At 44.8% G+C, this 127709-nt stretch overlaps 8 protein-coding genes and 1 long non-coding RNA gene across 10 annotated transcripts; 5 read left to right on the forward strand and 4 right to left on the reverse strand.

The window, feature by feature from the left end:
- The first annotated feature begins 361 nt into the window (after positions 1–361).
- On the forward strand, positions 362–3047 carry Pop5 (POP5 homolog, ribonuclease P/MRP subunit). The gene is made up of 5 exons (XM_048340906.1): positions 362–401; positions 479–621; positions 1878–2027; positions 2405–2488; positions 2581–3047. The coding sequence occupies exons 1-5, from the start codon at positions 382–384 to the stop codon at positions 2688–2690; spliced, it is 507 nt and encodes a 168-aa protein (XP_048196863.1). The 5' UTR covers positions 362–381; the 3' UTR covers positions 2691–3047.
- A 5901-nt stretch (positions 3048–8948) lies between these two features.
- Rnf10 (ring finger protein 10) lies at positions 8949–43471 on the reverse strand. Of its 2 annotated transcripts, none has more exons than XM_048342833.1 (17): positions 42850–43471; positions 31607–31803; positions 28106–28305; positions 25307–25397; positions 23289–23473; positions 23074–23210; positions 21739–21899; positions 19577–19702; positions 19055–19322; positions 18606–18739; positions 17248–17365; positions 16924–17025; positions 14141–14296; positions 12154–12251; positions 10437–10494; positions 10181–10339; positions 8949–9478 (listed from the first exon to the last, which is right to left on the reverse strand). In XM_048342833.1, the coding sequence occupies exons 1-17, from the start codon at positions 43004–43006 to the stop codon at positions 9405–9407; spliced, it is 2421 nt and encodes an 806-aa protein (XP_048198790.1). In that variant the 5' UTR covers positions 43007–43471; the 3' UTR covers positions 8949–9404. The 2 variants fall into 2 exon arrangements, with proteins under 2 accessions (XP_048198790.1, XP_048198789.1); XM_048342832.1 differs by having other exon boundaries at positions 8949–9481; positions 42850–43470.
- Positions 43472–46808: 3337 nt separating this feature from the next.
- Positions 46809–61939, forward strand: Coq5 (coenzyme Q5, methyltransferase). The gene is made up of 7 exons (XM_048342834.1): positions 46809–47031; positions 50608–50757; positions 53268–53489; positions 57731–57837; positions 58992–59080; positions 61260–61371; positions 61712–61939. Exons 1-7 carry the CDS (start codon positions 46830–46832, stop codon positions 61811–61813), a joined length of 984 nt encoding a protein of 327 aa, XP_048198791.1. The 5' UTR covers positions 46809–46829; the 3' UTR covers positions 61814–61939.
- Positions 61940–64855: 2916 nt separating this feature from the next.
- Dynll1 (dynein light chain LC8-type 1) lies at positions 64856–66936 on the reverse strand. Its single transcript, XM_048342836.1, has 2 exons — positions 66805–66936; positions 64856–65182 (listed from the first exon to the last, which is right to left on the reverse strand). The coding sequence occupies exons 1-2, from the start codon at positions 66934–66936 to the stop codon at positions 65045–65047; spliced, it is 270 nt and encodes an 89-aa protein (XP_048198793.1). The 3' UTR covers positions 64856–65044.
- On the forward strand, positions 66815–86080 carry LOC125349054. The gene is made up of 3 exons (XR_007210441.1): positions 66815–66950; positions 67859–67864; positions 85964–86080. It is a non-coding gene; the product is annotated as an uncharacterized LOC125349054 (long non-coding RNA).
- A 336-nt stretch (positions 86081–86416) lies between these two features.
- On the forward strand, positions 86417–93663 carry Srsf9 (serine and arginine rich splicing factor 9). Its single transcript, XM_048342835.1, has 4 exons — positions 86417–86737; positions 91016–91176; positions 92552–92724; positions 93169–93663. Exons 1-4 carry the CDS (start codon positions 86550–86552, stop codon positions 93310–93312), a joined length of 666 nt encoding a protein of 221 aa, XP_048198792.1. The 5' UTR covers positions 86417–86549; the 3' UTR covers positions 93313–93663.
- A 518-nt stretch (positions 93664–94181) lies between these two features.
- Positions 94182–99707, reverse strand: Gatc (glutamyl-tRNA amidotransferase subunit C). Its single transcript, XM_048342837.1, has 4 exons — positions 99585–99707; positions 99325–99494; positions 95698–95801; positions 94182–94824 (listed from the first exon to the last, which is right to left on the reverse strand). The coding sequence occupies exons 1-4, from the start codon at positions 99663–99665 to the stop codon at positions 94772–94774; spliced, it is 408 nt and encodes a 135-aa protein (XP_048198794.1). The 5' UTR covers positions 99666–99707; the 3' UTR covers positions 94182–94771.
- Positions 99708–99728: 21 nt separating this feature from the next.
- On the forward strand, positions 99729–102768 carry Triap1 (TP53 regulated inhibitor of apoptosis 1). Its single transcript, XM_048342840.1, has 2 exons — positions 99729–99910; positions 101333–102768. The coding sequence occupies exons 1-2, from the start codon at positions 99764–99766 to the stop codon at positions 101414–101416; spliced, it is 231 nt and encodes a 76-aa protein (XP_048198797.1). The 5' UTR covers positions 99729–99763; the 3' UTR covers positions 101417–102768.
- Positions 102769–105096: 2328 nt separating this feature from the next.
- Positions 105097–107254, reverse strand: LOC125349056 (cytochrome c oxidase subunit 6A1, mitochondrial). Its single transcript, XM_048342839.1, has 3 exons — positions 107101–107254; positions 106815–106957; positions 105097–105367 (listed from the first exon to the last, which is right to left on the reverse strand). The coding sequence occupies exons 1-3, from the start codon at positions 107198–107200 to the stop codon at positions 105284–105286; spliced, it is 327 nt and encodes a 108-aa protein (XP_048198796.1). The 5' UTR covers positions 107201–107254; the 3' UTR covers positions 105097–105283.
- Between the last annotated feature and the right edge of the window lie 20455 nt (positions 107255–127709).

A 127709-nucleotide genomic window follows, 5' to 3' on the forward strand; every position in this document is an offset into this window, starting at 1 on the left:
ATCCAACTTGAGGAGAGAATGAATGTAAAACGCAGCCACAACAGCGTTGCAAGGTCCGGAGAGCGCCAACCGCAGCGGCTGCACGCCGGACACCGTAGAGAACGCCGCCGTGGAGCAGAACCGCGTATCCCAGACACCGTTCAGTCAGTCAACTTCCCTGGCAACTCCATTTAGAGGTCTCCACAGGACGCACGCGCTCTGGCAAACGCCGGTGGGGGCGGGGCTTGAAGGAGACTGACGCAAGGGTCGGCCTCTCGACTCTAGCCCCGCCCCCTATCCCGCTTCCCCTCTCTGAGTGGCTGCAAGCCTGAGGAGGCAAACTTCTCGTTGGGCCTGGGCGGGAAGGGGGCGGGACCCATATCCGGCTCGGCGGAGGCGGCCATGGTGCGGTTCAAGCACAGGTAAGCGATCGCCCCATCCTCCGCGGACCCTCGGCGGCCCCGACTCGCGCTCATCTCCCGCTTGTTGCCCGCCGCAGGTATCTGCTCTGCGAACTGGTGTCCGACGACCCCCGCTGCCGCCTAAGCTTGGACGACCGAGTGCTGAGCGTCCTCGTGCGGGACACCATCGCCCGGGTGCACGGGACGTTCGGTGCTGCCGCCAGCTCGATCGGCTTCGCGGGTGAGGGCGCCGGGCCGGGACGGCGGAGGCGGGGTGGGAGGCAGAAAGGAGTGCGAGCGATCCCTGCAGCTGCCAAGCCCAGCCACCTTGCTCCTCCTGTGGTGACGGTTTTTAGGCAACCAGGGCTGGAACTCCAGACGGGAGGCCGAGTTGAGGCCGAAATTGGGCAGAGTTTGAACAACAAGAAAGAACTTTTCTCTGCCCGTTTGACATTTGCATTATTGGGGTTTGGGAATTAATTTGATAGGACAATTGAGCAGTTAATAGTTCCGGATACGAGGCATTATTTGGTCAGTGATAAATGGTTAGACTTACTAGGGCTGAAAAGCCCGGAGCCATACAGAGCACAAGATTGTACGTACATAAATGCAGGAACAGCCTGGGTAGAGGGCCCCCCCACCCGCGCCCCAATTGCTACACTTTTATTTCTGTTTTCTTTTTACCTAAGCTTAAACTTAAATCCTGAAGAATGAAACTCCTATCAAGCTGCCAGAAAAACCTACAATGTTACTCATTTTCAGGCAAGAATTTAGTTCTTCTTGAATGAAGATGGATGTCTCTGGTCCTGTTTATTGAATTAACTAGTCAGTGAGTGAATGTTTTAAATTCATTCGCCAGTTAAGTTTTGCAGCCATTGTCTCCTCCACAGATGGTTTGTCCTATTTTTTCTTATTCCTTTCAGGAATCTTGGAACTCAAGGCCTTGCTCTACCAGAGGTGGCACTCTAAGAGTTACACATTTAGGGTTTTTTGGCTGGTTAACTGGAAATGAGTCTCCCCTCCCAAGTCTGCCTGGGCTGGCTTGGAATGGCAATCCTCAGGTCCCACCAGCAACTGGCTTTCAGGAATTTTTTTTTATCACTTACTTGCCAAGAGTAGCTTTTTCCTATTGGTAGGTTTCCTCCCCCCTAAATTTTATTTAAATATGCTCTTCCCCACAACCACCAAAAAGAAAAGAATGAAAGAAGAAGAAAAAGGAAGCTAGGATGTGTAACTTAGCCAGGCACCAGTGGCTCGTGCCTGTAATCCTAGCTACTTAGGAGGCTGAGACCTGAGGATCATGGTTCAAAACCAGCCCAGATGGGAAAGTCTGTGAGACCCTTATTTCCAAATAACCACCAGAAAATCAGAAATGGCACTGTGGCTCAAAGTAGTAGGGACAACGCAGCCCAGAGTTCAAGTCCCATGATTGACCAAAAACAGAAACATGCTTCTGTGAATCCAGTTTTCCAAAATGGCTTTTTCTTCCTGCTACAGTTCGCTACCTGAATGCCTATACTGGAATAGTGCTACTTCGATGCCGAAAGGAATTCTACCAGCTTGTGTGGTCAGCGCTTCCCTTCATCACGTACTTGGAGAACAAAGGATACCGTTATCCTTGCTTTTTCAACACATTACATGTGGGAGGTAGGCATGGCATAATGGGTCATTTTCAGTGATTGGTTCAGAGATCAATCTTTTTTTTTTTTTGGCCAGTCGTGGGGCTTGGACTCAGGGCCTGACCACTGTCCCTGGCTTCTTTTTGCTCAAGGCTAGCACTCTGCCACTTGAGCCACAGCGCCACTTCTGGCCGTTTTCTGTATATGTGGTGCTGGGGAATTGAACCCAGGGCCTCATGTATAAGAGGCAAGCACTCTTGCTACTAGGTCATATCCCCAGCCCTCAGAGATCAGTCTTGATAAGTGAGGATGGTGTGATATCCCATCCCACTGAGAGCCACAAACTCCTCTAACTCTGAAAGACAGCCTTTTTACAGGTTGTTAATGACAAAAACTTTCACTTAGGTACGATTAGAACATGTCAGAAGTTCCTGATTCGGTACAACAGGAGGCAGCTGTTGATCTTGTTGCAGAACTGCACTGATGAAGGTAAGCAACACTAGGCCAGTGAGCAATGACTGAGCCTCAGCTAAGAAATCACTCCCAAAGACATCTTTCATCCTGCCTGTGCCTTTCTCCAGGCGAGCGGGAAGCTATCCAGAAGTCTGTCACAAGAAGCTGTGTACTAGAGGAAGAGTCGGGTGAGGAGCTTTCAGATAGTGATGAGGAGGCCCCTGAAGCAATGGAGTAAACATCTGCTGGCCACACAGTAAGGCTGCGCTGTACCCAAAGCCACTATGGGAACAGGACATTCTAAGAGCTTCTGCAGTTCTTCAAACCATTTGTATCTTGTTTGGCTAAGAGTAGGTTGAATAAATCTATTTAGCTTCTATTGCAAAAAAGGGCTTACAGAATTCATGCATAACTAAGTCTCTTTCCTCATCTACATGCTGCCCTTGCTTTAGTGGGAAGACTACTTTTGTGATCTTAGAGGAATTTGAGACCCCCAAAATGAACCTGAGGCAGCTAATCATCTGGAATTGTGAATATTGCCGAGACACTGTCACTAAACTTGCATAGATATATAGCCTCGGTAGGGATCCCACAGGACTTTGCAAATCAGGTGATTCCTTGCCAACACTTACTCATGCAGCTGATCAAGAAATCCAGCCCTTTATGGGGCAGGGATGTGGCCTAGTGGCAAGAGTGCTTGCCTCGTATACATGAGGCCCTGGGTTCAATTCCTCAGCACATATACAGAAAATGGCCAGAAGTGGCTCAAGTGGCAGAGTGCTAGCCTTGAGCAAAAAGAAGCCAGGGACAGTACTCAGGCCCTGAGTCCAAGGCCCAGGACTGGCAAAAAAAAAATCCAGCCTTTAGCTGGCCTGATGGTACACACACTTGTAATCCTAGCATTTAGGAGGCTGAAGCAGATGAATGCTAGTTAGATTCTATACTGCACAACCCTCCCAAAAATACAACACAAACTAGGCAGTGGCTCAAGCCTGTAATCCCAATTACTTGAGAGGCAAACATTGCTTGAGGGATCATGACTTTATGTGAGGTGTGAGTTGTGAGATTCCCAACTCAACCAAAGGCTAGGATCAGTGGCATATGCCTGTCATCCCAGAGAAAAAGAAAACCACATTAAGGATCTCAATCCAGAGAGGCCTGGACAGTGAGACCCTACCCAGAAAACCACCAATGCAAAAGGGGAGTGGTGGAGTGGCTCAAGTGGTTGATCACCTGCTTAGCAAAGCATGAGGACCTTAGTTCAAACCCCAGTACTAAAAAAAAAAAAGGAATGAGCTGCTACTGCCACCGCTGCCTGGGGGGCGGTTTGTTGAGGCAGACTGGGTGGGGTCCAGGCTAGAGTGTGTTGTCACTGTTGTGAGGAGAAACGGGCAGTCAGAAAATGGGTAAAACGGGTTGAGGGAAAACTCAGATGAATCAGGCACTGGGGCACAGCCACTGTGTTATCAAAAGAAATCCTGAGCCTGACCAATGAGCTATTATAGAAATGTAGCAGTCCTGCATCTGTCCTGGGAAAAGAATGGGAAGAGTATGAGCAGATCTGATCTCTAGATGAGAAAATACCAAGAAAAGCAAAAAGGTCTGTCTGTTTCTTTTGATGGAAAAAGAGATTACTTGCTGATATCATGAAATGGGCCTCTGAAAATGGGGGTTCTGTCAAGGGTTTTGAAATGGTTAACCTTGAAGAAGAGGGCTTTGGTTTGAAAGCAAGTGGTAGAGTGCTAGTAGCCTTGAGCAAAAAGAAGCCAGGGACAGTACTCAGGCCCTGAGTTCAAGCCCCAGGGGGAAAAAAAAATTACTATTGATAGTCCAATCTGCTAAAAATTCAGTGTATAAGGCCCCTGTATTCTCAAGACTGAATTCTTCAAGCCATGGGGAAATATCACGCTAGCCTTTAATCTGCTGTGTGAGCAAGCCAACCCCAACTCTTTCAGGAAACCTTACATTCAGACTGTCCCCAGTATGTATGACACCCCTCTTTACTTTGAAGAGGAGGAGGTTTGGCGTCTTCAGACAGTACAACACCACCCCTCAACAGTATGTTTGCCCATTTCTATAAAGTCATCCAGGTGAGCAGGGAAAGGTGTCCCCACTGCATGTGTGTTCCTTTGACTTAAACTCAAAGATATTCAAGGACTTTCAGTTCGCTTTTTTTGTGTGTGTGTAACATTCCTGGGGCTTGAACTCAGTGTCTGTATACTATCTCTGAGCTTCTTTTGCTCAAGACTAGCACACTACACTTGAGCCAGTGCCACTTCAGCTTTTTCTGTTTATGTAGTACTGAGGAATCAAACCCAGAGCTTCATGCATGCTAAGCAAGCACTCTACCACAAGACCACATCCCCAGCCTATTTGCATTTTTATAGAAGTATCTCTATAATATAATTTGGAATGTACTTAACTTTATCAGTATCCAGTGTTAATACAAGCAAGCAGGTGTTCCTGAGCCACAAAAATCATCCTGAAAATAAAAAAAAAATGAGATTTTTTAAGGCTGTGAATTGTCTTTAATACAAAAAGATGCTCTGGGCTGGAAGTGTGACTCAGTGGTAGAGTGCTAGCACGCATGAAGCCCCAGGTTTGATTCCTCAGTATCTTATAAACAGAAAAAGTCAGAAGTGGTGCTGTTGCTCAAGTGGTAGAGTACTAGCCTTGAGCAAAAAAAGAAGCTCAGAGACAGTACCTGGGCCCTGAGTTCAAGCCCCAGGACAGGCCAAAAAACAACAACAACAAAGATGCTCTGTGTATAAAGTTCCCAAGAAAATTAAAAGTCCATTTCTGGATTTCTATATATGGTAGTAGTACTATGCTGACAATTTAGCAAATTGAAATACAGTTTGCTTGTGTTTTTCAAGATATACTGCATAGGGCTGGGGATATGGCCTAGTGGCAAGAGTGCCTGCCTCATATACATGAGGCCCTGGGTTCGATTCCCCAGCACCACATATACAGAAAATGGCCAGAAGTGGCGCTGTGGCTCAAGTGGCAGAGTGCTAGCCTTGAGCAAAAAGAAGCCAGGGACAGTGCTCAGGCTCTGAGTTCACGGCCTAGGACTGGCCAAAAAAAAAAAAGATATACTGCATATTATATTTTAATTAGCTCTGAGTCGTGTCAAGTGTAGATATGAATTCCACCAGATTATACTTTTCTGTGCTTTGGTGGCTTGGCTCCTGTGTCATGGCTTTCCCACTTACACAGCAGTTGGAAGATTGAGGAGAGCTGTCTCCACCAACACTCCCCCTTCTGTGCTCAGGGATCACCTCCTGAGCTGCTGTACCTGTTTTGTGGCAAGAGTATGGGAACTACTTGTCCCCCTCCCTTTTCTTGGATAACTGAATTAGCTTGCTTTCTCCTTCCTTCTTCCCCTTCTTCCTTCTTCCTTCCACTTTCCTTCTTCCTCTCCCTCCTTTTCCTCCCTTTGCTCTGTTCTCTGCCTCTCCCCTGGCTTTCTTGTATTAGTTTGAATTCAGGGCCTGTGCTTGCTAGGTGCGCTGGGGGGGCAGGGGGAGGGGGAGGGACTTCTTTTGCACTGGTTTAGATAGGTTCTTGCCTTACCCAGACCCATTCTTGGACTTTGGTTTTAGGGGTCCTATATCACTATACCCAGCTCCTTTTGAATAGTCTTGCTAACTTTTTTCCTGAGGCTAGTCTGTCTTAGCCTTCCATGTAACAGGGATAGGAATGAGCAACTGCACCTGGCTTTTTGTTTCCTGGATGTCCTGTCACTGCTGTGTTTTGCTGCATGAAGTGCTAATCTCACTTCAGTGGCACAGATAAATGTTCTCCACTCATTATTCTAACTTGATAGCATGCTTACTGCACAAGAACATGTAAAGTCATCCCTTCCTCCTATCAGATATTCAGCTGTGTCATTGTATGACTTGTCTTCAGATAAGTTACTTTACATTCCTTAAATTCCTTAATTTCTTGGAATTTGTTATAAATGACCATGCAACATATATTTCAAGTTTGCTTAATTTAATGAGTTGATGGAGCAAAATAGAAACTTTGCCTCATTTAGTGTGCATTGATAGTGAAGTTTGGTATGGTTCTCCATCACTTGAAATGATTACATATTTAGTTCCCAGTTGTGTATTTGTCATGACAAAAAAGTAAAGGTGTAGCTGGGTGCTGGTGGCTTACACCTGTAATGCTAGCTACTCAGAAGGCTGAGATCTGAGGATCATCCCGGCAAGAAAGTCCATGAGATTATCTCCAGTTAACTACCAGATAACCGGAAGTGGTGCTGTGGCTTAAAGTGGTAGAGTGCTAGCCTGAAGCTGAAGAGTTCAGAAACAGTACCCAGGCCGAGTTCAAGCCCAATTACACCCACCCCTACCCCCCACAAAAAAGGAAATATGAAGTCTTTGTCATTTCCTAAAATGGGACATTGACCTGCAGATTAGCTGTTCTGTGTTTCAAATCTGGACTGTTACTAGAGAGAAGCCAGTTCAGTTGTCAGGTGAATTCTACAATGAAGACAAATCTTTTGACAGCTGGTCTGGCATGAGTGATTTTTGGATATTTTGTTACATTCACTGGTCTGTTAATTCAGTGTTGACTAAGTCACACAGCCTTTGCTTTAAAACTTGATGGAATTGGGCTGGGAACATGGCCTAGTGGCAAGAGTGCTTGCCTCATATACATGAAGCCCCTAGGTTTAATTCCCCAGCACCACATATATAGAAAACAGCCAGAAGTGGCACTGTGGCTCAAGTGGCAGAGTGCTAGCCTTGAGCAAAAAGAAGCCAGGGACAATGCTCAAGCCCTGAGTCCAAGGCCCAGGACTGGCCAAAAAAAAAAAAGCTTGATGGAATTTTATGGAACTGTGAGTCATTGAAATATTTTCCTACTCATATAGATGAAACTATTTGATATCAGTTTAGGAGCCAGGTCTCCTAATTCCCTGAAACAGTTTGTAGATGATGCTCAGGTGATTGCATTATAACACGTTCTATTTAGTAGTAAGTATTGTTAGTTAGCCTGTCAGGAATTAAGAGAATATTCAAAAATTAACTCTTTAAGTCAGAAGTTTTCTAAAAAGTAGTAAAATTTTCATGTGACTTGTAAGAATTTGTGTAACTTAAACACAATTTGAGTTGGGGTTAAAAGAAATGGAATGAGGGGCTGGGGATATAGCCTAGTGGCAAGAGTGCCTGCCTCGGATACACGAGGCCCTAGGTTTGATTCCCCAGCACCACATATACAGAAAACGGCCAGAAGCGGCGCTGTGGCTCAAGTGGCAGAGTGCTAGCCTTGAGCGGGAAGAAGCCAGGGACAGTGCTCAGGCCCTGAGTCCAAGGCCCAGGACTGGCCAAAAAAAAAAAAAAAAGAAATGGAATGAAATGTTCCCATTTGGGGGAGCAGGGAGATGGCCTCACCTGACCTCATTATTACATAGCCCTGGAGTAGCTGACAACTGCAAGTTGTTTTGTGCAGTTCTCTACTTTCCTGTGGCCACATAGAAATTAGGAGGAGCAAGAGGCTTGAGAGCGGGTTTGATCTGCTTCTTCCTAATGACATTTCTATAAAAGTGTGTCACTCAAAGTCCTTGATATATTTCTTAGCATTGTGCTTTTTTGCTTCAATGTGACCCTTAATTCGGAGCTGGAAAAATTCCTCCAGAAGTTGCTGACTCAGGATTTCCTGGAAATGGCAAGTTAAACCTAAGGTCAGCTTTAGGCCAGAAGAGATTCAGAAGAGATTCAGTCCATGAAAGCTCATCAGTGCAGGTGTTACTAATTTTAAGAAATTGCACATTGCTGGGTGCTTCTGGCTCACGCCTGTAATTCTAGCTACTCAGGAGGCTGAGACCTGAGGATCTCGGTTCAAAGCCAATCCTGGCAGGAAAGTGTGAGACTCTTATTTCCAATTAACCACCAGAAAACCGTAAGTGGTGCTGTGGCTCAAAGTGGTAAAATATTAGCCTTAAGCTGAAGAGCTCAGGGACAACACCCAGGCCCCGAGTTCAAGCCTCATGACCAAAAAAGGAAAAAAAGTTTCATGTCTAGCTGACTTGTAATGAACTTTAAAAAAAAAAAGCTCACATTAGCATGGGTAGGTGATTTATTCCAACTTACATATTTTTTTGCTTACACATTCTGTTATTGATCACTTTATTAAGCAGCAAAAGAAAGTATCACTCATTTGGCTGAAATCAAGGCCTAGGAAAACTGCAGAGTAGGCAATCTACTTGCTGTAGACCTGCTTTCCCTACATTCTGGACTCATATTCTTCCATCTCAGGCCACTATCACTTAAAGGCTTGATGGGAAGGGTGGCATGTCCCAGAGCTTTCTTAATGACTATTATAGCTTACCTTACCCAAAGGAAACTTGGTCCATGTGGTAGGGAACACCCACCCATCCCTCACCTCCAGCACACACACCTTGGGAATACAAGTACCAGGGACAACCTACCCATCCAGCTGGCCACAGCAGGGCCATTTGTTAGAAGAAAAACTTAAATTCAAGCTAAGTGTCCTAAATCCATTTTATTCCCATCCCTCTGTTTGTTTAACAAGGAGAACTGAACAGGTAGGAGAGTCAACCATTTGGATAGAAGAGCTGAGACACAAGGATGCCCCGACAGAGGTGGCCACGACACAGCAGTCCTCTGAGGGATACTGAAGGGACTCAAAACTTGTTTGAGGTAAAGAAAATTAATTACACATGGGTCAAAAAGACCCAGCGAACTAAAAACTTTGGCAGGAAGAGATCTCATGTGAGTGTCAATACTTTATTTTGGTGTAAAGACGGGAAGCTGGAAAATACACTGTATTTAAAATTTTCTTGGTTTCTCCTCACATTGTGGAAACCCCCTCCCCCCGCCCCAAGTTAATCTGTTCAAACTCAAATACTTAAAAATTACAGCAGCAAAACAAAAGCGCAGAAAAAAAAATCCGATGGAGAAGGTAGCCTGGGCCAGTAGTGTCACTTGGTATGAACAACTGAGGTGCTGAACAGGAGCTTCTGTTTCTGCTTTTTCCTTTTCTTTCCTCCTTTATCTTCTAAAGGGAAACAGAGAACAACTTGCTTAGTTTGCAGTGCCACCCCCCTTTCCCTGACGTTTTCATTACTAAGTCCGAGTGTGGGATAAAACCACAGGCCCTGGAATTCCCCGGATTTCAATGACAGTCCTAGCATATTTGGGGGGGGGGGGGGGCAGCAGTTGTGGGACTTGAACTCAGGCACTGTCCCTGAGTTTCTTTTGCTCAAGACTAGCGCTCTACCACTTGAGCCTATCATAGCACCACTTCCAGCCTTTGCTGTTTATGTGGAATGTTTGTTACTGAGGAATCAAACCTAGGGCTTTATGCATGGTGGGCCATACCACTAAGCCACATTCCCAGCCCTTGGCATACATCTTTAGGCTTGTCTGTGGCAAATCACTCTGCCTCCCTTGACAGCAGTTTCCTCATTGGTAACTTGAACATCATACCCATTTAATATGGTTTTTGAGAATAAAATAAATAAACCGTGAGACAACTCAAGATTCTGAAGTGTGGGCAAGATCTACCTTCTACTGTTTTGGAAAAAGAAACCAAAATTTCACTTCCAGGAAATGGTAAACAAGTCCTATGTCAAAACATTCAGGTGCTGAAGACAATCTTTGTGGCTAAGAAGAAAAAGCCTAAACAATGAGTGGAATCGGTGGTGGGAACAGCAGCCTGAGTGCCTGTGCTAAACACTAGAGTTCCTGCCCTTACCAGACAGGGGGTCTGAAGTAGCTGGTGTGTCCAGTTTCATGAAGGCTGCTTCAATAGCTTGGCTGAATGAATTCTGGAAACTGGGCACAGGAACACGATCTGAGTTATCACTCTCCCCATCGCTGTCCACAGGGGCAGGAGGAACTAAGCTGTTCTCATCTGAAAAAGAGAGCCAACAACATTACAATTCTAGAAACAACTCTGGAGCTTTTATGGATGGGGTCTAAGTGGCTCTTCACAAGCAGGCCCTTCTCACCTTTCTTTGGAGCAGTTTTGGGCCACACATCAGCTTTTGCTTTTCCAACCCGCAACATCTGCCAAAGTGGGAAAGGGGAAAAAGTAATTGAAAAATCCAGCCCAATGTTTTTCGACATGTCCACCTTGACACTGATAAGGGGGAATAGAGCCAACCTTTAGTATTTGAAAGGGGGACAGCACCAGGAGTCAAACTCGGACTTATATCTACAAGGCAGGTAGCTTCAGTAGAGCTGAGGCCCCAGCTCTATGTTAGCTTTATTTTTCAGGTAGGGTTTATTTTACCTGGGAATAATTTCACAATGAGATCTTCCTACATATAGCCTTCTGCATAGCTAGAAACATAAGACATACACCACCACACTGGGTTTATTACGATGGTATATTGCAAACTTTTTGCAAGGGCTGGTGATCCTTAGTAGTTGAGATTAAAAGTCTAAGTGGTTTTGTTCCTTAGAAAATATGTAAAGAGGGCTGGGAATGTGGCTTAGCAGTAGAGTGCTTGCCTAGCATGCATGAAGCCCTGGTTCAATTCCTCAGCACCACATAAACAGAAAAACCCAGAAGTGGCACTGTGGCTCAAGTGGTAGTGTGCTAGCCTTGAGCAAAAAGCTCAGGGGGCTGGGAATACGGCCTAGTGGCAAGAGTGCTTGCCTCTTATACCTGAAGCCCTGGGTTTGATTCCCCAGCACCACATATATAGAAAACGGCCAGAAGTGGCACTATGGCTCAAGTGGCAGAGTGCTAGCCTTGAAGCCAGGGACAGTGCTCAGGCCCTGAGTCCAAGGCCTGGGACTTGAATAAAAAAGAAAAAAAGAAGCTCAGGAACAGTGCCCAGGCCCTGAGTTCAAGCCCTGGCCAAAAAAAAAAGGGGGGGGGGTTTCAGGCTAACCCAAATTAAAAATGAGACCTTTAAAAAATAACAAAGATGTCAAAGATGTGTAGGAGATTAAGGAGGCAGATAATTGGAGAGAGAAATGGTGGGTGAGTTATACTCAATGTACACACTTAAAAGTGAAACAAGGACCATATATGATGGGGATGGGATGGAGGTGGAGAATGACAAAAGGGGTGACAGCCAGAAGTGGAGGTGTGGCTCAAGTGCTACAATACCAGCCTTGAGCAGAAAAAGTGAGTGTTCAAGGCTCCAAGTTCAACTCCTGGCCCAATGTGCCTGTGTGTGTGCGTACATGCACGAGCGCGCGCACATACACACACAAAACATTACTAAGATATATCACCTATGTTTTATTCTCTTACTAGAAATGTCAAGTGTTTAATCTGAAACTGCTCATGAGGTAACAGACAAATCCAAATGATACCAAACTGAAGAATTCAAGAAAGCACCTGGTATGAATGCTTTGAGCACTAGTAGCTCCCTCAGCTACTCTTGGCCTTGTTTTTGAGAGTTTACAGTAATAGCTTAAACAAACTCCATATACATCCCTCTTAAGCTTCCCACTGTTATGTACTAAAGTCAATGCAACGGCTCTAGGTCTTCCTTCTCTAACAGAGGATTTCCACACCATCTGCTCTCAGCCACATCCTGCTGCTTAAAGCACCAACTGGCAGCAGATTTCCCTTATATCATCAACTAACTCAGTTTGTCCAGCTGTATTACAATGAGAGACAAGAATCCTTGGATAGGCAGGCATCCCAGAACAAGCAGAAGAATTCTTGTTAATATCTCTGGGCTGCTTCATGAGCAAAGGATTTACCTGGGCAAAGGAAGGGAAAGGAGAATCTTCTTCCAAGCTCCCAACGCAGAAAGGACTGCTCTGCCCAGCAGTGGGTGACAGGGGGGTGAGCAGAAAATCTGGAAAAGAACCGGAGACCAGATTATCTAAGTTCCAAAGAGCTAGAGCTAGTGTACATCTAACATAATGAGCCCTGAGTCAGAGCAGGATAAGTACCAACGCACGCCTCTCCTAAAAATCTTCTCTCAATTTTTTTTTTTCTGGTCAGTTGTGGGGCTTGAACTCAGGGCATGAGCACTGTGCCTGACTTCTTTTTGCTTACGGCTAGCACTCTACCACTTGAGCCACAGCGCCACATCTGGCCTTTTCTATATATGTGGTGCTGAGGAATTAAACCCAGGGCTTCATGTATATGAGGCAAACACTCTTGCCACTAGGCCATATTCCCAGCCCCTTTTAATCTTTTATTATTGTTTTTCCCTATTCCTGGAGCTTGAACTCAAGGCCCAGATGCCATCCTTTACCTTTTTCCTTCAAGGCTGGTGCTCTACCACTTGAGCCATACCTCTCCACTTTTGGCTTTTTAGTAACTGAAATAGTCCAGTAGACTGTCATGCCTAGACTGGCTTCAAACCACAATCCTGAGATCTCAGCCTCCTGAGTAACTAGGACTATAGGCAAGTAGTTTTCACCAAAACACAATCCTTACACTATAGATAATATATCCAATGATCTGCTATAGTCCTTCATATGGCACTGCTTGGATTATATGAAGAACATCATAGTAGGATCATATGTGATCATAGGCTAACTGGAGTTATACATACTCTGATTTGGTACTTTTTTGGGTTTTTTTTTTTGTTAAAAGTGCCTGACAGGGCTGGGGATATGGCCTAGTGGCAAGAGTGCCTGCCTCATATACATGAGGCCCTGGGTTCGATTCCCCAGCACCACATATACAGAAAATGGCCAGAAGTGGCACTGTGGCTCAAGTGGCAGAGTGCTAGCCTTGAGCAAAAAGAAGCCAGGGACAGTGCTCAGGCCCTGAGTCCAAGCCCCAGGACAGGCAAAAAAAAAAAAAAGTGCCTGACAATCTTAAATATCTGCTGAGCCCAAGTGGCTCACACCTGTAATCTTAGCAATTCATGAGGCTGAGATTTGAGGATTGCGGTTCAAAGCCAGCCTAGGAAAGTCCATGAGAATCTCATCTCCAATTAAGCACCGAAAAAGCCATATGTGGAACAGCACCCAGGCCCTGAGTTCATGCATTAAAACAACAACAAAAAACCACGAGTCAACCATGCCGAGTATTTGATTTCAGGCCAAGTATTTGATTTCTTAACACTACAATACATTCCTTCAATAAATGTTTTTGTTTAACTTTTTAAATTTTAAATGCCAGAGGCTTCTCTGAATACCTGACAATCCTCAACTCTCCCTCAAGTGCAAGATAACTAGTTCTGAATATATAGCCAAAGTATGTTACACATTTAGATATATAAACCCACAATGAAATGCTCTGTTTTGTGGTCATTTTTTACCTTGTCCACAAATGTTTAACGTTCTATAATTTACTTTTTATCTTCCCATTAATTAATGAAGATAGCTATTTCCTTGTTTAAAAAGGTATGCAGTATTTCATAACATAAGTGCTACAATTTAGTTATTTTTCTAATGTGTAAACTTTTTCTTTTTATAAATAATACTTTGGAAAGACACTCACTCAAGGATTCTGAAGCATTTAAAGGAATATGCCAAACAAAATCTAGAAATAAAACAGCAGGAAACAATCTAGAAAGTGGTTTTGAAGTTTAGAAGCTGGGTAAGCACATAATAAGTCAGTACAGCCAGTGGATAATGACTTCAAATAGCAAGAATTTGAGGTAGCTTAGAAGGTTTTTCACCTAAATATGATCATGCCAAATAGAGTCAGAGTTGTAAGTTCGGATACCAGAGCTTTGCTTAAGGTTTAGCTCCTGCCTGAATTCTTTAAATTTCAAGACTTTACCTGTATGGGAACCTGGACTTCTGCTGAGAGGAGAAAGGGAGAGGGCCCCATGGCCCTCAGTGCTGGTAGGACCCAAAGCAGAATCAGAGGAGCAGGTATAGGAATTGAAGGCAGGAAACTGCTGTAGATTCTCCAGGGGAATGTGGACTTCAGGGTCTGCAAAGGAAAGCAACAACAATAAGTCCACTTACTTAATTCCTCAACATTTTTTCCAACACTTAAGGACAGCCAAATAGCAGAATCTTTAAGGATCCAGAGGATATGGATTGGAGGATATTGTAAAAATTGCATTTACTGTAATTTTCATTCCAAAATGTCTGTTTTAACATAAGCCATGATGGGCCTGGTTGTAATTCTAGCACTCAGGAGGATGAGGTCAAAGCCAGCCCAGGGAACCAAGCACAGTGGGGAAGGGGCTGGCTCTAGTGGAGGAAGAATCATTGTCCAACAAATGGAAGGCCTTAAATTCAATCTTAATACTGTAGAAAAAGAAAACCCTAAACCAACCAAACAGCAATAAGGCCAAACAAAGCAGCTCACAGTCCTGTAGTCCTAACTACCAGGGAGGCTGAAATCACCAAGACTGCAATTTGAGAAATGTCTAGGCAGAAAGTCTGCAAGTTCCTATTTCAACCAATAAAAAAGGCTGGATGTGGTGGTATACAACTCTCATTGAGAAGTATAAATAAGAGGGTCAAGGTCCAGGATAGGGCTGGGAATGTGGCTTAGTGATACTGTGTTTGCCTAGCACACATGAAACCCTGGGTTCAGTTCCTCAGTACCACATAAACAGAAAAAGCTGGAAGTGGTGCTGTGGCTCAAAGTGTGAGAGAGCTAACCTTGAGCAAAAGGAAACTCAGAGACTAAGTTCAAGCTCCAGGACTGGCCAAAAAAACAAAACAAAACAACAACAAAAAAACGGCCCAAGACAGACTAGGAAAAAGTGAAACCTCTGTTTGGAAAGTAATGAAAGCAAATAACATTGGCCAAGGGCTGGGGGTATGGCTTAAGTGGAAGAATGCCTACCTAGAAATTGTAAGGGCCTGAATTCAAATTCCAGTAATGCCATGCATGCACATGCAGGTACACACACACACACACACACACAACCTGTTCTAACTTCATAATTAAAATGGGTGATAAACATAACCATTATATTGTGCTCTCTACTTACCTAAATATTTTTGTAACAAAAAAGCTAAGGCAAAATCTCCTGTTCCTGGCAAAGGTTGGGGCATATCCCTGTAACCCAGCACTTATTTGGGAGGCTGAGGAGAATCAGCTGAACTCAAGAATTCAAGGCTTGCTGGGTACTAGTGGCTCACACCTATAATCCTAGCTGCTCAGGAGGCTGAGGTCTGAGAGTCCTGGCTCAAAGCCAGCCCAGACAGGAAGTCTATGTGAGACTGTTATCTCCAATTAACCACTAGAAAACCAGAAGGGGCACTGTGGCTCAAAGTGGTAGAACACTAGCCTTGAGCAAAAAGAGCTCAGGGATAGCACTCAAACTCTGAATTTAAACCCCATGACCAAAACAACAACAACAATAAAAACCCACTAACAATTCAAGACCAGCCTAAAGATTAAGAAGTAAAATAAACCTCATAAGTTGGGTGCTGATAGCTCATGCCTGTAATCCCAACTACTCAGGAGGCTGAGATCTGAGGATTGCAGTTCAAAACCAGCGTGGGCAGAAAAATGCAGTGACACTCTCCTCTTCAATTAACCACTAGAAAACTGGAAGTGGCACTGTGGCTCAAAGTGGTAAGAGTGCTATCTTGAGCAAAAGAGCTCAGGGACAGTGCCCAGGCCAAGTTCAAGGCAAAATAAATAAAATAAAAAGGAAAACCCTTTTCCTGAAACATTTGTTTCTCGTTTCTCAAAGTTCAGTTACTGTGCCAAATAGCAAAGTGCAAGCAGCCCAAGTATATACTGATTCCACTTTGAGAAGAATTTATAGTGTCTGCTATATCATACAGAATCTTAAGAACTAGATGCTTTCCCCAGCCAAGGACTCAAATCTTTATTTTCTGTTGTATAACTAGGCCCTCAGTTACATGAATCCTCTGGATTCAATGACGTTTATGCTAGAGAATCAGATCCAAAGATTGTGCTGTACTGGTAACATGAGTTCTCAAAGCTGTAATTTCTTTCATGTACTTCCTAGCTTGTCAAAGTCTGTGCTTCATCAGACACTCCTCGTACTATGTGGTACTGTCCCTTAAATAGTCAGGAGTGAGCTGGGCGGTGATGGCTCATACCTGTAATCCAAGCCACTCAGAAGGCTGAGATCGGAGGATTCCAGTTCCAAGCCAGCTTGGGCAGCAAAATCCAAGAGGCTCTTATCTCCAATTAACCCACCAGAAAGCCAGAAATTGTGCTGTGGCTTAAAGTAGTAGAACACTACTAGCCTTGAGCAACAGAGCTCAAGGACAGCACCCAAGTCCCCAGTTTAAGCCCCACAATCAACAACAACCAAGTAAGAAAAGCAGGGGGATACCCATTATACACAGCACACAGGAGTCTAGCACTCCTAGCACATGTCCAACTCCTTCTTCCTGAAACAGTGAATCTAATCTTCACTTTTTTTTTACTATCTACTGTGTATACTTTGACCCATTCAAACTAATTAACTATTCAATCAAGCATACAAAGCAATTACTGTCCTAACTCACAGGTCTATGAATTGAAGAAAACAAACCAGGTAGTCTGGCTCCAGGTCCACAGCCTCTACACAATGACATATGGCACAAGTACTCAAAGGTAAGACTTCCTGAACGTACACTTGCCCTGCTTCTTGTTCTCCTCCATTTCAATCCTGCGCTCTCGGCGGCGTTCCTCCCGAGCCTTCTTCTGGCGCTGGCGCTTCCTCTTCTCAATGTCATCTGTAGATTGGCCAAATCTTGAGAAGGCAGTCCTTAGGGCACCTGGACTGTTCCCCAATAACTAGTAACAAAGCCGAAACTAGTGGGTCCAACTGAATAGATGATCGCATGGAGTGTTTCAGGAAGAACTGACTCATGATACAGTTCCTCAAAGTCTCCACCCACACTGGTTTCTGGCCTAAACTGAATCCCACTACAGGTGCAAAATAGGAACTTTCTTACCTGAGAATATCTCTAGGGTTTCCTTAGAGACCACAGGAGGCTGCAGAGCCAGTTCGCAAATGCTGAACTCACAGGTGAGTGGCAAGTGGGAGAGATATCTATGACGCTGTCGAACATCCTATGTTGAAATTAAGACCAGCACTTGAGAGTGAAGGGTCTCAAGCCAGATTTCCAACAGTTTATACAGATTCACAGAGAGCCCTGGGACCCAAAAGATTGGTGCTCAAGTTATAACTACTTTGAAAAGCCAAAAAGAAACTGATTTGGGTACAATAAGACAGAACCACCAACTAAATCCAGAGTTTTTTCCGGATTGTGCTCAAGTGAACAAACTGAGCCCAGTAACAAATTATCTATAGCTAATCAGCCACTTCTGATTTTCTAGGATGTACAATTGAGAACAGAGAGTTGGGAGAAAAAAGCAAAACAACAAAAACAAAACAACTCTGGGATCCAATGACAGAACTAATGGTAACTAGGAGAAATGTTATTTCCCTACAGAATGAAGTCTAGCTTGAAACAGGGAAAGATAAATCACATTAACTTGTTATTAATCTTCTCTGAATATGTTTGATGGAAAGCTGACAGTACTCCAAGTCTCTAATTTTAAGGCTTCTAACAAATTTGTGATCAATACTGAGTAATTCCCAAAGAGTAAAAATCCACATATGTAAACTATTAGGCTATAATTCAGAGTTATCTGCTAAGCTACAAATATACTTTAAGCCTGTGTAACCTGGCTTACAGCCTCCAATGAGTTTCAATTTTTTTCTTTTTTCTTTTTGTTGGGCTTGAACTAGGAGCCTGGGCACTGTCCCTGAGCTCTTTTGCTCAAGTCTAGCACTCTACCACTTGGAGGCACAGCACCACTAGTGGTTAATTGGAGGTAAGATGTCTCACAGACCTCCTACCTGACCTGGCTTCACACCACGACCCTCAGATATTAGTCCCCTGAGTAACTAGGATTACAGATATGAGCATCCATCAAGTTCTCAATCTTTATGGACATTTCTACCAAGCAACAAGTAAGAGAAATAAGCACAAACTCCATCTTGAACAACAACAAATAATCCTGGGGGGCAAGGAAGCAATGTAAACTGACTTACCAAGCTCTGTCACAGTAAAGGAGAAGCATCTAACTTTAAAAAGAAAAAAAAATTCACAGCACCATCACCAACAAAAACCAAAAACCAAAACCATATGTAAGCCTGATGTTGTAGCACAGTGATAGAACACGTGCCTAGCACATTCAAGACCCTAGTCTGATCCCAAGCATTATAAAAACAACAACAGATAAAACCTTGAGAGGCCTACCAAAAGAAAATTAGGTTAGCTATTCCCTACCCCTCCCTCCTTACCTCAGACATGGAATATCCAGCGATCTCTACTACAGTTGCTGAGATCTTCTCCGGGCTCTGCTCCAGGCTGCCATATTCCCGCACAAGGCAGCGCACATTCACAGGATGCAGGAACATATGCTGGCCGTCCTCCGCTGAAGACAAAAGCTACATCACATGCCAGTTTCTTTTTTTTTTGGGGGGGGGGTGGTCATTACTAAGGTTTGAACTCAGGAGCTTTGCTTTGCTCTTGCTAGGCAGGTGCTTACCCTTAAACCACACTTCCACCCCGCACAACCATTCTAGGACAACATATGTTGTCCTAGACAGTCCTGCCACTACCTCTCTTGGCTAAAAGGCTCCATAACCCAAACCCCAGGACCTAGTAGATATCTTTCCTGCGCAGAAGGCCAGGTTATCCTTTGCAAACACCTCTGTGGCAACCAGCCCTCCCGCTCAGGCTCTCTCACCTTGATAAAAGTAGTAACAAGGAGAGGTGCTCAGGTGTGTGAAACCTGGTTTGGCGATGGGCTCCTGCTGACCAGACTCGGTACAAATGGTCCTCTCCCCAAGATTGTCATCTGCTAACTCTGAGTCTTCACAGGTCTCTGACAATCCCTCAGGCTCAGACACTCCTTCCTCTTCTTCTACCAGAGGCAGAGCAAGAGGATGAGGAGAGTCCAGAGAACAAACTTCTGTGGTTTCTTCATCAAAAGCAGAAAGATACTCTAGCATGCCCTGTTGGAACAAACTCTAGGTCAACACAAAGTTATGTGTTGTTTTCAAACAGTAATGTGGCAAAGACAAGGGTGAGAAGCCTCCTGGATATTTATCTGAGCTCCCAGTTACTGATTTAACACCTCAAGCAAAAAAAACAGCAATGAGCATACAGGAATCCTGAGTAATAGTCCCTTATGTCCCAAGAAGTTCAGATCTCACAACAGTACATTTGAGGAATGACAGCCATTTCAGCTGTAACGGGCAACACTGACCTTCCTTGGTTGGAAAACAGATTCCTTCGCCAAGGGAGCCATCAGCACCAGATGTTCTAGAGCAGCCATGACGCCAGTGACCTCCCCTCTGCTTTCAGCCAGTCCTGACAGAGCCTCTTCCCGAGTCTAAGGCCACCAGGAAGAAGATCAGAAGAAGGTAAGTCTCCAAAAACACACTCATTTTGAAGGGTAAGGACTTAGAATTGCCTCTCTCAACAGGAGAAGTAACTAAACCCAAGGAAAAGAGCTTTACTTAGTTTCTTAAAACCATCACTTGTTGGTGCTGGGAAAATGGCCTAGTAGTAGAGTGCTTGCTTTGCATACATGAGCCCTGGGTTCAATTCCTCAGCACCACATATATAGAAAAAGCCAGAAGTGGCGCTGTGGCTCAAGTGGTAGAGTGCTAACCTTGAGCAAAAAGAAGCCAGGGACAGTGCTCAGGCCCTGAGTTCAAGCCCCAGGACTGGCAAAAAAAACAAAAACCAAAAAACAACTCACTTGTTGAAGGAAACAGGTAGCAAAAACACATAGTAGGGCTGGGAATATGGCCTAGTGGCAAGAGTGCTTGCCTCATATACATGAAGCCCTGGGTTCGATTCCCCAGCACCACATATATAGAAAACGGCCAGAAGTGGCACTGTGGCTCAAGTGGCAGAGTGCTAGCCTTGAGCAAAGAGAAGCCAGGGACAGTGCTCAGGCCCTGAGTCCAAGGCCCAGGACTGGCATTAAAAAAAAAAAATAGTACACATGTACAGCAGCTCAATCCTATTAATTGAGATACAGAGATTAGGGGAATAGGGTTCAAGGCCAGTCTGGGCAAAAATGTTCAAGACCAATCACTAGTCGGCATGCTCCTGACATCCCAAGCTAGAGAAGAAGCACAATGGCTGGGTGGAGCTGCATATACTTATAATAGCAACCTAGAAAGGCACTAACAAGATCACAGTCCAGGGCTGGGAATATGGCCTAATGGCAAGAGTGCTTGCCTTGTATACATGAAGGTCTGGGTTCAATTCCCCAATACCACATATATAGAAAACGGCCAAAGTGGCTCTGTGGCTCAAGTGGCAGAAGGCTAGCCTTGAGCAAAAAGAAGCCAGGGACAGTGCTCAGGCCCTGAGTCCAAGGCCCAGGACTGGCAAAAAGAACAAAAACAAAAACAAGATCACAGTCCAGACCAACCTGGCCATAAAAGCAAAAACTTATCTTGAAAATAACTAGTGCAAAAAGGGACTGGCAGAATGGCTCAAGTGGTAGAGTACCTGCCCAGCAAATGTAAGGCTCTTGGTTCTAACTCCAGTAATAAAAAAACAAAAACACAAAGGTTGATACCAACACAGGATAGGTGCTACTTGAATCAATCTCTGATTCTGACAACACTACAAAAAAGCTTCCTGAACAAAAATCCAAGAATGTAAAGCTAGCTTTTTAGTTCTGAAAAGTGCTCAGAGCTGGGTGCTCATGGCTCATGCCTATAATCCTAGCTACTCCGGAGGCTGAGATCTGAGCTCAATGTTTGAAACCAGCCCAGGCAGGAAGTACATGGAACTCCTTATCTCCAAGAAACTGCCAAAAACTCAGAAGTAGAGCTGTGGCTCAAGTAGTAGAATGCCAATGCCAGCCTTGAGCAAAAAGAAGCTCTGGAACAGGGCCCAGACCCTGAGTTCAAGTCCCAAGACTAGGAAAAAAAAAAAAAAAAAAGAAAAAAAAGAGTTTGAGTTGAGCACAGGTGGCTCACACTTATAATTCAGCTACTTAGAAAGGCTGGGACATAAGAATAGGGGTTCAAAACTAGTCAGAGGAGATAAATTTGAGAACTCTTATTCTCCAATTAACCGGCAAAAAGCTAGAAGTAGAGCAATGGCTCAAGTGGTCGAAAGGTAGTCATGAGAAAACAAGTAAAGAGAGCACAAAGGCCCATGTTCAAGTCCCAGTAATGGCACCAAAAAAAGAAAAAATATTTTAACCTATGCTTTCATGTCTAGAAAGGACATAAAAAGCCTCCTTTCCTTTCTCTCTCATCACCATAAAGTCCAGTACAGAGTGGCATTTCAAGCCATTCTCTGCCTATTAGCTTTAGTATAGGCTGCCCATCTGTCCCCTATTCCCAAACATAGAGTTAAAAACATCTCTGGTTTTTAAGTTTTCAATAAATTCTTTACCTTGAGCTCCTGGATAGCTGCCTCAATAAAGCAAGACTCGGGAGTGTGCTTCTCTTCTGCCAGCTGCTGCTGCAATGCTACTTTCTCTTCCCAAACCACCCGGTGCAATACCTGCTCCTTAGAGGCCAACAGCAGCTTAGAATACTGGCTGTGCTGTTCATCTGCAAGAAAGCCAGCAAGATCACAAAAATGAGACTAATACTTTATTGCCGGGTGTCAGTGGCTCACACCTGTAATCCTAGCTACTTGGGAGGCTGAGATCTGAGGATCATGGTTCAAAGCCAGTCCAAGCAGAGAAGTAGTGAAACATATCACCAGTTAATCACCAGAAAACTGGAAGTGGAGCTGTGGCTCAAAGTGGTAGAGCCTTGAGTGACAGAAGCTCAGTGACAGTGCCCAGGACCTAAGCTAAAGGTCTTTTTTTGGGGAAAAAAAAAGATTACAAGGGGGTAGGGAATGTGGCTTAGTGGTAGAGTGCTTAAAGCATGCATGAAACTCTGGGTTCAAGTCCTCAGTACTACACAAACAAAATAAGCAATAAGTGGCACTGTGGCTCAACAGGTAGAGGTAGCCTTGAGCAAAAGCAGCTCAGGGACACTGCCTAGGCCCTGAGTTCAAGCCGCAGAACTGGCAAAAAAAATTAAAAAATAATAATTATACATATGTATGCTGAAAAAAGGCTACAATTAACATTCTGTAGCACCTTTGGGAGATTATCATGAATAACTGATTTCTTTTACTTCCCTCTCATAGATTTCCTAGGTTTCTTTTTTCCTTTTGTTCTGGAGTGGGGATTGAACCCCTGGGCCTTGTGCATCCTTGGCAAGCAATCTACTACTAAGCTACATTCTCAGAGCTTGCTTTTTTGTTTTGGGATTTTTTTTTTTCCAGTCCTGCGGCTTGAACTCAGGACTTGGGCACTGTCCCTGAGCCTCTTTGCACTCAAGCGTAGCACTCTACCACTTCAGCCACAACACTGCCACTTCTGTCTTTTTCTGTGTATGTGGTACTGAGGAATGGAACCTGGGCTTTCATGCATGCTTGGCAAGCACTCCACCAGTAGGCAACATTCCTAGCCCCCATGTTAATCCCCGCCCCCCCCCCCCCGCCACTCCCGTCAGTCAGTCAGTCAGTCATAGTCCTTGAACTCAGGTCCTGGGCGCTGTCACTGAGCTTAGTTTTTTGAGACCAGTTCTTATATGTAGCATAGACTAAAACAGCTTGCCCAAAGATTAAACTTCTGATTCTCTACCAGTAGCCACATTCCCAGCCCCAATCCAATACTCTTAAAGGGTAAACTCAGAATTATCTACCCCCAAATTAATGAGAACTCACCTCCTAGATGAATAGGATGGTCTACATTCATCCACTTGGATTTGGGCAAGGCCACCAACACTCCTTTCTCCCTCTTCATCAGCTGCATTGTAATGGTATCACCAACAACATACTGACGTGATTCTGTGGCGACAACACTGCAAAAAGGACATTTAGATGAAGTAGAGCAAGACGTTAGCAAACTGAGTCTACCCTAGTAAAGACCTTAGTCTTACCTCTTGAGATCCTTCTTATGCACAGAACTGTAACAAATGGGACATTTACTCCAGGTCTTCTCACTCAATGAAAGATAATGCAGGATGCATGCCCAACAGAAGATGTGTCCGCAGCGGGTTATCTTGGCTGCAGTAGGTGGATAGAGGCATATTGGGCAAGATGGCACTTCATGGCTACAGATGCGCTGAAACAAAATGCCACCATAATTTCAGAACTGACCAGGGGTATCAAAGTTAAAAACCTCAGCCTGTCTTTTGTCATCTCATCCCTATTCAACATGTTAAAATTATTTAACAATGCAGGTATAAAGGATGATAGCACTTTAAGAAAATTATTTACTAAATTGTATCTCACTTTCAAAACCAGTAAGTATGCACAGAGAGAATGGTTAACAGAGGACCAGAAGTAAATCTGCCAACAATCTACCAATAACTTCCAAAGAACTTTTGCTTTATGTGTCTATTTTTTTTTTTTTTTTTGCCAGTCCTGGGGCTTGAACTCAGGACTTGGGCACTATCCTTGAGCTTCTTTTGTTTAAGGCTAGCACTCTACCACTTGAGCCACAGTGCCACTTCTGGCTTTTTCTATTTATATGGTACTGAGGAATCAAACCCAAGGCTTCATGTGTGCCAGGCAAGCACTCTACCACTAAGCCACATTCCAGCCTCTATGTTTCTATTTTTAGAGAACTTCTGCATTTTATTTTATTTTTTTGTCAGTCCTGGGTCTTGGACTCAGGGCCCTCAGACTCCTGTCCCTGGCTTCTAGGCTTCTTTTTGCTCAAGGCTAGCACTCTACCACTTGAGCCACAGTGCCACTTCTGGCTTTTTCTGTTTATGTGATGCTGAGCAATCGAACCCAGGGCTTCATGCATGCTAGGCAAGCACTCTACCACTAAGCCACATTCCCAGCCCGTTTCTATTTTTAACTGGTATGTATTAAGCTAAATAGGCCTTCTATGTCATTCTCAGGTGGTTTTATGAATTCTCATAAAACAAAAAACAAAACACCTGCCATTCTCAAAGTGATTCTACATCAGTTACACTGTTAGGACCAGCAAGGACATACTTTAACTTCAGTTGGAAAGAAACATAAAAGTGGCTTTGGCAGAAACTGCTCTGTAGCTATGTATATATGATCATATAAGATGAGGATAAGCAAAAACAACTCCAGAGAAGGACAAAGGAGGATTCTACTGTTGATGTTATCTTTAAAGTTCTAGGTGAATTTCCAGTGACGTACCCTACGTGGTTACTGTATACGATTTTGGTACACTGGATATTGTATATATGCCTACCTGACCTAGGGAAGGGAAAGAAAAATGAAGGTGTAAGATATCACAAGAAATGTATTCACTGCCTTATTATGTAACTGTGCCCCTTTGCACAACACCTTGTCAATAAAATTTTAAAAAAAGAAGAAAGAAGGGGCTGGGGATATGGCCTAGTGGCAAGAGTGCCTGCCTCATATACATGAGGCCCTGGGTTCCATTCCCCAGCACCACACATATAGAAAACAGCCAGAAGTGGCACTGTGGCTCAAGTGGCAGAGTGCTAGCCTTGAGCAAAAAGAAGCCAGGGACAGTGCTCAGGCCCTGAGTCCAAGCCCCAGGACTGGCAAAAAAAAAAAAAAAAAAAAAAAGAAGAAGAAGAAAGAAAAGAAACTGCGCTGCAGCCAATGAGGCAAGTCCTTTTAACTGAGTTCGGCAAGCTTGATCAGGAAGGAACTATAGTCCCTCGCAGGGTTCCTGCTTACATCCCCAGAGAGGGCTTGGTGTAGAGAGGACTGTTTATATACCTTCAGACCAAAGCTTTTCATATCCTATGCCTGCAAACCAGTGTCAACTAGATCTTAAATGAATTCTGGGAGGAAGCAGGAACTGACCCCTGAGAACTATCTACCCACAAGGCAGGCAGAAAAGGCTATCAGTAGTACACATGGCCAACAGCTGCTGTGTCACCACCTTCTCTTTTTTAGTTCTCTCCCATTAACTTACAAGTTTGTCTGAGCTACTCACCACTTGTTCCACAAAGTCCCAGTTGACTAAGGTATCAGGATCAGCAAAATGTGCTGTGTAGTCTTGGTCTTCAGATACCACAAACTGGCAGCTAGAAATAGCAAGGAAGACAACAAAGAGGCAGAGTGTTCACAATCACCAGGTCCTTAGCAGCAATCTATCATCTCGTCACTTAGAGCGCTGGTTCAATCTAATCCAATCTAATTGAGCAGAAGTACAAACCTATAAACTGTTCTTTATGCTTCCTAACCCAGCCAAGTTCCTTTGAATTAAAGTAAGTCTAAGTCGATGCTACCTCCAGCAGCAATAAACTAATTCCTCCTTCAAACCTTGGGAACCCAAGAACATGGCTTATCTTCAAGGGAATAGAAAACTGTGCTCAATCATTTGAGACCAGTTTATATAAAGTATACACAGAAGGGCTGGGAATATGGCCTAGTGGCAAGAGTGCTTGCCTCGTATACATGAAGCCCTGGGTTCGACTCCTCAGCACCACATATAGAAAAGGCCAGAAGTGGTGCTGTGGTTCAAGTGGCAAAGTGCTATCCTTGAGCAAAAAGAAGCCAGGGACAGTACTCAGGCCCTGAGTACAAGCCCCAGGACTGGCAAAAAATAAAATTAAAAAAATAAAGTATACACAGGAACCAGAGGCATGGCGCTCAAGTGGTAGAGTGCTAGCAATGGCACCAAAAGAAAAAGAGAAAAAAACAACGTATAATAAAGACAGCAGTTAATTCAGTCTACAGCCAAAGTCAAATCTTACAACTAGGGCTGGGGATATGGCCTAGTGGCAAGAGAGCTTGCCTTGTATACATGAGGCCCTGGGTTCAATTCCCCAGTACCACATATACAGAAAACGGCCAGAAGTGGTGCTGTGGCTCAAGTGGCAGAGTGCTAGCTAGCCTTGAGCAAAAGGAAGCCAGGGACAGTGCTAAGGCCCTGAGTTCAAGGCCCAGGACTGGCAAAAAAAAAATATATATATATATATATATATATATATGCCAAGCATTTCAACTTATCATTCAATTCACATTTAAGAAATTCCCTCTCGGAGAAATGGAAGAAGATTTTTTTCTTTGTTGGAAGTTGTTTTTGCTTTCTTTTCTGTTTTGTTTGTTTGCTTATCTGTCTTGGGGAGTATGGGGGGGCACAGAAATGGAAGGACAAAGTGTAAACAAATGCAGCAGTTGTACTTATTATTAGACACTATGTTGAAAATGAACTATACAACCTGTGGGTGGGAATGGGAGGGAAAAACTGGGAGAGATGGGGTGACACTGTCCAAATGAAATGTAATCTTTACCTGACTTATGTAACTGTAAAAGCCTTCTGTACATCACCTTTATAATAACAAAATTAAATTTAAAAAAATCTTAAAGAAATCTCCTGGCTTGGGGCTGGAAATATGGCCTAGTGGTAAAGTGCTTGTCTCATATACATGAAGCCCTGTGTCCGATTCCTCAGCACCACATATATAGAAAAAGCCAGAAGTGGCACTGTGGCTCAAGTGGCAGAGTGCTAGCCTTGAGCAAAAAGAAGCCAGGGACAATGCTCAGGCCCTGAGTTCAAGACCCAGGACTGGCAAAAAACAAAACCACACAAAAACAAAAAAAAGAGCTTGCCTTGTATACATGAAGCCCTGGGTTCAATTCCTCAGCACCACATATATATAGAAAAAGCCAGAAGTGGCCCTGTGGCTCAAGTAGTAGAGTGCTAGCCTTGAGCAAAAAGAAGCCAGGGACAGTGCTCAGGCCCTGGGTTCAAGCCCCAGAACTGGCAAAACAAAAAACAAAAAACAAAAAACAAAAAACGGGGAGAAAAAATCTCCTGGCTTGGTATAGTGATACATGATTTCAATCCTAGCACTCCAGAGGTTAAGACAGGAGGATCCAGAATTGAGATCAACCTAGGCTACACAGTCAAGCCCTCTTTTTTTTTTTTTTTTTTTTCTGCCAGTCCTGGGGCTTGGACTCAGGGCCTGAGCACTATCCCTGGCTTCTTTTTGCTCAAGGCCAGCATTCTACCACTTGAGCCACGGCACCTTTCTGGCTTTTTCTATATATGTGGTGCTGAGGAATCAAACCCAGGGCTTCATGTAAGGCACTCTACCACTAGGCCATATTCCCAGCCTCTCAAACCCTCTTTCAAACAAATAAACAAAAAAATAGGGAATGATGGTATATACTTTTCGTCCCAGCATTCTAGAGGCTAAGGATCAAAAGCTTGAAGCCAGACTGGGCTACAAAGTGAGACCCTATCTCAAAATGTAAACAATGATTTTCCCTTTTGTTCACAAGCTCAATTTATAAAAGTGGCTAATTATCTGAGATTAAAAGTAAAAGAAAAAAAAGGTTCAAATACAGATCTAATTCCACTTTTTCTCTCTCAATATAGTATTAAAGACATTTATTTTGCTTATTTGTTTTATTTTTTGCCAGTCCTGAGGGCCTAAGCACTGTCCCTGGCTTCTTTTTTTTGCTCAAGACTAGCACTCTACCACTTGAGCCACAGTGCCAGATCCGGCTCTTTCTATATATGTGATGCTGAGGAATCGAACCCAGGGCTTCATGTATGCAAGGCGAGCACTTTACCACTAGGCCATATTCCCAGCCCTTAGCGACATTTATCTAGGTATTATATTGATATTAATATCAAGAACATGTAGTTGGAAAGGGAGTGAGAGGTAGGGAAAGGGCAGGGAGAACAGATCAATTAGCTTTCTGCTTAAAACTAGGAAGCCTCCCCCAGGATTCCCAGAGTCTTTGATTTTACTTTCCCCCCAGGAGTAGCAATACTCACTTGGCCTGTAAAAAAAGTTCCTTGTTGAAAGGTTTATGTCCCCACTTGTTCCTTTTTCCCCAGCTGCCATGTCCACTGCCTTCAAAGTGACCTGCCTGGCCACGGGGTTCAAAAGTAAAATTCAACAAGTGGTTCAGGTTGATCTTCTTAGGGCCAGAGAACTGGGCAGGGCTAAACTCTGCCCGCTGAGCCTCTGCTACCTAGAGAGAAGGAGTGTTTTAGATTAAAACACCAATTTACAGCAAGATAAACAGCTCCATTCCTCCTTCAAATATTAACTAAATTAAAACTGGCTCAGAGAATCTTTTTAGAAGTAAGTAAAACCCACCCAAGACCTTAATGAAGTAAAGAGTTTTTAATATCCTACCACCTAAACCATTTACTCTGTCCTGCTAAATGGTAATTTACCATTAAATGACAAGGCCCAGCACCAACCCCTCTGTAGTCATCTTAAAAAGTACAATGGGGCTGGAAATATGGCCTAGTGGTAGAGTGCTTGCCTAGCATGCTTCAAGGCCTGTGTTCTATTCCTCAGCACCACATAAACAGAAAAAGCCAGAAGTAGCACTGTGGCTCAAGTGGTGGAGTGCTACCCTTGAGCAAAAAGCAGCCAGGGACAGTGCTCAGGCCCTGAGTACAAGCCCCAGGACTGGCAAAAATAAGTAAAATAAATAAATAATAAATAAATGTACAACAATGTACTTATTGGGTTAATTTTCCCACACTCCCATAAGACAACTACATGCACACGTTTGTATGTGTGTTTTCTTGTGGGGGATTAAATCCAGGGCCTCACTCATACATGCTGGGCAAATGGCTCTACAGTTGAGTTTAAACTCACCTTCATTTTTGTTAGCTACTTATGTTTTTAATTTTCTCTGGCAAAGGAAATTCAGAGTCACCTCTGGAGGATGCCTACTGGCAGCTGTTAACTAACATAGGTTTCTGAATCCTACCAGAGGACTACAGTCGAAGACAAAATGCTACTCATGGTTAATTAAAACTGACAGAATCAGAACATGTAGGCCAAAAATAAACCCAATCAACAGATTCCAGAGCACTTTAGAAAGTGGTAAGCAACTACAGAAGAAATACCAGTGCACACAAAGATGGAACAATGTCGGGGCTATTTCAGTCTTAAACAATCCCACACTGAAGTGGTATGGATGTGTGTCAAAAGTAGACCAGTAAGCTGGGCGCTGGTGGCTCACACCTGTAATTCTAACAACTCAGAGGCTGAGACCTGAGAATCACAGTTCACAGCCAGCTTGGGCAGGAAAGTCCATGAGACTCTTATCTCTGATTAACCACCAGAAAACAGAAAGTGGAGCTGTGGCTCAAAATAGTAGAGCACTAGCCTTAAGCAGAAGAGCTCAGGGACAGTGCCCATGACCAATTTAAAAAAAGGAGACTAGCGCATTTTCCCCCAAAGCCCGTTTTTCCATTTAATGTCCTAAAACAGGCATACCACATCCTAATATCCTATTTATGGAGAATATTTAGAGCTTTTTTTTTTTTTAACTGTTACAAACTAATGCTTCAATAAGCATATTTGAGACTAGACTTGTGCACATCTGGGCACCTGAAATTTTTTTCAATAAGGATTGAACTAGGGCTGGGAATATGGCCTAGTGGCAAGAGTGCTTGCCTTGTATACATGAAGCCCTGGGTTCGATTCCTCAGCACCACATATATAGAAAATGGCCAGAAGTGGCGCTGTGGCTCAAGTGGCAGAAATGCTAGCCTTCAGCAAAAAGAAGCCAGAGACAGTGCTCAGGCCCAGGACTGGCAAAAAAAAAAAAAAAAAAGTAAGGATTGCACTCAGGGTTTGCTTCATGAATACTAGACAAGCTCCCTACCACTGAGGTACACCCTCAACTCCCAATTATCTCTTTTGAATCTATGGAAGAAATGTCTGGACCAAAGAACATGAGAGTGAGAATGCAAGGGTTCACTGCTTAGTCAAATTTGGATTTTTAGTACAAAGCACTTGCACAAACACGTGACAGATTCTAAGAAGTACCAAGTGGAGGACTCTAGGTGTGAAGTCAAGTTCAGCTATATAGTGAGATCCTGCCTCAAAAGAAAAATAACAAGATAGATATCAGGGACCATGCCTCCTAGCTACTCAGGAGGCTAAGATCCAGAAGGTCATGGTTCAAAGACAGCCTAGGTAGACAAATCTGAGACTCATCTCCAACTAACCAGCAAAAGCAGTAAGTAGAGGTGTGGCTCAAGTGGTACAGCACCAGAAGAGTGAAAAAGCTGGCACTGAGACAGATATAGACAGATAGACCCACACAGAGACATATAATCCAAGTCAGGGCTAGGGTAGACCACCTATCTAAAACTCCAAGTCAAATTACCTAAGTTCTTTTCTTAAATCTCCTAATGGCTTTCTACCTCTCGAAACAAAAGCCAAAATTTATAAAAGGGATCTGCTCCCTCTTCCTAATCTTTGGCTTTATTTCCTACCTCTCCTCCTACTTGCTTCACTTCAATCATATAAAAAAAACAAACACTACCACCTACAATCCCTCTACCTTCTAAGACACTCTTCCTAAACCATATAGAAACCAGACATGGTACAACATATTTGTCATCCCAATATTTGTGAGGCTGAACAAGAAAGATTGAAAGTTTGAGGACAGCCGGGTGTACATAACACACTGAAGGCCACCCTGGCTTTCTTGCTTCATTTAAGTCTCTCTCTAAATCTACCTCTTTGGATAAGCATTCTGAGTCACCTAAAACTTTTGTTACGCCTCATCTCTTAAAACACCACCATCAAATATATAATGTTGTTTCTCCCTCAACTTAGATTATAAATTCCTAAAGGACAAAATAAATATTCTGTTTAATACTGTAATCCAGACTCTTAAAATATACTGGTATGTGGAAGGCAAGTAGTAAATTTCTGGTGAATGGGCAACTTCTTACACATGTACACCAATTAAATATCTTATTATGTATTGAGTGTAGAACATTCAAATGACAGGATAACTAACCAATCTCTTGTTGATAGGCATTTGGCATTTTCTAAATTTTTCCAATTATGAACAGAGCAGTGAATACCTTTGTATATAAATAAGTCTTCACGTACTTACAGGAACCTGTTAACTCCTAAAGTAGAACATTTGAGACTAAGAATAAAACATTTAACATTTTATTAGTGATAACTGTCACTGATGTCATTTTATTACTAAAACCCAAGAGTGGTATGAAAAGTACTATACAGAGTAAGATACTCCATTTGCTACAATTTCTCAACATATGATTATTACATGTCTCTTCCTCCAAGGAAATGTCTGTAACTTCCTTCAGAGGAAGAAAGGAGGCAAAGTTCCACATCCAGTTACTCTTCAACTACATGACTGCAATTTACCTGTTCTTCTTCTTGTTCCTCTCCTTTAGCTACTGAAAAACTGCAGCGGGGTGGGGGGTGGTAAAAATCTAAATCTTATGTTTATGCTCTAGAATGGGCATTCTCAAATTACATACCTCATCTCGTCTTCCACCATTAAAAGAAGAGCTAAAGAGTTTGCTGCTGCCGCCACCCCTTTGAGGAGGCATCTTATTAAAAGTTTTGCTTTTCTGTGAATTGGAGCGACGGGACTGGTTGCTAAAATTTTCATTTTTGGGGTAGGAAGGTTCACGTTTGCGATTGTAACGTTTGGATCCATTTGAGTTCTTTCCATCTGAAAGCAAAAACAAACCAGAAAATGTTAAAAAAAAAAAAAAAAAAGACATATACACACACACACACACAATTTTTTTTCTACCAGTAGCAAAATATGGCAATAATGCTGTGTTTAAATAAGGGAAAACAGGCGTTTCCATAACTTCTAAGAAATCTAGATTTAGGACACAGAGCTTATTAGCTCTTTGAGCAAATAGCATTTTTTTGTTTCAAATGTTAAAGCCCAATGAGTCCTCTCAGTACAATATACTGTAGATCAAATCACAAAGATTCCAGTCCCAAGTGTCTTCAGAGTGAGGAACGTTCAGCCTACAGGCTATATAAGGCATGATAAATCATTTGTTTTGTCCTTGGTGAGGTAACCATAGGCAGGACTCAAAACTTAATAAATGTAAGGGGCTGGGAATGTGGCTTAGTGGTAGAGTGCTTGCCTAGCATGCATGAAGCCCTGGGTTCAAATCCTCAGTATCACATAAACAGAAAAAGCCTGAAGTGGTACTGTGGCTCAAGTGGTAGAGTGCTAGCCTTGAGCAGAGAGAGGCTCAGGGAGAATGCCCAGGCCCTGAGTTCAAGCCCCAGGACTGGCAAAAAAAAAAAAAAATATATATATATATATATATATATATATGAATGACATGATAAAGTATATGACTATACACACATACAGTGAGACCAAAGGAGGATACTCTTAGAAATTCAGAAGTGCAATCAATGTCTATGTGCCTCTGATCATATAACATATTTATCAAAACTAATATTTAATATTTATCTTCAATAAACTACTAAAAAAAAGCTGGACATGGAGTTGTGGCTCAAATGGTAGAGTGCTAGCCTTGGGCAAAAGCAGCTCAGGGACTGCGCCTAGTCCCAGAGTTCAAGCCCCAGGGCCAGCACAAAGAAAACAAAGAAGTTGCCAGTAATGCCAGTGCTGGTAGCTCACACCTGTAATCCTAGCTACTCAGGAGGCTGAGATCTGAGGATCACAGTTCAAAGCCAGCCCATACTAGAAACTCCAAGACTCTTTTCTCCAATAAACTTTTTTTAAAAAGCTCTAAGTGAAGCTGTGGTTCTAGCAGTAGAATACTAGCCCTAAGCTAAAGAAGCTCAAGGGAAGCACTCAGGACCTGAGTTCAAGCTCAGACTGGTCGTGCGTGCATGTACACACATCCTAACAACTACATATGAGATGGTGTGATGTAAAGAAAGCAGATCATCCCAGAAACATAGCCAGGCCTTCACCTTTCAGCAACCCTTAAATCAGTTAGGGACAGTGACAAAGAGTTTACTCTAACGGTGTAATTGAAGCCAAGAGTGGTGGCACATTCCTGTAATACCAGCCAGCACTGGGGATACTGAAACATGAGGAATGAATTCCAAGCCAGCCTGAGCTACATAAATTAAGTGTAAAACTCAATGGCAAAGGACTTTCCTATCATGCTAATGGAGGAGTTCAATTCCCAACACTGGATAAAAAAATAAAATAGAAAAATTAGGAGACAGAGGGCTGGGAATATGGCCTAGTGGCAAGAGTGCTTGCCTCATATTCATGAAGCCCTGGGTTCGATTCCCCAGCACCACATATATAGAAAATGGCCAGAAGTGGCACTGTGGCTCAAGTGGCAGAGTGCTAACCTTGAGCAAAAAAAAAAAAAAGAAGCCAGGGACAGTGCTCAGGCCCTGAGTCCAAGGCCCAGGACTGGGAAAAATAAAAATAAAAAAGGAAAATTAGGAGACAGAACCCAGACTAACTTTTTGGTACTAAAAATAATCTCAGCCACACACCAATGGTTCACGCCTGTAGTCCTAGCTACTAAGGAGGCTGAGATCTGAGGATGGTGGTTCAAAACCAGCCCAGGCAAGGAAAATCCCTGAGACTCTTATCTCCAATTAACCACCAGAAAACCATAAGTGGCACTGTGGCTCAAAATGGTAAAGCACTAGCCTTGAGCAAAAAGTTCAGGGAGAACGCTCAGGCTCTGACTTTAAGCCCCAGAATCTGAAAGGAGGGTAGGAAAGAAAGGAGGGAGGGTCACACTGCTGGGCACCAGTGGCTCACACCTACAATCCTAGCTACTCTGGAGGCTAAGATCTGAAGATCCAGGTTCAAAGTTTGCCTAGGCAGGAAAATTTGAGACTCTTATCTCCAATTAACCATCAGAAAACCAGGAGTGGAACTGTAGCTAGCTCAAAGTGGTAGAGCACTAGCCTTGAGCAGAAAAGCTCAGATAGCACCCAGGCCCAGAGCACAAATCCCAAGACCAAAAAAAAAGAAAAGAAAAGAAAAAAAAAATCATGCTTAGGAGTAGAACACATTCTTAGCATGTTCAAGGCCCAGAGCTCAATTCCCAACACTGCCAAAAAATAAAGAAAAATAAAACATATCTCCCAAACATTATTATCTAAGCTGATCTGACATTTGACTCTTAACTGTTGCTTTTTTTTTTTTCAAGAGAGCCATCTTGGCTATACACCAGTGATTCATGCCTGTATCCTACTTTATCAGGAGACTCACATGCATAGGGTCATGGTCCAAAGGCAGCCTGGGCAGATTTAAATATATGAAAGACTCTTGGGCTGGAGGCATGGTTCCAGCTGTGAGCAAGCACAAGGGCCCTGAAGTTCAAAGTTCAGTGGCTCACACCTGTAATCCTGAGAATCATGGCTTGAAGCCAGCACAGACTCCTATCTCCAATAAACTACTCATGAAAAGCCAGAAGTATCGCCGGCTCAAGTGACAAAACGCTAGCCCTGAGCAGAAAGAGGCTCAGGGACAGCAGTGCTTAGACCCTGAGTTCAAACCCCACAACTGCCCCTCCCCCTGCAAAAAAAAAAAAAAAGTCAAATACCAACCAAAAAAGGGAGGCAAGCATATCACCGAGGACTGTAGCTCAGTTCAGAGTGCTTGCCTACCTAGCATGGGTAAGAAAGACCCTGGGTTTGATCCTCAGCACCACAAAAAGCAAAAGGGTTATCCTGCTCAAGAAAGGTAACTCCTTGGCTTGCTCAGACTCAGGTAAATTCAGATTCTATACTAAAAAGGCCTAATAAATTGACACTCTAGCAAGAGAGCTGTCTTTTTTTTTACTTACTGCCACACTTATAAGGAAACTTTCATAATGCTTACAGAACTGTCTTTGAAGGACACTAAACGTCTCATTTCTAAATCAGATTACAGCAAATGACCACATAAAGATTTATGATTTAGGTGTTAAAATCTCTCTTCTTGTCTCCCATTTACCTAAGAATTCGAAGTCAGACCTCTCACGTGAGAGACTGGCTCTAATCTCTAAACCCAGGCAAGAGGTAGCTAAAACTTGAAGGTACTGTCTGGAACCTAAAGATAAAATTCAGAGTGCTATTTTTGAGATGTTTTTTGACAATTTGCCAGAATATACTACATATCAATAATTCAGCAGTAGAATTCATCCTCCTTTCTCTGGACGGAGTGTAAGATGATATACTTTAGATTTTGGAAAACAAACTTAAAAGATCATGTTCCAGAAAGAAACACATTCTATATTTTCACTTTGTATTTTGTCTTCTCCTTTTTCTTCTTATGTTGTTGTGCTGTGCTGAAGGTTTAAACCAAAATACCAGTATATTTTTAAATCCTCAGGATATTCTTATACCTAGCCACAGTAAAGAATTGCCAAGAATGACTATCAAAGCACAGTCTAAAAGGACAAGATCATTAGCTAAAACCCAGAATTTTCAGAATCAACAAGTCAAAAAAACTTAATCCAGGATCTTAATTATCCCACACATCTTAAATGTAAAGGTCTCTGACAAGCAGCAAGTATATCTCGTCTCTTTACCAAATTAAGGCCTTAAGTTTTCCTGAGTTATTTGGCATCACATTTCTAGCTTTAGTTCTGACAGGTGGCACTGGCCTAGGTCAGAATACCAGCCAGTAAGTTTCTGCTGCTGACTCATGCTGTTATCACAAGCCAGTTGCTTACCTATCATCACAGTGGTAGACAAGCATTTCCAGAGGGATAATGTAAGGACTTACTACAGGATCAACTGAAAACAAATTTAATCAAGCTAAGAGTAGTAATTCTTTTTCTTTTTCTTTTTCTTTTTTTAAACCAGTCCTGGGGCTTGAACTCAGGGCCTGGGCTCTGTCCTTGAGCCTCTGTGCTCAAGGCTCTACCACACTTGAGCCATAGCACCATTTCTAGCTTTTTCTGTTTATGTGGCACTGAGGAATCAAACCCAGGGCTTCATGCATGCCACTAAACCACATTCCCAGACAAATCCTTCCTGTCAAGAGCATTCAGTGGGCTCCAACATGCTAAGTCATATTAACAATCCAAGGACCCTAGCCCTGAGACCTTGAAACTCATAACTTGTCTAAGTGGTTTTACTGAAGACTTCAATCACCACAATTTACAAAGCCATTAAAGCTTGCAGGTCCATTTACAGCAGTGTCATTCCTCAAGGCAGGTTACCCAGTAACCTAGCTTCTGATACCAGAACAACAGGAAGTGTCAGGAATGCATCACACCACAAACCTCAAAATAACTGCTGCATAATGCCTGACCTTCCCTTAACCTCCATGGCAGTACCATTCACCAGAGAGATAGCCAAGATCTTGGCCAGGGGCCACTGCTGCCTATAAATTGACTAGCCTCTCCTCTGCCTCTTTTTACTTTCTTTGCTCTTTCTATATGATTTCCCCCACTAATAAACTACCTCTTCTGCTGGATTACATTAGTAGAACACATTCACTACTCAATTGCTCTGAGAACTGAATTTCAGCCCTAATAAAAAAATAAATCTGTAAGAGGAAAAAAATCAAACAAGAAAAAGAAAGTTGGAAGTGGCACTGAGGCTCAAGTGGTAGAGCACTAGCCTTGAGCTGAAGAGCTCAGGGTACCCATGGCCAGAATTCAAGCCCCATGACCAACCAAAAAACAAAACAAAACAAAACAAAAAGTTTTGTAAATATCTGAAGTAATTAGTCAAAGAAACTGTGATGGGGCCACTCCAACCTGAAAGATCAGGAAAATCCTGGTAATCAAATTACCTTATTTTCTATGTACAAATAAAGGACCAACTAAAACCCACCAAAGAAACTAAGACGCAAGTAAATCATGGATTAGCTGAAAAGCAAGTGACAATTTACACAGTTTATGGAAATCAGAGGGTTTTCCCTTTGCATTGAGGTAGGAAAGGGAGGAAAAAGAGTATTTAAATTAACTAAAAACTTGCTCTTTTCACCTTAGCCACAAGAAAAGGCAAGCTATGCCTTTTCATTTAACCTTCCTGTTCTTCCTTCAAATCATTACTCTGAAATTCAAGAGATCCTTTTTCCAGAGTTCCTTTCAACAATTTCCAAAAGAATCAAGCATATCTATCAAGTGTGGAGTTGGCTTTTGAAATATACAGAAACTTTTTTACAAATTGCATAGAGCCTGAGTCTATCTTCTGGTTCATGGAAACACCTGGAAGTCACCCTGTCAGAGGTCCTGAGTATCTTTGGTACCAACGCTGGTCTTAGTTAACAATATTTTCTCATTTTGGTTTTGGTTTTGAGACAGGGCCTTGTCCTTGAAGTCTCTTATCTTTCTGTCTTAGCCTCCTAAATCAAAGAGACTACAAGCACTAACTACCTTGCCGGCTGCAATGTTCATAAGACAACACTTGTTACCCTATAGATCAGCTTTAAAACTAAACCAGCATGTGGAGTTTTCCAATTTTTTTCATCTCTACATATTCTGACTTTTGTTTTCTGCAAGCTACTCATAATCTGATTGGTAGATACAAACATCTTTCTTTGCTAAGAATACACACTGCAAGAAGCCATAAAAGTAGAAACCAGCCAAGGCAAACAAACACTAAGTAACAAATACACCCCACAAGCTAATGCCACCCAAAGACATACTTGTGTATTTCATGAAATCTAACATAATATCCTTTCATTCAGTTGCTTCCTCTGAAGTTTTCAATTAAGTGTTTAACCGTATAAAAAAAAATCACTTTTTTCTTTTTTGCTGGTCCTAGGGCTTGAAATGGGGGCTAGGCTCTGTCCCTAAGCCTCTTTGTTCATCAAGGCTAGTGTCACTTGTACCACAGCACCACTTCTGGCTTTTTCTACTTATGTGGTACTGAGGAATCGAACCCAGGGATTCATGCATGCTAGGCAAGCATTTTACCACTAAGCCACATTCCCAGCCCAGCAAATCCCCACCCCCCCCCTTTTCTGCCAGTCCCAGGGCTTGAACTCAGGGCCTGAGCAATGTTCCTGGCTTCTTTTTGCTCAAGGCCAGCACTCTACCACTTGAGCCACAGCACCACTTCTGGCTTTTTCTACATATGTGGTGCTGAGGAATCGAACCCAGGGCTTCCTGTATGCAAGGCAAGCACTATACCACTAGGCCATATTCCCAGCCCCAACAAATCACTTTTAAAAGTCAGAATGAAGTGAGCAACTAACAGTCATTCTATACAACTGTTTGAAATGTTAACAATGACAATGACTGGCTTTGGTCAAACTATAAAAGTACTTGGTGCCACACTACAGAGGTGGGTAATTAGTTCCATTCACAACACATTCAAAGCCAAAGACAGGAGTCAAATGCCTCCAACACCTCAGCTTCTTGTTGTTGTCTTATTTGGTTTTTCAGGAGTTTTCACCTATTACTTACAGAGGAATAAACAAGGCATTTATTGTAGCTGACCCATGAATAAATAAATTAGTGGCCTAAAGAGCCCTGGAGCCTAGCACCAGTGGCTCATGACTGTTTCTAGGTACTTGGGAGACTGAGATTGGGCAGATCACAGTTTGAGGCCAGTCCAGGCAGAAAAGTTCTTATACACGCTGGACAGTGGTGCAGGCATGTTATCCTAGCAAACTGGGAAAACCTATAATAGGCAGAGTACAGCCCAGATGTAAACCCTAACAAAAAAAGTATAAAAAAAAAAAAAAAAAGAGGGCTGGCATGCGCCAATGACTCATGCCTGTAATCCTAGCAACTCTGGAGGCTGATATCTGAGGATCATGGTTCAAAGCCAGCCTAGTCAGGAAAGTCCATGAGACTCATCTCTAATAAACCACCAGAAAACCAGAAGTGGCACTGTGGCTCAAAGTGGCAGAGCACTAGCTTTGAGCTGAAGAGCTCAGGGACAGTGCCCAAGCCCCATGATTAAAAAAAAGACTGGAGGGCTGGGAATATGGCCTAGAGGCAAGAGTGCTTGTCTCCTACACATGAAACTCTTGGTTCGATTCCCCAGCACCACATATATGGAAAATGGCCAGAAGGGAAGCCAGGGAAGGTGCTCAGGCCCTGAGTCCAAGGCCCAGGACTGGCAAAAAAAAAAAAAAAAAGAGATTGGAGAAGTGGCTCAATGATAGTGTGTCTGCCTAGCAAGTGTAAGGCCCTTGAAGGCCCTGAGTACCTGAGTACCCTAGTACCATAAAAAAAAAAAAAAAAAAGTTAAAAAAAAAGTCAAGAGGGGCTGGGGATATGGCCTAGTGGCCTCATATACATGAGGCCCTGGGTTCGATTCCCCAGCACCACATATACAGAAAATGGCCAGAAGTGGCGCTGTGGCTCAAGTGGCAGAGTGCTAGCCTTGAGCAAAAAGAAGCCAGGGACAGTGCCCAGGCCCTGAGTCCAAGCCCCAGGACTGGCAAAAAAAAAAAAAGTCAAGAATTCAGTTGAAGAGCTGGGGATATAGCCTAGTGGCAAGAGTGCCTGCCTCGGATACACGAGGCCCTAGGTTCGATTCCCCAGCACCACATATACAGAAAACGGCCAGAAGCGGCGCTGTGGCTCAAGTGGCGGAGTGCTAGCCTTGAGCGGGAAGAAGCCAGGGACAGTGCTCAGGCCCTGAGTCCAAGGCCCAGGACTGGCCAAAAAAAAAAAAAGAATTCAGTTGAAAGCACAGTACCAGTGGCTCACACTTATAATCCTAGCTATCAGGAGGCTAAGATCTAAGGATCATGGTTCAAAGCCAGCCCAGGCAGAAAAGTCTGTGAGATTCTTTTGTTTTGTTTTTTTACCATGGAGCTTGAACTCTGGGCCTAAGCACTGCCCCTGGCTTCTTTTTGCTCAAGGCTAGCACTCTACCACTTAAGCCACAGTGTCACTTCTGGCTTTTTCCATTTATGTGGTGCTGAGGGCTTCATGTATACGAGGCAAGCACTCTACCACTAGGCCATATTCCCAGCCCAAAAGTCTGTGAGATTCTTACCACCAATTAGCCACTCAAAAACCAGAAGTGGAACTGTGGCTCAAAGTAGCAGAGCACTAGCCTTGAGCAAAAAGAGCTCAGGGATGGCAACCAGACTCTGAGTTCAAGACTCAGTGACAAAAAAAAAAAAAAATCAGTTGATGTTGGGCACTTGTGGCTCATGCCTAAAATCCTAGCTACTCTACTTGGTAGTCAGAGATCTGAAAAATCCAAGTTCAAAGCCAGCCAGGACAGAAAAGTCTGTGTGACTCTTATTTCCAATTACCCACCAATAAACTAGAAGCATAAGTGTGGCTTAAGTGGCAGAGCACTAGCCACACTACTGCCACCAAAAACAAAAACAAATACAGCAGTAGTACTCACAACACTATGAGCTACACAACTTATGGCTGGAGATGGGAAAAAAATTGAGGGAACAATTGAGGGCAATGGGGGGGGGGGGGAAATTGAAAGAACAAAGGAAGGGATGACATAGTCCAAAAGAAAAGAATTGTACTCATTAACTGACTTATAAAACTGCAACTCCTGGGGCTGGGAATATGGCCTAGTGGCAAGTGTGCTTGGCTCGTATACCTGAAGCCCTGGGTTTGATTCCCTAGCACCACATATATAGAAAACAGCCAGAAGTGGCGATGTGGCCCAAGTGACAGAGTGCTAGCCTTGAGCAAAAAGAAGCCAGGGACAGTGCTCAGGCGCTACGTTCAAGGCCCAGGACTGGCAAAAAACAAAAAACCTGCAACTCCTCTATACATCACCCTAATAGTAACAATAATAAAAGCTACTCTTAAAAATATAAAAATTGTCCAGACAATTCAACCTTTCTTTTTTTTAAATTTTTATTTTTGTTGATTGTGGGGCTTGAACTAGTCAGGGCCTGGGTGCTGTCTCTGAAGTCTTCAGCTCAAGAGAGCACTCTACCACTTGAGCCACAGCTCCTATTCCGGTTTTCCGGTGGTTAATTAAAGAGTCTCATAGAATTTTCTGTCCCAGCTAGTTTTGAACCGTAATCCTCAGATCTCAGCCTCCTGAGTAGCTAGGATTACAGGTGTGAGCCACCGGTGCCCAGCTGAAACCAAAATTTTTAACGTACATCTACAACTGTGAAGTTAACAATTTTTTTTTTTTTTTTTGCCAGTCCTGGGCCTTGAACTTAGGGCCTGAGCACTGTCCCTGGCTTCTTTTTGCTCAAGGCTAGCACTCTGCCACTTTAGCCACAGCGCCACCTCTGGCCATTTTCTATATATGTGGTGCTGGGGAATCGAACCCAGGGCTTCATGTATGTGAGTCAAGCACTCTTGCCACTAGGCCATATTCCCAGCCCCGTGAAGTTATCAATTTTACTTTGAGAAAATATTCAGACTACTCTCAGCCAAGACCAACACTGACCAAGAAGACTGACTATCCTCTTTTATTTAAAGGAATCTGTAATAAAGCTACACAAGTGCAAAATTCCAAAATTAATCTATACATTTCCTGATCTAGCCTGAGAACTCACATGAATCTATGCTTAATTTGATGCATTATCATGGAGAAAATTGGTTTCCACCTGTGTTCCATAAGCAATCTCTACAAGTCCTTAGCTACATCAGGTAAACAAGTCTGTCATACTCAACATATTACTTCTGAACTGGTCAATACATCTTGCAGTTTGTTTTAAAATTAGCCTTACAGGTTTTTAATCCCCAAATATTTTTAAACAACTGAACCTCTAGATTTAAGGACTCCAAAAATTTCCCTATCTGCACACATCCTTATGCTCACAGGCAATATCTTCCAATTACTGTAAATATAAAGAAAATACAAAAGAGAGCAGAGATTGGTACACAACTTTGAAATAAGATGGGGAATGGTGGACTCTAGATTGTGCCAGTTTCTAACAGCCTTCTCTCTCAATTTGTTCTTTAAAAAGGCACAATTCTTACCTTGCTAAGCAGGTTAATGCCTGGGACACTACTGATAACAGATAAAAATCAGGATAAGCACTCAGTAAATACCAGCTGTTAAAATTATAGTCATGACAAAAGACTGAGAAGCATGACTACAGAAATGACAACAATCTTGCCAGTTAAAGGGCAATAACTGCAGCACAGTACACATACACATACAAAAAGGTATGTTCTTGGTACCTATTAGCAATCTTCTAAGCTTAGTTCACTTAGTATTCTATTAGCTCCCCTTCTACAGATTAAAGAAATTCAACCACTCACTAAAGGTCTGCACCCAAAAGACTGAATGCTTATACTATATGAAACAGAAGGAAGTCATTCTAAGAGGAGTCCCCTTTAACAGAGGCACAGATCTGAGGCCTGAGTAAATAAAAAGACGACTGTCTGAGGAGCCCTTGGGGCCCCACCCTCTCCAGTTTAAACTTGGGTCGCGTTCACTATCCAATTCCAACTCGAAGCGCATTAAAGGATCAAACAAGCTCAGTCGTGGAAGTGACACAGTGGTTCAAGTGGTAGAGTGCTAGCTTTGAGCTGAAGAGCTCAGGGGCAGTGCCCAGGCCCAGAGTTCAAGCCCCACGACCAAACAAAAACAAACAAGCTCAGTCGTAGTTTGGAGAGTAGACCTAAGAGATGAGACAAAGCAGGGTGGTCTTAAGGCCTGATGTAAGGCACATACTGAGGGACCTCAGTTTCCCCATCTGTAAAATGGGCAACATCGCACTTATTTCGTCAGCTATTGTCAGTTAAAAAAAAAAAAAGGACCGGAGTAAACCACACAACACGATTGGTGCTGATTCACTGTAAATAAAGGAAATCAGAGAAAGGGGGGGGGGGGGATGACAGTCGTAGGAAGCTTGGCTTGTCCCCAAGTGACCCACTGCCCTCGGGCTCGCTCTTACCGCTCTTGGGTTTAGACTCGCCAGCCGGCCCAGCCGAGGCGGAGCGGGGCGGCTGTTGCCCTTTGCTGCTGCCCGAAGAGGCGGAGGAGCTGTTGGAGCCGCTGTTCTTGTCCATGTCGGAAGCGCTGGCGGCGGCGTTGGGGGAGCTCAGCGGCATCAACGGGGGCCTCGGCGGCGGCGGCGGTCGGAGCGAAGCGGGCGCGGCGGGGACCCAGGCTCATGGCGTTCAGGGCCGGCGGGGGTCGGCGGCGGCAGCGGTTCTCGGCCTTCATGGCGACATTTTTCCCTGTTTCCTTCCTTGGCTTCTCAAAATGGGAAGAGAAGCGAAAGGCGGGGCTGCGGAGCCCGGCGGTGGCGCAGGTGACCGAGACGAAGGAGTAGGCCGGGGCTCGGAGGTCCGGGCCGGGCCTGGCGGGGCGGAGGCTACGGGGGAAGGGGAGGCGAGGGAGGGTGCGCGAGCCCCGCCGGCCGGCCGGACACGCTCTCCCGCCGCGGGGCAGGAGAGAGGGCTGGTGGTCTCGATGTCCGGGACGAGTGTCACCGACACAGCCACCGACACTGGCCTCTGGGTAGAGGCCGAGCTGCTCTGGGAATGGCGACGAGTCGCCAAACAGCATCTCAAAGAACCCGGATGGACTATTTATAGAGTGGAAAATCCGACCGGTGCATTTTGGGAAACGTAGTTTTCCTTTAAATCCGGGTCCTCTCCGCTGGTGAGGCGTGTAGGATTATGGGGTTTGTAGTTCCTATCAAGGCAAAAGTTGGGTGGTTTAGTTTGATTGGGTTTGGTTTGGTTTGGTTTTGTAAGCACGCTAATACGCAACAGTCACATACTCATAATAAGGCAACCTTTATTCCCTCATTATGAATAATAGTGTTAATACACTTATGAAGATCATTTATCAGAATATCATATTTCTAAATTTCCCTAAAATGCCTCCACCACTTCTAGTATTGCTTCTCTTTTTACACATGCACAAACACATGCAAATAAATCTACCAAAACTCTAGAAAATAGCTACACAGCTAATTTGTTTAATTTGATATACAGAAGGAACAACCAATAACCTAAATCGTGTCGCCCACTTTAATTTATTTATTTTGGTGTGGTGCTGGGGCTTAAACTGAAGACTTCTTGCTCTTGCTCAGCTTTTTCAATTAAGGCTAGCTCTCTACCACATTTGTCACACCTATTGTTACAGCTTTTTGCTGATTAGTTGGAAACAAACATTGCTCTTCCCAGGTTGGCTTTGAACCACCTCTATGGTCTGTTCTTATATATTACTAGATGTACTTACATATTACTTGATATACTAAGATTCCTTCTCAAAGGATCTTAGTATATCATAGTATAACAGGCAGAAGACTTCTAAACTTATAGATGAATCATTTCTTTTTCTTGTCATTCATAAAAATAAAAGCGAAAAAGAGAAACCCCAGTGTGGATGTCCATCTGTCAGGCTATATGAAACCAGAAAGAGACTTTTCAGTTCAAAATAGTTTAAGATCCTTGGCACTTTCTCCTTGTGAAATATTTATGGAAAATATGCATTTAAAAGGGGATTTCAAGCAGAAACAGAGAAAGAAAAGCCAAACAGAATAACTTCCATCCTGCCTTTTTGCATAAGATGGTCTCATTATCCTTTAAAAAAAGACTGAAATCTTGGATTGAAGTAAAACATTCATGACATGCCAGCTAGAGCTACAAATGTAGCAGCAGGAGACAAAGTAAGTCTGGTGTTTGATTCTGGCTTGCTAAATGGACATTTGAGTTTTAGTTTGCATTTATGATTTCCTAAAGGTTCATAAAATAGCCAGGCCAAAGGATAGTCTTTTGTTGTTGTTGTTGTTGTTGTTGTTGTTTTGTTTGGGCAGTTGTGGAGATTGAACTCTGGGCCTGGGCACTGTCTCTGAGTTCCTCAGCTCAAGTCTAGTATGCTCTGCAACTTGCACCACTCCCTGTTGTTTATTTTTCAAAGTAGTCTAGCATACATGTCTTGAGGATGACCTCTATGTGCAAGAGCCTTAAATTACAGTCATCAATACTGGGGAGGAAATGTTCTACAGAACTACCACATATAATCTTCATATCACTTCTGGGTAGATATCTGAAGGAAATGAAATCAGCACATAAAAATTACCTGCGCACCCATATATACATATTCATAGTTCCCAAGCTATGTATAGGTAAAAGGATAAAGAAAATATGAAGCGTTATTTCCATACATATATATGGCCTAAATGGCCTTTTGAGTATGAAAGACCAAGTAGCCTCCATGTCCCAGAAGATATACATGGGTCCTTAGTATCATAGATCATGTAATAGGATATTATTTAACTATTTAAAAAATGAAATAAGCTGGATGTGTTGGAAAACACCTGTAATCCCAGCATTTGGGAGCTTTAGGCAAGATAATCTTGAATTTGAGGCCTGTATGGGCTACATATCCAGGTCTTATCTCAAAAGAAAGAGAAGGCAAAGGAGGAGGAGAAGATAGAAAGAGAGAGAGAGAGACAGAAACAGAAGAATTAAATGTCATTTGAAGGAAAAGGGGTGGAACTAGAGATCATCATATTAAACAAAGTAAGACTCACAAAGAAAAGTATCATATGTTTTTCCTCATATGTGGAACAAGTAAAAGGAAGGGAGGGAGTGAGGGAAGGAGAAAGGAAAGAAGGAAAGAAGAAAGGAAAACAGCAGTAGCCTAAGGTATGGAAGAGATACATATTACTGATTCAAATCGTTGTAATGGTAGTCTAAGACTTTGCATTGTAAAGATCAAACCACTGGGAGCCTGAGCAAGAAGAATCATGAGATCCACTATGAGTTCAAAGCCATCCTGAACTACATACCAAGGCAGAATCTCAAAAAATACAAAACCATGGGGCTGGGGGTGTGGTATAGTGGTAGAGTGCTTGCCTATCATGCATGAAGCCCTGGGTTCAAGTCCTCAGTACCACATACACAGAAAAAGCCAGAAGTGGCACTGTGCCTCAAGTGGTAGAGTGCTAGCCTTGAGCAAAAGAAGCCCAGGGACAGACCCAGGCCCTGAATTCAAGCCCTAGGATTGGCAAAAAAAAAAAAAGTAAATACAAATCAAACCAGCTGATTCCTACATCAGTCTGCAGGAACTGACCTTGTGACCCTCACCTTTTAACACCGTGCCTCAGTTTTCCCTTTAGGCACTCCTATTGCCAGTTACCATTGGTTAGCAAGATTAAAGGATGGCTCCTGAGAGGTGACTAGAGGCTCAATCCCCAGGTGTTCTTATTCTTTTTTTTTGGGGGGGGGGGGGCAGTGGGACTTGGACTCAGGGCCTGAGCACTGTCCCTGGCTTCCTTTTGCTCAAGGCTAGCACTCTGCCACTTGAGCCACAGTGCCTCTTCTGGCCGTTTTCTGTATATGTGGTGCTGGGGAATCGAACCCAGGGCCTCATGTATATGAGGCAAGCTCTCTTGCCACTAGGCCATATCCCCAGCCACCAGGTGTTCTTATTCTTGAGAAATTCTAAATTCATTTTTTAACAGCAGCTGTGGGGGGAGGAGGGGGTACACTGGGGCTTGAGCTCAGAGCCTAGCCACTGTCTCTGGGATTTTTCGCTCAGTGTCCTACCATTTGACCCACAGCTCCAGTCCTTTCCTTTTTTTTGGTCGGTCATGGGGCTTGATCTCAGGACATGGGCTCTGGTCCCTGAGCTCTTTCACTCACGCTCTTTCACCCTACCACTTAGAGCCACAGCGCTTTCTGATGGTTAGTTGGAAATAAGAGTCTCCTGGACTTTCCTACCCGGGCTGGTAGGAACTCTAATACTCAATCTCAGCCTCCAGAGTAGCTGGGATTACAGGCGATAGCCACCCGCCAGGCCCACACGCCTTCTTACTATCAGGAGGCGGGACTAACCGTGACTCCAATCAGCAGGCGGCGTCTGCCTGGTGACGTTGCCTGACGTCATCTCCCGTCGGGCCGCGGGACTGCCAAGATGGCTGCGCCCGTGCGCTGTGTTCTGCGGCCTTCCGGCGGCTGTGGGTGGTCGAAAGCTGCGCGGGCCTGCCGCCTCCCTGGGTTTCCGAGCACTTGGCCCCGGGGCCTGCTGGGTGCGCGGCTCTTGTCCCAAGAAAAGCCAGCAACGGAAACGCACTTCGGGTTTGAGACGGTGTCGGAGGAGGAGAAGGGGGGCAAAGGTGATAGGGGTGAGAGGGCGGGCGGAGGAACCTGTCAGTCCCACCACGGATCGCTATGAAGACCTGTGAGCTCCAGGGCTGGTTGTCTGGGCCGTCCTGACTTCCAAGGTCTTCCAAATTTAAACATCCCCTCTTTTTTATTTTTATTTATTTTTTAATGCCAGTCCCGGGGCTTGAACTCAGGATCTGGGCGCTGCCCCTGAACTCTTGCCCTATCACTTGAGCCACAGCGCCACCACTTCCAGCCTTTTGGTGATTAATTGGAGATTAGAGTCTCTCATGGACTTTCCCATCCAGACTGGCTTCCAATTGCATCCTCAGCCTCCTGAGTAACTAGGATTACAGGCAGGAGTCACTGACGTCCGGCTTAATTTTTTAAAAAATATAAAACACTTGAGTTCTGTGAAGGTAGAAATGATTAGCCTGATTTTTATGGATGAAGTAGCCGTGAAACAATGATATGAGTCACTTACCCAAGATTCTGCTAACAAGTCAGAAGTGGGATTTGAATCCATTTGAGTTGTTCCCAAAGCATATGCTTTTATCCAGCATTCTGTAACTGTGATAAAAGCACTGGGGCAGGGCTCAAGTGCTAGTTCCTGCCTAGCAAGTGGAAGAACTGGAGTTCAAACTCCAATACATACTGCCAATCATGGTAATAGGAATGATAACTGTTGTTCTTTACAATGAATACTCAACATTCTACACAGTGGCAAGGAGAGGAGACTTAGTATTGAGTTAAATATGTACTCTAACTTGGGAACAAGATAGAAGTACAGGCAAGACTTGGATTTACACAGTAGAGCAGAACCACACAAGCTGAAGTCATGCAAAATGATCTTAATCACTGGGAAAATCGCCATTGTTCCATGACCTTTATTTTATTTTGCCAGTCCTGGGGCTTGAGCACTGTCCCTGGCTTCTTTTTGCTCAAGGCTAACACTCTACCACTTGAGCCACAGCACCACTTTGGCTTTTTGTTTGTTTTTATATGGTGCTGAATCGAACCCAGGGCTTCATGCATGCAAGGCAAGCACTCTACCACTAAGCCATATTCCCAACCCAACATTTTTTTTTTATTAAATTTTACATAAGGTAGTGGTACATTTCTTGTCAAATTTGTTACTCCTCCCTCATTTTTATCCCCATGACCTTTAAAACTTACTGATATGGCCTAGTGCAAGAGTGCTTGCCTCATATACATGAAGCCCTGGGTTCTATTCCTCAGCACCACATATATAGAAAAGGCCAGAAGTGGTGCTGTGGCTCAAATGGTAGAGTGTTAGCCTTGAGCAAAAAGAAGCCAGGGACAGTGGTCAGGACCTGAGTCCAAGCCCCAAGACTGGCCAAAATAACAAAACAAACAACTTACTGAGCCTCAGTAGAACATGGAATTAGCATGCTCAAGGCTCTAAATGTATTCATAGCAAACAATGACAAAATTTTGTTTTGGGGCTGGGAATATAGCCTAGTGGCAAGAGTGCTTGCCTCAGGGCTGGGGATATGGCCTAGTGACAAGAGTGCTTGCCTCATATACATGAAGCCCTGGGTTCGATTCCCCAGCACCACATATAGAGAAAATGGCCAGAAGTAGCGCTGTGGCTCAAGTGGCAGAGTGCTAGCCTTGAGCAAAAAGAAGCCAGGGGCAGTGCTCAGGCCCTGAGTCCAAGCCCCAGGACTGGCAAAAAAAAAAAAAAAAGAGTGCTTGCCTCGTATACATGAAGCCCTAGGTTCAATTCCCCAGCACCACATATATAGAAAATGGCCAGAAGTAGCGCTGTGGCTCAAGTGGCCAGGTGCTATCCTTGAGCAAAAAGAAGCCAGGGACAGTGCTCAGGCCCTGAGTTCAAGCCCAGGACTGCCCCCCCCCCAAAAAAAATTATTTTGGAGGTCAGGCACTGGTGGCTCATTCCTGTAATCCTAGCTACTCAGGAGGCTGAGATCTGAGGATCATGATTCAAAGCCAGCCTGGGCAGGAAAGTCCACAAGACTGTTATCTCCAATAAACCACTCAGAATAAGCCAGAGGTGGTGTTGTGGCACAAGTGGTAGAGAAAAAGAATCTCAGAAACACACCCATGCCCTGAGTTCAAGCCCCATGACTGCCACCCCCCCAAAAAAAATTGTTTGGATGGATGAAGGTCATGAAAGTAAAGAAAGCAGCCAAATAGAAATGGCGCTGTGGCTCAGAGTGGTAGAGAGCTAGCCTTGAGTAAAAGAGCTCAGAGACAGCACCCAGGCCTGAGTTAAACCCCACGACCAACAGAGAAAAAGAAAAAGCAACGAGAGTCCAACTAGTAGAAAAGTGCTTACAGAATAGAGCTTTCTGACAGAGCAGGAAGAACAGATCTTACCTCCTACAGAAACACCTGGATTAGATCCAATTTGCACATAAGAAAGGATCTGAATCTCTGAGTCATGGTACCAAAAATGTTACCATGGAGTCAGCACAGCTATCCACTTTGGACCCTGACATTTAGTGAGAGATTTCAGGCAAGATGAGAAATGTGGTGAAAACAATAGGCAAGTTTATTAGGAAAAGAATACACTTTCAGTTGACTTTAAGCAGGTCATCTCTAGGGTGAGAATGATCAAAAGCTAAAACCAAAAAAAGCACTTTTAGCCAGGTATGATCACAATGCCCTATAATCCCAGCACTTAGGAGGCTGAGCCAAGAGGATCATGAAATCAAGGCCAGCCTGGATCACATAGTAAAACCCTGTTTTGAAACATGTAAAAAAGCTATATGTTAGTGGTTTACACCTGTAATCCTAGCTATTCAGGAGGTTAAGATCTAAAAATCACACTGTAGAACTAGAGCCCAGGCCCTCAGTTCAAGCCCCAGTACTGAAAAACAAACAAATATTATATATGATGTACTTTTTTTTGGCCAGTCCTGGGGCTTGGACTCAGGGCCTGAGTACTGTCCCTGGCTTCCTTTTGCTCAGGGCTAGTACTCTGCCACTTGAGCCACAGCGCCACTTCTGGCCGTTTTCTGTATATGTGGTGCTGGGGAATCGAACCCAGGGCCTCGTGTATACGAGGCAAGCTCTCTTGGCACTAGGCCATATCCCCAGCCCTATGAAGTACTTTTAAGACTATTAAAAGATAATGAGGGACTGGAGGCCTGGCCTAGATGGTAAAGCGTCAAGAGTTTCAGTCTGGTCTACAACAAAAAACAATTATAACGTGTAGATTTAGTTTAGTTTAGTTTTTGTTGTTTTTGTTTTGGCAGTCCTGGGCCTTGGACTTGGGGCCTGAGCACTGTCCCTGGCTTCTTTTTGCTCAAGGCTAGCACTCTGCCACTTGAGCCACAGCGCCACTTCTGGCCATTTTCTGTATATGTGGTGCTGAGGAATAGAACTCAGGACTTCATGTATAGGATGCAAGCACTCTTGCCCCTAGGCCATATTCCCTGCCCCCAATGTGTAGATTTAGATATGAGGCCTTATGGCATAGTTTCATCTTTACCTTCCAAAGACAGGCAGTTTTCTGATGAGAAAGGCTTTCTTTTTTCTCTTTAGAATTTTTCCATGTAAATTCTACCAGTAACAATTCTGTATTTCTCCTCTGTCAGTCTATCAGGTATTCGAAAGTGTAGCCAAGAAGTATGATGTGATGAATGATATGATGAGCATTGGTATCCATCGCATTTGGAAGGATTTGCTGCTCTGGAGGATGCACCCACTCCCTGGGACCCAACTGCTTGATGTTGCTGGAGGCACAGGTAATGTCAAGTTTTGGGTCCTTGGGTACCATTGAGCATCTTCTACAGAAATTACTGTCTCTTATTGGGAAAATCAGTATACTTCAGAGAAAGGTGTAGAAAATAACAATCAAAAGCAGATTGGTACTGGGCACCAGTGCCTCACATATAAGGATCATGGTTAGAAGGCAGCCCAAGCAGGAAAGTCCAGGAGACTTATCTCCAATAAACAGCCTCCTTGTCCTCCCAGCCTCCAAAAAAAAAAAAAAAAAAAAATGCTGGAACTGGAGCTGTAGCTCAAGTTAGTAGAGCATTAGCCTTGAGCAAAAAAGCTCAGAGTCAGCACACAGGTCCTAAGTTCAAGCCCCAGGACTCACACCAAAAAAACAAAACAAACAAAAAAACCCCGCAGCTTTGATGATGCCTGTATTCCTGACTACTCAGGAGTCTGAGACCTTTGATGCCAGATTGGGCCGAAAGGTCCATGAGATTCTTAACTCCAATCCACTACAAAACAGCGAGAAGTGGAAGTGTGACTTAAGGTAGAGGGACAGCCTCAACTGGAAAAAGCCAAGGCCTTGAATTCAATTTCCAGCTCTGACACAAAAAGTAACTTTTTGGACTGGGTCTATGGCTCAAGAGGCAGAGCCTAGTATTCCAAGAGCCCTGGGACACAAAAATAAAAACAATAACTACAACAAACCAGTTTTGTGTTTTTCACTTTTCTAAGGGGCTAGAGCTCAATAATAGAGTGGATAGAGTGCTTGTGTAGGAAGCATAGACCTTGAGTTCAAAGCCCAATACTACCAAAAAAAATCAGCAACAACAAACAAAAAACCCAAAAGACCAACTTTTTACTCCAGTGATCTTTTGTCTTTTTTTGGTCGGTCATGGGGCTTGAACTCTGGGCCTAGGCGCTGTCCCTGAGCTCTTCAGCTCAAAGCTAGGGCTCTACCACTTGAGCCACAGTGCCACTTCTGGTTTTCTGGTGGTTAATTGGAGATAAGAGTCTCAGGACATTCCTGCTAGGCCAGGCTTTGAACCGCAATCCTCAGAACTCAGCCTCCTGAGTAGCCACCAGTGCCTGGCTCTTTCATCATTTAAATGACCTCTTTGTCACTTTTGCTAGGCAAGCACTCTCCTACTGGAGCTTCATCCTCTATGCCCTTTTTTGTTGTTGCTGGGGTGATCCACAGGTTAGAAATGGTATCTTAGGACTATAAAATACATGTTATATAACATTTTTGTGGTGGAAGTGGTGCTGTGGCTCAAGTGGTAGAGCGCTAGCCTTGATCTGAAGAGCTCAGGGACAGTGCTGACACCCAGCGTTCAAAGACTCAGACTGGGGAAAACAAATAAAATCAGATAACATTTTTGTGGTACTGAAGTTTGAACTCAAAGCCTCACACTCTCATTAGTTGACTTGCACCCTCCAGCCATGTTTTTGTTGCTTATTTTCAAGATGAATTCTTAAGGATTTTTGTGTCCTTGCAAACTATAATCCTGTGGATCTCAGTAGCTGAGTAGCCAAGATTACAAGTAACAGTCACTGGCACTTAGCACTTACATTACTTAAAATCAAAACAAACAACAACAACAAAAACCTGTTTTAGCCAGGCATCAGTGGCTCATGCCTGTAATCCTAGCTACTCAGCATGCTGAGATCTGAGGATCATAGCCAAAGCCAGCCCAGGCAGGAAAGTCCATGAGACTGTTATCTTCAATTAATCAAGAGAAACTGAATTGGCACTGTAGCTTAAGTGGTAGAGCACTAGCCTTGCTGAAGACCTCAGTGACAGCATCTAGCCCAGAGCTCAAGCCCCAGGACCAGCCAAGAAAAAACCCAAACCTGTTTTAATTAAGCCAGGTGTGATGGTTATACCTATAATCTCAGCAGACGGAAGGCTGAAGCAAGAAGATCATGAGTTTAAGGCTAGCTTGAGCCACATAGTGAGATGCTATCTCAGAGAGAGACAGAGAGAAGAAAAGCTTACTTTTGAAAGCAACACAGAGGGGCTGGGGATATGGCCCAGTGGCAAGAGTGCTTACCTCGTATACTTGAAGCCTTGGGCTCAATTCCCCAGCACCACATACACAGAAAGTGGCCAGGGGTGGCACTGTGGTTCAAGTGGCAGAGTGCTAACCTCGAGCAAAAAGAAGCCAGGGATCACTAGTGCTCAGGCCCTGAGTCCAAGGCCCAGGACTGGCAAAAGAAAAAAAAAAAAGATGATGAAAGTAATACAGAATCTCTAAATATATACCATAGTAGATATACTATTAGTACGTTCATGCATTCATCCACTAAACTCCTATATTTTGGTAATGCTTTGGGGTTTAGGAAACACTGTATTTTTGTTTATTTGTTTATTACTTTTAAAAATATACTTTTAATGTTGTTTTTTGTTTGTGGGGTACTGAGGAATTGAACCCAGGGCCTCATGCATTCTAAGCAAGCACTCTGCCACTAAGCCACATTCCCAGCCTAGATTTTTGGTTGGTTTGTATCTTTCTTCTTGTTTGGCTCCCCACAGGTGACATTGCATTCCGGTTCCTTAATTATATTCAGGCACAACATCAGAAAAAGCAGAAGAGACAGTTAAGGGCCCAGCAAAATTTATCCTGGGAAGAAATTGCCAAAAAGTACCAAAATGAAGAAGATTCTTTGGGTGGTGCCCACGTCATGATTTGTGACATCAACAGGGAGATGCTGAAGGTTGGAAAGAGGAAAGCCTTAGACCAGGGCTACAAAACTGGTGAGTCCTATGAAAGTAGACACCAGGGAAATACTTGTATGTTTATAAAAGAAGAGGGGAATACTTGTATATATATATATATTTTTTAATTCTGTTTATTGTCAAAATGATGTACAGAGAGGTTACAGTTTCATATGTTAGGCCTTGGGTACATTTCTTGTACTGTTTGTTACCTCCTCCCTCATTCCCCCCTCCCCCTTCCCCTTTCCCTCTCCCCCCACTAATTGTTCAGTTGGTTTATACTGAATAGTTTTGCAAGAATACTTGTATATTAATAAAATAAGGGGAGGGGTGTCCACATCAAATATTGAAATCCTTAAGCTCCAGATTTCAGAAACTTACAGTTAAGGTAAAGTTAAAGATCATTTGTGTGACCAAACACAGATGATACTGGTATTGTGTCCTTTAGGGTTTAGCAACCTGTTTGTTGTGCTGGATGAACAGCCCCATGTGACAGGGGAGATAGCCAAAGCCCAAACAGGATCTTACTTAAGTCACACCACTATTATTTTTTGGTTGTTTTTGTTTTTGTTTTTTTGCCAGTCCTGGGGCTTGAACTCAGGGCCTGAGCACTGTCCCTGGCTTCTTTTTGCTCAAGGCTAGCACTGTACCACTTGAGCACAGCGCTATTTCCAGCTTTTTCTACATATGTGGTGCTGAGGAATCAAACCCAGGGCTTCATGTATATGAGGCGAGCACTTTTACCACTAGGCCATATTCCCAGCCCAAGTCACACCACTGTTCAGTAGCAGATCCTAACTAGAGCTCAGTGTTTGGATCTCAGATCTTGTACCTTGAAATCAAAGTTTGCTGGATATAGTCCCAGCACTTGGGAAGCTGAGGTAGGAAGATTTTGAGTTCAAGTCCAGCTGAGACTGTGTCAGAAAGAAAAAATGGGTTTAGTTTCCAGCAGCTCTAGGATGACCTATTCCCCTACCAGTACTAGGCAGGTTTAATTTATTTAGAACACAAGCATGCTGTGTATATATCCTGTGAGAACAGAACTTAAGCCATAGGAGTGTACTTAACTAACAGCCCCCGGGCTGGGAATATGGCCTAGTGGCAAGAGAGCTTGCCTTAACTAACAGCCCTGTTAGCACTTCAGCCTCTGCTCCACCTTTCTTGCAAAGCCAAACTCATTCTTAGAAGCTCCCAGATACATACAGCACTGAGCACCAGTTTTGTTTTTTGTTTTGTCTTGTTTTGTTTTGGTCAACAGCCTTGTGTGACTATGTAGTCCAGGCTGGCCTTGAGCCTGCCAGCCCCCTCCCTTAACTTCTGAAATGCTGGGATTACAAGCATGAGCCATCACACCCAAACAAAGCTGGATTCCTAACAGCCAGTCTTTCTCCTTCCTTTTATCAACTATTTCCCTCATTATTAAACAAAGCAAAAATTACAACAAAACTTTTGCATCGTTTTCTCCACATCAGTATGTTTGTCAGAGAACCCAGATAACACATCTGGTTTTTTTTGTTGTTGTTGGGGTTTTTTGCCAGTCCTGGGGCTTGGACTCATGGCCTGACCACTGTCCCTGGCTTCTTTTTGCTCAAGGCTAGCACTCTGCCACTTGAGCCACAGCGCCACTTCTGGCCATTTTCTGTATATGTGGTGCTGGGGAATTGAGCCCAGGGCTTCATATATACGAGGCGAGCACTCTTGCTACTAGGCCATATTCCCAGCCCACATTATCTGTTTTTGTTTGTCAGTGTGGGTTTTGAACTCAGGGCCTGTGTGCTATACCTGAGCTCTTTCACTCAAGGCTAGTGCTCTCCTACTTTGAGCCACCTCCAGTTTTCTAGAGGTTAATTGGTAATAAGGGTCTCCTGGATTTTCCTGCCTGGGCTGGCTTTAACCATAATCGTCACACCTCAGCCTTCTGACTAGCTAGGATTATAGGTGTGAGCCACCAGCACTTGGCTACATTACCTGTTTTCAAACTTCTCTGCTCTGTTGGATACAGGCATGAGCTAAGTAAGGAACTTAACGCCTACCTGTAGGAGCCCACTGTACACTCAAAATGGATGGTTTCTGCTCTAGCATGCAAATGTAAATATTACCTTTGGTTGCTCCCTATCTTTTTTTTGTTTTTTTTTTTTTTTTGTTTTGTTTTTTTGGGCCTTGGACTCAGGGCCTGAGCACTGTCCCTGGCTTCTTCCCGCTCAAGGCCAGCACTCTGCCACCTGAGCCACAGCGCCCCTTCTGGCCATTTTCCATATATGTGGTGCTGGGGAATTGAACCGAGAGCTTCATGTGTAGGAGGCAAGCACTCTTGCCACTAGGCCATATTCCCAGCCCTGCTCCCTATCTTTTCATGTTCATTTATGATCCTGGGAGCTGTGCCCTATTGACACATCTTTTCAGGCTTGCGGTTCTGCCCTCTTCCCAGCTAGCCAGGTACTGCAGGAAGCTATCCTGAGAGCAGAAGATTACCACAAAGAAAGTCCCCAGGGTCCACATCAACCTTCCCTCCCCCCCGACCATTACTACAGTGGCTGTGGTTGTTTTAGTCCAATCCTTCCTCCTCCTCCTCCTGCCCCCAGGAACAGCTGCCTAGACATTTGCAGCCCACTTAGCCCCAAGATGAAGGACCTTTTTGTTAACCATCAACACTAAGCAGGAGCCAGACAGTCACTAGCATTTTTAGACAAAGGCACTATGCTTTCTCACTCCTACTGACCAACATGTTCTGCCATAAAGAATGAAGCACAAAGATACCAAGATGATCGGTAGCATTCCATTTCTAGAATTGTCTCTTCCATTCTTGCTCTCAAGACTGCAAGACAAAAGTATCTGTGGAGGAATTATTATGTTGCATAGCATGCTTTTCTTTCCTGTTTGCTCTATAAGTCTCCAGTAATGGCTATGTCCCTGTGGCCTGTGACTGTAATCTTAGCTATTCAGGAGACTGAGATCTGAGGATCATGTTTCTGAGCTAGTCCAAGCAGAACAATCCATGAGATACTTAGCTCCAATTTAACCAGCAAAACATTGTAGATGCTTGAGTGATGGTGGCTCATGCCTATAATTCTAGATACTTAAAGTTCATTAGACTCTGCCTCTAAGCACCATAAAAAGCTGAAAGTGGAGCTGTAGCTCCTCTTTCAGTAGAACACTAGCCTTGACCAAGAAAGCTCAGGTACACTGCCATAAAAATTAATTAGGGGCTGGGATATGGCCTAGTGGTAAAGTGCTTGCCTTGTATACATGAAGCCCTGGGTTCGATTCCTCAGCACCACGTATATAGAAAAAAGCCAGAAGTGGTGCTGTGGCTCAAGTGGTAGAGTGCTAGCCCTGAGCAAAAAGAAGCCAGGGGGGCTGGGGATATGGCCTAGTGGCAAAGAGTGCTTGCATTGTATACATGAAGCCCTGGGTTCAATTCCCCAGCACCACATATACAAAAAACAGCCAGGAGTGGTGCTGTGGCTCAAGTGGCAGAGTGCTAGCCTTGAGCAAAAAGAAGCCAGGGACAGTGCTCAGGCCCTGAGTCCAAGCCCCAGGACTGGCAAAAGAAAAATTTTAATTAATTAATTAACTAATTACACCTGTGAGCCACTGATACTCAGCTTTTCTTTTTCCCCAGTACTGGAGTTTGAACTCAGAAACTTACTTGCTAGACAGGTACTCTACCACTTGAGCCATGCCCTGTATACTCTTTATACCGGCCTGAGAGAGACAGAACAAGAGAGTGAAAGATTGATTTGGCTGGGTGGCATGACTCAAATGGCAGAGTGATTATGTCATATGCTAGGGAGAGATTTGGGGTTCCATTCCTTGCTCAACCCCTCCCCCCCCCCCACACGATAAACAGCTAACAGGGGATAAAGGTGGTATTCAAACCTAAGCAGCCTAACCTGGTGCTGCTTGAGGATGTGGCTTAGTGTATTGCTCAGTGGCAGCAAAGACCTCAGCTTCTAAGTTCTTAATATTGGAGGAAAGTGGCCAGGAATCCATTGGAGAAGGCAGGTGTGCAGTTCTTCAACTCTAGCTGGGAACCTGACAATTTACTTTACTTGGCACTAATCAGGACTTTGCGTTATATTCCACTGGTTTGAGGGTCCAGTCCCAGAAGAATGCCTCAGGCTCTATCCACTCTCTTGAGTGCCTGGGCTGCTCATACTTCTGACTCAATACAAACACACATCTAAGTGCAATACAAAATGCAAATTCTTCGCATTTGATAACTCACAGGGTGCAAGGGAGACAGCTTCTCAGATTTTGGAAATCATTTTGTTTTCTAGGACTTGCATGGATCCTAGGAGATGCTGAAGAGCTGCCTTTTGATGATGACAAATTTGACATTTACACCATTGCCTTTGGGATCCGGAATGTCACACACATAGATCGGGTAGGAATGACTGCATGTTCAGCTCATGTGATATTCTGGGTTCAGCACTTCAGTAGAATGACTGTTTCCAGCTTAGGAACTTTTTCCTTTAGCTTGTATTTCTAGTCAGGAAGCTGAACGAATTGAAATCATAGGGATAGAAGCACGAAGTAGAGGGCCTACCTGCCAAGCATGAAGCCTGAGTTCAAACCTCAATACCACAAAAAAGCATATTATATAGAGAGGATGTCTGCTGTGATTTCTTTTTTTTTTTTTTTTTTGCCAGTCCTGGGGCTTGGACTCAGGGCCTGAGCACCGTCCCTGGCTTCTTCCCACTCAAGGCTAGCACTCTGCCACTTGAGCCACAGCACCGCTTCTGGCCGTTTTCTGTATATGTGGTGCTGGGGAATCGAACCTAGGGCCTCGTGTATCCGAGGCAGGCACTCTTGCCACTAGGCCATATCCCCAGCCCCTGTGATTTCTTTTTTTAATGTGTGTGCTGATACTGGGACTTGAACTCAGGGCCCTGGCATTGTCCTGAGCTTTTTGTTCAAGGCTAGCCCTCTATCACTTCAACAACAGCTTCACTTTCTGTTCTTTTGTTAGTTAATTGGAGATAAGAGTCTCAAGAGCCTTTCTGCCCAACGTGGCTTTGAACTATGATGCTCAGATCTCATAGGCATGAGCCACTAGTGTCCGGCTACACTGTGATTTTTTTTTTTTTTGCCAGTCCTGGAGCTTGGACTCAGGACAGTACCCAGAACTCAGGGACAGTGCCCAGGCTCTGAGTTCAAGGGCTGAGACTCACTTAGGCCACAGCACCACTTCCGTCTTTTTCTGTGTATGTGGTACTGAGGAATGGAACCCAGGGCTTCATGCATGCTCGGCAAGCACTCTACCCCTAAGCCACCTTCCCAGCCTCTGCTGTGATTTTAATTCACAATTCTAAACTTTCCCCTCATGAAGTTTCACCATTCTGTATTCATTCCACTTATCAAGTCATAGACAACAGAGTACAATATAATATGTAGGGTTATTTCTACTGCTTCAGCTTTTGAACTGAGAATACATGAGGGTTATGGGAAATAACAGAATGTAGAAATTCAAGCTATCTTGCCTTGTGGCACTGGGTAAGGTCTACTGAGGAGTAAGTCCTGTTGTCCTGTCTCTTGCAGGCACTCCAGGAAGCCCATCGGGTCTTGAAGCCAGGAGGGCGGTTTCTCTGTCTGGAGTTTAGCCAAGTGAACAATCCCCTGGTATCCAGGTCAGCACTAATAACACATCTTTTTTTTTTTTTTTTTTTTGGCCAGTCCTGGGCCTTGGACTCAGGGCCTGAGCACCGTCCCTGGCTTCTTCCCGCTCAAGGCTAGCACTCTGCCAACTGAGCCACAGCGCCGCTTCTCGCCATTTTCCATATATATGGTGCTGGGGAATCGAACCGAGAGCTTCATGTGTAGGAGGCAAGCACTCTTGCCACTAGGTCATATTCCCAGCTCTAATAACACATCTTTATCTCCATTTTCTTTTTTTTTTTTTTTGCCAGTCCTGGGCCTTGGACTCACGGCCTGAGCACTGTCCCTGGCTTCTTTTTTTTGCTCAAGGCTAGCACTCTGCCACTTGAGCCACAGCGCCACTTCTGGCCATTTTTTTCTGTATATGTGGTGCTGGGGAATTGAACCCAGGGCTTCATGTATACGAGGCAAGCACTCTTTGCCACTAGGCCATATCCCCAGTCCCTTTATCTCCATTTTCTAACCCTCTGTTTCTCATCCCAAAATGTGTAAAAGATAACTATATCTTAAGCATGAACTTTTTTTTTTTTTTTTTTGCCAGTCCTGTGGCTTGAACTCAGGCCTGAGCACTGTCTCTGGCTTCTTTTCTTTTCTTTTTATTTTTTGCCAGTCCTGAGGCTTGAACACTGTTTCTGCCTTCTTTTTGCTCAAGGCTAGAACTCTGCCACTTGAGCCACAGTGCCACCTCTGGCTTTTTCTATATATGTGGTGCTGAGGAATCGAACCCAGGGCTTCATGTATACGAGGTGAGCATGTTTACCACTAGGCCATATTCCCAGCCCCCGCTCTGGCTTCTTTTTGCTTAAGGCTAGCACTATACTACTTGAGCTATTGCGCCACTTGCAGCTTTTTCTGTATACTAGGTACTGAGGAATCAAACCCAGGGCTTCATGAATGCTAGGCAAGCACTGTACCGCTAAGCCGCATTCCCAGCCCCAAGCATGAACTTTTATTTATTTTTTATTTTTTTTGGCCAGTCCTGGGGCTTGAACTCAAGGCCTGAGTACTGTTCCTGGCTTCTTTTTTGTTTGTTTTGGCCAGTCCTGGGGCTTGGACTTAGGGCCTGAGCACTGTCCCTGGCTTCTTTTTTTTTTGCTCAAGGCTAGCAATCTGCCACTTGAGCCACAGTGCCACTTCTGGCCGTTTTCTGTATATGTGGTGCTGGGGAATTGAACCCAGGGCCTCATGTATACGAGGCAAGCACTCTTGCTACTAGGCCATATTCCCAGCCCTCCTGGCTTCTTTTTGCTCAAGGCTAGCACTCTCCCAACTTGAGCCACAGTTCCACTTCTGGCCTTTTCTGTATATGTGGTGCTGAGGAATCGAACCCAGGGCTACATGTATATAAGGCAAGCACCCTTGCCACTAGGCCATATTCCCAGCCCCAAGCATTAACTTTTAAAACACAGAGTCCCACAAATTCTGAAGGACAGCACTGCCTCAGGATGTCCAAGTCAGTGAGTCTGAATGATAGCAGTTAGGCTAGAAGCATCTCAAACTAGTAACTAGAGGCCATATTTGACTCATAAGGTATTTTACTATTATTATTATTATTAATATTATTATTATTATTCTTTTGTTGGCTATGGGCCTTGAACTCAAGGCCTGGGCACTGTCCCTGATCTTTTTTGCTCATAGCTAGCATGAGCACTTCTCATTTTCTGCTGGTTAATTGGAGTTGTTAAGAATCTCATGGTGGGGCTGGGGATATAGCCTAGTGGCAAGAGTGCCTGCCTCGGATACACGAGGCCCTAGGTTCGATTCCCCAGCACCACATATACAGAAAACGGCCAGAAGCGGCGCTGTGGCTCAAGTGGCAGAGTGCTAGCCTTGAGCGGGAAGAAGCCAGGGACAGTGCTCAGGCCCTGAGTCCAAGGCCCAGGACTGGCCAAAAAAAAAAAAAAAAGAATCTCATGGACTTTCCTGCCTAGGTTGGCTTTGAATCATAATCCTCAGTTTTCAGCCTCCTGAGTTGCTACGATTACAAATGTAATCAGTACCAGGCTGAGTTTTTGACCCTTGGCTTAAGACTTTTTTTTTCACTGAGAAAAGAATCAAGTATCCTGGGCTTTTGTTTGTTTTCGGTGCCAGGAGATGAGCCCAGAACACGTTCTAATCTTAATCTTTTGCTTTTTTGTTTTGTTTATGTAGGCTTTATGATCTCTACAGTTTCCAAGTCATCCCTGTCCTGGGAGAGGTCATTGCAGGAGACTGGAAGTCTTATCAGTACCTCGTGGAAAGTATCCGAAAGTTCCCATCGCAGGTACAAAAACATCTATAGCTGGGCACAGGTAGCTCACGCCTGAAATCCTAGCTACTCGAGGCAGAGATCTGAGGATGGTGGTTCAAAGCCAGCCTAGGCAAGAAAATCTATGAGAGTCCAATTAACCAATTTACCACCAGAAAACTGGAAGTGGTGCTGTGGCTCAAAGTGGTAGAGCACTGGCCTTGAGCTAATGAGCTCAGGGACAGTGCCCAGTCCCAGAGTCCAAGCCCCTTGACCAACAAAAACAAAAACAAAACAAACAACATCTATAGAATTTTAACAAAGGTCCTAAAGCTGAAATCCAAGCAATCCTTACTCTATCTTTCCTTGTGTTTAGGAAGAGTTCAAGGAGATGATTGAAGATGCAGGATTTCAGAAGGTGACTTATGAAAGTCTAACTTCAGGCATTGTAGCCATTCATTCTGGCTTCAAACTTTAACTCCTTTCCTATCTGGAATGTGAAGCCATCATACCCTGGTGAAGCTGGGCCCTGAAGAAAAACCTGGCTGATAAAACAATCGCTGAACATCTCCTCATAAGGATATGAACTCCTGTTCTGAACTGACCAATCTTCGCATAAGAAGAAACAAATTTCCTGGGGCTGGGGGTATGGCCTAGTGGCAAGAGTGCTTGACTTGTATACATGAGGCCCTGGGTTCAATTCCCCAGCACCACATATACAGAAAAAACGGCCAGAAGTGGCGCTGTGGCTCAAGTGGCAGAGTGCTATCCATGAGCAAAAAGAAGCCAGGGACAGTGGTCAGGCCCTGAGTCCAAGCCCAGGACTGGCCAAAAAAAAAACAAAAAAAAAAAGAAACAAATTTCGTCTTTTTCTTTTTTGTCTATCATGAGGTTCGCACTCACAGCTTAGGCACTGTCTCTGAGCTCTTTTTGCGCAAGGCCAACACTCTACCACTTTGAGCCACAGTTCCATTTCCAGTTTTCTAGTGATTAATTGAAGATAAAGAGTCTCACAGACTTTCCTGCCCTGACTGACTTTCAACCAAGATCCTCAGATCTCCACCTCCTGAATAGCTAGAATTATAAGTATGAACCACCCAGCACCAGGCCTTTTCCTTTTTTTTTCATTTTTGCAGTTTTGTTAGAATTTGCTCAAGCGTTTTCTCAGAAGTGTTTGGTCTTTGGTCTTTTTTTCCTTTTTCTTTTTCCTCAAGTCCTGGAACTTTCTTGGCTCTGTGCAATATGGAGCTTAGGTAAAACCAGCACTAAAACACCATTTTAAAGTTTATTTGCCTAGCATGCATGAAGCCCTGAGTTCGATTCCCTAGTACCACATAAACAGAAAAGGCCAGAAATGGCGCTGTGGCTCAAGTGGCAGAGTGCTAGCCTTGAGCAAAAAGAAGCCAGGGACAGTGCTCAAGCCCTGAGTCCAAGCCCCAGGACTGGCCAAAAAAAAAAAAAAATTGTGTACAGACTGAGTCAACGGGTCTATATTTGGGCTAATATCTGTCTTTTTTCTTGACATGGATGAGAGAAATAAATGTTTTCATCATTCTTTGACTTTTACCAAAGACCTTATTGTGTTGTCATAAAGAAAACCACTCATGACTAAGTCCTTGTCATTAGAGTAAATATGACTGCTCCTGATTTCATTTGCTATATAGGAAGCTTCTTTATCAGAAAACATTTGATAAAAGTTTTAAAGCGTTTCAAAAGGTTTGAAAACTTTTTGTATGGAGCCTAACCCCCCTCCACTACTCAGGTATAGATTTGGGTAGAGCTGGTCTCCTGATTGCAGTCCAATTTTATGCTAAAAGAAGCCATCGTAGTTTTTCGTTACTCAGATGCTGGGTGCTGAGCTTTTTCTCTCAAAGCTTATGCTGTACCACTTCCGACAAGTCTCACAGAAAGCCAGATACCAGTGGCTCACACCTGTAATCCTAGCTTCCCAGGAAGCTGAGATCTGAGGATAGAGGTTCAAAGCCAACCTGGGCAGGAAAATTTGTGAGATTCTTCTTCCCCAATAACAAAAAAAGTTCTAAGTAGCCCAGATGGCAGAGTGCTAGCCTTTAGCAAAAGCAGCTCAGGGACAGTACCCAGGCCAAGTTCAAGCCCCAGGACCAAAAAAAAGGGGAGGGGGACCTTATTAAGAAATTGTAGAAATTAGTGGAAACAGCAAAGTAGGGGACCCAGAAGTCACTTGCAACTTCCCCTAGATGAGCATAGGTTATTTTAGCCTCTGGCACACATTTCCTTTCTACCTACCAAAGCTGATTTTTTTTCAGTTGTGGGGCTTTAACTCTGTGCCTGTGCTGTCCTGAGCTTGTTTGTGCTCAAGGCTAGCACTCTGCCACTTGCGCCACAGCACTTCTCCAAAGCTGACTTATTTTGTTTTTGGCCAGTCCGAGAGCTTAGACTCAGGGCCTGAGCACTGTCCCTGGCTTTTTTGCTCAAGGCTAGCACTCTGCCACTTGAGCCATAGCGCCACTTCTGGCTGTTTTCTATATATGTGGTGCTAGGGAATCGAACCTAGGGCTTCATGTATACGAGGCAAGCAGTCTTGCCACTAGGCCATATTCCCAGCCCACCAAAGCTGGCTCTTATACATGTATTTCTTTCCTAAGACCACTGTCTCCCTACAACTGATAGCATGAGCTCTTTGATGGTACTCATCCACAGCTTTAATTGGGCAATTTAGTTGCCTTTGTTTCCCCCAGAGCTGAAGACCTAGGAGCCTTGCACCAGGCAAGTGCTTTTCCACTGAAACTACCAAATCACCAACCCCTAATTGGGCAATTTAAGGGAAACTTCAATTCACATTTGTTAACCTTCCTACTAGTTAAAAGCATAGTTGGGCACTAGTGGCTCACACCTGTAATCCTTAGTACTCAGGCTAAAAATCTGGATTAGTTTGAAGCAGTCTGGGCTTTTTCAGGGGATAATATGATGGGGGATGGGATGGGGTGGGCAGTATAGGGTTTGGGTTCCACCCAGAATCTTGCACTTGCTATCAGTCACACCTCCAGCCATTTTCATGAGTATTTTTCAGGCAGGGTTTGTGTCCTGCCTAGGTAGGTGCCAGGACTACCAATTTCAGACTTCCTGTCTTAGCTGGGTTAACAGATCTGCACTACCACAAGCAGCTTCTTCCACTGATTAGAAGTTTTGCAAACTTCTGACCTTGAACAAGATGGGTGGAAATTGAAGCAAATTGGGGTAGGAACATGGCAGGTAAAGTGCTTGGCATGATCAATTCCCAGGACTGAATCAGCCTCACAAACTGGATGGTGGCATAAGTATGTAATCCTCATCTGGTAGGGTATGGCAGGAGGGTTGCCGGTATTACTGGAATATATATAAGACTTTGTCTTACTACAGGCTTGATTTGGACAGGTTATTTGAACGAAATGAAGCACACAGATACATGTCCAACAGATTTATTTTTTAAAGGAATGAATTAAGAGGAAAAAAAAAACAAGGGGCACAGAACTATGGAATAGAAAATAAATACAAACGTAAGCTGTTTTACTAATTGTTTTATAATCACAACAAACTAGTACAGAGAATGCCCTGTACAAAACACAATAAAGGTTCAAAGATTGAGGTGTTCCCTTAGCAAGGCTGAAGATTTCAGTCTCTGATATTTGGAATTTAGGCTGCAGTCCTTGTTTTTGGATGGATCACTGGGTGTGTGGCACAGTCCATGCTTTTAACCAGATTTGAACAGAAGGATGGCCACCTGACCCAGGTAGAAGTAGATGAAGTGTTTGGTTTCATGTGTCACATAACTACCGAAGTTTCTCCCCACGATGCAGTGCCAGGTGGGATTGTACTTCTTGTCAAACTCCTGGAGAAGCAAAAAACAAAACCAAAATTGTAGAAGAGTTAACTTCAGGAAGCCATGGCCTGTATGAGAAAAACTGCATCTCCAAATGCTTATAATGAAAGACTGTTCCCCAGCTCCAAATTGCCTACATAGTCCATTGAAGCAAACATACTTGCAGTCTGAGCTAAGCTAGAAATGGAGAATGAGGAGATCAAAGGTTGAAAGGTCAGCCTCAAAGACAAGGCACTTTGTAATCATGATAATTACACCTTCCTACCTTATTCAGTAATGTGATTCTTGACAGCAGGTGACATCAACAGTTATGAGTCTTCTGGATAAAGAGCTAAAGAATTCTCCCTCCCTTATTTGCCATGCACCCAAAATGGGGGGGGGGGGGGAGGTAAAAACACGGCCCATTCCTTACCATGAAGATCTCAACTGCCCTCCTGCACTACTGTGAATGAGACTTCCCAAGAACAACGACTACACATCAACATTTAGATTTAAGGGGACAAGACTTATGCAGCACCAGTGTTTGTGTAAAAATAACGTTGGAAGCTGATTCTGACAGCTAACTGGCCAAATGTTATCCTTTTAAATAGCGGTTCTTTCTTTCAGGATCCATGCTAAATGGTACTTAGTCTTGAAAGTTAGCAAATTACAGGAAGAACTTTCCTATTTTTCCCACCGGAGGGGTACTGACTGGGATTAGAAAACTTGTTTGAACTTCACCAGGTGAAATGTAAGCAAGAAGCAAAGATTATCTGTTTAAAAGCTCTTTTTAAAAGGACTTCTTTCAAGCTGGATGCGCGCACTGTCTAGAGGGAAAAAAAACACACACAAAAAAACAAGGTGCCAGTGGCTTAAAGCCTGTATAGGGAAGCTGAGGTCTGAGGTTCGAAGCCAACTTGGGCAGAAAAAGTCCGTGATATCTCCAACTGACAGAGAAAAAGCTGGAAGTGGAGCTGTGGCTCAAGTGGTAGAGCAACCAGACTTGAGTGAAAAAAAGCTAAGTAAGGGTCCAGTGCCGAGGTTAGAGTTCAAGACCCAGGACTGACGCCTCCCCGGCTCCGCCCCCTCCCCCCAAAAAAATCCTATTCATCTTTAATCGTTGGTCTTCCCGTTCTCACCGGAGCTTAGGCCTTCAGCGCCCCTTTCCAGCGAACGGAACTCAAGCTGGCTGTCCTGCCAGCTCTCTACAAACCGCCATTTACCAGATCCCCGACCCCCCGCGCCCCGCGGGGAGGGCTGGCGAGGTCCCCCTGGGCCCGCGGGAGACGCCCACGCCGCTTCCCCGCCCCCCCTCCCCCCGAACACGCAGATGGATCCTCGGCGCAGGAACCTACACAAGGGGGGAACCGCTCGTTGCTCCCATCTTGGAGACCGTTGCTAGGTGGCGCTTTCCCCCATAGAGCTCGGTTAAAAAAAAAAAAAAAAAACTTCGAGCGCAGAAGGGGTCAGCGCTTCCCGAGAGAAGCGCACAACTCACTGAGAGACCTTTCTAGAAAACCTCTATGGCGCACAACCGTCCCCCGCCGTACCTCAAGAATCAGGCCTCGGGGGGAGGGGGGCTCCGGGGCCGCAGGGTCAGGGGTTGGGGGTGGGGGGGAGAGAACTTCAACGCCGCCCCGCCCACGCCTCACCTTCTTGATATGGGCCGCAATGTCCTTCTCTATGTTGTATTTCTCCAGCGCCTGGGTAGCGCACTCCACCGAGTCCTGTTGCATCTCTTCCGACATGTCCGCATTTTTGATCACCGCCTTTCGGTCGCACATGGTTACCTAGGGGGGTGGGGCGGGTGAGGGGCTCCGGCGGGGTCCGGCTGGGCGCCTCTCCGCCTTCCCATTTCCCCTCCCCGGCCCCGCGCCATCTCGGGACGCCGCCCCCCACCCCCACCCACTTCGGAGGCAGTGCGAAATCCCGCGGACCGCACGGATGGACAAACCCCCAAGACTCCGGGGAGGGAGCTAGGCTCGACCAGCGCAGACCACCCCCACACTCCGCGAAGCCCTCACCGTGTGGGCAGGGGGCGCCCGATTTCAACGATCTCCGGAGGGAGGAGCTGGCGTGGCTCAAGGCGAGGAAGAGAGACGGCCGCTACCGAAGCCGTGGCGCATCTAAGCAGCCCCACGCCAGCCGCCGCCGCCTAGTGCCTAAGCCCCGCCCTGCTCCTTGCGCCACGCCCCCTACGCCCGTCTCTATTGGCTTAGCGCAGCCCTCGGGATCATTCCATTGGTCTATGGATTCAATGGTTCCCTCAGGATCTTTCCCCTGCATTTTGTTGCGGACCATAATGCACCGCTCACGGCGTCTGTTGCCCCGGCAATGGGCCGCACGCGTTTAGGCCCACACCCAGAAGGTGGAGCCTGGACTGGGTCGTGAGGCCCACCCTGCTGTCTGCTGCGGCTGTGAAGGAAGCTTTCCGCCCAAGGCAAGGAAACTGATTCTAAATCTGCTGAGGCTTTTCTCGGGGTGTGCTCCGAACCGCAGACTCAAAATGAGTTGGCCCTCCCCGAACACCTCTCTCCCACACCGGGAAAGGAAGATTCACAAACCAGACTGGTGACCTCTCCCTTTACAGAGATCTGAAGCTGAAGCCGGGCCAGCGGCATTCGGCACCGGCACCGGAGGGGTTCCAGGCGTGGTTTAATGTTCTGCTTTCTTTTTATATTTTATTTGACAGAATTTGTATTCCAGGAAGCCGTGGAACTCGCTCTGTAGCTGAGGTGGGTCTTGAACTCAAGACCCTCCTGAGCTCTCATGGGCTGGGATCAGCTTTTCAGAAAGCTGTCCGCCACCTCCCCCCCCACCCCCGTGTTTATTTTACACTGGACCCTCGATGTAGCTGGTCCTCCCCCAAAACCTTTGTTTGGGTGGAGATATCCTCAAGATTGAAGGACGGCTTCAGGAAAGGAAAGTAGAGTTTCCTTCTGATTTAAGCGATTATTTCCAAGAGTGGGAATCATTCTGCCAGATAATGCAGACCTGGCTCTGGGTACATTTGGAAACCCCGGGGTATATAGAGAAGACTGTCAGGTATGGGAAAGTTTTATGGTTGGGGATTTCTCCATCTGGAGTAGATATTCTAATGGACAGGAAGATGGTTCTCAGGGGTGTCTCCACTGGCTTAGGAAAACTGATCACTAGTTGCTACAAAAAATAGAAAAGGAAAGGAAAGGGAGGAAGAAAAGAAAAGAGAAAAAAAGGAAGGGAAGGAGGGACAAGAAAAGAAGAGGGCTGGGAATATGGCTTAGTGGTAGAGTGCTTGCCTAGCATGCATGAAACAGAAAAGGCCAAAAGTGGCCCTGTGGCGCAAGTGATAGGTTGCTAGTCTTGAGCAATAGAGGCTCAGGGACAGTGCTCAGGCCCTGAGTCCAAGCCCCAGGACTGGCAAAAAAAGAAGGAAGACAGGAGGAGGAGGGGGAGGAGGAGAAGGGAAAAAGAGGAGGAGGAGGAGAAGAGGTAGTAAAAGGAACACTAGGATCTTGAGTTGAGGTATAGCTCAGTGGTAGAGTTCTTGTCTAGCTTATATTAGGCCTTGAATTGGATCCCTAGCACCTCAAGAAATAAAGCAACCACTGAAAAAAGTCAGATGTAGATTTAAATTGCAACACTAAATTTAGTTTTTGTTTGTTTATGTGTGAAGCTAGACTAAAAGTAAAAAGAAACCACTTCATAGGCTTGTAGTATAAAATAATCTGATGCTTTAAAAAAAAAACTTTTGATTTTACTTATTTAGTGCTAGTAGTAGGGCTTAAACTCTGGGCTTCATACTTTTGCTTAGCTTTTTCCACATGTGGCTGGTACTCTACCACTGGAGCCACTTCTGATTTCATGTTTTTAATACATAATCTGTGGCACATAGAAGGTGCTCAATGAATTTTAAATAATTACCATTAAATTAAATAATTTATGGAACTGTCCTAAGAGCCACAATCAAGGTTTTAAGCAATCAGTCTTAATACATGTAATGGAAGGTTTGTTTGTGAGACCTGAGGCTTGAACTCAGAGCCTGGGCACTGTCTGCACTCTACCACTAGGCCATATTCCCAGCCATGTCCTTAAGTTTCTTTTGCTCAAGGCTAGCACTCTACCACTTGAGCTCCAGCGCTACTTCTGACTTTTTCTGTTTATGTGGTACTGAGGAATAGAACCCAGGGCTTCATACATGCTAGGCAAGCACTCTACCACTGAGCCATATTCCCAGCCAACTTCCCCTGGAAGTTTTATATTTATATTTCTACATTTTTTTCTCTGGGTCATCTACTCTTATTAACCCAAGGCCCCTTCACCAACATGCCTAGAGGCACACCAAAAGACAGGACTAGTGAAAACCTCAGGTACAATGAATGCATATCAATTAAATCAAAAAAGCTTTTTTCCACTCCACATTTCAAACAGTAGGATAAGGACTTTGAGGTCTTAATAGTTTTCCTATGTAGTGTCAGGCCTGAGGCAGAAGTGGATTGATAAGTGAGTTGGTGGCACTAAGATTTAGAATTATGAAATCTTGGGCTGGGAATGTAGCTTAGTGGTAGAGTGTTTAGCATTCATGAAGCCCTGTGTTCGATTCCTCAGTACCACATAAATAGAAAAGGCTGGAAGTGGCGCTGTGGCTCAAGAGGTAGAGAGCAAAAGAAGCTCATGGGCAGTACCCAGACCCTGAGTTCAAGCCCCAGGACTGGGGGGGGGGAAAAGTGAAATCTTATGATGTTAGAATCCAAAAAAAATTTTTTTTTGGTGCCAGTCCTGGAGTTTGAACTCGGGGCCTAGAGCACTTGCTAGGCTTTTCTGCCCAAGACTGGAACTCTACCATTTGAGCCTAACCAAACCTTCACTTTACCTTTTTACTAATTAGAGATAATAATTCTGGGGATTTTTCTACCCAGTCTGGCTCTTTTGAACCTCAGATTTCAGTTTCCTGAGTAGGTGGGTTTACAGGCCTGAGACACTGAAGGCCCAGCCCAAACCTACTTGATACATACATACACACACACACACACACAGCCTAGCTAGATAAAATGAGGATATAGTTATATCCTCTCTAATATAAATATATTCAATAGATATTTAACCATCTATCTCTCTTTCCCCTTTGATCTGTGGCTAGGCCAGCTTTGCCTGGTTTGAATAAAAGCTGACTGGAAGCTATGCACTGGTGGCTCAGGTCTGTAATCCTAGCTACTCAGGAGACTGAAATCTGAGCATCATGACTCAAAGCCAGAAAGAGTAGAAAAGTCTGGGAGACACTTATCTCCAATTAACAATCAGAAAACCAAAAGTAGAGTTGTGGCTCAAAGTGGTAGAGTGGTAGCCTTGAGCAGAAGAGCTCAGGTACAGTGGCCAGGCCCCAAGTTCAAGCCTTACAACCAACCCAAAACAAAAAAAGCTGAGAGTATTTAAGCAGATGAAGTAACAATAGGAGAAACATGTTTACTGAGTAGCCATTGACCACCAAGTTCAGGGCTTGCTATCATTGTCCTGGTTACTCAAAACCAATGGACTAGGCTGGAAATATGGCCTTGTAGTAGAGTGCTTGCCTTGCATACATGAAGCCCTGGGTTCGATTCCTCAGCACTACAAATACAGAAAACAGCCTGAAGTGGCGCTGTGGCTCGAGTGGCAGAGTGCTATCCTTGAGCAAAAAGAAGCTAGGGACAGTGCTCGGGCTCTTGAGTCCAAGGCATGGGACTGACAAAAAAAAAAAAAAAAAAAAAGCTTATCATCAACAATAAACTAATCCTTCCACTATCTTAGGTTTGGACTCCTTTGAAGGGATCTTAGAAATACAGGGGCCCAGCTCACTTTAGACTTGGCATGGTAGCGTACTTCTGTAAACCCAGCACTCAGGAGGATGAGGGCAGGAGGATTTTTAGAGGCAGATGTTGTCCTACAGGAATGCTGCTGGCCTAGTATTGCCTAGTTCATCTGATTTGAAAGATCAGTAATCTGGCCTGGCGATGGTACCTACGCCTGGAATCCTAGCTACTCAGGATGCTGAGATCTGAGGATCATGGTTCAAAGGTAGCCCAGGCAGGAAAAGTCCATGGAACTCTTATCTCTAATGAACCACCAGAAAATCAGAAGTGGCTCTGTGGCTCAAAGTGGTAGAGCACTAGCCTTAAGCAAAAGGAGCTCAGGGACAGTGCCCAGGCTCCAAGTTCAAACCCACAACTGACCAAAAACAAAAACATAAAACTTTCCTATAATATGATTTTTTTGTGTATGTATGCCAATCCTGTGGTGTGAAGTCAGGGCCTGTGCACTACCCCTGAGCTTTTTTTTTTTCTACTCAAGACTAGTGCTCTACCACTTGAGCCACACCTACCTACTCTTAGGGAACTTTGGTGATTAAAGAGTCTCATGGACTTTCCTGCCAAGGCTGGCTTCAAACTGGGGTCCTCAGATTTCATCCTCCTGAATAGCTAATATTGCAGGTGAGTTACTGGTACCTGGCTATACTATAATTTTTAGTAACTTCTTCCCTCCTCACCCCCCCACAATGTTCTCACAATGTTAAAATAGTCTCTTAATGTTCCCAGGCTGGCCTGGAACTTCTGGGCTCCAGTGATTCTCCTGTCTCAGCCTCCTGAGTAACTTATACTGGCTTTTAATAAGCTGTTGCTTTCTTTTTTTCTTCATATAACTGCTATTTGAACTCAGGACTTTCTTGCTTTGCTGGCATTCTACTACTAGAGGCTTACCTCCAGCCCGGGCTGTTGGTTATTTATTTATTTATTTGAGCTTGGACTCTGAGATTTGTGCTCCTTTTGGTCTTCTTACTTCAGGCTGGTGTTCTATCACTTGAGAAAGCCACTCCTCTATTCTAGCTTTTTTGCTGGTTAATTGGAGATAAGAGACTCATGAGCTTTTTTACCCAGGCTGGCTTCAAACCTCAATCCTCAGGTTCTTGAGTAGCTTGGATTATAGGCATGTGCTGCCCAACCCCATGCTCCTTAATAGCTGCTTTTTTTTTTTTTTTTTTGCCAGTCCTGGGGCTTGAACTCAGGGCCTGGGCACTATCCTCAAGCTGCTTTTTTGCTCAAGGCTAGCACTCTATCACTTGAGCCACAGTGTCACTTCTGGCCTTTTCTGTTTATATGGTACTGAGGATTTGAACCCAGGGCTTCATGCATGCTAGGCAAGCACTCTACACTAAGCCACATTTCCCAGCCCCTTAATAGCTTCTTAATAGCACTTAAACAATCTCAAGGTTGGTATGGGTAGGCTGATTCCAGCCTTTCACTATTGTATAATGCCTTGTTCTGGGTAATGTCCTTCAAAGATAAAAGTAACATTTGTTTTGTGCTACTCTTAAAAATAATAAATACTCATTATATTAAAGTCAAACTCAAGAATTGATGACTGTGAGAAAGTATATTCTTGATAATCATGTAACTCAAAGATAAGTGTTACATTTTTGGAGCTACATATATAGCTCAGTGGCATAGCACTTGCTTAGCATGTGAAAGGCCCTGGGTTCAATTCCAAATAACCCACACACCAAAAAAAAAAAAAAACCCAAAACAAAGAAAAAAACTAAATTTAATTATGTTTTTGTTTTTGGCGGTCCTGGCACTTGGACTTAGGGTCTAGGTGCTGTCCCTGACTCTTCTTTTTCTTCTTCTTCTCAAGGTTCACACTTCTTTGGTGGTGATTTGAAGATAAGAGTCTCACAAACTCTCCTATCTGGGCTGGCTCCTGATCCTCAGATCTCAGCCTCCTGAGTAGCTAGGATTACAGGTGTGAGCCACCAGTTCCCACAGAAAATTGAGATTTTTATCCTGCACGTAATAGTTCTTTTTCATTTTATCAACTTGGGTTTTTTTCTTGCCATCCTGGGGCTTGAACTCAGGGCCTGGGCACTGTCTCTGAGCTTCTTTTGCTCAAGGCTAGCACTCTATCACTTGAGCCACAGCACCACTTCTGGCTTTTTCTGTTTATGTAATACTGAGGAATTGAACCCAGGACTTCATGCATGCTAGGCAAGCACTCTACCACTAAGCCACATTACCAGCCCCAGACATAAAATTCTTTTATGTCCTCCTCTTTTTCATCTGTACTGGGTATTGAACCCAGGGCCTCAGGAATGGTAGGAAAGAGCATCCCTATTCTTTTTTTTTTTTCTTTTACTTCAGTCTTTTTCTTTTTTTTTTTTTTTTGGCCAGTCCTAGGCTGTGAACTCAGGGCCTGAGCACTGTCCCTGGCTTCTTTTTGCTCAAGGCTAGCACTCTGCCACTTGAGCCACAGCGCCACTTCTGGCCGTTTTCTGTATATGTGGTGCTGGGGAATTGAACCCAGGGCCTCATGCATACGAGGCAAGCACTCTTGCCACTAGGCCATATCCCCAGCCCCTTTTACTTCCGTCTTAATGCACTTCCACATGTTTCCATTACCTCCTCTATCTGCCTAGCACAGCTGTCTTCACCACTGCCACACTGCTAGGCTGCTAGTTACTCTGCTCGATGCTCCTATTCCATCTTAAGATAGACCCTTCTCTCCCAACCATCCTTCTCTCTTTTTTTTTTTTTTTTTTTTTTTTTTTTGCCAATCCTAGGCTTGGACTCAGGGGCTGGGCACTGTCCCTGACTTCTTTTTGCTCAAGGCTAGCACTCTGCCTCTTGAGTCACAGCAGCACCTCTGGCTTTTTCTGTTTATGTGGCGCTGAGGAATTGAACCCAGGGCTTCGTGCATGCTAGGCAAGCACTCTACTGCTAAGCCATATTCTCACCCCCTCGTCATATCTTCCTCCTCTCTTGCATCATCCATTCTCCCTGTCTTTCCATTTTGGAATAGTTTTTTTTTGTTTGTTTTTTTCCAGTCCTGGGCCTTGGACTCAGGGCCTGAGCACTGTCCCTGGCTTCTTTTTGCTCAAGGCTAGCACTCTGCCACTTGAGCCACAGCACCACTCCTGGCCGTTCTGTATATGTGGTGCTTGGGAATCAAACCCAGGGCTTCATGTATAGGAGGCAAGCACTCTTGCCACTAGGCCATATTCCCAGCATGGAATAGTCTTTTTAAAAACATTTCTATTAGTCAGGTATTGTTATCCTAGCTACTGAGCAGGCTGAAATATGAGGGGCAAAGTTTGAAGCCAGCCTGGGCTACCAAAATGCTGGAAGTAGAGCTGTGGCTCAAGTGGTAGAGCACGATCCTTGAGTGATAGAGGTAAGGGACAGCACCCAGGCCCTGAGTTCAAGCTCCAGTACCAGGACACACACACACACACTGAGGAAACATTAATTATAAGAGAAATAAATGGTGCTGGTGGCTCAGGCCTATAATCCTAGCTATTCAGGAGGCTGAGATTCGAAGTTCAAAGCCAGCTGGGGAAGAAAAGTTTCTTTGAGATGCTTATCTCCAATTAACTACTCAAAAACCAGAAGTGGAGCCATGGCTCAAAGTGATAGAGTGCTGGTCTTGAGCAGAATAGCTAAGGGACAGTGCCCAGGCCTCAAGTTAAAACCCCACAACTAATAGCAACAACAAAAAAGTAAATGAATGACTACCAGCTCTATGCTAACAATTCCTACATTGTTTTCTATCCTAGATTTCTCCTTGAATGCCCATCCTGTAAGTGCAAGTTCAAGTTGAACTATCTCTAGGATGCCTAATAATTATCTCAAACCTAACACACCCATGTCAGTCTGCTTCCCCTCAAACCTGCTGGTCCTGAAAGTATTCCTCATTATTATAAACAACAACTCCATTCTTCAGGTACTCCGGAATGAAATCTATAAGTTTGCCTTGATTCCTATATGTCCCTCACACATTACATCTGTAAAATAAAATTCACTAAAGGCCATTGAGTTTTTTTGTGTGTGTTTTTGTGCCAGTCCTGGGCCTGAGCACTGTCCCTGGCTTCTTTTTTTTTTTGCCAGTCCTGGGCCTTGGACTCAGGGCCTGAGCACTGTCCCTGGCTTCTTTTTGCTCAAGGCTAGCACTCTGCCACTTGAGTCACAGCGCCGCTTCTGGCCATTTTCTGTATATGTGGTGCTGGGGAATCGAACCCAGGGCTTCAAGTATACAAGGCAAGCACTTTTGCCACTAGGCCATATCCCCAGCCTGTCCCTGGCTTCTTTTTGCTCAAGGCTAGCACTCTACCTTTTGAGTCACAGTGCCACTTCTAGCTTTTTCTGTTTATGTGGTGCTAGGAATCAAACAAGGCTTCATGTATGCTAGGCAAGCACTCGACCTCTAAGCCACATTCCCAGCCCTAAAAGGCTTGCACTACAATTCTACACTAGGTCTCAATAGAACAGGCTAAAAAACAAAATGGAAGACTTAGAGGGAAAGCACTTTGTTTTATATGCACAAGGCCCAGGATTCAATCTCTGGTAGTTAAATAAATATTCAAAGATGGACACTGTGACTAAAGCCTGTAATCCTAGCTACTTGGGAGGGGATGGTGGGTTAGGGAGGCAGAGATTAGAGGAGGGGGTTTTTCAAAGGACAGTTATGTCTCAAGTGGAAGAGCATCACCCTTAATTGAAAAGCCAAGAGTGAGCAGAAGAACCTAAGTTCAGGGTCTGGGCACTGGACCTGAGCTTCTTTTGCTCAATAGCTAGCACTCCATCACCTGAGCCACAGCACCACTTCTGGCTCTATCTGTATCGTTGGTACTGAGGAATTGAACTCTGGGCTTCACCACTAAGCCACATCCCCAGCCCCCATCCTAACCTTTTGAATCTGACATCCTCCTCCTTTAGGCTAGGAGAGGCCACTGGGTAGCACTGCCAGGGCTAGCCCATCTCTGGGGTTTTGCTCAGTCCTATTCATATTCAGCTTTCCTTCTGGCCACCAAACAAATACCCCTTTGCTATTCACAGCTTGCCTTTGGAGGCTGAGACCCAACTCCTCTCAGATCCCTCTCAGCCCACCCCCCTTCTCCCCCTTTACAATCATCCTATTCAGGGAAAACAATAAACATTTGTATGGTAAAGGCAACTCACTGATTTCTATTAAGACCTGAAATACATGGCCTTACATACCCAGTCTAACATAGTCTGGCTCCGATTTACATTAGGGCAACTCACCATAAGCATCCTGTGGTTCCTGAATAAGAACCCCCCTACTCCACCCTCACTCCCACCACAGCTCCTGTCTGTACTGAAACATTTAGCTTTCTACTGTCTTCCCAGCTTTCTTCCTTGTATTTTTTTCCCCTTTCCAGCTTTTTTTGCACATGTTTTCCCTTATGTCTGGAAAGCTTTTCTTCACTTTTCCTTTGTGGGCTTTTAATACCATCTGGTTGCTCAGGTCTAGGTTTAGAAGCTACACTCTTCGGAAAATCTTCCCTTAACAGTTCCCTCCAGCCTGTGTTAAAGAGCCACAGGAGTACCATTCATTCAATTATTTGGGTTTGGGGGCTTAACTCAGGGCTGGACGTGGTCCATGAGCTTTACCACTTTGGGCCACAGCACCACTTCTGATTTTTCTGGCTAGCTACCAACCACTATCCTCAGATCTCAGCCTCCTGAGTGGTTAGAATTACAGGCGTGCCACCAGCACCTGGCAGAGTACCCTTGATATCTTGTAGCCCATATCTCCTCTGTCTAATTGCCTTATAGTTGTCTGAATGGGGCGATGAAGGAATTTGACTCTTAGTCACTGTTATATTCTCAGCACTCAGCACCAAGCCAGGCTATTTTATAGCTCTAATATTAGAGGTATGTGTGATCACATGTTGAACTGACAATGAACAGGAAAACCATGTCCATAACCTTAGACTCTGGGAAGTAAGAGTCATGCACAGTCAAGGAATGTTAAGACAAATGGACACTCTGCACATGTTAATACTGGTGGTAGTGTTGGAGGAAAGGGTACTGGCTGGTCTAGACGCTTTTTTTTTTTTTTTTTTTTTTTTTTGCCAGTCCTGGGGCTTCAACGCAGGGCCTGAGCACTGTCCCTGAGCTGCTTTTGCTCAAGGCTAGTGCTCTACCACTTGAGGCACAGGGCTACTTCTAGCTTTTCCTGTTTATGTGGTACTGAGGAATGGAACCCAGGGCTTCATGCATGCTAGGCAAGTACTCTACCGCTAAGCCACATTCCCAGTCCTCCAGAAGCTTCTTGACTTTCAGTCTTTTTAATCTCCCAGGTACCTGTTTACTTATAGCAGTTGATATGTATGCCATGGTAGTGCTGTCACTGAATTATATTGACACAGTTCATTAAATATCTGCTTAGCAGGCTGGGAATATGGCCTAGTGGCAACAGTGCTTGCCTCATATACACGAAACCCTGGGTTCGATTCCTCAGCACCACATATATACAAAAAGGCCAGAAGCGGCGCTGTGGCTCAAGGTGCTAGCCTTGAGCAAAAAGAAGCCACGGACAGTGCTCAGGCCCTGAGTCCACGCCCCAGGACTGGCAAAACAAAACAAAACATCTACTTAGTGAAAAACAGATTTGCAGCCCAGTGGCTCACATCTGTAATCCTAGCTATTAAGGAGGCTGAGATGTAAGGATCATGGTTCTAAACCAGCCCTGGCAGGAAAGTTCTTTTTTTTTTTTTTGGCCAGTCCTGGGCCTTGGACTCAGGGCCTGAGCACTGTCCCTGGCCTCTTCTTGCTCAAGGCTAGCACTCTGCCACTTGAGTCACAGCGCCACTTCTGGCCATTTTCTGTATATGTGGTGCTGAGGAACTGAACCCAGGGCTTCAAATATACGAGGCAAGCGCTCTTGCCACTAGGCCATATCCACAGCCCTTTTTTTTTTGTTGGCCAGTCCTGGGGCTTGGACTCAGGGCTGGAGCACTGTCCCTGGCTTCTTCCCACTCAAGGCTAGCACTCTGCCACCTGAGCCACAGCGGCCCTTCTGGCCGTTTTCCATACATGTGGTGCTGGGGATTCGAACCGAGAGCTTCATGTGTTGGAGGCAAGCACTCCTGCCATATTCCCAGCCCCAGGAAAGTTCTTGAGAGTCATCTTCTGTAAACTACTCAGAAAAAGCTGGAAGTGGTGCTGTGGCTCAAGTTGTAAAGCCATTCTTTTTTTTTTTTTTTTTTTTTTTGGCCAGTCCTGGGGCTTGGACTCAGGGCCTGAGCACTGTCCCTGGCTTCCTTTTGCTCAAGGCTAGCACTCTGCCACTTGAGCCACAGCGCCACTTCTGGCCGTTTTCTGTATATGTGGTGCTGGGGAATCGAACCCAGGGCCTCATGTATACGAGGCAAGCTCTCTTGCCACTAGGCCATATCCCCAGCCCAGTAGAGCCATTCTTAACACTTTTTGCACCTTTCTACTCTTTCTTGTATGTTTCTGGTTTATCATCCTGCATAGATAAGACTCCAAGTTATGTGACAAAGTAGAAAATGTTTAAGATCAGGAATTTGAGGGTTAGAAAATAAATTGAAGAGGTAGAGGAAGAAGGATCATGAGTTTGAGGTCAGACTGGATAAGCCACAGAAACAGAAGAGCTAGGGATGTGGCTCGGTGATACTGAGAGGCTGAGGCAGCAGAATGGTGAGTTTGAAGCCAGCCTGGGCTATATGGTGAGACAAAGAAAAATTTTATTTTATTTTATTATTATTATTTTTTTGGCCAGTCCTGGAGCTTGGACTCAGGGCCTGAGCACTGTCCCTGGCTTCTTTTTGCTCAAGGCTAGCACTCTGCCACTTGAGCCACAGCGCCACTTCTGGCCGTTTTTTGTATATGTGGTGCTGGGGAATTGAACCCAGGGCCTCATGTATACGAGGCAAGCACTCTTGCCACTAGGCCATATCCCCATCCCCAAAGAAAAATTTTAAAAACTAGAAAATCAATTTGGTAATCTTGATAAGTCCATTTAGAATTTTGTGTACCTCAGCTCTTTTTTTGAAAGGAGTAATTCCTCTTTATGTACTAGTTAATATAAGTCAACAGGTGTTGATTATTCTTGACACTCCTCCCCCTGTGGGTGGGGCATAGTTTATAGACCTCTGAGAATGGTAACATCTGGACTGGTGATATGACTTCTTGGAAAGGGTAAGAGTGTGTTTAGGGGCTGGGAATGTGGCTTAGTGGTAGAATGCTTGCCTAGCATGCATGAAGTCCTGTTTGATTCCTCAGTACCACATATACAGATAAAGCCAGAAGTGGCGCTGTGGCTCAAGTGGTAGATTGCTAGCCTTGAGCAAAAAGAAGCCAAGGACAATGCTCAGGCTCTGAGTTCAAGCATAGGACTGGCAAAAAAAAAAAAAAAGTATTTAGCATGTGCAAGTCCTAGGTTTCATCATTAGCATTAGAAGGAATTAAAAACAAAAAACAGTGCCTGGCTGTGCGCCGATGGCTCACCCCTGTAACCCTAGCTACTCAGAAGGCTGAGATGTGAAGACTGAGGTTTGAAGCCAGCCCAGATAAGTCCTTGAAAGGCTCTTATCTTCAACTAATCACTCAAAAAAACAAAAACAAAAAAAACCAGAAGCAGAGCTGTGGCGCAAGTGGTAGAGTGCTAGGCTTGAGTGGAAAAGCTATGTGAAAGAGTCAGGCTCTGAATTAAGCCCCACTACTGCCATCATCGCCACCACCACCACCACCACCCCAAAAAAAGAGGAATTCCTATGCTTACTGCTTTAAATAACCTCATACAAAACCAGGCCCTTGTCTTCCCACTTGTTTGGCCACATTCAAAGAAACATCAGTTCTTTTATTATCCAAAAATAATGGAAAAATAATGTTGAAAACTCCTGCAGTCTCTTAACACCAAAGGAGAACAATATTCACAACATATTGCAAATCTTCTGGAATTATCTTTCTCCATCTCTGTCTTCTCATCCTCCCACGCTTGGCACTTGGTTCCCTAAAGTGCTCTGCTCCCCCATTCCAAACTCTCCCCCAGTCTTCTAAGTCAGCTGCTGCTCTTATCCTCCTCTGCTTCTCTTCTTTCCCTGTATGTCTGTTATTATGTAGCTCTCCAGAAATATTATTTATTTGGGGGGAGAGTACTGGGGTTTTAACTCAGGGCCTCACCCTTGTCAGGCAGGTGCTCTACCATTTACATGATCCACATCTTCCAGCTCCCTCCTCCCCGTTTTTTTTTTTTTTTTTTTTTTTTTTTGTCAATCCTGGGGTTTGAACTCAGGGCCTGCGCAATGTCCCTGAGCTCCTTTTGCTGAAGGCCACAGTGCCACTATCCGCTTTTGTCTGCTTATATGATACTGAAGAATTAAACCCAGGGCTTCATGCATGCTAGGCACTCTACCACTAAACCACATTCCCAGCCCCAGCCCTTTCTTTTGTAGGTTGTGAGGCTTGAACTTGGCCTGGGCATTGTCTCTGAGCTCTCCTCAGCTCAAGGCTAGTGCTCTACCACTTGAGCCAAAGAATCACATGATTTTCTGGTGGTTAATTGGAGATAAGAGTCTCACAGACTTTCCTGATTGGGTTGGTTTTGAACTACAATTCTCAGATCTCAGCCTCCTGGGTAGCTAAGATTACTGAGCCATTGGCTCCTGGCTATTTTATTATCCTTTTTTCTTTTCTTTTCTTTTCTTTTCTTGGGGATCAAACCAGAACCTCATGCATGCTACACAGTAGCTCTACCATTTAGCCATATTCCAGCTCAAAAATGTTTTTCTTTTACTGTCTCATAAATACAGTGAAACACATGACAGCAAGTTCCCAGGTTGCTGTAACCAGGAATACATTCCACAATAACCCAGTCCAGCACTCTCCCTGCCAGCCAGGATTAGTTCCTTCTAGATGACTAAGTTTCTCCCATGTGGTCTAGTCCTTGTCACTTCCTCTTCTGCCAACAAGGGCCAGGGCCTGGAAGAAGCTGCCATTGAGCCCCATGCAGGAAGAAACATTTTGCCACCCTGATGTCACAGAGAAATGGAGATAAAACCAGATGAGCAGGTCTGCAAAATGTTTTTTTATCATAGGTGTTTGTCTTTTCTTTTAAATTGGGCATGGCCCTACTCTGGTAGACAATAAATGGGTAGCTATGGGAAGTAAGTACATTTAATCTTAATTATTATGTTTTGTTATTGTACTGGAGATTGAGCCAAAGTACGCTAAACAAGCAATCAAGCACAGAGCCATATTTTATTAAGCAATAATTCCAACACCCTCCCTTTTATTTTTTCCCAGTCCTAGGGCTTGAACTCAGGGCCTATGCTCTGTCCCTGAGCCTCTCATGATCAAGGCTAGTGCTCTACCACTTGAACCACAGCTCCACTTCTGGCTTTTCCTGTGTATGTGGTACTGAGGAATTAAGCCCAGGGCTCCATGCATGCTAGGCAAGCACTCTACCACTAAGCCACATTCCCAGCACCGCCCCCCCCTTTTTTTTGCCAGTCCTGGCGCTTGCACTCAGGGTCTTAGCACCCTTCCTGGCTTCTTTTTGCTCAAAGCTAGCACTCTACCACTTGAGCCACAACGCTACATCTGGATATATATGGTGCTGAGGAATGGAACCCAGGGCTTCATGTATGCAAGGCAAGCACTCTACCACTAGGCCATATTCCCAGCCCTCCCAGCCGCTTCTTAAATTTTATTTTTTGGTGCCAGCCCTAGGCTGAACTCAGGGCCTAGGCACTGTCCTTGAGCTCTTTTCCTCAAGGCTGGCACTCTACCACTCTGAGCCACAGCGCCATCTCCAGTTCTTGAGTGGTTAACTGGAGTCTCACAGGGACTTTTTTTTTTTAAACCTGGGCTGGCTTTGAATTGTGATCCTCAGATCTCAGCCTCCAGAGTAGCTAGGATTATAATTGTGAGCCACCAGCCCCAGGGCACTTCATGATTTTTCTTGGTTAGTTGAAGAGTCTCATATAGCCAGGTGCTAATGGCTCATGTCTGTAATCCTGGCTATTCAGGAGGATGAGATCTGAGGATCATGGTTGGACACTAAACTGGGCAGGAAAGTCTGTTAGTCTCTCTCTCTCTCTCTCTCTCTTTCTGTCTCTCCCCACCCCACCCCCCGCCCCGGGCTTGAACCAAGGGCTTGGGCACTGTCCCTAAGCTTCCTTTGCTCAAGGCTAGCACTCTACCACTTGAGTCACAGCACCACTTCCGGCTTTTTCTGTTTATGTGGTACTGAGGAATTGAACAGGGCTTCATGCATGCTAGGCAGGCACTCTAACTCACATTCCCAGCCCCTGATCATTACTATTTGCTAGCAGTTTTCTATCTAGAGTTCTATTAGGTCACTTAGCTAACAACTCCCTCCCTACAACTGTCTAGTTAACTCCAATAGCACTTAAAAAATCTTCCCAGGCGGGCTGGGAATATGGCCTAGTGGTAGAGTGCTTGCCTTGCATACAAGAAGTCCCGGGTTCAATTCCTCAGCACCACATCTATAGAAAAAGCCAGAAATGGCGCTGTGGCTCAAATTGTAGAGTGTTAGCCTTGAGCAAAAAGAAGCCAGGGAGTTTGCTAAGGTCCTGAGTTCAAGCCCCAGGACTGGTTAATAAAAAAAAAAAAAAACAGGGCTGGGGATATGGCCTAGTGGCAAGAGTGCTTGCCTCGTATACATGAGGCCCTGGGTTCGATTCCCCAGCACCACATATACAGAAAATGGCCAGAAGTGGCGCTGTGGGTCAAGTGGCAGTGTGCTAGCCTTGAGCAAGAAGAAGCCAGGGACAGTGCTCAGGCCCTGAGTCCAAGCCCCAGGACTGGCCAAAAAAACAAAAACAAAAACAAAAACAAAAACAAAACACCTTGGGGCTGGGAATATGGCCTAGTGGCAAGAGTGCGCTTGCCTCCTATACATGAAGCCCTGGGTTCGATTCCCCAGCACCACATGAAGTGGCGCTGTGGCTCAAGTGGCAGAGTGCTAGCTTCGAGGAAAAAGAAGCCAGGGACAGTGCTCAGGCCCTGAATCCAAGGCCCAGGACTGGCCAAAAACAAAACAAAACAAAAAAAAACTTTCTAGGCAACAATCACACAGGAATGACAGGATCAAGAGAAGGATATTACTACATCTAATCACCTCCATTCTCAAATGAGGAAGCATCTGCCTGTAGGATGTGTAAGCTCCTATAAGACTGCTTACACACACTCAGGATCTTACTTCGCCAGGGATCTTTTTAGCTTGCCTTCTGAAGACCAGCAGAAAGCAGCTAGAAGCATTACATAATCCAGAAACAACACACATACAATCCATTTTATTTTAGAAATAATTTATTATGTTTTATTTCATTTACAAAAGGCATATAAGCTCATTTCAACTTGACAGAGAACTATAAAATAAATTGCCATCAAGAAATATCTCTCCAAATAGAAAATACAAAAATATCTGTTAAATTACTTTTTTCAATGCATTTTTTGGCACAAATAATGAGTATATCAATAGGTAAATAGAGATGTATATGCATATATACAGTATTGGAAGTAGGCTATTATATAAGCTTTTCTTTAAAAAAATTTAGTATTAGACAATGAAATACAGTTGCAGTAGTAATCTTTAATTCTACAGTAATATATGACTTCTAAAGTGAAATTTCCACGGCTGCATTCCTTATAGACAACTGATGTCAACCAGCTTAACAGATCCCTTTAACATGTGTATATGTTAAGTACCATTTACATCTAAATTAGTATGATCTTAACATATTTAAGACATGATTTAATAATTGTGCAGCATTCAGTGTTATTATGCTGTTGAATTACTTTCTTATCAGGAGTTTGGCTTTTTTAGCTGCCCAGAATACAATGAGGAATATACATATTAATATACATTATATATAATATTATATATATATATATTACTTGCTAGTCCTGGGGCTTGAACTCAGGGCCTGAGCACTGTCACTGGCTTCTTTTTGTTCAAGGCTAACACTATACCACTTGAGCCACAGCGCCACTTTCAGTTTTTCTGGTGATTAATTGGAGATAAGAGTCTCATGGACTTTGCTGCCCAGACTGGATTCAAATGCTGATCCTCAGATGTCATCTTCCTGAATAACAAGTATTACAGGCATGAGCCACCAGCACCTGGCTTTCATACATAATTTATTGAGAATTACTTTTCTACTAAAATCCTATAAGCAGAATTCAAAGATTGAAAGATATAATGTATATTATCAGAGGACCTGTCCTGCACTATCAATTTGCCTTCTAAAAGTTTATATTTTTAAAGTAAAGGTCGTATTTTCAATAGTTATTTAATTTTTTTGTTTTCATTTTAAATAGCTAAAAGGGGGTATAAGCAAAAACCAACTAATCAACTACGTTTTAATGTTTGATTTTATTTATTTATTTATTTATTTTGGCCAGTCCTGGGGCTTGGACTCAGGGCCTGAGCACTGTCCCTGGCTTCTTTTTGCTCAAGGCTAGCACTCTACCACTTGAGCCACAGCGTCACTTCTGGCCATTTTCTGTATATGCGGTGCTGGGGAATTGAATCCAGGGCCTCATGTATACGAGACAAGCACTCTTGCCACTAGGCCATATCCCCAGCCCTAATGTTTGATCTTAGTTTCTTGCTGTTGTATCAAGGGTTATTTTTGTTTTTGCTTAGCTGGGGATCAAATTCAGGACCTTGTGCATGACAGGTTAGCACTCTACCACCAAACTACATCCCCTATCCTGGTATTTTGCTAAACATTTTTACTTCTTGCCCCCAACTTTTTGTTATTTTTGGACACAAGGTCTCCCTGTGGAGTCCAGGCTGGCCTCAAACTCAAAATCCACCTGCTTTAGCCTACTGAGTGCTGGGATTATCAGCACATACCAAGACACTCTTCCTTTCTGGCTCCAAGATTTTATGAAAAATTTCAAACACAGAAAAAGGTTGGCAAATACATCATCACTTAGAGCCTACAGTAATTACTCTAGGTTATTTATCCATCGGCCACCAATCCATACTCTGTGTGTGTGTGTGTGTGTGTGTGTGTGTGTGTGTGTGCCGGTCCTGGAGTTTGAGTCCTAAGCATTGTCCCTTAGCTTTTTGTTTGTTTTGTTTTCATTGTCAGTCCTGGGGCATGGACTCAGGGCCTGAGCACTGTCCCTGGCTTCTTTTTGCTGGAGGCTAGCACTCTACCTCTTGTGCCACAGTGCCACTTCCAGCTTTTTTCTACATATGTGGTGCTGAGGAATAGAACCCAGGGCTTCACGTATATGAGGCGAGCACTTTACCACTAGGCCATATTCCCAGCCCGTCCCTTAGCTTTTTGTTTTGAGGCTTGAACTCAGGACCCGGGTGCCATGCCTGAGTTCTTTTGCTCAAGGCTAGCCCTCTATCACCTTGCACTACAGCCCCCTTCTGGTTTTCTCCTGATTAAATGGAGCTAAGAGTCTCAAGGACTTTCCTGCCTGGCCTAGTTTCCAACCGTAATTCTCCTCCTGAGTAGTTTGCAGGTGTGGGCCACCAGTGCCCAACTCCCTTAGCTTTTTGCTCAAGGCTAAGTGTTAAGTTTATTGAAGATAAAAGTCTCACAGACTGGGCTGGCTTCGAATGACCAAACTCAAATTTTAGTAGGTGGAATGACGGGTGTCCTGTTGAGGAGATCTCTCCCTCTCTTTCTTTCTTGTCGGTCGTGAGGCTTGAATTTAGGACCTATTCCCTACCACTTTGAGTTGTGCACAGCACCACTTCCACTTTTTTGGTGGCTAACTGGAGCTAGGAGTCTCACAGACTTTCCTCAGATTTCAGCCTCCAGAACCGCTGGGATTACAGGCGTGAGCCACAGGCACCCGGCGGGTTTCATTTTTAGTCACGTTTAAGACTCTACATGCAAGTCCTCACGGACGCCCGGGCATTCTAGGGTCAAGAGCGGCGTCCGGCTGGGCCCCTGGACTCGCCCCTCTCGGAGCCCGCCCACCCCCCTCCCCGTGCCCCGGGGTCTCACCTGGGAAAGGCCGGCATAAGAACGCACACCGCCAGAGGCACGCCACAATGGGGGGTGTGGAGACGGCCTCAGGCCTCTCCACTCGAGGTCGCAGCTCGGATCCGCTTGCAGACACCTCCGTTCACACCTGCGGCACAGCCGCAGCCCTGACGTGAGGCCGCGGGCTGCGCACGACCGCGGTCACGCCTCAGTGAACGTTCACAAAAGCCGATGAGGCGGGCGGCGCCTCCGGGGAGGGGACGCGGTCTCAGGGAACCCCGGGCGCCGCTCATCCAACCCACGCCGCCCGCGAGGGGATTGCGTCAGGGGAGAGAAATCCTAGCTCAGGCCGCTCCCTCAGCGCCGCGGGGGCGCGCGCGCGCCCGGGGCTCGTGCGCGCCCGGGGCTCGTGCGCACGCGCAGTCGTCGTCTGTGCGTCCCCTTTAAGAGGATTCCCTCGGCCCGCTCGGACCCCCCGCGCGCTTCCGCTCGGCGTTCCCACAATGCTGCGCGACTGAGCGCCGCGGAGCCCGCGGGGACGCTGCGGGGGCACCAGTGGCAGAGGCGGCGCCTGTGGCGGCGGCGGCGACGGCGGCTGAGGCGACGTGGGCTGCGGCGAGCCCGCGGCGTCGGCTGGTGCGGATGTCGGGCTGGGCGGACGAGCGCGGCGGCGAGGGCGACGGGCGCATCTACGTGGGGAACCTGCCCACCGACGTGCGGGAGAAGGACCTGGAGGACCTGTTCTACAAGTACGGCCGCATCCGCGAGATCGAGCTCAAGAACCGGCACGGCCTGGTGCCCTTCGCCTTCGTGCGCTTCGAGGACCCGCGGTGAGACCCCCGCCCCGCTGCGTCCCCGCCACTTCCTCGCAGCCCGAATCTGGGCTCCGGGGGCTCCGCGCCCGTCCAGGCCGACCGACCCTGACCCCGGCCCGTTGTCTGCCTCGCGGCCGGGACAGCGAGGGTGACCGGCCGCGCCCCCTTCCCCTGGGGCGCCGTTAGCTGGGGGCAGACGGCGGCGACGGGGGGCCCCCACGAAGGGGTTCCTGCGGTGGAGCGCATCCCTGCCGCGCGCGCCGGGCCCGGGCCTTCTAATGGAATGGGGGAACCTTCTGAAGAGCCCCGAGGGTGGATCTCGCCAATCGGACCGGGCGTGGTGGTGAGGGTGTCTTCGTCACTGGCCCAGAGAAATCGGTGATTTGGAAACCCGGTGGGTCGCGCGCCCGAGGAGCCCCGGAGCCCGTGAGGACAGGGGGCGCCGCTTAGACGCTGCACCCTGCTCCCCGCGTTATCCCCCGTCGTAGGGGCGGCCAGCAAGCAGTGCCCTCGGGCGGCGGGAAGCACCCTAAGGCTTTGGTGGCTGTGGACACACAGCTAACTAGCTGTTCTTTCCCCCACCAACGGAACTAGGCATGTTTACACCTAAATGAGGGACGCCTGCGCCTCTCTGCCCCTTAGGCAACCGAACCACCGTGTATTTCTGTGTCAAGTAGCACATGCTGTATATTTAGCACTTTAGGGCTACCTTGAGGAGGTCCTGTTTTCTAGATGATGAGGAAATCTAGAGGGTTGTTGAGAAAAGAGGCTATTCAGCAAAGGAGATAAGATTTTGAATCCCCTGTTCTGCCTTTAAAATACATAGTTACTCTTTGATCTGTTACATCTTCATTCAGCCCTATCATAACAGAAAAGTCCTATTCTGATATCAGTGTGTGAGGCTTCCAACAACACATTCTCACATTAGTATCTTAGTCCTTACAATAACTCTGGGAGGTAGGCATATTGTTCACATTAGAGATTTAAAAGTTTGATTAAACACTTGACTGAACCACCAACTCCAGTCCCTTTGTATTCAAAGTCGGAATTTAAGTGCTAGTAACTATGCTCCAGGCATATAATCTGGTGGTTTGGGTTGCCCTGAACATGCTATTCCTTGCTTTTTATTTGGGGGTCTCCCCATGTAGCCCAGGCTGGCCTCAAACTGGAGATCCTCCCACCTTAGCCTCCCGAGTACTAGAATTGTATGCTTGTTTTTGCCAGACCAGGGACTTGGACTCAGGGCCTGAGCACTGTGCCTGGCTTCTTTTTGCTCAAGGCTAGTACTCTACCACTTGAGCAACAGCACCACTCCAGGTTTTGAGTGGTTAATTGGAGATAAGAGTCTCACTGGTACTTTTTCCCTGGGCCTGGCTTTGAACAGCAACCCCCAGATCTCAGCCTCTGTAGCTAGGATTATAGGCATGAGCCATTGGCGCCTAGCTCCAGGGTGGATTTTGTTTTGTTTTTTTCCCACCAGTCCTGGGGCTTGAATTCGGGGCCTGAGCACTGTCCCTGGATTATTTTGCTCAAGGCTAGCACTCTACCACTTGAGCCACAGTGCCACAGTGCCACTTGTGGCTTTTTCTATATATGTGGTGCTGAGGAATTGAACCCAGGGCTTCATGTATACGAGGTGAGCACTTTCCCATTAGGCCACATTCCCAGCCCTCCAGGGTGGATTTTGACAAGGTAGTTCTCCAAACCTTCTAAAAAGTTACACTTAATAGGTTCTGGTTTTGCTGGGCCTGGTGGCACGCCTGTAATCCTAGCTACTCAGGAGGCTGAGATCTGAGGATTGTGGTTTGAAGCCAGCCCAAGCAGAAAAGCTCCCAAGAAACTCTTGTCTCCAATTAATCATTCAAAAACCAGAAGTGGTGGTATGGTTCAAGAGGTAGAGCACTAGCCTTGAGCACAAAGAGGCTCTGGGAAAGCACCTCGGCCCTGAGTTAAAGCCCTGTAACTGACAAAAAAAAAAAAGAAAGGCTTTGGTTTTGCTGATCACAAGTGGGACTTTTTTTTTCTGCCTGTCCTGGGCTTGAACTTTGGGTCTGGGTGTTGTCCCTGAGTTCCTTTTGCTTAAGGCCAGCACTCTACCACCTGAGCCACAGTACCACTTCCTACTTTTTCTGCAATTAATTGAAGATAGAGTCTCACAGAGTTTCCTGCTCCAGCTAGCTTAGAACCTCAATCCTCAGGTTTCAGCCTCCTGAGTAGCTAGGATTACAGGTGTGAGTCACCCACACAGGGCAGTGAGTCTTTATCTCCAAGTAGTCACCAAAAAGCTTGAAGTGGAGCTGTGGCTCAAGTGGTTAAGTGCTCTAGCCATAAGCTAAATAAAAAGCTGGGAATGTGGCCTAACAGTCGAGTGCTTGCCCAGCATGCACGAAGCCCTGGGTTCGGTTCCTCAGCACCACATAAACAGAAAAAGCCAGAAGTGGCATTGCCGCTTAAGTGGCAGAGGGCTAGCCTTGAACAAAAGGAAGTCAGGGACAGTGTTCAGGCCCTGAGTCCAAGCCCTAGGACTGGCTAAAAAAAAAAGAAAAAGAAAAGCCCAGGGTCAGTGCCTTTACTGAGTTCAAGCCCCAGGATTTGCATCAGAACAGGGGAGTGGTTTTATTTAACCATTGTAGCACATGTCTATAATTTCAGAACTAGCACCACATCAAGACTACTTCGAGACAGCCTTTCCACCTGGTGAAAACTTGTCTGTCAAAAAACCCACTTTTTATTTTTTGCAAAACATTTGCATTGCATTCCTCTCCTTTCTTTCCTTTCTTGTGCTGACATCAGGGCTTTTGAACTCAAGACCTCTTGTTCTGGCCTAGCTTTCTTGCTCCTGTGTGGCCACTACTATTTGAGCATTTTGCTAGGGAGATGGAATCTTGCAGACTTTTTCTGTCCTGGTTGGCTTCAAACCAGGCTTCCAAATCTCAGTCTCCTGAGTAGCTAGGGTTATAGACAAAGGCACAAAGGTGCCTTGTTTAGGGCTACTATATTTTAAGACACTTTCTATTATTTTTCCAGTCCTGGAGCTTGGACTCGGGGCCTGAGCACTGTCCCTGGCTTCTTTTTGCTCAAGGTTAACACTCTACCTCTTGAGCCACAGTGCCACTTCTGGCTTTTTATGTTGTGCTGAGGAATTGAACCCAGGGCTTCGTGCATGCTAGGCAAGCACTCTACCACTAAGCCACATTCCTAGCTCCCCTAGGGTTATTTTTAAGGTGAGTTCTTACTTTATGCCCAGGCTAGCTGAGGCTTCTGTCCTCTTACCGTTTCCATATTGCTAGATGACATGTGCTTCTCAGCTTACCCAGCCAATGACTGAGAGACTCTATTTATTGCCATTCTGGGGCTTGAACAGGGCCTGGGCACAGTCCCTGAGCTTACTGGCTCAAGGCTAGTGCTCTACCTCTTGAGATACAGCTCCACTTCAAACTTTTTGGAAGTTCACTGGAGATAAGCCCAGCTTGCATTGAACTTTAGCCCTAAAATTTTAGCCTCCTGAGTAACGAGAATTACAGGTGTCAGCTACCAGCCACCTGACACTTTTTTTGTTTTGGTTGGTTCTAGGCACTGTCCCTGAGCAAAGCTCAAGGCTAATGCTGTACCATTTTGAGTCACAGTGCCACTTCCAGTTTTCTGGGGGTTAATTGGAGATGAGTCTTACGGATTTTCCTCCCCTGGCTAGTGATCCTGAGACCTCAGCCTTCTGAGGAACTAGGATTAGAGGGGTGAGCCACCTGCGTTAACACCCATTTTTTATTCTTTGGGAGTTTTTCTCTACCTCTCAAATAGCTCAGATTACGGGCTTTTTTATTTTCTTTTGGGACAGTTTCACAGTGCAGCCATGCTGCCCCTGAACTTAGTCTTCCCTCAGCCTCCCTAGTGCTGAGATTACAAGCATGCATTTGAATGATTTATCTTCTGAACCTATTTTAAATGGGTCTTTTCGTGAGTTTTGTGAAGGAATATTGAGGCCTAATATACACATTTTGAGAAACTATTCACCAAAGTTAAGAGAAATTGTGGCAAAATCTTTCACCAGCATTTTTTTTTGGTTGTTTTTTGGAATCAGTCCTTTTATTTGTAGTCTTTCTACCCATCCATTACCACTTCATACTAGAAATCTATGTGTCTGACAATTGTGAAGGTTCAGTACTATGGAAGACCTTAAAGCAAAAGCACATCCAGGTCCGTTTTGTTTTGTTTTTCTCTCTTAATGATTCATCCCCTTCATTATAAAGTCACTCAACCTCTTGGGCATCACTGACTCCAAACTTTTCTTTACAGAGATGCTGAGGATGCCATTTATGGAAGGAATGGATATGATTACGGCCAGTGCCGGCTTCGTGTGGAGTTTCCCAGGACTTATGGAGGTCGGGGTGGGTGGACCCGAGGTGCAAGGAGTGGGCCTCCTACAAGAAGATCTGACTTCAGAGTTCTTGTTTCAGGTATGCTCCTTTTTCACTGAGATGATGCATGTAACTTAGCCATCTACCGATAAGGAATGGTAACTGTTATTTATTGCATGAGATGGGCTTTCTTTTCAATAGCCTATGCATGCAGTGGCTTGTCAGTGAGGTAGGTATCCTGCAATAGAAACTGCACTACAGTTCAGCCTTGGTAGAACATAAACATGCTTGTAAAGGGGGTCCCTTACTGAGGAGATGGGAAGATGTTGGCAAAACTCTTAGAGCTATAATTCCAAAGGTATTTTCCTTTGGAATACCTTGGTATCTGATCTAATTAAAAGGTATTTCAGGAGCCAGATTCCAACCTAGTTCTGGATCCTAAAAAGGACAGATTTTGGAATTTATATTAAAAAACAACAACAAAAAGAAAAAACCCAAACAACTAGCTAAAGGAAACCCCCAAACTTGCAATCTTGGAGACTATAATTGAAATTAATAATGCACATCTGTCTAGTACTTATAAATGATAAACTCAGCTGTTTATAAATCTTTGAAACATTAATATAATGGCCTTCTGCAGGTTGCAGGAGACTAATGTTTCAGCTTAGCACTTTTTAAAGATGTGAATGTCTTAATCACAGCAGATGCCTGTGCTTAAGAGTGATACTCAATATCTGCCTCTCTTGTGTCCCTTTGTAAGTTTTTAACCCTAGAACTCTATTCCCTCCTTCAGGATGTCATACATTATCTTTTTTTCTCTCCATGCTGCTCTGAAATCCTGCTTAGAAAACTATTAGGAAATGGCTGCAGTCCTGAGCTGTGAGCGGTAAACACAGCCTTTGAGAGCAGGAGCACATTTCCCTTTCATGACATCAGGTAGGGTTGTATGACTCCCGACTAGTTTTAGCGTCTGAGTATTTCCCCCTACCCCCCAACTGTAATGAAGAATGTTGGTGATCTCTTTAAGAGGTATTTTGGTTTGTCAGTCATTCATTTCTATAGGAAAACAAACTGTAGGTATTTGTTGTGGTATTGCTACCTTCAGCTACACTTTATTTCATTGACCTGTTTGAGAATTCCCATGTCCTGGGAAACTTGGTCAGGCAAGAAATAATTGGTACTGATAAATTTCATAATGGGAAAAACTGAAAGACAAGGAAAGTCTGAATTCTCAAAGGTACTAAAACCTGCAATGGGATGCTCTGTTGAGAAGTTAGTCTCTAAAAGTTAGTCTAAGACCATCTTTACCATATACTTCAGTGCTTTTCTCTTGTTTTCTGCCCCACATAGAGTTGTGATTTGGGGACCCATGGGAATTAAATGACTTATAGGAGAGAGACCATAGGTATTACTGAATCTTACAGGTCAGTTAACATGGCTAAAGAAATTGGGCTCTTATGTTCTCTGTGCCCAGGACTTCCTCCGTCGGGCAGCTGGCAGGACCTGAAAGATCACATGCGAGAAGCTGGGGATGTCTGTTATGCAGATGTTCAGAAGGATGGAATGGGGATAGTTGAATATCTCAGAAAAGAAGACATGGAATATGCCCTGCGCAAACTGGATGACACCAAATTCCGCTCTCATGAGGTAGGGTCCCTACTTTTTTTGTGTGTGTGTGATAGAGATTAAACCCAGGGCCTCCCTCTTGTTTGGCATTTTTTTTCTTTTCCCTTAAGGCCTTTGTTCTACCTCTTGAGCCACAGTTCTACTTTCATCTTTTTGCAAGTTAATTGGAAAGAACAGTCTCTTAGACTTCTCTGTCCTGGCTACCTTTGAACTTTGATTCTTAGATCTTAGCCTCCTGGTTATCTAAGATGATAGGTGTGAGCCACCATCACCAACCTGGGCTAATTTTCTTCCTTTTTGATATGATTTCTATCATACGCCTGCCTCTATAATGTAATGAAGGTTTAATAACAGTACCAGGTATAGATTAAGTACTAGAAACTTAACTATTGATTGGCAGCCAGGTTAGGTAAAGGATTTGCTTATTCTTCTGGTACTTATTTTTTTGTTCTTTTTGAATTTCAGGGTGAAACTTCCTACATCAGAGTTTATCCTGAGAGAAGCACAAGCTATGGCTACTCACGTTCTCGGTCTGGGTCAAGAGGCCGTGACTCTCCATACCAAAGCAGGGGCTCCCCACACTACTTCTCTCCTTTCAGACCGTATTGAGACAAGTGATGGGAATTTTCTTTATATTTTTTAGATGACCTGAGCTGCTTTGTGCTCAGGAACTACATTCCAGATTGATAATTTAGTGTCTTAGGAAATTTTTTTAAAAAAATTTTTAAGGGAAAAAAAAAAAAGAAAAATGACATAATTTTTACCAGGGCCATATTAGCAGCAAAACGTTTTTAAACTGCAAAGTGGTTTTGGTTCAGAAACAAGTTGTATATTTTTCACCCAATTATGGGAAAAGAAATCAGTGCTGTGTCTTTGTGGGCTATTTTGCTCTGAATATCAGCAGTTACTGTGACTGAGTTGGCCCATTCTGTTTAGAAATATATTTTAAATGTTTAGTAATTGATAAGTGTGGTTGTCCTTGATTATACATAGATTTCATTTCAGAGGTAGAAGCTAAAAAAAATCCAATCACTGTGTTGTAATGACAGCTTGTACTCAGTCTGGATAACTTTTGGGAGTAATGATTGTTTTCATGGTGGCTTGATAACTTCAAATGGACAAGTTCAGAATTAGAAAATCATCTTATAATTCAAGGTGGCCTTGAATTAGATTAAATTGCCTTAGAAAAGCACTACAGATGGGCTGGGAATATGGCCTAGTGGTAAAGTGCTCGCCACGCATACATGAAGCCCTAGGTTCAATTCCTCTGCACCACATATATAGAAAAAGCCAGAAGTGGCGCTGTGGCTCAAGTGGTAGAATGCTAGCCTTGAGCAGAAAGAAGCCAGGTACAGTGCTCAGGCCCTGAGTTCAAGTCCCAGAACTGGCAAAAAGAAAAAGAAAAGCACTACAGATAAAGGAAGAGTAGAAAGGATGGAAACGGGCCCAGGACTTTTTATAAGCTCTCTTTTCAGAAATAAATTACAGATCTGGTTAGTATTTTATTTACATATAATCATCTTGTGGAAGGTGGTTTAGCTTAGAAATTCTTAAAACAGTTTACTCGGCATTTCCCAGGACTTTCTAGAGAATAAGCTTTCCTCTGCTTACAATAAAGCAGGTAAGTACCCAGGAACAAATGTAAGTGTGTTTAGTAAAAAGATAATGCCACTCAAGTTGGTGGAAACAGCAAGGAAAAATGACAACTCAGGTTGTGGCGTGGTGATCAGACACACTGATAACCAGCTATATAAAGCTCAAGTGTATATAGCTTGGTAGACATAATTCTTTTAGAGGGAGATGAAAGAGGATAACTTCCATACTGTACATACTTGATCCATTTCCTTGGAAGTTTATATTCCCTCCTCCATAGCATCAGGATCTCATTGTCTTGTTTAGTTAGACATTTTCCAATTCTGTTCTGGGAAGAGTCAGTTACTAAGAATTGCTTAAGCATCCACTTTTTCAGGTGATGGAAAGAAGTAGGACATTAAGGTTCACAATAAACAGTGCCACCATTGTGCTTCAGTGTGTTCACAGGGTACCCCCTTCTCAGAATAGGTAGCTATTAGCCGTGCGGGAAGGGCTCTTGTTCACCCAGCTTTGGCAAAGAGATATTACCTGTTTGGAAACAATAAGGAAGCATGTTAAAAGAGCTGAGGCTGCAGTTCCACTTTATTCTGCTAAGTAAGTAATGGCTTCATTTTTATGGGAAACAACAGAAATATGTATAGCAAATATAATCCCAGTTGTAAGTGAAGCCAAATTAATGTATACTTCTCAATAAGAAGTAGGACCAAGTGAATTAGCCATTAATATGCAAGTAAAAATGGAAGACTGAGATTGAACTCAGTTTGTCACAAGAAGCAAAACCTAAAGTGGGACATTGGGTTTGTTTGGGAGCTGGAATGCATGAGTAGCTACATCTATTGAAATAGCAGTGTTTTGTTCTGAGATAGCAAGATCATAGTCTTCTTTCCACTTTGCCTCATAAATCAGAGGCATGTTGGTTTTAAGAGTTTAACTCACAAGTTTTAATGACTTGTTTTTCCATCCTTGCTTAAACCAGAGCTTCCTTTTTTGGAGGAGAGGGGGATGGTCCTGGAGCTTGAACCCAGAGACTGGGCCCTGGTCCCTGACTTATTTTTTGGCCAGTCCTGGGGCTTGGGACTCCGTACCTGGGCATTGTCTCTGAGCTTCTTTTGCTCAAGGCTAGCACTCAAGGCTCAAGGCTACCACGTGAGCCACAGTGCTACTTCCAGCTTTTTCTGTTTACGTGGTACTGAAGAATTAAACCCAGGGCTTCGTGCATGCTAGGCAAGCACTTAACCATTAAGCCACATTCCCAGCCCCCTACTATCATCGTAATGCTATCATTTACATGTACTTTGACCTTTTGCCTTCATAGCATCCTTTGTCCTTACAATTTCCACTTCATTTCTGAAGTCTGTGTGAGACTATTTTGAGTATTAAGCCACTCTGGACAACACATACCTGGGGGGGCCACAAAATATTCCTCCACAACACGTTGGGAGTTTTGTAGTAGTTCTTCAGCACAGTTGCCTTCTGCTACATTGTCTGATCTCAAGTATAGACATCTACAAAACCCAGAAGCTCAAGGTTACCTTCTCAGAGAATGAGGCTACAGAAAAAGCATCAAGAAAGAAGGCTGGGCACTGGTTGGTGGTTCATGCCTGTAATCCTAGCTACTCAGGGGGCTGAGGTCTGAGAACCAAGGATCACAGCCAGCCCAGGCAGAAATATATGAAGACATCTCTAGTTAACTACAAACCCAAAGTGGTGCTGTGGCTCAAAGTGGTAGAGTCCTAGCCTTGAACAAAAAAGCTCAGGGACAGGCCCTGAGTTCAACCCCCATGACTGACAAGAAGGAAAACTATTCATGGTGGCTAATGCCTGTAGTCCTAGTTACACAGGAAGCAATGACGAAATCACAGTTTGAGGCAAATTCTGGCATAAAGTTAGTGAGACTTCATCTCAACCAATAAAATGTGACTGCGTTGGCACATCTGTAATCCTAGCTATATGGGAAGTGTAAATAGGAGATCCATGGACAAAATATGTGAAATCCTACTTTAAAAAATAGTGCATCTATGGCTAGGAATATGGCCTAGTGGCAGAGTGTTTGCCTCACATACATGAAACCCTGGGTTTGATTCCTCAGCACCACATATATAGAAAAAGTCAGAAGTGCTGTGGCTTAAGTGGTAGAGTGCTAGCCTTGAGCAAAATGAAGCCGGGACAGTGCTCAGGCCCAGAGTCCAAGTCCCAGGACTAGCAAAAAAAAAAAAAAAAAAAAAAAGGTGCTTTGAGTGAAAGCTCAGGGACAGTGCCCAGGCCCCGAATTCAAGGCCCACAGCCAGCCATAATATATTTGTTTTTGCCAGTCCTGGGTCTTGGACTTAGGGCCTGAGCACTGTCCCTGGCTTCTTTTTTACTCAAGGCTAGCACTCTACCTCTTGACCTATAACACCACTTCTGGCTTTTTCTGTTTATGTGGTGCTGAGGTATTGAACCTAGGGCTTTGTGCATGCTAGGCAAGCACTCTACCACTAAGACACATTCCTAGCCCCCTAACAAATACACACACACAATATAAAATAGTGCAAAAAAGACGAGGTGTGTGAGTGGTCTAAATAGCAGAGTGTTTGCTTAGTAAGCACAAAATTGAGTTCAAGAATCCCAGTAAGGGGGGGGAGGGGCGGCATGGGGGAGAAGACAGGCACTGGTGGCTTACTCCTGTAGCCATAGCTACTTTGGTGGCTGAGATCTGGTGGATCATGGTTCTAAGCCAGCCTGAGGAAGAGAAGTTCAATAGACTCCATCTCCAAAATAGCAAAAAGCAAGACTGGAGGCTCAAATGGTACAAGGGTAGCTTACCAAGTGTGAAGCCCTGAGTTCAAACCTTAGTATATATACCAGTAAGAACAAAACAAGAAGCCAGGTGCTGGTGGCTTATGCCTATAATCCTAGCTACTCAGGAGGCCAAGATCTGAGAATCATGGTTTGAAGTGGGCCCAATGATACAGTCTGTCAGTGTCTCCAATTAACAACTAAAACTCCAGAAGTGGTAGAGCATTGATTGTCCTTGAGCACAAAAGCTCAGGGACAGAGCCCAAGCCCTAGAACTGGCACAAAAAAGGAAGCATCAGATTTTTTTTTTCCTGTACTGGGAGCTAAACCTGGTGTCTTCTGCATGCAAGACAAGCTTCCTGCTTCAGCTACAGCCCTACCTGGAGCAACATTCTGAAGTTATTGGCAGTGTTCCAAGGCAAGAGGCACTCTGCTCAAAAGCAGACAGACTGACCAGTTTGTAGATATTTTGACAAACTCTGAGGTAGAGGTAAGTGTTAATTATTTCTCAGGATTGGTGTTTAATAAGTATTTTAGATGATCACTTTTGGTGGGAGCAGATGATAAGGCAATTGTGAGACATGCTCATAATTACACCTGCTAATGTAACAAAGACTGACAAAGGTACCTAACACAGCCTATGTCAGAAGCATGCACTCAAAATGTGAAAGGACGTTAAGTAGATGGGAAATGGACTTCCTGGCAGGTGCAGTAGCATAAACCTGGAGTGAGAAAGCCCAGCATATTCAAAGAAGGACAGGGAGTTGAGTGGGCTGCAGCATGGCTAACTTAGATGGAAGAAAAAGCTAGAGACCAGGTTGGGAATGTGGCTTAGTAGTAGAGTGCTTGCCTAGCATGCATGAAGCCTTAGGTTTGATTCCTCAGTACCACATAAACAGAAAAGGCCAGAAGTGGCGCTAGCCCTAAGCAAAAGCAGCTCAGGGACAGTGCCCAGGCCCTGAGTCTAAGCCCCAGGACTTGGGGTGGGGGGTGGGGGGTGGGTAGTGCCTTGCTTAAGGATATTGGCTCCTAACAGGTCATATTGTGCCTAACTCTTCTGGTACCCTTAAGATGGACACATCTTTCACCACAGTCTATGAGAGATAGAACCATCTGCCACTGAGCAAGATATATCATAGAAGCTATACTATAGGGTAAGGTGGGAGAGGATAACCAGCTCAAAGTGTGAAGTCCTGAATTTGAGCCCCAGTACTGACCTTCAAAAGAATACACATACACACACACACACAATTTTTAAAGCAGGTAACTAAGCAAGTAAAAAAATGAGTTTACGCTATAAATGATACATAAAATATAAATATCAGGAAAACTAAAAATGGATAGTGACTGTAAAGGGAGAGGGAGTTTGAAGTCTCAGGAGAATCTTCTCCAAAGAATTTCAAGTGCCAAGAGGGAGAATACCAGGCAACTACTTGGAGGCATTTTATCCAAGGGGCAAAACAAAACAATAACAACAAGAAACAGTTGGCAAGTGCAGAGATCCCAAAGAGGGAATGGGATGGGGATTTAGCTCAGGGGAAGCGGGCTTGTCTACTACTGAGTGCACGGCCGTGAGTTCAGGCCTCAGTACTGCAGAAAACAAAAGCTAGAGAAGAAACGAACTTGGCTTTTGGTACTGGGGACTTAACTAGTAGTTCTCACATGCTAGGAAAGTGCTCAACCTTAACCATGGCTCTGTCCGTTTTCAGTGGGGCTTGCCAACTTTGCCCGGCTGACCTCGAACCACGCTCCTCCAGCCTTCATTTGAGTAGCTGAGATTACAAGCGGAGATTCAAAGGCGATGGTTTAGCAATCAGTTGGGATTTCCTCCCACTTACACTGACACTGGGAAGTCCGAGAATTTTTAAGTGGGAGTGGCAGGACCCATAATGAACAGGGGGAAAAGTGAAGAGAGGCGAGGTAACGACAAATTGGCGATTTTTTTTTTTTTTTTTTTTTGGCCAGTCCTGGGGCTTAGACTCAGGCCCTGGGCACTGTCCCTGGCTTCTTTTTGCTCAAGGATGCACTCAACCGCTTCAGCACCACTTCTGGTTTTTTCTGTTTATGTGGTACTAAGGAATCGGAACTCAGGGCTTCATGCATGCTAGGCAAGCACTCTACCCCTAAGCCACATTACAAGCCCCCAAATTCGGATCTTGCTAAAACTTCTACCCTTTGGGAAATCGGACACCAATAATGGGTCACCTTAAACGGCTGCCAAGGAGCCACAGTGAAGGCCTCGGGGTTTACCTGTCCTCCAGTACCGACTCCATGGGCTCCACCCCGTCGGTGTCGATCTCATGAAGCCGGTTGGCGAAGGTGATGGCTTTCTCCAGTCGCGCGACGGCCTCGTGGCTGCCGAAGTCCACCAGTGCCAGGCGTTCCAGGTGCTCGATCACCTCGGCTGTGACTCGACCTCCCTGCGGATAAGGCGGGGAGCGTGGGTCCCGGGCGGCGCCGGCTCTGCCTCCCAGTCGGGCTACCACCCATCTATCCTCCCTGGCCCTTACCTGAGGACCCTCCCGCGAGGTGAAGAACCGGCGCCCGTTCGGGGCCGCACTAAAGCCCCGCCACACAACCCGCGCCCACATTTCTTCTCGGCCGCCGTAGAGCGTCCCGGCGTCGCGCCGAGATACGCACATGAGTGATGTCATTAGAGCGCGCCGCTGCCGCCGCCATAACCATCGCCATGAACAGCGTCGGGGAGGCTTGCACGGACATGAAGCGCGAGTACGACCAGTGTTTCAACCGCTGGTTTGCCGAGAAGTTCCTCAAGGGGGACGGTTCCGGGGACCCGTGCACCGATCTCTTCAAGCGTTACCAGCAGTGTGTTCAGGTGAGTGGCGAGGCGAGCTCTTCCCGTCTACCCTGAGGCCCACCCCACGAGAGTCTCCGAGGGCCGGAGGCTGGAACCGCCGGGCGAGGCTGAGGCACCTTCCCTCCTCTGCCATCACCCGCGAGGCTTTCCAGCCAGGTGCCTGCCTGGTTTTTTGCTTGACCACTCGTGCGTACGCTTGTGTGTGCCTGTTCGGGGCTTTAGCTCTGGGCCTCGAGTTCTTGCTTTTTCGCGCACGGTTGGTTTCTTGCTGGTTAGTTGGAGGTTAAGAACCGAGCGACTTGTCTTTTGAGTAACTAGGATTATTGGCGTGAGCCTCTGGTGTCTGTCGGAGTGTTAGCTTCTTTGGAGCACAGTAACAGCCTTTGGCTCATTTATTTGGTACTATTTTGCATAGCCACTGTAACTTGTTTTTTACTCGGAAAGCTAACACTCAGAGATTGATTCCTGCCTTGTACCCCAAGTTCAAGCAGAACAACAGGCTTGATCACATGCCTGTCCGCAGGCAGTTCCAATCTTGGTATGGCCAAGGACACCACCCTTAGTCCCCAAGGGACTGTAGCCCCTTACCCCAGAGGGAGCATTCCACTGTGGGGCTGGTCAAGGACATCACTCTGGGACCGCATCCCATTTTCTGTTTTCTATTTCCTTGTTGAATACTATATAAGCCCAACCCAAAGTCCAGTTAGAAGCACAACCTCCAATCCCGCGGCAAGGTCTGTGCCCCTCCCTCAATAAACAGTTCTAGCCCGACGTTGAGGATGGAGTCCAGCCTATTCCTTTTCTATTCTCCTCCATTTTCCCAACAGGAAATGATTTGATCACGTTCCCTAGAGTGGGGTGCGGTTGATTTTTTTTGTCGGTGGCACAGTTGTCACTATTACTATTGGGTTTGGGTGAGCGTTTGTCTTTCTTTGGTCTGCTAGGGTGCTATGGAGGCACTTTCTTCTTCCTTTCCCCTTTTTTATCCCTCCTTCCCTTCTTTCCTTCCAAGTGCTGGGATTAGAAGTTTATGCCACCAGGCTTAGTTTACTCTTGAACCTCAGGGCCTGGGCGGTGTCACTGAGCTCCAGGCTAGTGCTCTGCCATCTTGAGCCACACACAGCGCTCCGGTTCTCTATTGGTTAATTGGAGATGTGAGTCTTCACTTCCTACTCCAGTTGGCTTTGAACTAAGATCCTCAGGTCTCCTGAGAAGCTGGGTGAGCCACCTGTATGAGCTACCTATGCCCAGCCCTGAATTTTAGTTTAGAAGGGGAACCTATAGAAACCTTTTCAATTTCCAGTCCAAAATTTGATTTGCTCATGAAAAGTTCTGAGTCTGGTGCCATATAATTTACTTCTGTGTAATCACATTTCATTTACAAAATTTTGACCTCAAGCTTCCTGTAAACCTTAATAATGTGTTTTCTTTTCCCATCAGAAAGCAATAAAGGAGAAAGAGATTCCTATTGAAGGATTGGAGTTCATGGGCCATGGCAAAGAAAAGCCTGAAAATTCTTCTTGACCTTGCTTGTCACCTTGGAAATGGATTCCTCATATCAGGAAATTAAGAAGACTTTGGATTTTGTCAGCTTAAGGCTATGAAGTCAGCAGTGCAATTTAATGAGTTTGGGAGGAAGTTGTTTCTTCCTCTCATTTGTAAAAGATACTGCTTTGAGATGACTTCTCACATGCTTTGGCATGCAGGAACTCAGTGTGCTAAATTGAACAGTCTTTTGGGATTATGATTGCAATATATGGTCTGGAATCAACTTCAAATATACCTTCTACATGAATCATGATAAGCTAATCAAGATGATCAGGGCTCCTTGAACTTTTGATTTCTGCTGCAAAAGGACAGTACATATACAGTATGGGGGTCATTGTTCATGAAAGCAGTCAGGACCTTTTTGTTTCCTCAGGGAGCTAATGCTCTATAAAGGGATCCAAGCAAAAGTTTCAATCAATTGTTGGGAGCATGGATTTACTTACATGTAACATTTAATGTTGCTAATGGCTTGGGTTAAAGAGGAAGACACAGCAAGAGGTGTCTGATTTAAGATGTGAATGCTTCAAGACCATTGAAATGAATACTGTCTCAGTTCACAGCAAATAACTGAATTATATTTGGAATGGCTACAGAAGAACCTAAATTAAAAAGAGTTCGCTTTTAATGGCTTCCATCTGAATTAGTCAATCTGCATCATAAACAGGCAAAATGCATCTGGTTAAACGTAGGAGATGGGTGCTTTGATTCATTTTCATTTGCCTAGCCTATTTTATGTCTATAATCATCAAGATGGAATAAATTCTAACATTCAGTTCTTATCGTTTACACTTCATGGTACATCTAGTACCTTGTTACCCAGTGTCTCACACATACACTGCAGAGAACTTTATCTTCTCTAACTTAAAAGGTGAAGATTTATCTAAGTGTAGTACAGAGTAAAAGAAACCTGGTGGTGACACACACATGCGATCCCTTGTACTCAGGAGACAGGCAAGAGGATAGAGATTTTAAAGCCAATCTTGGCAAAGTTAACTAGACCCTGTCTCAAAAAACAAGGGTTTGGGGGCACATCCCAAGTAGTAGAGCATTTGCCTAGCAAGCTCAAGGGTTCAATGCTCAGTACTGAAGCAGAAAAAACAAAAACAACCCTCTAAATGTTATTTCCATAGTAACTGTATGAAATCTCTATATGTTCTGGTACCAAAAGAATGTCAGGATCAGATGAGCGTTTACATACTTTATGTCATGTAATCCCCACAAACTGCCTATCTTAAGGATTTACTAAGAAATATTTGTATTCGCTTAAACCTTACAAGACTGTCTCATTAAGCTCTGAAAATAAACTATAAGCCAACCATCTTCTGAAATGAATATTGTCTAAGAGTTCACAGCAAATAACTACAATACTTTTAAGTCATTATAACTCATACTGGAAGGTGTCCCTGATATGAAAACAGTATGCTACTGTAGAAGTTCACTCAACCGAACTTTTGAGAAAAGTTGCAGGAAATATATCCTTAGTAAGAAAAAAAATTTTTTTTGGTGCCAGTCCTGGGGCTTGGGCCTGGGCACTGTCCACACTTCTTTTGCTCAAGGCTAGCACTCTACCACTTGAACCACAGTGCCACTTCCGGCTTTTTCTGTTTATATGGTACTGAGGAATTGGAGCCTAGAGTTTCATGCATGCTGGGAAAGCGCTAAGCCACATACTTAGCCCTACTTTTGTGTGTGCTGGCACTGGACTTGAATTCAGGGTGCACATTCTCCTTTGCTTTTTTTGCTCAAGGCTGGTACTTTACCATTTGAACTATACCTCCACTTCCAGTTTCTTATTGTTTGCAATTTGTTAACTGGAGATAAGTCTTCAGACTTCTACCTGTGCTGGCTCTGAACCACAATCCTCAGATATCAGCCTCCTGAGTGGCTAAAGTTATAGGTATGAGCCACCAGCACCTGGCTAACCTTTCCATTTTCAAATGAGAGGGTGAGAACACATAACCAGTAAGCATTAGGTCTCTTTGAAGTAGCAATATTTAGTGGCACACAGATGGCTGCACTCCCAGTTATTCAGGAAGCTAAGGCTAGAGAATTTCTTGGGCCTAGGAGTTTCAAAAAGTAGTAACTTAAGCAACGTAACTATGCCTTGTCTCAAAAATGAGAAAGCTTTATACCAGTGGCTTATACCGGTACTCTTACCTACTGAGGATGTTGAGATCTGAGGGTCATAGTTCAAAGCCAGCCTGGGCAGAAAAGTCCATGAGACCTTTATCTCCAACCTAACCAGCAACCAACAAAAGACTGGATGTGGAGCCGTGGCTCAAGTGGTAGAGTACAAGCTCTGAGCAAAAAAATTAAAGCACAGTGCCTAGGCCCCAAGTTTAAGACCAGTACTAGTACAAAAAATAAAGCCAGATAGTGACTCACTTTTAATCCCAGCTACTCAGAAAGCAGTGAGGAAGATACAGGTTCCAGACCAGCCAAGGCAAAAATGTTAGCAAGACATCCTCCCCACCCAATCTCAAGAGTTGGAAAGTTGAGCATGGTGGCATAACCCTATCATTCTAAGACAGGTGCCAGTGGCTCACACATGTAATCCTAACTACTCAGGAGGCTGAGATCTGAGAACTGCAGTTCAAAGCCAGACCAAGCAAGAATGTCCATGAGACTCTTATCTGCAATTAACCACCAAAAAGCTGGAAATGAAGCTGTGGTTCAAGTGGTAAGGGCACTATACCTTGAGCAAAAATGATGAGGGGCAGCACCCCAGGCCCTGACTGACCAAGCCCTAGGACACCCAAAAGAAAGAAAAAAAACCTCATCCTAGCAATGGAGGCATAAATTGGAGGATCATGGTCTAAGTCAGCCTGGGCAAAAACAAGATTCTATTTGAAAAATAAAGCAGAAAGGGGGGAACACCTGCCTTTCAAAAGTGTGAGCCCTGAGTTCAGCCCTGCTCACATACACACTCCCCTTAACTCAACCAATTACACAGTTAAGTCTCAAAAGTCTAGCCACTAGTAGCTTCTTTAATGGCCACAGTCCTCTCAAAAGGAGTATCTTCAAATTGTTTCCGAGAAATTGATGTTTTCCTTCTATTTTGACTTCATCCTGCAAGAAACAACTTCAATTGCTTCACCTATTTTAAAGGTTTCCTGTTTCAGAGTGGTTTTGTGATTTTTTTTCTTTCTAATTTGTAAGTCTACAGGAGTTTTGTTTCGGAAACAAAGCCAGAAATGTGTCTCATTGCCTTCATTTCTCTAAAAGTTTCCTAGTCTGTGTCAACCATTAGTTGGCTGACAGATAAATTTTACTCCATGGCTAAGAACTTGACTCCTTTATTATCTCACTCCAGGAGGATTCCACACCAATGCTGGTGAACTGGGACACGAAAATGCTGAGGTGCAAAGGAAGCACTTGTATGGAGAATCACAGGTATAAACTATGGCCATTTTGTTAATCATTTGGGGACTTGCCATCTAGTTTGTCAGGTACCCCACCTTGGTAAGTAACTCTCTTAGTCTAATACATCCCAAGTCAAGAAAGCAGGTGCCTATTATAAACAGTAGTCCTTGGGCTGTACTGGACCTGAAACACTGCCACAGCAGCATAAACCTTCACTGAAGAAACAGGAATGCCATCAATGTTAATTTCTCAAGAAAAACACAAAGAATGCAACTTTCAGTTCATTACCGACCTAAGTTTAAGCTATTTATTTAAGCCATCTCTTGCTATAAGCAAAGGGATGGAAAAACAGTTTAATTGTCATCTGATACAAGAAAGGAAGGTGAGTTTAAGATCCCATATACTTTTCTGGTCCACGTGCAGAAGAATGGTCCAAACCAAAGCTGTGGTCATTGGTGCCTGGGTGAGGGTCCAGGTTCTTTACTCATCTTCATAGCCAGTGGGAAGAGGATTTGTATGAGGGTTATGGAATAGAGTATGGTTGCCATCTCCCCAGGGAAAGGGCTGTGGAGCAAAGATGTCAATTAGGTAATGCCAGAAAGAGTTCCGAAGAAAACACTGCCATGAGCTGCTTAAAATAGGGTGACAGATAACAATAATAAGAGGGAAATTAGTCCTTGACTAGTATAGCCAGTGCTGGGTTTTAGAGGTATAAACCCCTCAAATCATCTATTAAAATGACAATGGCAGGCACAGAGAAGATACTTATTTAAATAGATTTCTGGGGCTGGGAATATGATAGCCTCGTATATATGAAGCCCTGGGTTCGATTCCTCAGCACCACATATATAGAAAAAAGCCAGAAGTGGAGCTGTGTCTCAAGAGGTAGAGTACTACTAGCCTTGAGCAAAAAGAAGCCAGGGACAGTGCTCAGGCCCTGAGTCCACGCTCTAGGACTGGCAACAAAAACAAAACAAATAGATTTCTGAGCTCCATTCAAACTTAAACTAGTGCGATGGCTTCCACAAGAACAATTTTAACCCTGCCAGGAAACATGAAGCAAGTGTCTGAAGACAATTGGGGTTGGTAGTACTGCCATCTAGTGGGTAGAAAAATCTAAAGATGCTACTAAACCCTTCCCAATGGATGGGATGGACTGCTGCCCCACTTCCCTAAGAATTACCCACTCCAAAACTCAGTTTCCCTTCCAGAAAATGGGAGCAAATAAACATTGATTTTAGGGATGAAACTAGAAATTGCACAACAGTGCTGAGGCTGAAAATTTTTGCTGTTTGATCCCGAATTCTTCTGTGTGAGGGTAGAAAGGAGCTCAAAGATTCCAAAATTCAGATCTAGGTTAAGTTCCTATAAGGCCAGTCATACACAGGCTTGGTGATACCATAACTAAAGAACAAGGAGGAAACGGAGGTGTAACTCTGTGATAGAAGGCTTGCTAGGCATATTAAGATGCCTTTGGTCTAATCCCTGGCACCAGCAAAGGGGGGTGTGGGGGGGGGCATTATTAGTGTAAAATTGGAGCCAGAGGCTCCCACCTGCAATCTTAGCTACACTATAGAGACTGAGACCTGGAAGATCACTGTTTGAAGCCAGCCTGGATAGAAAAATTTACAAGACTGCCTTAGCAAAAAGCCCAGATTGGTTGACACTGGTAGGAATGAAAGGAAGCCAGCATCCTGGCTCTTTATCGTGGAGCTAAAACCAGCCCGATGCTCCATCTTAGAAAGGTAAATCACCTTCCAACATCACCACTCTAAAAGGGAATGGCAAACCTCTAAATTTTATGCAAGAGATAACTGTATCCGAAAGCAAGAGGTGGGAAGAAAAGCTGAGGGGCACTTGATGTTATGACCTTGAAGAAAACTGAGACATGGCTCTCCCTGGTCTAAGTTTCCCCTTTCATGAAATGGAAACAGACAATGGTTCTCCACGCCATGGATAAAGCAGAAATCACACAGGCCGGCCGTCCACCCTCGGGATGAAGGAGCCGTACCTTGGTCCTGATGCGGAGATGGGGGTAGGCAACGAACTCCTGCCTGTCGTGTTCTTCGTGGCGAGACCTCAGGAAGACATTGAGCATGCTCACTCCCACCCCGGGCAGTGCGACGAAGAAGGTGAGGGCCTTCCACATGCGAGCTGCGGAAAACGACAGCCGCTCAGAGCGGGCGCCAGCGCCGGGCCTGCCGCCTCCCTCCCCCAAGGCCTCACGCCAAGGTCACCAGGCCCGCCCCTCACCCCAGCGCTGCCGGGGCTGGTCCCGCCAACCCCGGCCCCAATACCTGAGCTTTCCTCGCTGTGCGCGCTAGACATGGGCCGCCCCATTTGGGACCGGCCAAGCAGCCGGGAAGCTCGAGACACTAACACTGCAGCGGCCACCATGTTGGATCTTGACCGCCGACGTGCCGGAAGCGGAAGTCGGAAAGGAGCTTGGGGGCGGGGCCATAGCCGACTGAAGACGTTCCTTATTGGGTGATGCCTTCTCAATCACAGTAACGGACAGTGCGGCCGGCGCACCTTCATCCTCCCACAGAGTTCTCAAAGTCATTGGAGCCGAGCTGGGCGCTGGTGGCTCACGCCTGCAATCCTGGCTACTCAGGAGGCTGAGATCTGACGAGCACGGTTCGAAGCCATCTCGGACAGAAAAAAAAAATGTGAGACTTATTTCCAATAAACTATTCAAAAAAGTGGGAAGTGGAGCTGTGGCTCAAGTAGTAAAGCGCTGGTCTTGGACAAAAGAAGCTCGGGGGCTGGGGATATGGCCTAGTGGCAAGAGTGCTTGCCTCGAACAAAAGAAGCTTGGGAACAGCGCCCAGGCTCTGAGCTCAAGCAACAGGATCAGAAAAAAATAAAAATAAAAGATATCCTTGAAGCCGCCGGTCTAGAGCGAGCATGCGCTCCACGCCTTCCTTGGGGCTGTGCCTTTCTTTTATGCGCATGCGCGTGCCCTCCCCCAAATGTCAGAAGTCCAGGTCTTCACCTTGGGGATGGTAAAAGCAGAGGCATGTGCTGGGCTCCCTTCGCTGCAGTCCGTGGACAGAATATGGAAATTTCAAGCACAATACACCTCCTTACAAAATGTCATTCGTCTCTTCACCCTTTCCTAGCACCAGCTACCGTTACTGTTGTCTTTGGGACGATTTCTGTATTTTGTCTTGCTCCGCCGTTAGAAATTTAAACTCTGTGATGCAAAGAATTTGCCACTGCAGCATGCTCACCGTTACCGGGAAGAGTGGATTCTGAAATTGTGCCTGGCTTATAGATTGCCTGGATTAGTGGATGGGTGGGTGGGTGGATGGATGGATGATGGGTGAATGAGTAGGTGGGTGGATGAATGGGTTGATTTATGGATAGACGGGTAAATGGGTAGAGGGATGGGTGAATGGTGGATGAATGGGTGGGTGGGTGGATGGTGGGTGGGTTGGTAATGGATGGATGGATGATAGATGGGTGTATGCCTTGATGGATGTATGGGTAGGCTCAGTTCCTGAGTTTCTAGTGTGAACAAAGGAGTGGACACTTTCAGAGAAGACAATTTCAAACGATTGCCAGTGGCTCATGACTGTGATCCTAGCTACTCATGAAGCTGAGATCTGAGAATCTCATTTTGGAGCCATCCGAGGCACACCTCTAATCCCAGCTACTTGAGAGGCAGCCATCAGAAAAATGGAGATAAAAGGTCAGCTTCAGGGCTGGGAATGTAGCTTAGTGGTAAAGTGCTTGCCTAGTATGCATGAAGCCCTGGGTCCAATTCCTCAGGAACATATAAACGGAAAAAGCTGGAAGTGGTGCTATGGTGTGAGTGGTAGAGTGCTAGCCTCAAGTAAAAGAAGCTCAGGGACAGTGCTCATGCCTGAGTTCAAGCCCCAGGACTGACAAAAAAAAAGAGCCTGAACAAAAAGTTCCCCAAGCCCCACCCATCACATCCAATAATATACTCGACAGGGTAGCTTGAACTTGTTATTAGCTACTTGGAAGGCACAGGTAAGAGGATTATAGTCAGAGGTCAGCTCTGGACAAAAAGGTAAGACCCTTAGAAATAACTAAAATTAGCAGGCTTACTTTAGCAGTGGCTCACAACTATAATTCTAACTATAAGGGAGGCAGAGATTGAAAGGATTGCCATTTGAGGCTAGTCTAGGCAAAACACACACACACACACAAAAAAAAAACAGGTTGAGAAGCCTAGCACCAATGGCTCACACCTATAATCCTAGCTACTCAGGAGGCTGAGATCTGAGGATCACCGTTCAAAGTCAGCCTGGGCAGAAAAGTCCATGACACTCATCTCCAATTAACCACCAAGAATTTGTAAGTAGAGCTATGACTCAAGTAGTAGGGTACTAGCCTCGAGCACAAAAGCTCACGGACAGTGCTCAGGCCCTGAGTTCAAGCCCCAGTAACCAGCACACATATAAAAAAGATTTTGAAGCTGGGCACCAGGTGACTCACACCTGTAATCCTAGCTACTCAGGAAGCTGAGATCTGAGGATCACAATTCTAAGCCAGCCAGGGCATATCTCCAATTAACCACCAGAAAACAGGAAGTGGTGCTATGGCTCAAAGAAGTAGAGGACTAACCTTGAGCAAAAAGAGCTTAGGGACAAGGGACAGCACCCAGGCCCTGAGTTGAAGGCGTATGACTAAAGAAAAAATTTTTTTTTAAGATTCTGTTATGCCAAGTCGCGAGACCACCACCAAGAAGACCACCGAGACTCAGACATTCTGAAATGCAATAGCAAGGCAAGACTTTATTCAAGCGGGGCCGCGGCCCGGGCCTTGTCCTACCCACCGACATAGCGGAGGTTAGGAGGCAGCCCCCAGCTGCGATTACACAGAGCTTATAAAGGCAAAAGACAAAGTTACAGCAATCAGGTGTTTAAGCAAGCAAGATTAGGAGTACAAATCTGATTGGCTCAGGGCTCGAGGCATTCTAGGGGCAGTTAGAGTTAAGCATTCCCAGTCGTTAGAGTTCTCGACTGGCTGGGCCCTAATAAGCTTGTCCTGGGTTTGCTCACAGGTTTACGTGGTAAAGTGGGGTTCGCGTGGTAAAGTGGGGCCTGACTTCAAAGTCTGGCTCTTCATTTTCCCCCTTCATTCCCCCCTTCTGATAGGTAACTCAAGAACCAATCGTGGTTCTCCTTGCTTAGTTTGATTCTGACAGAATTGGTAGGGATAGATTGGTATTGTGCCCGCAATACCATAAAAACTCATAACAAATGCGACAGATAAAAACATAGTTTTACACCGAAGCCCCAATTCTGACTCTATTTATATTATAGCCAATTTGATTACATACCAACTTTACTATTTGTTACATACTCACTTTAGGGATTGTATTTCTCACTTTTAACATGCCAAAACCTTTTAATCTAAAGGAAACATTTTTGTTTTCTCTCTAAAGTCTTTCCTTATATAGTTTTATAATCTGTGTCTTATAAAATTTAACATATCCCCACTCACACCCATCTTTTACTTCCTCACACCATCAGTGACTTACTGGAACATTCTGTGACAATTTACTTTTTAAATCCCTTTCTTATCCAGAGGAAACCCTTTCTCTATCCCTTTCTCCAAGGCTTTCTATACTAACTTTCCTCTTTACATTTCCTGGGGCTTCTTTGCTGCTAGAGTTTTAAACTGTCTACATTTTCCGGTTTATCTCAACTACATCAAGGCAATTTACTATGACTCCACGCACAGGCTGCTCCTAAGAAGCCAGACCAGAGTCAACTATCATAAGCCAACTGCTCCACAGCGCCACTTCTGGCCATTTTCTGTATATGTGGTGCTGGGGAATTGAACCCAGGGCTTCATGTATACTCTTTGCCACTAGGCCATATTCCCAGCCCCCTCTATATCTATATTCTATATAATGAGCTAACTATTCTAGAGTGGAATTCTCCAGTTTCCAGTTCCTCCAAGTGCCTAAGGTTGGCCAGTGGCATCTGTAAGATTCACCCTCAGGAGGGCTGCCCCCATGAAGATGCCCCCAGCACTTTAAATCTCTGTCCAGTTACCTTGGTACCTGGCACTCCTGATGACAGTTACCTCCCTCTCTTCTGAGGTCACACCCTAATCCATCTGGGCACATTTAATACTCTTGGACACACCTCCCACCCCAGGTATTGCCAGGAAGTGACTCTCCAGCCTGTCATACATGCTTTGAATTTAGCAGCAGGCCAATCTGCTTCAAAATTTCTTACAATATCCAATTTTCTTAATAGAGCTAGTTAGCAGATCCAAAGCACTTTCCAGCAGAAACCAGCTGCGTATGATGAGTCTGATCTGAAGATGTAGATTCTTCCAGATGACTGTTAGACTCTCTCCTTGATCCTCACTCAAATGCAATGGGCAGGGGCCGTGGTGTCAGGCAGCAGTGGCTCCCAGTGGTTCCAGTAGAATGTCACACCTTCTGGGTTACCTGCAACTTTCTCCATAGACTGGTTAGAGAAGCTTAACCTAAGTTAATCTAAAGCCTAACTTTAGTCAAATTTCCTAGTATTTTCCTGATTCCTTCTTAAGCACACTAGCTTTTGCAGGCTGGCACATTACTGAAAGTCAAGACAGCTTTAGGCCACCTTTTGCCAGGGCAATAAGTTAAATCAGATATTTCCAATAAGGCTAGGATTTTTTTTTTCTTTAACCAACATAGGCGGCTTGGCCTGTAACCATTTTTCACAGGTGTAGTCTATACTGTTACCTCTGTTTTCCATGCCTCTAGTTTATCCTGCCTCATCTTCCCAAAAACAACTCTGGTCCCTTGGTCCTAAAAGGGGAGGCTGATGGGCGAAGATCATCCATCTTCTATAACTTCTTCAGGCTGACTGAGGGGCGTTGACCTTACCTAGCCAGGAACCTATAACCTTAGTCTACTTTACCAAGGGGCTGCAGGATCAGATGTCCATTAGGAGCTTTACTCCAAACAGGAAATTACATTCAACATTTTAACTTTCAACTATACAGACTTCTTTTTGGGCTACCTCAGTGTAGCCTTTTAACATTCTAGTTTGTAAAAGCTTTTTCCTGACTGGCTGGGGAACTGATCTCTGATGACTTAACAGATCTCAGTAAGAACACAATCTCAGGTCTCTTTCCTGAACAGATGTATCAGCTTAAAATTCTCACTGCCAGTCAGGGCTTTGAGTAGATGCGGGGGGTTGGGATTTTAAACTATCCTCTCATTTGACAAACTTACCCTTACTACGCACTATCACAGATGACTGGCAAGTTCCTGCCCAGTAGACAGACATGGGCATTAGAAAGGCATGCTTACGAACTATTCTTCTAGGACTTCCCAGCTTTGATTAACTTTTGAAAGGCCAAACAGGAGTGACTCTAGGATCTGACACCATCTCTGCCATCCAAGCAGTGGCTTACTGCCTCTGGATGCTCCATCACTTTTGTCCCAGGAGGAGTGACTTTTCACTGGACTTGGACCCAGGGCCTGAATGCTGTCCCTCAGCTTTCCAGCTCAAGACTAGCACCCTACCACTTTTGAGCTCCACACAACTCCGTTCCCAGCACTCTGCTTATTGATTAGAGACAAGTCTCTCACAGGGACCTTTCTCTGCCCGGACTGGCTTCGAACCGCAGATTTCAAGAGGCCACTTTACTCCAATTAAAGCAACAAGGTGATCCACACAGAAGTAGTTTTTAAGCATGTTCTTACCTGGAACTTATTAAGGGCCAGTATTAGATCTTGACAAACTTGTAGGAACTACCTGTGCTTCTCTTTGGGACTGCTGGAAACTGTTACAAAAAACCTATAAAGAAGCTGGAATAGGGGCTGGGGATATAGCCTAGTGGCAAGAGTGCCTGCCTCGGATACACGAGGCCCTAGGTTCGATTCCCCAGCACCACATATACAGAAAACGGCCAGAAGCGGCGCTGTGGCTCAAGTGGCAGAGTGCTAGCCTTGAGCAAAAAGGAAGCCAGGGACAGTGCTCAGGCCCTGAGTCCAAGGCCCAGGACTGGCCAAAAAAAAAAAAAAAAAAAAAGAAGCTGGAATAGCAATTAAACATTTTGGTAGCCATAATTCTCCTTTTCTCACTTTGCAATAATTATTTAGGACAATTTTACTTCCAAATTGCTTATCTAGAAATGTATTCTTGATTTCCAAAGCCTTTTTAACACTAACACAACATTTTAGCTTTTATCTGCATTGGAAAAACTGAAGCTCACAGGCATTCTGAAACCAGGTGCCGTCCTTTGCCTACAGGCTGCTTGTTTCAAAAGAGCCTCTCTTTTTTTTTTTTTCTTCAGTCCCAGTTACTGCATGGCATGAAGACCTTTGAACTCAATGACAATTTTTCCTTAATGCAAGAATTACAATTAGAAATACTTATCCATTCAGCTTTCCAATATATTAGTGAGAAACACTGGCCCATTTTGCCATTTCTTCCTACATACATAGAGTTAATGAGAGTTTACTTCTATCCCCATTAGTTTAATATATATATATATATATATATATATCCTTTTAAATCCAAATTTCTGACACTTAGCTCTGATTAAGCATTTTTTTAAAACTATAGTTCCTCTTTAAAAAAAAACAATGCAATCATCCTTTAAAGCATTTGGTAATTCCCAAACTTGATGACCATTTGAATTTAAACTTAAACTTAGTTTTGCATCATACTGCAGTCTTGAACATGTTCACACTCTGGTTTTGAGCTATCTCCTTAACCTCCCTCTAGTGAGCTAGGATCAAGTTTAGAGGGCTAGATGGAGGTTCCCATGATGGAATGTTACCCATAGCTCTGATCAGATGTTCAGTCCAAAAGGCTACAGAAAACAAAACTATAACAATACAAAAGGAGGAAAACACAGGCAAGAACAAGAACAAGAAAAAGAAAAACTGGAGATTTCCCAAGTTGGCCCGCACAACCTCCTGCAAGGGTGCAGAAGGAGTGGACTCATGTTGAAAGCATGGCTCCAGAGGTCCCCCTTCAAGAACAAGAACAAGAACAAGAAAAACGGGAGATCTCCCAAATTGGCCCACACAACCTCCTGCAAGGGTGCAGAAGGAGTGGACTCAAGTTGAAAGCAGGGCTCCAGAGGTCCCCCTTCAAGGGTGGGGAGTCTGGGGCATCCCCCAGTCTCCCCAGGATTGCCGAGTAAGCGCATCTGCTTTGACAATCCCTTCAAGAAATAAGCAAAAGCAGACAAACAGATGCATTACAAGACAAATGAACAGCGCTGTTTTCTTACCTTCGGAGTCTGGGGTCTCGGGGGTCTCTGGGGCTATCCCGGACGAGCCCCATATGTTGTGCCAAGTCGCGAGACCACCACCAAGAAGACCACCGAGACTCAGACATTCTGAAATGCAATAGCAAGGCAAGACTTTATTCAAGCGGGGCCGCGGCCCGGGCCTTGTCCTACCCACCGACATAGCGGAGGTTAGGAGGCAGCCCCCAGCTGCGATTACACAGAGCTTATAAAGGCAAAAGACAAAGTTACAGCAATCAGGTGTTTAAGCAAGCAAGATTAGGAGTACAAATCTGATTGGCTCAGGGCTCGAGGCATTCTAGGGGCAGTTAGAGTTAAGCATTCCCAGTCATTAGATTTCTCGACCGGCTGGGCCCTAATAAGCTTGTCCTGGGTTTGCTCACAGGTTTACGTGGTAAAGTGGGGTTCGCGTAGTAAAGTGGGGCCTGACTTCAAAGTCTGGCTCTTCATTTTCCCCCTTTTCCCACTTCAATTCCATCTCAACCAATAGCTGGGCATGATGGTATACATCTATCATCCTTACTACACAGGAAGTTTTTTGTTGTTTTGTTTTGTTTTGTTTTGGCCAGTCCTTGGCCTTGGACTCAGGGTCTGAGTACTATCCCTGGCTTCTTTTTGGTCAAGGCTAGCACTCTTATCACTTGAGCCAAAGGGCCACTTCTGGCTTTTTCTATACATGGGGTGCTGAGGAATCGAACCAGGGCTTCATGTATACGAGGCAAACACTCTTGACACTAGGCCATATTCCCATCCCTACACAGAATGTTTTAATGGGAGGATCTCATTCCAAGCTGGCTGTATCATAAATGTAAGGAAAAAAAATAAATAGCTAAAAGCAAAAAGGACTGATGTGTGGTGCAAGTGGCAAAATATCTGTCTGCCTAACATGTATGAGGCCCTGACTTCAAATTCCAGTACCACAAAACAATAAATAAATGAATAAACAATCAAGAAAAGCATTCTGGCTTTGTGAATCCCATGGGAAGTAGCAATTTCTACAGGCTGGGAAGGGTGTGCGGGGTTTGGGGGGAACTGATGAATAAAGGAGGGTAGAATTTGATCATGTATGCTATATGCCTATGTGGAAATATCACACCTTACTCCATCAGCATGTATCATTACTACAAGTTGATGTGCTATGTTGAAATGTATTGGTCCCTCCATATTATATCTCAATAAAGTTTTTTTTTGCCAGTCTTGGGCCTTGAACTCAGAGCCTGAGCACTGTCCCTGGCTTCTTTTTGCTCAAGGTTAGCACTCTGCCACTTGAGCCACAGCGCCACTTCTGGCCTTTTCTATATAGGTGGTGGTTGGGAATCGAACCCAGGGCTTCATGTATGCGAGGCAAGCACTCTACCACTAGGCCATATTCCCAGCCCTCAATTAAGTTTTTTAAGATATACTATAAAATGTTATGAATGTCTGCTTCCATCTTGATCAAATGTACAGGAAAGTAATGAAAAGGGGCGGGGAGACATGTCAGGAGTTATGTCAGGGCTTCAATTCTGTTTTTAAACTTTCTGCCACAAGTGTATTAAAAGTATACTATTTGCATTTTAAGAACAGAAGCCTGGGGGGCTGGGAATATGGCCTAGTGGTAAAGTGCTCACCTCGTATACATGAAGCCCTGGGTTCAATTCCTCAGCACCACATATATAGAAAAAAGCCAGAAGTGGCACTGTGGCTCAAGAGTTAGAGTGCTACCCTTGAGCAAAAGGAAGCCAGGGACAGTGTGCAGGCCCTGAGTCCATGCCCCAGGACTGGCAACAAAAATAAAACAAATAAACAAAGAGCAGAAGCCTGGGAATTTGGCCTAATGGTATAGTGCTTCCCTAACATGCATGAAGCCCTGGGTTCAATTCCTCAGCACCACATAAATAGAAAAAGCCGGGAGTGACAATGTGGCTCAAGTGGTAGAATGCTAGCCTGGAGCTGAAGAAACTCAGGGACAGTGCTCAGGCCCTGAGTTCAAGTTCCAGGACTGGCAAAAACAACAACAACACAGAAGTCTTCCCCCTAACTACAGATCCCATGAAATGGTTCCCGGCACTCCCATTGCTAATGTTCGTCCATTGACTGAAAGCCACATGAGGACAGGCCACGGCCTTCCGGTCTGGAGGGCAGTCAACATTGATAGAGTAAGGCGGCCAGGTGAGGGCGTCTCTGGCGCCGCGCCTGCAGTACCGCTGTTGCCCAGTGGGTGGCAGGCTCCGCATGTGCGGGCTCCGCCCAGGAGCCTGACCAGCGAGTCCCGCCAGCGACCTTTAACGTGGCTGTTAGAGCTCAGGATCCTCGGAAGAGGGAGGGAGGTGGAACCCGAGAGGAAGAGAGAGGTGCCTCACTCAGGGCCTCCTTAGCGGACTCAGGCCTCCTTCTGACTGTTCCCCAGACTGTCTCATGGACATTCCTGCTTGGCCTGGCCTTGAACCATGATCCCCATATCTCAGCCTCCTGAGTAGCTAGGATTACAGGTGTGAGCCACACTGGCACCCAGCTCATTTCTTTTTTTCTTTTTCTTTCTTTCTTTCTTTTTCTTTTCTTTTCTTTTGTTTTTTTCTTTTTTGCCAGTCCTGGGCCTTGGACTCAGGGCCTAAGCACTGTCCCTGGCTTCTTTTTGCTCAAGGCTAGCACTCTGCCACTTCTGGCCTTTTCTATACATGTGGTGCCGGGGAATCGAACCCAGGGCTTCATGTATAGGAGGCAAGCACTCTTGCCACTAGGCCATATTCCCAGCCCCATCTGGCTCATTTATTTTATGTCTGTCTGTCTTATCTATCTATCTATCTATCTATCTATCTATTTATCTATCTTATCTATCTATCATCTATCTATGCAGTACTGAGAATCAAACCCAGGGTTTCACATATGCCATGCAAGGGACCGCCCCCAAACCTACACCCCAGTCCCAGGAGATGTGTTTACACTTTGACTGTCATGGAGACTATTATCAAACTTTAGTCTCCAAGTCTGTAAACACTGAATGAAAGGGAAACGTGCTGCAAAACTGTAAAGTAGAACCTTTGATAACATTCCTGGGGAAAATTAATTCATGGGCAAAGCTTGTTGCCTCTCTCTCTGTGTGCCCTTGGGCAAGTTGTTTACTTTCTCTGAGCTTCTTATCTTCAAGATAGAATGATGACCGGAAAAAAGACTCACACTTCAGCCATACTGACATTTTCTTAGTTCCAGTGCTCAATCACTGCCACACATCCCCAGCCCCTGTCTATTTTTTTATTATTATTATAATTGGCACAGGGTTTTTTACTCAGGGCCTTATGCTTGCTCAGCTGGTGCTATACCACTTGAGCCACTCCTTTAGCTTGGCATTTTGCTGGTTATTTTGGTAATTTAGTTTCATAAATGTTTCTGCCTGGGCTGGCTTTCAGCCACAGTGCTCTGGATCTCAACCTCCTGAGGAGCTAGGATGATTGGCATGAGCCACCAGGGACAGCTTCTAGCCTCCCTTTTTTCCTTCTTTCCTTCCTTCCTTCCTTCCTTCCTTCCTTCCTTCCTTCCTTCCTTCCTTCCTTCCTTCCTTCCTCCCTCCCTCTTCCCCCCCTCTCTTTTTCTTTCTTTCTTTTTGCCAGTCCTGAGGCTTGGACTCAGGGCCTGAGCACTGTCCCTGGCTTCTTTTTTTTGGTCAAGGCTAGCATTCTACCTCTTGAGCCACAGCACCATTTCCTGCTTTTTCTGTTTATGTGGTATTGAGGAATTGAACCCAAGACTTTGTGCCTGTTAGGCAAGCACTCTACCACTAAGCCACATTCCCAGCCATTCCTTCCCTCTTTTAGTTAATTTTTTTCTTTTTTTTTATTGGTCATAGGACTTGAACTTGGGGCCTAGGCACTGTCCCTGAGCTGTTTTGCTCAAGGCTAATGTTCTATCACTTGGAGCCACAGCTCCATTTCTGGCTTTTTGGAGAGGAGAGTTTCACTGACTTTCCTGCTGAGACTGGTTTTCAACTATGTTCCTCAGATCTCAGTCTCCTGAGTAACTAGGATTACAAACATGAGACATCAGTGCCCAGCTTACTTATTTCTTTATCTTCATAGTGAAAGGAATCAAACCCAGGACTTTGTGCACACTTTGAGGCAATACTCTACCATACTCAGTCTTGTTATTATAGTCTTTGTTTTACTTTGTTGTTCATCTCTTTCATTAGAGTCTAAATTCCTGAGCACGCTTTTTTTTTTTTAATGGGCCTTGAACTCAGGGCCTGAGCACTGTCCCTGGCTTATTTTTGCTCAAGGCTAGCACTCTGCCACTTGAGCCACAGCGCCTCTTCTGGCTGTTTTCTATATATGTGGTGCTTGGGAATTGAACCCAGGGCTTCATGTATACAAGGAATGCACTCTTGCCACTAGCCCCACCCATGAGATTCTTATCTCTGATTAGCCACCAAAATCTGGGAGGTAGTGGAGCTGTGGCTCAAGTGGTAGAGCACTAGCCCTGGGTGGTGGTGGTGGGGGGAAGAGCTCAGGGACAGCTCTGAGTTCAAGAGCTTAGGCCCTGCACAAGACAAAACAAAAACGGTTTCAAGTCTGTAAGTATATATTTGCCTCCTTTGTCGGAGGGGGAAATGGAGCCATTGTACCCAAGAACAGGTATTTAGAAATTGACCCTGGCAGGATTTGAATCCAGTCCGGTTAGGGTCAGAGTTCCCCCTACCTACTTAAAGATCAATCAGTAGTTATCCAAGAGAAGAGGCCCCCGGCTTCCTCTGCTGAGCTGATGCTGACGCTGGAGCTGAGATGCATTACACAGGAACCCTCCACTTACTTCAGGATACTTAGGACTCCAGATAAAGGGACTTTGTTCAAACAAACAAAGGCTTAGCTCAGGACAACAGAGGTGAAAACAGCATTCAGATTAAAGGGTGATTCTGTCTCTGCCCACCCCTAGACAGGTTGATAAGAGGCTCTGACAACCTGAGGTGCCACCATCTCCCTATCAGCCCTGTGCCCCCATCCCAACTTTACTCACACAGAGGGACAGAGGGTCAGGGCAGTGGTAGAGTGCTTTGTCCTGTCTATCCTATGCCCTGGGCTCTAGCCTAGCACCACAGAAGAAAAGAAAAGAAGGAAGGGAAGGGAAGGGAAGTAAAAGGAAAGAAAAGGAAAAGGAAGGAAAGAAGAAAGAGTAACAGGCCCCCATGGCTCATTGTAATCATAGCTGCTTAGGAGGCTGAGATCTGAGGATCCTGATTTGAAGACAGCCCAGGCAGGAAAATCCATGAGACTCTATTCTCCAATTACCCACCAGAAAACCAGAAGTGGTGCTGTGGCTCCAAGTGGTAGAGTTCAAGCTTTGAGCAAAAGAGCTCAAGGGACAGAAGAGCTCAGGCTCTGAGTACAAGCCCTACAACTGACAAGGAAGAAAGATGAGGAGGAGGAGAAGGAGGAGGAAAGGAAAAGGAAAGGGAAAGGAAGAACAGAAAAAAAGGAAGAAAAGGAAGGGAGGAAAGAAAGAAGGGGGGGAAAGGAATGGAAGAGGAAAAGGGAAGAAGGAAGGGAGGAAAAACAAGTCCAGAGAGGAAAATGAATTTTGCTGTAAGCTTTTTATCTCATTTCTTCATCCACTGAACTTCTGATTTATCTAGCCAAACACCAAGTACTAGCTTAGGGCCTTCCAGATGCAGAGATAAAGCTGTCACAGTCATTACCTTAGCCTCTACTCCATCCACCCTCCTTCTCGCCCCAGGGCCTTTATCCATCAGGTAGGACTCTATGCCTGCAAGGGGTTAGACACCCAGTTTCCTTAGAGGAGTCCTCTCACTGTAGATGCTTTGCTTCCCCTCTTTTTCTCTTCTTTTTTAAAATATTTATTTCTTTACTTGCTTGTTGGTTCTTTGCCAGTCCTGGGACTTGAAGTCAGGGCCTGAGCACTGTCCCTGGCTTCTTTATTTTTTGCTCAAGGCTAGCACTCTACCACTTGAGCCACAGCACCACTTTCAGCTTTTTCTATATATGTGGTGCTGCGGAATTAAACCCAGGGCTTCATGTATAGGAGGCGAGCACTTTACCACTAGGCCATATTCCCAGCCCCTCCCTGAGCTTCTTGGGCTCAAGGCTAGCTCTCTACCACTTGAGCCACAGCACCACTTTTGGCTTTTTTCCCCCCTATAAATGTGGTGCTGAGGAATAGGACCCAGGGCTTCATGTATATGAAGCAAGCACTCTACCACTAGGTCATATTCCCAGCCCCCATTTTTTTCTTTTTAAGATTCCATTAAGACTGAAGGGTTTAGCCAGCCACTGGTGGCTCATGCCTGTAATCCTAGTTGTTTAGGAAGCTGAAATCTGAGGATCACAGTTCAAAGACTGCCCAGACAGGGAAGTCCATGAGACTCTTATCTCCAATTAACCACCAGAAAACCAGAAGTGGTGCTGGGGCTCAAAGTGGTAGAGTGCGAGCCTTGAGTGGAGCAGAAAAGCTCAGGGACAGCACCTAGGACCTGAGTTCAAATCCCATGACTAACAAAAAAAAAAAAGAAAAAAAGACTAGAGAATTTGCTTCGTACCTGTAATCCTAGCTACCTGGGAGGCTGAAATCTGAGGACCGCAGTTCAAAGCCAGCCTAGGCAGAAAAGTCTATGAAACTCTTATCTCCAGTTAACTAGTAAAAAATCTGGAAGTGGGGTTGTGGCTTCATGGTAGAGTACCAGCCTTGAATGAAAGAAGCCAAGTGCGAGAGCCCAGGTCCTGAGTTCAAGTCCCAAACTCAATAGGTTCAGCTATGCTAAGCGTTAAAGGAGTTATACCCAACTTCAAGTTCTGAGAACCAGGCCTTTTTAATAGACAGGACGTGACACCACATGCCTAAATGGGATAATGACAGAGAGAGACTTCGGTCTTTTGCCTTGGTTCTGAACTTGTGCCCCAGGACCAACAGCAATATCATCTGGGAATTGGTGAGAAAGGCAAATTCTTGGTCTGCAACCCAGACCTGCTGTGTCAGACTTCAGGGGGTGGGACTCAGCAAAGTGTGTTTCAACAAGCCTTCAGCAGTGTTCTGTTGCTCTGTCTGGTTCACAGAGAGTCTCAAGTTTCAGGCTTACTTACCAGTCAGCGGCTGTGCACACACACACAAGTCACTTCACCTCACTGAACCCACTTCTACTGGGAAAATAGGAATAATCACAAGCCAAACACTGGTGCTCACACCTGTCATCCTAGCGACTCAGGAAGCTGAGATTTGACGATCCCAGTCCAAAGCTAGCCTGGGCAGGCAAGGCTGTGAGACTCTTATCTCCAATTAATCACAGAAAAAGCTGGAAGTGGCGCTGTGGTTCAATTGGTAGAGTGCTAGCCTTGAGCTAAAGGAGCTGGGGACTGTGCCCTGAGTTCAAGTCCCACAACCAGAAAAAAAAATACAAACCTACCTGATAAAGTAATTGTAACAATTAAATGAAATGGTTCATGTAAAGATCCTGTACAGGGGCTGGGGATATGGCCTAGTGGCAAGATCCTGTACAACACCTGACACATAGTAAGCACCTGGAGATGTTAGGAATAGTTAATATTATTACTATAAACTTCTGAGTGACAACCTGAATCAGGGTGATAACCATTTGGGAGAAAAGGGGGAAAATATTACTGAGTGGACTAGGCACAGTGGCTCATGCCTGTAATCCCAGCTGCTCAGACCACAGAGGTCAAGAGGGCCAAGGTCTGAGGTCAGCCTCATAAAACAAAATGACAACAAAAAGTGTGTGTGTGTGTGTGTGTGTGTGTGTGTGTGTCTATTTCTAAGCAGAACTTGGACCTCTTCCTCCTCCTCCTCCTCCTCCTCCTCCTCCTCCTCCTCCTCCTCCTCCTCCTCCTCCTCCTCTTCCTCCTCCTCCTCCCCTTCTTTCTTCTGCCCATCCTGGGGCTTGAACATCTCAGGGCTTGGGCACTCTTCCTGAGCTGCTTTTTTGTTCAAGGCTAGCACTTGAGACATAGCTCCAGTTTGGCTTTTTCGGTGGTTAATGGGAGATAAGAGTCTCACAGACTTTCTTTCCTAGGGTTGCTAGGGTTGGCTTAGAACTACGATCCTCAGATCTCAGCTTCCTGAGTAGCTAGGATTACAGGCCTGTGCCACTGACTCCCCAGGGAATGTGACACACACACACACACACATACACACACATACACACACACTCTCTCTCTTTCTTCCCCCTCACACACATTTAGTAGCCCCTTGATTCACACACACACACACACACACACACACATTTGGAAGCCCCTTGTTTCGGGAGAGGTTTTATTTATAGGCTGTGCCTCTTTGTGAATGTGGAGGAGAAAGCCCAGGCCCAGGCCCAGAGTGGCGCTTTCATGTGTAAATCAGTGGGGCCTGGAGCACCGGGTCACTGGGAGGAGGATTTCACTCTTAATTACTTCTAGAGAAAGGCCTGGCTGAAGGAGTGAGGGTGGGGAGAGAGGGAGGAAAGAAGAGGGAGGGGAAGGAAGGAGGCCCAGCCTTCTCTGTCCTGGGCTTCTGGCTGCAAGACTCCAGGTTGAACTAGGCCTGGGGTCTGCCACCTCCTAGGGCTGGCCTGGATTGTGAGAAGCTGCACCAGGGCCCAGGCCAGAGCCCTGAGAGGCAGCCATGGACGTGTGGGGTGGGCACACACTGTGTGGACTGCTGCTAATGGCCAAGAGATGGGAGCAGGGGCTTATCTTTTATTTTTCTCTTTCCCAATTTAAAAATAATATGTTTTGGAAAAGATCATATAGCCCAGTGCAGGTGGCTCCCGCCTGTAATCCTAGCTACTCAGGAGGCTAAGATCTGAGGATAGCAGTTCAAAACCTATCTGTCAGGAAAGTCCATGAGACTCTTATCTTCAATTAACCACCAGAAAACAAACAAACAGAAAAACAAACAAAACCAGAAGCTCAAGTGGCAGAACACAAGCCTAGAGAAAAATAGAAGCTCAGAGTGCTTGCCTCGTATACATGAGGCCCTGTGTTCAATTCCCCAGCACCACATATACAGAAAATGGCCAGAAGGCACTGTGGCTCAAGTGGCAGAGTGCTAGCCTTGGGCAAAAAGAAGCCAGGGACAGTGCTCAGGCCCTGAGTCCAAGTCCCAGGACTGGCTAGAAAAAAAAAAAAAAAAATTAGAAGCTCAGGGCTAGTCCCCAGGTCCAAGTTCAAGCCCCAAGACTGGCAAAAAAGAAAAAAGAGAAATGTACTCATTTTTATATGTACAGTAGTTGTAATCTTAGTATTTTATCTTGCCCTTTCTCCCAGAATTTTCTGTAAATTCATCTACTTGGTTTACAGAAATTTAATCATTCTTGTAACAATGTCTAAGATGTAGTTCATGAATTCAATTTAATAAGGGATCACTGACCAAGGTATTATTAAAATATTATAATAGAGAAAGAGATCCACTACTATAACTTTTGGTTATTAGATTTGTGCTACTTTAAACATGAGGTAATCTTATGTGTTAGTGTAAGATTTGATAAATGAATTTTGCTATATGAAAATGTACTGCTATACTGCAAACATTTTGCATCCCTTTTGTGAACTATTTTTATAACTATTTAAAATTGTTTGCATTTGTGCTTGGCTGCTTAATAAAAAATTTTGTCAGAATAAAACAAAGAGAATATTACTTGACTTATGTAACTGAAACTCCTTTTCTTTTTTGTTAGTTCTGGGGCTTGGACTCAGGGTCTGAGCACTGTCCCTGGCATCTTTTTGCTCAAGGCTAGCACTCTACCACTTGAGCCACAGCACCACTTCTGGCCTTTTCTATATATGTGGTGCTGGGGAATCAAACCCAGGGCCTCATGTATACGAGGCAAACACTCTAACACTAGGCCAAATTCCTAGCCCCTCTACCACTAGGCCATATTTCTAGCCCCTTACTGTAACTCCTCTGTATATCACCTTTATAATAACTGTTAGGTCCTCTCCCTGAGGGCTACATGCAGATGCCCCCACCTCATTAAGTCTCCACCCAGTTACCTGGGTAACCAGCAGACCTGGAGGCAGTTACCTCCCCTTTCCCTGAGGTCACCTCCTAATCCACCTGGCCACACCCCTTGCCCCTGCCCTAAATAAAGCAGGGCTGGGTGGGGGTCTCTCTCTCTCTCTCTCTCTCTCTCCCTTCTCTCCTGCCATGGATCATCTTGGCCACAGGCCAGCAGTTCGGTAATAAACTTTCTTTCCTGCCTGAATACCGCGTGGCGTTCTCCTTTACCGGCTACCTACTTTAAAAACCTAACAATAACAATAAAAAATTCAGTTTTATAAAAGAAAACACATGTTTAAAAAACAAAATAAAATAGTGAGATCAAAGGAGGATACTCTTAGGAGAGGAACACAAGGCACAATGCTTATGTGCATCTGATTGTAGAAAATAATATTTATCTAGCCAGGCACAGGTGGCTGAAGCCTGTGATCTTAGCTACTCAGGATGCTGAGATTGGAGGATCGCAGTTCAAAGCCAGCCAGCCAGGAAAGTTCATGAGACTCTTATCTCCAGTTAATCACCAGAAAACCAGAGTGATACTGTGGCTCAAAGTGGCAGAACACTATCCTTGAGCTGAAGAGCTCAGGGACATCACCCTGGCCCAGAGTTCAAGCCCTGTGACTGTCCCTTGCTCCCCCCCTCAAATTATCAAAATGAACTCTAGGGAATGGCAATGAGAGATTTTGGGGGATTGGGGTTTTGTTGTTGCTGTCTTTCTTTTCTTTCTCTCTCGTTTGTTCACTTATTTGTCTTATATAGAAATGGAAGGACAAAGGCTGAACAAATGAGCAGTGGTATTCACTAGACACTATGTTAAAAATGAACTATACAGCTTGTGGGTGGGGACCAGTGGGAAAAACTGGGAGACAGCAAGGGAAGGGTTGACATTATCCAAAAAGAAATATACTCATCACCTGAGTTAAATAACTCCTCTGTACATCACTTTTATAATAATAATACAAAAATTAAAAACAAAAACAAACCAGACAGCAAGGGCATGAGTTCAAGCACTAGTATGGACACAAAACAAAGAGAGAGAGCTGGGAATATGGCTTAGTGGTAGAGTGCTTGCCTAGCATTCATGAAAGCCCTGGGTTTGATTCCTCAGTATCATATACACAGAAAAAGCCAGAAGTGGGGCTGGGAAGACGGCCTAGTGGTAAAGTGTTTGCCTCCTATACATGAAGCCCTGGGTTTGATTCCTCAGCACCACATACATAGAAAATGGCCAGAAGTGGCTCAAGTGGTAGAGTGCTTTCCTTGAGCAAAAGGAAGCCAGGGACAGTGCTCAGGCCCTGAGTCCACGCCCCAGGACTGGCAACAAAAACAAAAAACAGACAGAAAAAGCCAGAAGTGGTTCTGTGGCTCAAGTGGTAGAGTGCTAGCCTTGAGCAAAAGAAGCTCAGGGACAGAGCCCAGGCCATGAGTTCAAGCCCCAGGGCTGGCAAATAATAAATAAATAAATATGAAGAAAGAAAAAAAGCTAGGCACTGCTGGCCCAATGTCTGTAATCCTAGCTACCTAGGAGGCTGAGATCTAAGGGTCATGGTTCAAAAACTGCCCAGGCAGGAAAGTCTATGAGACTCTTATTTCCAACTAACCACCAGAAAACCAGAAGTGATACTGAGGCTCAAAGAAGTAGAGTACTAGCCTTGAGCAAAAGAGCTCTGGGACAGCGCTCAAGCCCAACTACTGACTCCCCACCCCCACTCCCCAAAAAATAGAGGGAGAAAGCATTTCTTTAAATTTTTCATACTTTATGAAGACTGTAAGTTGCTCTGTCCATGTCTCGAGTGTGAAGAGCACCCACATTCTGGAGTGTAAGGGAAAGAGGAGAAAGGAGTGCACATTAGCAAGTTTGGGCGGGAACACCTGGAATTTAAATACCTACCTCTACCTGCCAGATCACCCCTTTCCTTCCTCTTCAATAGCATTGCAACAATTACTACCAAATTACTGAGCTTTTGCTTCATCCTTGGCCCTGGGTCTGCCTTCTCATGCACCTTTCCTTCATTTCCCACAAGAATAGGGTGATGTTGATCTTATCTTCTCCAGTTTACAGATGAGGAAAGGCCAAGGGTCACATAGCTGGTCAGCAGTGTTAGAACTAAGTAGTCCAATGCCCTTTGTATGAATCTGTGTGTTCAAACTCTCCTTTTTCAGGTTGAAAACAAAACAAAACACAAAAAAACCCAAGGCTATGATTTGCGCAAAGTCAGGGAAGGAACCCAGCCTTGTTTTCTAGGCTTTTTCCACTATATCTCATTGTCCCAGGGTGCAGATCTGGGGACCTGGGTGTATAAAAACTTCAAAGCACCGCCAGGCTCACATCTGTAATCCTAGCTACTCAGGAGGCAGAATTCTGAGGATCACAGTTTGAAGTCAGTCCAGGCAGAGTCTGTGAGACTCTTATCTCCATTTAACCACCAGAAAGCCAGAAGTAAAGCTGTGGTTCAAGTGGTAGAGCACTAATTGTGAGCACAAAAGCTTAAGGACCTTAACCAAGGCTCTGAGTTCGAGCTTCAGGACCAGCCCTGCCTGAAATCTTCCAGTGGAAGGCAGGTGTGGGGACACATGCCTATAATCCTAGCACTCAGAAGGAAAAGCCAAGAGGATCTTAAATTGGAGACCAGCTTAGTGAGTACCAGGCCAGTTGGGCTACAGAGCATGACCGGCCCCCCTTCCCCGTGGCTCCCCACTCCCCCCCCCCCCCCCCCCCGGCCAAATTCTTTTTTGTGGATTCCAACAAGTCTCAGAACTTCTTAGAACTACAGCCCCAGTTTTTTTTATATAACTCCCCTCCAGGGCTGGGTGCTGCCTGTCCATCATTAAAGGAAAAAAAAAAAAACACTAGAAATAGCAAGATTATACTACATGCCCAGACAAGAAGAAAATGGTGTTTAGCCATCAAACTCTTTTTTTTTTTTTTTTTTTTTTTTTTGCTAGTCCTGGGCCTTGGACTCAGGGCCTGAGCACTGTCCCTGGCTTCTTTTTGCTTAAGGCTAGCACTCTGCCATTTGAGCCACAGTGCCACTTCTGGCTGTTTTGTGTATATGTGGTGCTGGGAAATTGAACCCAGGGCTTCATATATACAAGGCAAGTACTTTTGCCACTAGGCCTTGTTCCCAGCCTTGGCTATCAAACTCTTGACATTGCTCCCAAAGGAGCAATGACTAATATCACTCCATTTGCAGATGGGGAAACTGAGGCACAGGAAAGTGAGAAGATTTGTACAAAGACATAGCTGGCAGACAGCAGAACCAGGATTCAAACTCAGCACAAGGGTAGTATCAGTGCACACAGCCTGGATGTGTGTTCTTGTGGTCCCAGCATGTGCACACACATGTTCTCATGAAGATAAGAGTTTCATGAGTCAGGTGCTGGTGGGTCATGACTGTAATCTTAGCTACTCAGGAAGCTGAGATCTGAGGATCATGGTTCAAAGCCAGCCCCAACAGGAAAGTTCATGAGACTCTTATCTCCAATAAACTCCTCAGAAAAAGCCAGAAGTAGCCCTGTGGTAAGTGGTAGAGCACTTACCTTGAGCATAAAGAAGCTCAGGGACACCATCCAGGTCCTGCGTTCAAGCCACAGGACCAGCAAAAAATTTTAAAAATAATTAAAAATAATAATAAAAGAAGAGTTTCATGAACATCACAGACTTTCTGCCAGGGCTGGCTTGCTGGCTTCAAAC

This window comes from Perognathus longimembris, chromosome 3 (assembly GCF_023159225.1).
Source record: "Perognathus longimembris pacificus isolate PPM17 chromosome 3, ASM2315922v1, whole genome shotgun sequence".
Taxonomy (NCBI): Eukaryota; Metazoa; Chordata; class Mammalia; order Rodentia; family Heteromyidae; genus Perognathus; species Perognathus longimembris.

Bases quoted from the DNA above. Each gene is read 5' to 3' on its own strand.
- LOC125349056 (XM_048342839.1), bottom strand. From the start codon at position 107,200: ATGGTGGCCGCTGCAGTGTTAGTGTCTCGAGCTTCCCGGCTGCTTGGC. The intron at 106,958-107,100 runs GTATTGGGGCCG...CGTTTTCCGCAG, and splicing joins GCACAGCGAGGAAAGCTCAG to CTCGCATGTGGAAGGCCCTC. The intron at 105,368-106,814 runs GTACGGCTCCTT...TTTGCTCCACAG, and splicing joins ATCTCCGCATCAGGACCAAG to CCCTTTCCCTGGGGAGATGG.
- Gatc (XM_048342837.1), bottom strand. From the start codon at position 99,665: ATGTGGGCGCGGGTTGTGTGGCGGGGCTTTAGTGCGGCCCCGAACGGG. The intron at 99,495-99,584 runs GTAAGGGCCAGG...CCTTATCCGCAG, and splicing joins CCTCGCGGGAGGGTCCTCAG to GGAGGTCGAGTCACAGCCGA. The intron at 95,802-99,324 runs GTAAACCCCGAG...TGGGTTTTGTAG, and splicing joins GAGTCGGTACTGGAGGACAG to ATGTCTATACTTGAGATCAG.
- Coq5 (XM_048342834.1), top strand. From the start codon at position 46,830: ATGGCTGCGCCCGTGCGCTGTGTTCTGCGGCCTTCCGGCGGCTGTGGG. The intron at 53,490-57,730 runs GTGAGTCCTATG...TTTGTTTTCTAG, and splicing joins AGACCAGGGCTACAAAACTG to GACTTGCATGGATCCTAGGA. The intron at 57,838-58,991 runs GTAGGAATGACT...TGTCTCTTGCAG, and splicing joins ATGTCACACACATAGATCGG to GCACTCCAGGAAGCCCATCG.
- Dynll1 (XM_048342836.1), bottom strand. From the start codon at position 66,936: ATGTGCGACCGAAAGGCGGTGATCAAAAATGCGGACATGTCGGAAGAG. The intron at 65,183-66,804 runs GTGAGGCGTGGG...TTGCTTCTCCAG, and splicing joins TTGCGGCCCATATCAAGAAG to GAGTTTGACAAGAAGTACAA.
- Triap1 (XM_048342840.1), top strand. From the start codon at position 99,764: ATGAACAGCGTCGGGGAGGCTTGCACGGACATGAAGCGCGAGTACGAC. The intron at 99,911-101,332 runs GTGAGTGGCGAG...TTTTCCCATCAG, and splicing joins GTTACCAGCAGTGTGTTCAG to AAAGCAATAAAGGAGAAAGA.
- Rnf10 (XM_048342832.1), bottom strand. From the start codon at position 43,006: ATGCCGCTGAGCTCCCCCAACGCCGCCGCCAGCGCTTCCGACATGGAC. The intron at 23,211-23,288 runs GTAAGACTAAGG...TCCTTTTTGCAG, and splicing joins CATAAGAAGGATCTCAAGAG to TGTTGTCGCCACAGAATCAC. The intron at 14,297-16,923 runs GTACGTTCAGGA...TTTCCTTTGCAG, and splicing joins GAACAAGAAGCAGGGCAAGT to ACCCTGAAGTCCACATTCCC.
- Srsf9 (XM_048342835.1), top strand. From the start codon at position 86,550: ATGTCGGGCTGGGCGGACGAGCGCGGCGGCGAGGGCGACGGGCGCATC. The intron at 86,738-91,015 runs GTGAGACCCCCG...TTTTCTTTACAG, and splicing joins GTGCGCTTCGAGGACCCGCG to AGATGCTGAGGATGCCATTT. The intron at 91,177-92,551 runs GTATGCTCCTTT...CTCTGTGCCCAG, and splicing joins CTTCAGAGTTCTTGTTTCAG to GACTTCCTCCGTCGGGCAGC.
- Pop5 (XM_048340906.1), top strand. From the start codon at position 382: ATGGTGCGGTTCAAGCACAG. The intron at 402-478 runs GTAAGCGATCGC...TGCCCGCCGCAG, and splicing joins ATGGTGCGGTTCAAGCACAG to GTATCTGCTCTGCGAACTGG. The intron at 2,028-2,404 runs GTAGGCATGGCA...ACTTTCACTTAG, and splicing joins CAACACATTACATGTGGGAG to GTACGATTAGAACATGTCAG.